The sequence below is a fragment of the Globicephala melas genome, chromosome 1, assembly GCF_963455315.2.
Source record: "Globicephala melas chromosome 1, mGloMel1.2, whole genome shotgun sequence".
Lineage (NCBI taxonomy): Eukaryota > Metazoa > Chordata > Mammalia > Artiodactyla > Delphinidae > Globicephala > Globicephala melas.
Window position 1 is genome coordinate 8,555,857 of NC_083314.1, and position 123,283 is coordinate 8,679,139.

General features: G+C 38.6%; 4 protein-coding genes across 5 annotated transcripts; 3 read left to right on the forward strand and 1 right to left on the reverse strand.

Moving 5' to 3' along the window:
- The first annotated feature begins 10,327 nt into the window (after positions 1-10,327).
- Positions 10,328-16,183, forward strand: LOC132594077 (uncharacterized). The gene is given in 1 exon segment (XM_070046879.1): positions 10,328-16,183. A coding segment is annotated over 1 exon segment (5,298 nt). The 5' UTR covers positions 10,328-10,885.
- Positions 16,184-16,238: 55 nt separating this feature from the next.
- On the forward strand, positions 16,239-17,533 carry LOC132594078 (syncytin-2-like). Its single transcript, XM_060289896.1, has 2 exons — positions 16,239-16,750; positions 16,792-17,533. The coding sequence occupies exons 1-2, from the start codon at positions 16,239-16,241 to the stop codon at positions 17,531-17,533; spliced, it is 1,254 nt and encodes a 417-aa protein (XP_060145879.1).
- A 3,160-nt stretch (positions 17,534-20,693) lies between these two features.
- CDC73 (cell division cycle 73) lies at positions 20,694-113,083 on the reverse strand. Its single transcript, XM_030884116.3, has 17 exons — positions 112,745-113,083; positions 110,189-110,294; positions 107,136-107,205; positions 105,275-105,337; positions 105,139-105,191; positions 101,915-102,003; positions 98,124-98,340; positions 94,216-94,314; positions 92,374-92,452; positions 90,672-90,736; positions 47,856-47,913; positions 41,549-41,584; positions 41,154-41,241; positions 36,034-36,195; positions 33,419-33,519; positions 26,918-27,059; positions 20,694-25,999 (listed from the first exon to the last, which is right to left on the reverse strand). Exons 1-17 carry the CDS (start codon positions 112,873-112,875, stop codon positions 25,963-25,965), a joined length of 1,596 nt encoding a protein of 531 aa, XP_030739976.1. The 5' UTR covers positions 112,876-113,083; the 3' UTR covers positions 20,694-25,962.
- B3GALT2 (beta-1,3-galactosyltransferase 2) lies at positions 63,267-69,760 on the forward strand. 2 transcript variants are annotated; one of them, XM_060295366.1, is made up of 3 exons: positions 63,267-63,849; positions 67,748-67,917; positions 68,344-69,760. In XM_060295366.1, exon 3 carries the CDS (start codon positions 68,465-68,467, stop codon positions 69,731-69,733), a length of 1,269 nt encoding a protein of 422 aa, XP_060151349.1. In that variant the 5' UTR covers positions 63,267-63,849; positions 67,748-67,917; positions 68,344-68,464; the 3' UTR covers positions 69,734-69,760. The 2 variants fall into 2 exon arrangements, with proteins under 2 accessions (XP_060151349.1, XP_030739977.1); XM_030884117.2 differs by lacking the exon at positions 67,748-67,917.
- Positions 113,084-123,283: the final 10,200 nt, after the last annotated feature.

Here is a 123,283-nt window from a genome sequence, read left to right on the forward strand (position 1 = left end):
TTGCGTACCCTATCACCCCTCCAGGAATAGTTTTTGAAGTTTTTTTCTAACCCATCAGTAACAGAATCTCCTGTCAAATATGCACACTTATTGAATCAGAATATCTGTGGAAGGGCCTTGGAATCAGACTTTTAAGGGTCATCCAAGGTGATTCTCATTGCTATAAAATTTGAAACCCACTGCCTTACAGGGTGCTAGGTAGTTTAGATACTTTTGAATCTTTGTTTAATTAAGTTAACATTAATCCTAAAATATATATCACTGACATTTATTTATGTAAAAAGAATTATGACAATTAATAATCATTAGGCTTTGATAAGCAGAGTCTCCCATGATGCCTAAGTAATGATTTATATAGCTTCAGAGAAAATTCTTCAAAAATTGGGGCAGGAGGCTTCCGGGAAGATGGCGGAAGAGTAAGACGCGGAGATAAACTTCCTACCCACAGATACACCAGAAATACATCTACACGTGGAACAACTCCTACAGAACACCTACTGAACGCTGGCAGAAGACCTCAGACCTCCCTAAAGGCAAGAAACTCCCCACGTACCTGGGTAGGGCAAAAGAAAAAAAAGAGACAAAAGAATAGGGACGGTACCTGCAACAGTGGGAGGGAGCCGTGAAGGAGGAACGGTTTCCACACACTAGGAGCCCCTTCGCAGCCGGAGACTGTGGGTGGCGAAGGGGGAAAGCTTCGGTGCCATGGAGGAGAGCACTGCCACAGGGGTGCGGAGGGCACAGCGGAGAGATTCCCACACAGAGGGTCAGGCCTGACCGGCACTCACCAGCCCAAGAGGCTTGTCTGCTCCCCCGCCGGGGCGGGCGGGACTGGGAGCTGAGGCTCGGGCTTTGCGCCGGGAGAGGACTGGGGTTGGCGGCGTGAACACAGCCTGCAGGGGTTTAGTGCACCACCGCTGGCCGGGAGGGAGTCCGGGGAAAAGTCTGGATCTGCCGAAGAGGCAAGAGACTTTTTCTTACCTCTTCGTTTCCTGGTGCGCGAGGAGAGGGGATTCAGAGCGCTGCTTAAAGGAGCTCCAGAGACAGGCGCGAGCCGCGGCTAACAACGCGGACCACAGAGACGGGCGTGAGACGCTAAGACTGCTGCTGCCGCCACCAACAAGCCTGTGTGTGAGCACAGGTCACTCTCCACACCCCGCTTCCGGGAGCCTGTGCAGCCCGCCACTGCCAGGGTCCCGGGACGCAGGGACAACTTCCCCGGAAGAACGCACAGCGCGCCTCAGGCTGCTGCAACGTCACGTCGGCCTCTGCCGCCGCAGGCCCGCCCCGCACGCCGTGCCCCTCCCTCCCCCTGGCGTGAGTGAGCCAGAGTCCCCGAAGCAGCTGCTAGATTAACCCCGTCCTGTCTGAGCGAAGAACAGAGGCCCCCCGACGACCTACACGCAGAGGCAGGGCCAAATCCAAAGCTGAGACCCTGGGAGCTGTGAGAACAAAGAAGAGAAAGGGAAATCTCTCCCAGCAGCCTCAGAAGCAGCAGATTAAAGCTCCACAATCAACTTGAAGTACCCTGCATCTGTGGAATACATGAATAGACAAGGAATCATCCCAAATTAAGGAAATGGACTTTGAGAACAAGATTTATGATTTTTTCCCCTTTTCCTCTTTTTGTGAGTGTGTATGTGTATGCTTCTGTGTGAGATTTTGTCTGTATAGCTTTGCTTCCACCATTTGTCCTAGGGATCTATCTGCCCGTTTTTTTTTTTTTCCTCTTAATAATTTTTTTTAATTTTAATAACTTTATTATATTTTATCTTACTTAATTTTATTTTACTTTATCTTCTCTTTCTTTTTTTCCTGCCTTCCTTCCTTCCTCCCTCCCTCCCTCCCTCCTTTCTTTCTTTCTTTCTACTTCTACTACTTCTTTCTTTCTACTTTTTCTCCCTTTTATCCTGAGCCGTGTGGATGAAAGGCTCTTGGTGCTGCAGCCAGGAGTCAGTGCTGTGCCTCTGAGGTGGGAGAGCCAACTTCAGGACATTGGTCCACAAGAGACCTCCCAGCTCCACATAATACCAAATGGTGAAAATATCCTAGAGATCTCCATCTCAACACCAGCACCCAGCTTCACTCAACGACCAGCAAGCTACAGTGCTGGACATCCTATGCCAAACAACTAGCAACACAGGAACAAAACCCCACCCATTAGCAGAGAGCCTGCCTAAAATCATAATAAGTCCACAGACACCCCAAAACACACCACCAGACGTGGACCTGCACACCAGAAAGACAAGATCCAGCCTCATCCACCAGAACACAGGCACTAGTCCCCTCCACCAGGAAGCCTACACAACCCACTGAACCAACCTTAGCCACTGGGGACAGACACCAAAAACAACGGGAACTACGAACCTGCAGCCTGCGAAAAGGAGACCCCAAACACAGTAAGATAAGCAAAATGAGAAGACAGAAAAACACACCACAGATGAAGGAGCAAGATAAAAATCCACCAGACCTAACAAATGAAGAGGAAATAGGCAATCTACCTGGAAAAGACTTCAGAATAATGATAGCAAAGATGATCCAAAATCTTGGAAATAGAATAGACAAAATGCAAGAAACATTTAACAAGGACCTAGAAGAACTAAAGATGAAACAAACAACGATGAACAACACAATAAATGAAATGAAAAATGCTCTAGATGGGATCAATAGCAGAATAACTGAGGCAGAAGAACGGATAAGTGACCTGGAAGATAAAATAGTGGAAATAACTACTGCAGAGCAGAACAAAGAAAAAAGAATGAAAAGAACTGAGGACAGTCTCAGAGACCTCTGGGACAACATTAAACGCACCAACATTCGAATTATAAGGGTTCCAAAAGAAGAAGAGAAAAAAAAAAGGGACTGAGAAAATATTTGATGAGATTATAGTTGAAAACTTCCCTAATATGGGAAAGGAAATAGTTAATCAAGTCCAGGAAGCACAGAGAGTCCCATACAGGATAAATCCAAGGAGAAACACGCCAAAACACATATTAATCAAACTGTCAAAAATTAAATACAAAGAAAACATATTAAAAGCAGCAAGGGAAAAACAACAAATAACACACAAGGGAATCCCCATAAGGTTAACAGCTGATCTTTCAGCATAAACTCTGCAAGCCAGAAGGGACTGGCAGGACATATTTAAAGTGATGAAGGAGAAAAACCTGCAACCAGGAGTACTCTACCCAGCAAGGATCTCATTCAGATCTGATGGGGAAATTAAAACCTTTACAGGCAAGCAAAAGCTGAGAGAGTTCAGCACCACAAAATCAGCTCTACAACAACTGCTAAAGGAACTTCTCTAGGCAAGAAACACAAGAGAAGGAAAAGACTACAATAACAAACCCAAAACAATTAAAAAAATGGGAATAGGAACATACATATCGAAAATTACCTTAAATGTAAATGGACTAAATGCTCCCACCAAAAGACACAGATTGGCTGAATGGATACAAAAACAAGACCCATATATTTGCTGTCTACAAGAGACCCACTTTATACCTAGAGACACATACAGACTGAAAGTAAGGGGATGGAAAAAGATATTTCATGCAAATGGATACCAAAAGGAAGCTGGAGTAGCAATTCTCATATCAGACAAAATAGACTTTAAAATAAAGACTATTAGAAGAGACAAAGAAGGACACTACATAATGATCAAGGGATCGATCCAAGAAGAAGATATAACAATTGTAAATATTTATGCACCCAGCATAGGAGCACCTCAATACATAAGGCAAATACTAACAGCCATAAAAGGGGAAATCAACAGTAACACATTCATACTAGGGGACTTTAACACCCCACTTTCACCAATGGACAGATCATCCAAAATGAAAATAAATAAGGAAACACAGCTTTAAATGATACATTAAACAAGATGGATTTAATTGATATTTATAGGACATTCCATCCATAAACAACAGAATACACATTTTTCTCTAGTGCTCATGGAATATTCTCCAGGATAGATCATATCTTGGGTCACAAATCAAGCCTTGGTAAATTTAAGAAAATTGAAATTGTATCAAGTATCTTTTCTGACCACAACGCTATGAGACTAGATATCAATTACAGGAAAATATCTGTAAAAAATACAAACACATGGAGGCTAAACAATACACTACTTAATAATGAAGTGATCACTGAATAAATCAAAGAGGAAATAAAAAAATACCTAGAAACAAATCAGAATGGAGACACGACGACCCAAAACCTATGGGATGCAGCAAAAGCAGTTCTAAGAGGGAAGTTTATAGCAATACAATCCTACCTTAAGAAACAGGAAACATCTCGAATAAACAACCTAACCTTGCACCTAAAGCAATTAGAGAAAGAAGAACAAAAAAACCCCAAAGTTAGCAGAAGGAAAGAAATCATAAAATCAGATCAGAAATAAATGAAAAAGAAATGAAGGAAACGATAGCAAAGATCAATAAAACTAAAAGCTGGTTCTTTGAGAAGATAAACAAAATTGATAAACCATTAGCCAGACTCATCAAGAAAAAAGGGAGAAGACTCAAATCAATAGAATTAGAAATGAAAAAGGAGAAGTAACAACTGACACTGCAGAAATGCAAAAGATCATGAGAGATTACTACCAGCAACTCTATGCCAATAAAATGGACAACCTGGAAGAAATGGACAAATTCTTAGAAATGCACAACCTGCCAAGACTGAATCAGGAAGAAATAGAAAATATGAAAAGACCAATCACAAGCACTGAAATTGAAACTGTGATTAAAAATCTTCCAACAAACAAAAGCCCAGGACCAGATGGCTTCACAGGCAAATTCTATCAAACATTTAGAGAAGAGCTAACACCTATGTTTCTCAAACTCTTCCAAAATTTAGCAGAGGGAGAAACACTCCCAAACTCATTCTATGAGGCCACCATCACCCTGATACCAAAACCAGACAAGGATGTCACAAAGAAAGAAAACTACAGGCCAATATCACTGATGAACATAGACGCAAAAATCCTCAACAAAATACTAGCAAACAGAATCCAACAGCACATTAAACGGATCATACACCATGATCAAGTGGGGTTTGTTCCAGGAATGCAAGGCTTCTTCAATATACACAAATCAATCAACATGATACATCATATTAACCAATTGAAGGAGAAAAACCATATGATCATCTCAATAGATGCAGAGAAAGCTTTTGACAAAATTCAACACCCATTTATGATAAACAGCCTGCAGAAAGTAGGCATAGAGGGAACTTTCCTCAACATGATAAAGGCCATATATGACAAACCCACAGCCAACATCGTCCTGAATGGTGAAAAACTGAAAGCATTTCCACTAAGATCAGAAACAAGACAAGGTTGCCCACTCTCGCCACTCTTATTCAACATAGTTTTGGAAGTTTTAGCCACAGCAATCAGAGAAGAAAAGGAAATAAAAGGAATCCAAATCAGAAAAGAAGAAGTAAAGCTGTCACTGTTTGCAGATGACATGATACTATACATAGAGAATCCTAAAGATGCTACCAGAAAACTACTAGAGCTAATCAGTGATTTTGGTAAAGTAGCAGGATACAAAATTAATGCACAGAAATCTCTGGCATTCCTATACACTAATGATGAAAAATCTGAAAGTGAAATCAAGAAAACACTCCCATTTACCATTGCAACAAAAAGAATAAAATACCTAGGAATAAACCTACCTAAGGAGACAAAAGACCTGTATGCAGAAAATTATAAGACACTGATAAAAGAAATTAAAGATGATACAAATAGATGGAGAGATATACCATGTTCTTGGATTGGAAGAATCAACATTGTGAAAATTACTCTGCTACCCAAAGCAATCTACACATTCAATGCAATCCCTATGAAACTACCACTGGCATTTTTCACAGAACTAGAACAAAAAATTTCACAATTTGTATGGAAACACAAAAGACCCCGAATAGCTAAAGCAATGTTGAGAACGAAAAACGGAGCTGGAGGAATCAGGCTCCCTGACTTCAGACTATACTACAAAGCTACAGTAATCAGACAGTATGGTGCTGGCACAAAAACAGAAAGATAGATCAATGGAACAGGATAGAAAGCCCAGAGATAAACCCATGCACATATGGTCACCTTATCTTTGATAAGGGAGGCAGGAATGTACAGTGGAGAAAGGACAGCCTCTTCAATAAGTGGTGCTGGGAAAACTGGACAGGTACATGTAAAAGTATGAGATTAGATCACTCCCTAACACCATACACAAAAATAAGCTCAAAATGGATTAAAGACCTAAATGTAAGGCCAGAAACTATCAAACGCTTAGAGGAAAACATAGGCAGGACAATCTATGACATAAATCACATCAAGATCCTTTTTGACCCACCTCCTAGAGAAATGGAAATAAAAAGAAAAATAAACAAATGGGACCTAATGAAACTTCAAAGCTTTTGCACAGCAAAGGAAACCATAAACAAGACCAAAAGACAACCCTCAGAATGGGAGAAAATATTTGCAAATGAAGCAACTGACAAAGGATTAATCTCCAAAATTTATAAGCAGCTCATGCAGCTCAATAACAAAAAACAAACAACCCAATCCAAAAATGGGCAGAAGACTTAAATAGACATTTCTCCAAAGAAGATATACAGACTGCCAACAAACACATGAAAGAATGCTCAACATCATTAATCATTAGAGAAATGCAAATCAAAACTACAATGAGATATCATCTCACACCAGTCAGAATGGCCATCATCAAAAAATCTAGAAACAATAAATGCTGGAGAGGGTGTGGAGAAAAGGGAACCCTCTTGCACTGTTGGTGGGAATGTAAATTGATACTGCCACTGTGGAGAACAGTATGGAGGTTCCTTAAAAAACTACAAATAGAACTACCATATGACCCAGCAATCCCACTACTGGGCATATACCCTGAGAAAACCATAATTCAAAAAGAGTCACGTACCAAAATGTTCATTGCAGCTCTATTTACAATAGCCCAGAGATGGAAACAACCTAAGTGTCCATCATCGGATGAATGGATAAAGAATATGTGGCACATATATACAATGGAATATTACTCAGCCATAAAAAGAAATGAAATTGAGCTATTTGTAATGAGGTGGATGGACCTAGAGTCTGTCATACAGAGTGGGGTAAGACAGAAAGAGAAAGACAAATCCCGTATGCTAACACATATATATGGAATTTAAGGGAAAAAAATGTCATGAAGAACCTAGGGGTAAGACAGGAATAAAGACACAGACGTACTAGAGAATGTACTTGAGGATATGGGGAGGGGGAAGGGTAAGCTGTGACAAAGCAAGAGAGAGGCATGGACATATATACACTACCAAACGTAAGGTAGATAGCTAGTGGGAAGCAGCCGCATAGCACAAGGAGATCAGCTCGGTGCTTTGTGACCACCTAGAGGGGTAGATAGGGAGGGTGGGAGGGAGGGAAACGCAAGAATGAAGAGATATGGGAACATATGTGTAACTGATTCACTTTGTTATAAAGCAGAAAGTAACACACCATTGTAAAGCAATTATACTCCAATAAAGATGTTAAAAAAAAGAAAAGTGAAGACATGCCAGCTCGCACCTCCTCTTCTCCAAGGCCTGCTTGATAGTTGATGGAGGGAGAGGTGGGTGTTCACTCTGCTATGATTTGCCTACAATTCACAGACATGAGAACAGCCAAGTCCTAAGGAGTTTGGAAGTAAGAAAACGAGGCAAAACTCAAACTCATTCTAAAATTTCTTCTTAGATTTCTGTCTTTCTGTGGAGAGAAGATATCCTACTAATTCCATCCTTAAGGTTACGGGAGCATCTCTTCTTGACATTAGGATTTTCCCAAACCCAGGAGTTATATGTTTACTTACTTTCCACTTCCCATATGTTGCTTAAATTTGCAGAATCAAATGATAGATAATTATTAGCTAAACTTCACTCTCATTCTAAGAAATCTAAATAAGTATTACAAAGCTTCAAGGCAACCCATAATGTTTATTTAGCATTTATTTGACTAACTGCTGTACTGTACTTACTTCACACGTTACAAATTCTCTATCACAGAACACAGGTCTTTGTTTAAAGTTCTTGGTGCATTTTCCTCAACCCAGGTCACTGGGGAGAAACATTCTGTGGATCCTCAAGATAAACAATCTTATTTGGGAAAGGGATTCTTAGCTGTAGTCATTCTCTAAAGCCTGGAGATGTGATTTCCCTTCTCCCTCTCTTTTTTTCCTTTATAAATTCCTCTCTTTACCCTGGAATTCAAGAATTTGAGTACCTTCTCCAGCCTGTCTGACCAGCATCCCAAAGTCAACATCCCAGTTACGCTCGATTCCCTACGGCTTAACTGCTGCCGCCCCCCAACGGGACCCTCACACAATCTGTCCTGTTACAGGAAGCAGGAGCTCCGTGCTTTCCAGCTACGCAGGCAGAACCAAACAAGCAAGCGAACTTGTTGCCTCTATAACTATCACACACTATACCTAACCATCTACTTTCAAAATATTCCCAGAATTTGACCGCTTGTCGCTCCTCCACTGATACCACACTGCTCGAAGCCCTTGTCATTTCTTATCTCAATTCCCGCAATATCCAGTGATCTGGTCTCCCCGCCTCTGCTTCTACTGCGTACACAGTCTATTCTCCAAGAGCAGAGAGACGCTCTTAACACGTAATTCACCTGGTGTCCCTCCTCTGCCCCCAAATGCTCCAGGTCTCCCGTGTGTGTCCTCACACCTGCCTCCAGCGCCCTCTCAGCCCTGCCTGCTGCTGCGGGCCCCCTCATCTCTGACCGTGCTCGATGCCTCGTCTCCCCTTGAAAGAGCACGCAGGACACTACTGCAGGGTTTTCTTGTTCCCTGTCTGGAGTGTTTCTCCCCAGATATTAACAAGGCCAACTCCCTTGTTTCCTTCAGGTTGCTGCTCCCATGTTACCTTGCCTGAGACGTCTCTGACCACTTGCATAAAATAGCAAATCCTGCCTCTACAGGATTATCCCAACACAGCCTAGTCACTCTACTTTGCTTCATTTTTTTTTTTTCCTGTATCACTTATCCCCGTCCATCTCATCCCATTCACTGAGGGATGGCCCAATGCTTTGCTCACCCTGTATTCCCTGTGACTAAAACCATGCTTGTCACTGGCACGAAGTAGATAATAAATATTTGACCAAAACGTCTGCCAAGTGTCTTTTACCCCCCGATGTTGCCTGGAACCTACATAGTAAGAGCCCTTTCAAACTAGTGAAATTTTTCCCTAGTATTTAGTGAGTGTGCCTTCCTGAGTCTGTTTCCATTTTTTCCCCTATGGTTCTTCACATTAAATATCCTAAACTTGTCTTCGAGGTGCTTTCATTTTTGCTACCATCTCCATATCTTTGGGTTTTGCTTTTCTAAAGATAAATAACGACTATGACACATATTCCAGGCCACTAATCTGGTCCTCGAGAGGGGCCATTTCCCTCTTTCCTACCACACTTCAGTGCGTCAGGTTTTTAATTTCTGGAAAGTTTATCTTACACCAATTTCCTCACGTGCTTTTTCAAAATTAAAGTTGTCCTTGATCTCTACAGCAATTCTTTTTTTACCACTACCCATTTCTGAGGGTTCTTTCTCTCTAGATACCGGCTACTTAAGTTTTATGTAGACTATTTTCCTTTGTCAACTCATTCACCCTTCGGCATAAGTCAAACTGGGATACTCTGAGTGCCGTAAACCTGTGAGCAATAGAAGCCAGTGACCTGGGCTTCCGCGGGCTGATGGGGGGTTAGCCAGCAAACTGTCAGCCCCCAGCAGAGGCAGGAGGTCAGTCTCCTCCAACTCATTTCCTCCGTCTACAAGAACCTCCTCCTCCCAGTGAGGGGGCTATGTTCTAGTTTGGTGAGAATAGGACTGAGTTGACGCCCTGCATTCAATTTGTGCTTTTCCTGGAATTTCTTTTCTGTTCTTTCCGGAGGGGAAGGGCCGAAAAAGGACCATTCCAGGGCGCGGCGCTGGGCTTGCCACATTTGGGAGCGCCGCCTGAAGTTGGGCGCACAGCCTCCCGACGCCCTGCCGTTGGGCTGGTGGAGGCCGCAGCACTGCTAGGGTTGTATCAGTCCTCCTGTTTGCACTATTTCTTTTTGCGACCATGGCCCCGCCTTAAGTATTTCTAATTAAGAAACAAAACCTCAGGAAACCGAAACTTAACCAGCCGCTCTCGCTTCTGTAATTACGCCTGCTGACCCCCCCCCCCCCGCAACCGTCCAACCAATCAGACGGCGACTAGTGTCTCTGTTTGAAAGTCAACCAATTGGCGACTAGTGTCTCTGTTTGAAAGTCAACCAATTGGCGACTAGTGTCTCTGTTTAAAAGTCAACCAATCGGCGACTAGTGTCTCTGTTTAAAAGTCAACCAATCGGCGACTATGTTTGTACCGGTCTATAAAAGAGCTGTACTAAACTCCGCCAGGACCTCTTAGCGTCACCGGCAACGAGTGCGCGGAGGTCCAGGTTCGAACCTGCAATAAATGACCCTTGCCGTTTGGCTTTGACTCTCGACTCTGGTGGTCTTGTGGAGGGGCCTCGCGACCTTGGGCATTTCATTTGGGGGCTCGTCCGGGATGCCCCCAAGCCCACCAGACATCAGGTCAACGGGTCATCGCTGACAACCGATCGGTAAGTAAGCCGGCTCAGGGTACCTTCTGTTTTGGGGACTAGGACAGTCCTGGCGGACGCGCTATAGGACACCTAGTCGGGTGTGGTTGGAGACGTCCACCACGACCCATCTGGGGCTGGCAGCCCATCTGAAGCGCGCACGCGATAACCTCCCCTTCCTCCTTTTACAGACTCCGCTATTGGGACTGCTCTTAATCACTTTTGTTTTCAGAGTAACCTTTTCTAATCAATCTCTTCCAGGACCTAGACATGGGCCAAGCACAGAGTACCCCCCTCTCCCTCCTTCTCGCTAATTTCGGGGATGTAAAGTCCCGAGGACACAACTTCAGTCTGGATATCCGGAGAAGAAAACTAATTACCTTCTGCCGCTCTGAATGGCCAACTTTCGGGGTTGGCTGGCCCACCGAGGGTACCTTTTGTCTTCCTATAATCCTAAAAGTTAAATCTAGAGTTTTCTTGCCAGGAAAAGAAGGCCATCCGGACCAGATCCCCTACATCCTGGTATGGCAGGACCTGGTAGAAAACCCTCCTCCCTGGATGACCCCCTTTTTGTCATCAGGGTCATGTAAGAACCTTGCGGCCCGACCAACTAAACCTCCCAAGCCTCAGACCCGAACTGCACCCATACTCTCTGACAGCCAAGACCTCCTTCTCCTAGACCCCCCCCCATATCAATCTCCTCCTGTGGCCCCACAACCAGTCCCCCTTCCTGCTCCTGGCTCTGCTCCTCTCCCCTTGGTAGAACCTCCTGCGGCCCCTCCCGGAGGGCCACCCAGGCCAGAACCGGAGGACCGAGAGGCAGAGGCACTACCGGTCCCCCTGCCCAATGAAAATAATTCCCAGGGGCCGGCTGGGCGTACTCGCGGACGCACTCAGCGCGACCCAGGGTTCCGCCATCCTGATTCCACCATAGCCCTACCCCTGCGAGAAATAGGTCCTCCCGATGAGACAGGGAACCCCCGACTCCAGTATTGGCCATTCTCTACCAGTGACCTATATAATTGGAAAACCCAGAATGCCCGTTTTTCTGATAATCCTAAAGACTTGATAGCTCTTCTAGATAGCGTTATGTTCACTCATCAGCCCACCTGGGATGACTGCCAACAGCTCCTCCGGATCCTATTCACTACGGAAGAACGGGAGCGAATCCAGCTGGAGGCGAGAAAACTGGTTCCTGGAGATGATGGTCAACCCACCGCTAACCCTGACCTCATCAATGCAGCTTTTCCCTTAACTCGCCCCCCGCAGGATGAATGGGACTATAACACCGGAGAAGGTAGGGGACGACTGCTCATTTATCGCCAGACTCTAATGGCGGGTCTCCGGGCTGCCGCGCGCAAGCCCACTAATTTGGCCAAGGTATATTCAATCGTACAAGGTAAAACAGAAAGTCCCTCCTCTTATTTAGAAAGATTAATGGAAGCCTTTAGGCAGTATACCCCTATGGATCCAGAGGCCCCCGAAAATCAGGCCGCCATTGTAATGTCCTTCGTTAACCAGGCAGCCCCTGATATTAAAAAGAAACTCCAGAAGTTAGAAGATCTGGAGGGCAAACAGATACAGGACTTACTCCGTATCGCCCAGCGCGTCTTTAATAACCGGGACGCCCCAGAGGATAAACAACTTAAAGCCACTGAGAAAATGACTAAAGTCTTGGCGGCCATTGTTCAGAAAGATCAAGAGGGCCCCCCAGCCACTCGACCTCCCAGGTGACCATTGGACAGAGATCAATGTGCCTATTGCAAGGAAAAGGGCCACTGGGCTCGGGAATGCCCCAAGAAAAGGCAGCCGCGCCCCAACCAGGGGCAATGGCAACCGAACGCCACCCCAGTCCTGTTTACGCATGATACAAAGTAGGGGGGACGGGGTTCGGAGCCCCTCCCCGAACCCAGGGTAACCCTACGAGTGGAGGGGAAACCAGTCCAATTCCTGGTGGATACAGGGGCACAGCATTCGGTCTTGGTTAAGCCCCACGGGAAAATTTCTAACAAATCCTCCTGGGTCCAGGGAGCTACGGGAGTCAAACGTTACCTATGGACCACTCAGAGAACTGTGGACTTGGGCACGGGAAGGGTAACCCATACCTTTCTGGTCATTCCCGATAGCCCTTGCCCCTTACTGGGGAGGGACTTACTCACTAAAATGGGAGCACAAATTCATTTTCGGCCAGAGGGGCCAATCGTAACAGACCCTCACGACCAACCCATATCTGTGCTCACCCTGAACTTGGAAGATGAGTACCGACTTCACCAGGAACCACCCTCCCAAAATCAATATATAGAGTCATGGCTTCAGCAGTTCCCCGAAGCATGGGCAGAAACAGGGGGGGTGGGACTAGCCAAACACCGCCCAGCCCTATTCATAGAGATCAAACCGGGGGCAGATCCTGCACGTGTCCGACAGTATCCCATGCCCCTAGAGGCCAAGACTGGTATCACTCCTCATATTCGCCGGCTTCTTGACCTGGGGATACTGCGTCCCTGCCAGTCGGCCTGGAATACACCCCTGCTGCCAGTCCGCAAACCTAACAGTAAAGACTACCGCCCAGTGCAGGACCTGAGGGAAGTCAACAGACGGGTCATAGACATCCATCCTACTGTGCCCAATCCATATACTCTTTTGAGCGCCCTTAGTCCAGAAAAACAATGGTATACTGTGCTGGACCTCAAAGATGCCTTTTTTAGTTTACCCTTGGCGCCCAAAAGTCAAGAACTCTTTGCCTTCGAATGGTCAGATCCCGAGAGAGGTATAAACGGACAACTCACCTGGACCAGACTTCCCCAAGGATTCAAAAACTCGCCTACCTTGTTTGATGAGGCCCTACACGAGGATCTCAGTGAGTACCGGAGACAAAACCCCAATGTAACCCTCCTGCAGTATGTTGATGATCTCTTAATAGCTGCTGAGACCGCTGAAGCCTGCCTGCAGGGAACCAGAAACCTCCTACGGACTCTCGGCACCCTGGGATACCGAGCCTCTGCCAAGAAAGCACAGATCTGCAGGCCTGAGGTAACTTACCTGGGATACCTATTGAAAGGGGGGCAACGATGGCTCACAGATGCACGGAAGGAAACCGTCCTCCGCATCCCCAGACCCACCACGCCTCGACAGGTGAGGGAATTTTTGGGGTCGGCTGGGTTCTGCCGTTTATGGATACCCAAATTTGCTGAAATGGCCAAACCGCTATACCTAGCCACCAAAGAGCAGACGCCCTTTGAATGGACAGAAGAGGCTGAGCAGTCATTTCAGCAGATTAAAACTGCCTTGCTATCCGCACCCGCCCTGGGTCTCCCTGATGTCTCCAAGCCCTTCCACCTCTTTGTAGATGAAAGCAAAGGCATAGCTAAGGCCGTGTTGACCCAGCCCCTCGGTCCTTGGCCCAGACCTGTTGCTTACCTATCAAAAAAATTGGACCCAGTGGCTGCCGGCTGGCCTCCTTGCCTCCGGATGATCGCCGCCACGGCCCTAATGGTAAAGGATGCTGACAAACTAACTATGGGGCAGGAGTTACATGTCACCACCCCCCACGCCATCGACGGGGTTCTCAAACAGCCTCCCGACCGATGGATGAGCAATGCTCGATTAGTCCACTACCAGGGTCTACTGTTAAATCCCCTCAGAATCAGCTACACTCCGCCGCGGGCATTAAACCCTGCCTCCCTATTACCTGACCCAGATTTGGACTCCCCACTCCATGACTGTGCAGAGGTACTGGCCCAGATCCATGGGGTTCGGGAAGACCTACGTGACCAGCCCCTACCGGATGCACAAGTCACATGGTTCACTGACGGCAGCAGCTTTGTCCAGCAAGGTCAGAGGTATGCGGGGGCAGCAGTAACATCAGAAACTGAGGTGATATGGGCAGAGACTCTCCCCCCAGGGACCTCAGCCCAAAAAGCTGAATTAATTGCCCTGACCCAAGCTCTCAAGATGAGCAAAGGCCAAAAAGCTACCATATACACAGACAGCCGGTATGCTTTCGCTACCGCACATATACATGGGGCAATATACCGAGAGCGGGGACTACTCACAGCAGAGGGCAAAGACATCAAGAACAAAGAGGAAATCCTGGCTTTGCTAGCAGCCATATGGGAACCCAAAAAGCTAGCCATTGTACACTGCCCGGGGCATCAAAAACCCACGAATCCAGTCACCCGAGGCAACAATTTGGCAGACCAGACGGCTCGAAAGGCGGCACACACTCCAATACCATTACTTCCCCTGCAACTGCCGGATCCAGGCCCCCGGGAACTACCGCCCCAACCCGACTACTCGGAGGATGACATCAGATGGATGAGCAAGCTTCCTCTAACCCAGGTTAGAGACGGATGGTGGCGGGACGCTAAGAACAATATCCTCCTTCCTGAGAGACTAGGAACCCTGGTCCTTGAACGGATCCACCGTAGCACCCACTTGGGCGCCCGACGGCTACAGGATCTCATCAGGCAGACTGGACTTAAAATTAAAAATGTCTCCGAGAAGACTGAACGACTGGTTGCTGACTGTGCAGTCTGCCAACTCCATAATGCCAGCACCCACCCGCCAACCACTGGCATCCGGGAGAGAGGAAACCAGCCTGGAGCCTACTGGGAAGTGGACTTCACGGAGGTAAAGCCTGGCAAATATGGGTATAAATATTTACTGGTGTTTATAGATACCTTTTCAGGTTGGACTGAGGCATTCCCAACCAAGAATGAGACTGCACGAATAGTAGCTAAGAAGCTACTAGAAGAGATCCTGCCCAGGTATGGCTTTCCAGTTATGATAGGGTCCGACAACGGGCCAGCCTTCGTTTCTAAGGTAAGTCAGGATCTGGCTTCCATACTTGGGGCTAATTGGAAATTACATTGTGCATACCGCCCCCAGAGTTCAGGACAGGTAGAAAGGATGAATAGAACTCTAAAAGAGACCTTGACTAAATTGACCATGGAGACTGGCGCTAACTGGGTAGTCCTACTCCCCTACGCTCTGTTTAGGGTGCGAAATTCCCCCTATAAGCTAGGATTTACTCCCTACGAAATAATGCATGGTAGGCCTCCTCCTATCATCCCTAACCTAAAGACTAACCTTATCCAATTGGACCCAGAAAATAATCTCCTGTCTTCCCTCCAAGCCTTACAGCGGATACACGAGACAATCTGGCCCAAACTAAAAGAGCTATATGCAACAGGACCCCCACCTACTCCACACCAGCTCCGGCCAGGTGACTGGGTCCTTGTCAAACACCATCGACAAGAGACCCTAGAACCCAGGTGGAAAGGACCTTACCAGATCATCCTGACAACGCCGACAGCCATCAAGGTGGACAGCATAGCTGCCTGGATCCATCACACACACGTCAAGCCGGTGGACCCATTTTCTGACCTCATCAAGTCCACTAAAGCTGACGTCACCTGGACTGTTGACCGGAGTAAGAACAATCCCCTCAAACTGACTTTGCGCCGTACCCTCCCCCATGATGACCAAGGTACTGTTGATAGCCCTAATGATAGTCCTAACCCTCAACCCTCGGGCCACGAGGGGAGGATTCGGCCCTCTCCCCAATAAGAATACTTTAATACAACTACTATATGGTGCACCGTGCGAGTGCAGGGGAGGTACTATGGAGACTCCTGTTGTTCCCCGAGGGTATACTCATATGCAGGACTGCGGGGGCATAACTGCGTATCTTGTTCAGGAATATAGGGTTACCGGGGCCTCTCAAAACTGGCAATGCTACCATAAGCCTAAGCCACTCCCCCCTCGAGCCACTTGCCCCTGTTCCACCTTCCAGGAATCAATGCATAGCATGTGCTATTCCTCTTACCAGCAATGTATAGGGGCCAATAACAAGACTTATTTCACAGCCATACTACAGAATAATAAAAGCCCCACCATTAGTGATGATAATAAATACCTTCAGGCTGGATGCACTGGCACCCCCGGGACCCCGGTATGCTGGAATACCAGGGCCCCCACACATATGTCAGACGGTGGGGGGCCCCAGGACGCAGTGCGCCAGATAGAAACCCGAAGACAAATAGAAGAGGCCTATCGGCATCTGTACCCACAGCTCAGCTACCACCCCCTAATTCTCCCTAAGGTCGATCCCTCTGAATTGGACTCCCAGACCATGTATGTAGTCAATATATCCCCGTGAACTCCTCCCTCTGTAGTCCTAATACCACTGTCTTTGTCTGTGGAAGTAACCTAGCATACACCTATTTACCCCCGAATTGGACAGGGGTCTGCACCCTGGCCACCCTTCTCCCCAATGTAGACCTGATCTCGGGAGACACCCCATTGCCCATTCCCAGCTTTGACCTCTGGGCAGGGAGAACCAAACGAGCCATTACAGTCCTATCCCTCCTGGTAGGATTAGGAATTACAGGAGCTGTGGCCACAGGGAGTACGGGTCTTGGGGTCTCCCTTCACTCCTATAGTCAGCTGTTTAGGCAATTAATAGAAGATGTAGAAACTCTCTCTGGGACCATTCAGGACTTACAGGACCAATTAGATTCGCTGGCCGAGGTGGTCCTACAGAATAGGAGGGGCTTAGACTTGCTGACAGCTGAACAGGGTGGGATATGCCTCGCCCTAAAAGAAAAATGTTGTTTCTATGCAAATAAATCAGGCATTGTAAGAAACAAGATCCACCAGCTCCAGGAAGACCTAGCTCGCCGCCGGCAAGAATTAGCGGATAATCCCCTTTGGTCAGGATTTCATGGGATGCTCCCCTTCCTCCTCCCCATCCTGGGCCCTCTACTATGCCTCCTTCTCCTCCTCACTATAGGTCCCTGTATACTCAGTAAAGTCATGAATTTTGTTCGCGAAAGAATAAATACAGTCCAGCTAATGATATTAAGAACACAATATCAGCCCTGCGAGGCCTCAGAAATTGAAGAAACGGAGCCTTGAGGACCCAAGATTGGCTCCTCTGGTTCATGAGAAAGGGGGGAATGAGGGGGCTATGTTCTAGTTTGGTGAGAATAGGACTGAGTTGACGCCCTGCATTCAATTTGTGCTTTTCCTGGAATTTCTTTTCTGTTCTTTCCGGAGGGGAAGGGCCGAAAAAGGACCATTCCAGGGCGCGGCGCTGGGCTTGCCACATTTGGGAGCGCCGCCTGAAGTTGGGCGCACAGCCTCCCGACGCCCTGCCGTTGGGCTGGTGGAGGCCGCAGCACTGCTAGGGTTGTATCAGTCCTCCTGTTTGCACTATTTCTTTTTGCGACCATGGCCCCGCCTTAAGTATTTCTAATTAAGAAACAAAACCTCAGGAAACCGAAACTTAACCAGCCGCTCTCGCTTCTGTAATTACGCCTGCTGACCCCCCCCCCCGCAACCGTCCAACCAATCAGACGGCGACTAGTGTCTCTGTTTGAAAGTCAACCAATTGGCGACTAGTGTCTCTGTTTGAAAGTCAACCAATTGGCGACTAGTGTCTCTGTTTAAAAGTCAACCAATCGGCGACTAGTGTCTCTGTTTAAAAGTCAACCAATCGGCGACTATGTTTGTACCGGTCTATAAAAGAGCTGTACTAAACTCCGCCAGGACCTCTTAGCGTCACCGGCAACGAGTGCGCGGAGGTCCAGGTTCGAACCTGCAATAAATGACCCTTGCCGTTTGGCTTTGACTCTCGACTCTGGTGGTCTTGTGGAGGGGCCTCGCGACCTTGGGCATTTCACCAGCCTTGCAGGAAGACACGGAAGTGAGTCCGCCACGCAGCAGCCCAGCAGGGGCTTGGGAGTGGAGTCTGCCTGGTGCCACCCGTGTGGACTACACCACTTTCCAAGTCCAGGGAACTCTGAGAGCGAGCCTCTCACATCTTCAAGCCATACCCCTAGAACCGCATTCATGTTGAAGATGAAAGGTGCAACCAAGTTTAAACGTGGGTGGCAAGGGGTAAGTACAAGGTGACAGGATGAAGATGCAAGCTAGGGAGTAAACAGTAAGAACGCAAAACTCACGACACTGGGGGAGGTTGTAGGAGAACACGTATGAATGGGCAGTTTCCCTGATGGGGGGGCAGGACGTTTAAACCATCGTTGACAGGAGGGAAGAAAAACAAAGAATGCTTATTATTGTGCACACTTGTTTGTGAGATACAGTCCCGGAAGTTCATGGCTTCTGCTTCCTCTATCAAGAAGAGGTAGGGTCACTTCTGGGTAGAGACAATCAAGTAAAGCAGGATCACAGCTGGATCATACTTAACTAAAGATTTGGTGGGAGAGTGAGGAAGGAGGAAAAACTTGCAATAATATCAAGAGAAGGCCTAAAACCTCATGCTAACAAAGAAACCGAGGAAAGAAACAGATTCAGGCAAGATTTAGATTAGGCTCAAATGAGCATCGAACCCACTTCATTGTAGGAAAAGAAAGCTGACATCATTCGAAGAACCCTCATCCAAAATCCATAACAAAGCAAACTGAGGAAATAAAGAGGCTCCCATAGAATAAAAACAATGAAAACCCCTCAGGAATGAAAAACCCCTTCCAACCACGAGTACCCCCAGGGGTTCCTTCTCCCAGCACCCTGCATACAGTCTGGGAACTGATCCCTGTGCTCTCCCTTAGTAGGGAGCTGCGAGTACCACCGCAGGGAGTGGGGGTGGGGGTGACCTCGGAAGAGGGCAGAGCTCAGGTCTTCCAACAAAGATTTTACCATCCTCAGGATTGCTGGGCTCCAGAAACTAGGAGAACTAGCCTCACAGGGGAGCAAAGAGGGACAAGTCTCAGAGTAGGCAGGAAGCCCACAGGCAGAATTTGCACTTAGGAACATCAAAGCTCTCATAATCTGTGCTAATGGGACAAATACATAACATTTTTAAAACAACTTGGAGGGGGTGTTGAAATGATCTATACCTTTTTATTTTAAATCTCAAAAAAATACCTAAATGTACATTCACTGATCTCTTGATATAATGCCAAGGTTTTTGTTTGCAGCGTGGATTCTTTAAAGCTCGTGCACGATCTTCTTGTCGCCATCAACGTGAGTCCCTAGCCTGTGGCTGTCCTCCCTGTCACCCCAGTTCTTGTTGTCATTCTAGATTAGTTCAACACTCACATTAATAACCATTGCCTCACAGATCCTTGACTCTTTATCTCAAAAGATCTCCTATCTCGGCTTCTTCCAAGGTCTTGACTTTTTCTCATCAATATTCTATCACCTCTGAAATCTTGATTTCACACATCCCATCCTCTGGCCTTCTCATCTTTCAGGCTCACTTTTAGCTTCATTTCACTAAAGGTTTCAGTTCACGGTCGGTGCCACTTTCCCCAATCCACCACCTCCTTTCCATCATTTATTCCTTAAAGGGCTTACTTAGATCCCGTGTTCTGGTCCAATAATCATCACCTTGCGAGCATCTTTAACTCCCTGGCCTGCTTCTACTTCCATCAAAAGTTAAAAATCTAACTATTTGCTTTCTCTACACCTGCAGGTAAATGCTGCTGGAGGGGTGGGGGGAAATATATATATATCTCTCTCACCTTACAGGTCTTTGCCTAGTTTCACTTAAATTTATGACTGAAACCCCAAAAGGAAACATCACTGCCCAAAACCTACTATATTGGAGTTCCCAAATAATTTCTTCTTTCTCCTCAAATTCCTACATCAACTTGCTTTAAACTACATTAATGCTCCTCAATTTATTTTATTTCATCATCAGTAACTCTTATTCTTCCTTTTTGTACTCAGTGGTGCATTATGGAATAAAAATACATAACTAAGAATACAAATTCTTTAAAATCAAGAACACCATAAACATTAGCGATGCCCAACTGTGCTAAAATAACTGAACGAGCACGAACAAGCTCATCTGATCTCCCCCAACCATCAACACTGACTTGACAAACCTTCACATTATTCCATTTTAAAGAGAAACATGTTCATATTATTTAACAAATTTAAAAAGGAAAATCGATGCCATTACCATTTACATCTTTAACACTGTGAACTGCAGGATGGCAGCTCTTCTGTGAGTATACATTACCATATTTTATCACAGTGAATGTTGTATGACCAAATGTGTTTCCATTTGGATTTTTTGTAGCAAATGAAGCACAGCCCAATAAAACATCCAAATGTGATAAACAGAATCTCTCAGATGCCTTCTGTTTCATATGGCCTCAGCCCTACTGACATCAGTTACATCAGTTACATTCTATAGATGAGGGTGAATTATAAACTATTAATAATTCTATGCCAAAGGATCTACAAATAATGATGAGACAGACTCAACAACACAGCCTTCTCCAGAGCTATTTTTAATGTTTTTTATGGTCATTTAAGAAAATTGAGAGGAAAAGTCTTCTAACCCACCATAAATGCTGATCATTATACAATCAAATAGGAAAAGTGTTTTAGAAAATGACAGAAAAAAAGCTTATTTGGCAATGTGCTGTTATTTATATACTAGTACCTTTAAGCCCTAAAAAAGTTCAACATTTACAACTCAGGCTATATTTATTTTAGTTATGTGAAAGCTCACCCAAGAGCAGATGATCAAAGGAACAGAGAGCAGAATAAAATACATATTTAGTGGGCACTTATGAATTGGATGGAAATTAAGTTCGAATATGGCCCATTAAACTCTTCATTAAAGAAATTTTGCTGCAGAAGATTCACATATTATTACTGGCACCGCCACTATGCTGCTGCTGCTGCTGATTTGATGATGTGGGAGTACAGTTTGTTTTGAATCTATTAAATGTTAAAATCAGGATGCTCAAACTGTAAAGATAATGTCATTTACCAGGATACACTCTTAATTCTATTACAAGGATATAGGAAATGTGACCATAACCAAGCTATAAGTTCAGCCGAGCGCATAGCTTATCTTTATGAAGAACTACGAGTCTCTGTATTATTTAACTCATTAACAGAAAAGGTGACTATAAATGTACTTAACACAGTAGTTTTCAAAGTGAAAACTTACTGTATTTATTTCCGAAACAGAGGAATACTGTGCCTGAAAAATCCGATGAATCATTTTATGTAAAGACTTTCATCATCTACATCCTACCCCGCAGTACAGTTTCTGTCTTCTTGGCTGAACGTGATTTTTCTGGTGGGGCATGGGGGCACGGGGAGGGTAGTATTAAAGTACCACAAAATGTTTTATTCACAATTAAACCAGAGACTTAAAAATCCACTGATGTTAAATCAGAATGAGTACAACACTTTACCAGGTTACACCGCCCAAATTTAAACTCTACTCAAGAACCACTTTGCTTGAGAAATAATAAAATCGGTGGCTAGACAATCACTTCTAGTGCCTACACCATGTACATGAACCACATTACATATTAAAGCACTTTAATCAAACTTGGAGGTTAAGTAGCTTTTAGTAAATGTAAAGTGGATAGAAATGGAATTCAATGGCAAACAAAATTCTCAGAGATAGGTCATTTACTTAAATTTGACACAGTATCACCCCACTTTTTGAATTTTGGCAATAAAACTGGTTTTATTTCATGAGCTTTTACTCATTTAAATGGCACGCATTTATAACTCCCAAGATACTCGTATAAACACTACCTAAAATAATACATAAAAAACCAAACAATCAATAACCTGAAAGTGCTATTACCTATTATGCATTTACTAAATATAATTCTTTATACATCTATTATACATTTTTAATTTTTCCTTAGTTATTATTCCAACATATGAATATAGAAACCATGCTGGGGTCAATATATATCCAAATGTGGCAATGAGTTGGCCAGAACATATAGGACATGGCATTTCAAAATTTCTAATGCAATTCTCATGTCAAATTCAGTCATTTCTCCCCTTTTTATTTCTAAAGTTAATATACCATGGTTAGAGTAATCAGTTGAATATCAAATCCAAGTGAATCATAAAAGTTCAGTCACGTAATATTAAGGCTAATGTGATTAAATTTATTTTTCATGTTTCCTTTAATTTTGACCAGCTTTTGTAATGGCTGCATTTGTAATATTATAAAATAAACTGTTGGTCTCAAAAAATTTTATAAACGAATTAGTTTGACAACTAAGACTCATATAATAGTTATCTGGCAAAGTGGCACTTTATTCCTGGCCACATATGTATATCTTATCATCACTGTTCCTACTGTTGACACCAATAAAATGAAATTGTTATGTAGTAAGAAATATGGCAACTAAATACCCCTCCCCACCCTCCAAAAAAGAACAATGTCATCACTTTAATTTTATTAGGAGTCACAAAATTTTTTATTTAGGAAAAATATTTCCTTCAATGTTTATTAGATAATGAATCTTATTTAAATGAATAATTTACTTTTACTTTTCTGTGTAGACCAATTAAAAAGTATGCCTCTTTCCTTTCATAAGCAAATTCTATTTGTCTAATTCTGCATGGCAGATAAGAAATTAATACTTTATTTCCTTCTACCTTAAAAATTACGAATTTTCCTCATTATGAATTAGTTATTTCTGTATGGACTGTTGTCACGCTGCTGTTAAAAAAAAAAGTTAGTAAAGGATATGGACACATGGGAAACAAACCATAAACTATAATACTAGTTTATAAGGAAATATATTAAACATTGTTTAAATATTAAACAGCAAAATATTCGTATATTAAATAAATAAGACTTGAATTTGTCTTGTGGAACTATAGGCCAATACCACCAATAATGGGGATGGTCTAGTGCAAAAGGTGGCCACAAAAGAAAAAAAACACAAAAAACAAAAAAAGGAGGAGACGACACAACATTTAATACTGGCATTGTTTTGGTAACAAATTGAGCCAGTGATTTTCGATCCTTTCTCAACATAAAATACCTGAAGAACAACTTTTTGAAAAATACTGATGAACAGGTCTCATCCCATACAAATTAAATCAGAAACAGGATTCAGGCAACGGAATTTTTTAAAGGCCCCCAAATGATTCTAACGTACAGTCAGGGTTGAGAGCTGCTGACTGAAACCCACAAGCTTCTTACTGTTGCCTGACTCAGAAAAGGTGTCCTACGAATGAAGAAAAGGCGCTTTCTTTTACTGGTGAGACAAGACAAGGGTGTCTCCAGTTACTTATGGGTAAGTCAAACTTACTAATGCATACTTCCTTTCCATTAAAATATCTGCATAGGACTCTTCATTCCCTACAGGGAATTACAATTACAATTCTGTATTTTTAAACTCCAAGACCAAGTAGAGTCAAAGTACTTTTTTGTAATAAATCAGTTACACTGAGAATCCATCACTCATTCGTGCACATAAATATGTACTGAATGCCTACTGTGTGCAAGGCACTGTGACAGGTGCCGCTACAAGACCTGGAGCCATGAGAGGATGAAGAGTGACGGGCTGGAAGCTTTTTTCCTTAGAATTAACGGCTATAAAATGAATTACATGGACCTAATTAAGGGAATGAAGGTCAAAAAAAAAAAAAAAAGGAAAAGAAAAAGACAAAAAGTACATACTAAGGGTTTGATCTTCAAATACATGAAACAGCATATTTGTACTTTTCCTAATGTTATTTCCAGAGCCTCTGAATACACGTAAGGCAAATTCAAGATAGAAAAATAAACCCTGTTTAAAGTAGATGTTCCCAATTTTAACCACACTCTATAAATTTCATACATAAGTATAAATACTAAAAATCTTTATAGAAAGGTAGTTCATGTCCACTTGTAGTAGTCTTAACAAGTAATCTTACATTAAAATATTACAGATTCTAGTCCTTGACTATTTCATCACGGAGAAAGTTTATACAACACAATTTATTTTGAAAACAGATTTATATGCTGAGAAATTCTAATGTGAACAAATTTGAGTTTTCTTTTCAAGAAGAGAGGATGCAGAGAAGGGAAGAAAGGGGTGGGGGGCAGAGTCTGTTCAAACCTTATAAATATCCTAAAATCTAATAATTTAAAACGCTGACTGCTTTCTTCCTCAGGAACCTAGTGAATTCCATATGAATAAATACTTTTTCTGTTCATTATTGGCATGGACTTTTTTGGTTACTTAAAAAATAAATATTAAGTGCTTCTCATTTTTACGATAGCATTAAATTTCAAAATGAGGCTAGGTAATGTCAGCTTAACATAAGAAAGAGCTAAATGTATACATAAAATATGTTAACCTACGAGAGATTCCTGGGGTGGGAAATGACAATAAGATGAATGATCAGCAACAATTCTAGTGGCAAAAACTCTTTAGGGGAGTAAAGGTTCCAAAAGCTGCTTTTAAGTAATAAAAGGTGGATCAAGACTCAAGAAAAACGCTCATTCGTTTTACCTTGGATGCAACACTCTGTCTAACGTACAGAAGTAGTAAAATATTTTACTAAGTTAAAATATAGGTTTTATATTTTATACGATATTGAATACGCACATAAAAATACCAGTGTTTTTATCTTGTTTCTGTTCAGACACTTAATTAAGCAAATATGTTCTTTGGTGTCTGGGAGAGTTTATCAATATTTAAAGATAATGGAAGATAAGAACATGCCTAGAAACAGAAGACTCAAAATCCTATACCATACAAAGAATCAAAGGTGGACTTATGAGAAAAGACAGAGTTACACTGCAGTAGGACTAATACATTTCTTTCCCCCAAATCATACTCTGGCTCCCAAAATAAAAAGTACTATAGCCTATAAGGTTTTTAATCTGTGTTTTGAGATTTTTCAAGTGGAAAGATATCACAGATAGAAATATATCATTCTAAGTTTTAAAATTACCAAAGTCAGTGAGAAGAATGTACATTCATTAAATGTATTCATTTTAAGTAAAGAAGTCTTGAAAAGCCGAACAGTTCAACCAAAGGTGATGAATTGTTCTTGATTTTTCATTATTCCTTTTTAAATAGAGAAAGTACAGATATAGTACATATACAGGCTGACATTTTGATTCATTCAAAATAGTCACATCCCTTTGCTTGGTTTTGGAAGTTCCAGAGATTAAAATTAATACCATTCATAACACAGTATTCTCAATAAAAGGAATTATAGAGCAATGAAAAATCAGAAGATGGCTTAGAGAGCCTTATAACCTCTACATATACACACTTTCGTAACCTGTATTTATTTTCTAAAGAAACAAATTTTAAGTAATGCTACTTTAACCAATGGAGAAAAAAATTCTATCAAAATATACAATTTCCATTACAGACTAGAAGGCTAATATTAAAAAAATAGTTGTAAGCCAAAAAGTTTGCTTATATGACAGGCATCATCCCTTTGAAGCATAAATCATCAAATAAGGTTTTATAAAAGATCGATCTGTGACCTTCTTCATTGATAAATTCATAAAGCTTGAGTCCCAGTCTCTAGATCACGGTGTATCCATGCTTCTTAATCCAGATTTCCAGAAAAGCGGGAAAACAAGTAATTCAGAATCTCAAGTGGGATTTGTGCTTTACCATGTACCTGAAAAATAATATTATAATAGGTTATAATGATTATAAGAATTCTAGAAGTTTTAGAATATTACATGTAAAAATAAGTTGACATTTTTTAAAACTTAAAATCAACACTGGAATAGGATGTTTTGCTTTCTAAAAAATGGATACTGTAACCTTTGGGAATATAAGGATTTCTGAAGTAAGCCAGAAAAAACATTCCTCTTAATAATTTCTATAATCTAAGAGCTTCTGGCTAGAATAATAAATGATTCTCTTTAATATATTATCAATTATAACCACTGGGTTAACTCAATCACCTATGACTTTGAGGAAACCCATAATATTCGGTGAGAGACCAAGAAAGTTACAGATTTTACAGAGCACCTGAAATGAGAACCACAGATTCAGTGGTATTGTGATCACATGCTGTTGTTAAATTTCCAATTATAAAACTGATATTATTGCAAAGGTCTTTAAGAACTCAATTTATACTAGTAATTAAGATATATTCAAAAACTGAACTCCTTTCATGAGCAGCCAGCTACCCATAACTCAAGTCCAGAGTCAGAGACCTTTTGGTGCTGGCAAAATACGAAGGGATCACTTACTTAGTCCAAGTTCCCTGGACAGACAGAAAACAAGGTTCAGAAAAGTCACATGGTTCATTCAAGCCGAATCAGAAAATCAAGACTAAAATCTAGGTCTTCTGACTCAGATTTAGTGCTCTTTCTACCAAGCTATAAGCCCTTTCTCCCTCTGTTCAAGTCAGTATAACCAAGATATTGGTTAATTATCTATTTTAGATCAACAACAAATTAGGCAATGTCTTAAAGGGGCTTTGGGGGATACGGTTCACAACTTTAAGGAACTTAAAATCCAATAAGGAGGCAGGAAAATTACTAAAATAAGGCAGAAGTTAAGTGCATTTTAGGATCAGGATTACCTATCCAGGGTTTCCCAGAATCGTAAGAAAACTGGTCTATCCAGATGACGTTTGTGATAGCTGAGTTCTAATACTGTTACATCCCATTTCTGAACATTTGGATCCAGACGAACTTCATCATATTTGAGATGGAAGGCTTTAACTACAGGGGGGGGGGAGAAATAATACTCTTTATTCAAACTGCAACCAAAATTATAAAAATATTTTATAAAAGAATAAAAATACCCAAACACAGACATTAATTGAAAAAACTTAAAAAAAAAAAAAAGTCAACCTTTCTTCCACCAACCAAAACTGTATTATAACCAAAGTGATCTTTGAAATAAGAGGCTGAGCACTGTAGTATCTCCCAAAACATTCAATTCAACAAAAATTTACTGAGGCTTATACATGCCAGCCACTGGGGACTGAAATAAAAAATGAGGTAAAATAAAATGCATATGATCCGGTGAAGGATAAGAAGAAGAAAAAGACTACTCACATACAGTATGATAAACGTAGTAGAACATCATAGGAACACAAGAGAATAGTACCTTTCCCACATCGTGGGATTCAGAAAAGGCTTAGATAGGCAGGGTGGAGTAAGAATTACACAGAATTACACAGAAAAGTGATCCAGTTAACAAAAAGAACATGCTCAAAGAGAAAAAGGTTTAGTCTAGGAACTAAAGAAATTTAACAAAATTGCATCATGCAAAGTAAGGTAGGGAGAAAAAAAAATAACACAGGGAATGAATAAAAGCTAAGACCATAGAAGTTCAGAGCAATGCTGGCCTTGTAGGCCATATTCAGGAGTTTGGACTTTTACCTAAGAGATGTAGGGATTCACTGCAGAGTGTATAGCAGAGACTGATGATACAGCATAGTAATCTAGAGGAGAAAGAGATTTGCTCTACTGGGAAGAAGATACACATATGACAAGAAAGATTCAAGAGATAATTAGCAAGTGAGAACTAATGGAACTTGGTGAGAAATGAAAAAGGAAGAAGAAACAACTGGAAGGTCTCTGGAGAAGGTTATCTGGAAGTAGATATTTGCATGATATAAAAAGAGAGTCTAGCAAAGATCTAGAAGAGGAGGATTTCAGGCAGAAGGAACAGCTGATACAAAGGCCCTTAGAAGCAGGCTTGGAATGCCCTACAAACAAGAACAACTTTTGTAGGCAACGTCCTATATGCAGATCCTATTCAGCTATGATAAGAAATCTGAATTTTATTCCAAATGTGATAGTAAACCACTAGATAGTTTGGAGCAAGGAGGTGAAATTATCTGATTTTCGTTTTCAAACGCTATCTCTGGTTGCTGGGGAGATTAAAGACTCTAGGACTAAACTTCCCAACAAGTGTCTGCTGCCAAACGTTAAAAGGTGACCATAAACACTGACTTTGAATCTTCTTCCTTGATCGCCCCGCTGGACCATCCTCACCAGTTTATTATTGTATTTGCAATCAGTTTATCATCAGTGGAGCGTTAGTTTTACTTGTGTACATGGAAGATGTTTACCTTTTCTTTCCATTTTTTACTTTTTTTCTAACACATAAGATATGATCATTACTATCACCATTATCATCTACTATTAGGAGTTTCTAAAGAGAAAATGATTGACTGTTAATTTTTTAAGTAGCTGATTTACAGATTGCTTGTTCCATACTGCTTGCAGACTTACTGGCTTTTGATGTTAACTAATCAAGGTCTAATTCCTTGATGGAAATACAAAATAAACCATTTGTGCCCCCAAAAAACACATAAATATTACTTCTAAATTATTTGCTTTCATAAATAAAGGTCTCCTCATTGAGCACATTTATTTTGAATTTAATTCAAATTAATCAATTTAAACCAATTCATTTAAAGGGACTATCCGTTATGGATTCAGAAAACTCACTTTCAAAAAAATTATTATTTATATGTGTAAAAAATATTTTTTAAGTTTCTTTAAACTTTTAAATTAAATGAAGTCAATATTTGAATACTCTCTATTGTGATTTACTACATGTTTCTCTTTTCTAATGTTCTCAGTATGATTTGCTTTAAAAATCATTCTTAAAAATACATGAGTTGTAAGTTTTAAAATGACTTATCTAAAGCCTTATATAGGGCTTCCCTGGTGGTACAGTGGTTAAGAATCCACCTGCCAATGCAGGGGACATGGGTTCAAGCCCTGGTGCGAAAGATCCCACGTGCTGCGGAGCAACTAAGCCTGTGTGCCACAACTACTGAGCCTGCGCTCTAGAGCCCATGACTCACAACTACTGAGCCCACGTGCCACAACTACTGAATTGAAGCCTGTGCACCTAGAGCCTGTGCTCCGCAACAAGAGAAGCCACCTCAATGAGAAGCCCACGCACCGCAATGAAGACCCAATGCAGCCAAAATTAATTAATTAATTAATTTAAAATAAATAATAAAGCCTTATATAAAGGCCTATAATCCCCTTTACTAATTTCAGTAGATTTAGTTTACACAGTATTTATTTTTCCAATAGAATACACAACTTTTTAAATTAAAACAATATCAGAGTCCAAAAAGGTTAAGTCACAAATGAGGAAACATATGGTTTCTCTCATCATACAAAGTATGTTATTAGCATGAAGCAATGGTGGCAAGCAAACTTACACCAAGACACCATAAAACATCTTTTTTTTTTAATTTTAAGGTTTTATTTAAGCTAGTTTATCTAAAATGTATTTTACCATGTAATCAATATAAAATTATTGATGAGATATTTTATTTTTGTCCTGTATAAGTCTCTGAGATCTGGTGTATATTTTACACTGACAGAACATTTCAATTTGGACCAGCCAAATGTGGCTGGTGGCTTCTGTTTTGGGCAGTGCAGGTGTAACCAACCCCAGCAAGAACTCAGCTGCCAGTCTAGGGAATTCCCTGGAGGAATTCCAGTAAGTCCAGTGTTTCTTACTCATAAAAGACATAATTTTTAAGCCTCAGCAAAAATAGAGGAAACAAAGTTCTTCTTATAAGAAGCCAGTTATCTGGGAAAACAATGAACACTAAAGCAAAATACTTCACACAATTCAGAATTGTTCATTTTTTGCAAACTACATGAATGTTGTCAACGCTTTTTTGCAGGAACAAAGAAAGAAAAGAAATAGAAAGGTGCTCTTAAGTAGTATTTCGGTAGATAAATGATGGCATGTCAAATGACAAAGGGACAAAATACAGAAGATTAAATGAAAAAGTTTTCACAATGATTAACTCAAAAATTTGAAGAAATCATCATTTAAAAATCTTGATCAACAAATGTATGTAACCATTTCAAGCATAAGAAATAATATTTTGGGGAATTCCCTGGTGGTGCAGTGGTTAAGAATCCGCCTGCCAGTGCAGGGGACACGGGTTCAAGCTCTGGTCCGGAAAGATCCCGCATGCCGCGGAGCAGCTAAGCCCGTGCGCCACAACTACTGAGCCTGCGCTCTACAGCCCGCATGCCGCAACTACTGAGCCCACATGCCTAGAGCCGGTGCTCCACAACAAAAGAAGCCACCACAATGAGAAGCCTGCACACCGCAATGAAGAGCAGCCCCCGCTCGTCACAACAAGAGAAAGCCCACGTGCAGCAATGAAGACTCCATGCAACCAAAAATAAATAAGTAAATAAATTTTTAAAAAATAATAATATTTTTTAAAAGCTATATCTGGTTACAAGCTCAAATCTCTCATAATTTTGAAAAGATTTTATTTGGAAATTTTATACAATCCAATATTTAAAATCTTTTCTAAACCTTTGTATTTTCTTACTGTGCAATATGAAGAAAATATAATTTTTTTTTACCAAGTACCCTCAGTTTACTCCTATGCTATATAGAGATTATCATTTTCTATGTGGGTTATGGGGAAAAGGTGAGGAGCTAGAAGAGTCAAGAGTTAAATGCAAGGAGACCAGCTAAAAGCTAAGAGATAACATATTTCTAAATTTCTGGCTTAGGCAAATTACTAAAAAAAAATTGACTCAGGCAAAGAACAGCTTGGGGATGACAGAGGGTATAAGACAATAGATTCCACTTGGAACAGGTTGAGTCCTGATACACCGATGGGACTTCACAAGGAGTCACCTGGTCATCAGCGAGATAGGCAGACCCAGAATATCAAGCCAGAGACATAACTTTTATAAACAGAGGATACAGATGGTAGCTGAAAGCTATCAGATCTCCTTGAGAGAGTATGTGTAATTATAGGAGAAGAGAAGCGGGAACACGAATATGTCACTGAAAGCCAGAGGAAGAGCAGCTAGTGTCTGAGAAAATGTAACAAGCCCTCAGAAAAGAACATTTAGAAAGGAGGAAATGGATCGAGAGTAAAATTCTGATAAGGAGATCAAAAGTATCCAATATTTGGGTCACTGGTGAGTCTGGCGGGAACAGTTTAGTGGGCAAGCAAGAGAGCACAACTACAGTAGCCTGAGAATCAAACAGAAAGTGAGTAGAGACAATTCTTTCAAAGGCTTGGCTGTAAAAGGAAAGGAGAGCCAGCTAGAAGAAAAGGTGAGGTAAGAGGAAAGGGTTTTGTTTCCTTTTATGATGCAAGGGGCAAGAGTACTTTCATTGTAAATGCTGATAAGTAAAGAAGGAAGGCTGAAGAGAAAGAAAACTTCTTGGAAGAAAATTATTATTGTTAACTTTTTAAAAAATCTCTAAGTTCTTATCTAAATTTCTGAAGACTAACAATCTGAACAAAACAACAATGAATTTAGAGAGCATTTGTATCTTGAAGACATTCTAATCATTTTTTATTACAGTATTATTCAACAAGGCAAGCAAGTAGGTAAAACACAACAAAATTAGTGTTCACTGACATTTTGCTTTCATTAAAACTCCCATTCTCTCTACATCTTTGACTTCTATTTATCAAACCTGTGCATTACTCAGGTTTCTGAAATAACATAAAAAGCTACCATCATATTAGAATTCATTTTTAAAACTGAATGAAGGCAGGAGAATAAGTGATTAAAAGTTTTCAAGCTTGGGCAGTTTCCAGCCTGGAAGAATGGTGGTACCACTAACAAAAACTAAAATTGATTAAAAAAAAAAAAAAAAAAAGCTGGGTTTCACAGTAGCATAATCTACATTCATAATAAATAAAGTTGTTATTTCTAACAAACATACCTGTTTCATGAGGATGCTTTTTAAAAAGTAATTTTACTAATGTTACTAACTTAAATGGGTACTCAAATTAAATGATAATTAGACTATCCCTACCAATAAAAAGACAAGCTTAGGGCTTCCCTGGTGGGGCAGTGGTTGAGAGTCCGGCTGCCAATGCAGGGGACACAGGTTCGTGCCCTGGTCCGGGAAGATCCCACATGCCGCAGAGCGGCTGGGCCCTGTGAGCCATGGCTGCTGAGCCTGCGCGTCCGGAGCCTGTGCTCCGCAACGGGAGAGGCTGCAACAGTGAGAGGCCCGCGTACCGCAAAACAAAAAAAAAAAGAAAAAAAAAAAGACAAGCTTAAATTCATCTACTTTTGGTATATCAATACATACCAAAATATGGTCAATAAAAGACATAAGACACATGAAATCTATCCATTTAACAGGTATCTACTGAATGCTTCCCAACGCCATGCTCTCTTCTGTGCTGATGATACAACAGTGAACGAGGCAGATAAGGCTGCTCCCATCCTGGAACTGGCATTCTAGCCAGGGAAGACTACAATACAGATATGAAAATAAGATAATGTCAAGCAACAGTGAGTGTTACCACTGCAGTAACTGGGAGGAAGTAACGGCTACTTCCAGGGTGGTCAGAGAAGGGCTCCCTAAAGGACAGAGTACTTACTTGGCTGAGACCTAAATGAACAGAAAAAGGCCAGTTGTGCAGCAACCACTCCAGATAGTGGGAGTAGCAGGTGAAAGTCAACCCATTTAAAAACTGGCTAACAAAGTGAATAAAAGTGTAGGGACACGCAACAATATTAATGATTTATTAATGTTATGGGATAGGCAATATCACTGTTAGATATAAGTACACAGAAAATATTAATGTTCCAAAAAGGCTTTAAAATATTTCACAGGGGCTTCCCTGGTGACGCAGTGGTTGAGAGTCCGCCTGCCGATGCAGGGGACACGGGTTCGTGCCCCGGTCCGGGAAGATCCCACATGCCGCGGAGTGGCTGGGCCCGTGAGCCATGGCCGCTGAGCCTGCACGTCCGGAGCCTGTGCTCCGCAACGGGAAAGGCCACAACAGTGAAAGGCCCGCGTACCGCAAAAAAAAAAAAAAAAAAAAATTTCACAGGTGCTTAAAAATTAAAATATGTGGTACTTAACAGGAATCTTTTGGTATACACATCACATGTGCATAGCCGGGAGGGAGGAAGGGAGGTAGGGAGGTAGGGAGGGAGGGAGGGAGGGAGGGAGGGAGGGAGGGAGGGAGGAAGGAAGGAAGGAAGGAAGGAAGGAAGGAAGGAAGGAAGGAAGGAAGGAAGGAAGGAAGGAAAGCAAAAGCATTTCTGTATTAGATAAGCAGTAAAAATAAAGAGACTCTTACTTTTAGCAAATATGTCGACTGGTGATCCATCAGGCAAAAGCCACGGCCAACCTTTGAATTGCCATGCAGGACCTTGCACAAAAACTGCTACAACCCGGTCCCTATAAATAGAAAAGAGGGAAGGGAAGAGTGGAGGCTGAGTATCTCAAATATTCTTGGTTACTATAATCCTTATGGAAAGAGTCTCATCATTATTCCTGCAATAGTCTCCTGTCAATACTTCTGTGAGGCAAACACAGTACTGCATTACCATAACTTTTCATTATAATGTTACCATTAGGGTACATAATGATTGCTACATTTCCCATGTGTTGTTTTTTACACCTAAGTCATTTAAACATAATTACATGCACAGTCCTATACGTGACCCTTTTAGCCTTTTATCTCTGCCCCTTCTATTAATTAAAGGGCCCATTTTGCTTATGCAACAGGGAACAGTAGTATATCTGTTAATTGAAAAAGTTAGTTTTAAAAGAAAATCATTTAAAATTCAAATGCATCTTAAATATTTCACTTTAAAAATGTTATAAATTATAATAATTTGCTAACCATTTTATAAAGCTCAAAGGCCTTATTTTGAGTTCTGATTATCTGGAAAATAATCTGAGTACAGAAATTACCTAAACTTTTAAACGTTTTCAATTGTTTTATAGCTGTTTCACTCACCCTAAATTCTCTAAGTTTTTTCTAAAGCAACTTGTTTTTCCCAGCCATTCAACTTCATTTTCCTAAAAAGCACAAATCTCTTTCTAGGCCCTCATATTTCATTAGCTTCCAGAAAATTTAATTAAACTGAGAAATTATAATAAGTACAAAAGCCGTACACAGTATGAGCCTACAACTAAAGAGGTGGGAACAAAATCATAACATCAACAATAATAACTAACACTCATTAGATTTACTACGAGCATTTACTATGTGCCAGTGCTGGTCTAAGCAGTTTACTTATGTTAACACATTTAACCTTCAAAACAACCCTGTGAGGTAAACTATTATTACCCCTATTTTACAGAAATGCACAAGCATACTAGAGAACAGTCCACTAGCCAGAAGAGAGAAGGAGGGAGGGGAGGAGTGTGGAGAAGAGAGCAGAGTGGGAGAGAGGGAGGGAAATCAATGATTGATCTTGTGCACTGGTTATGCTATTGTCCTGTATGGGGGCTAAGAAATCACATGAATAGCCAACTCAGTGTTACAATGGAAAGAGTTCTGACCTTACAACTCCCTGAAAGGGTCCTGGGAATGCTCAGAGGTCCACAGACCACACTTTGGTAATCACTGCATTAGATGGAGACTCTGTACATCCAACAGAATATTAAGCCAAAGTTACCTTCTATTCAAGTTAAAGACTTACAGCGGTGATCAAAGTTACTATGAAAAACCACAGCTTAAAATTCTTAACCTGCTCAAAATCTCTAAGGCTAAAATTCAACCTTAAATTAAAAAGTTCCTCCTTCATGGGATATATGCTCCATATTGCCTAAACCATCTTTGGTAATGGAGCACACTATTAAATGGCCTCTTAATTTTATGATGTAACTTGCACCATACAATAGTTGAAGGTCCAAGGTACCTGCCAAAGTAAAGAGGATTTGCTAGACAGAGGTCCCCTAGATCCTAGCGTGTCTCATAGGGTTAGCAGGTGAGCTGGATAATAAAAATACTATTCCCAGTGAACTCCTGAGAGGACAATTAACAGAGAACAGAAGAAAGGTAAGGAAAATGTTATCCCTAGGTTATGACACCAATGGCTAGGACCTCATATATAACTCAAAGTATTTCTGTTAGGTACTAAAGGAGAATTCTAATACAAGAACCCTTGATTCTTTAGTAAATTTTTAACATACTAATATTCTCGATGGCTTGACTTCCTAACATCTGAAGACTAATAAGTACTTCAAAGGTAAATTTCAGCTAATGCATCAATGTGTTACACTCTCTATATCAGAGAGATGCACACTTAGACTTTGTATTTTTACTCTGGCTTAGATTAATTAAACAATTTAAGGTAATTCATGTATCTGAATTTATACGCACTTTATATTACAAAGATTGGGTTGGCCAAAAAGTTCATTTGGGTTTTCCGTAACATCTTACAGGAAAACATGAACGAACTTTTTGGCCAAACCAATAGCTTAATATTTTATTAAAGGACATTTTAATGCAATAAAAGAGCTGAACCGGGGTGATGTTATTATTTTTGTTAAATTATTTCCTTACAATAAAAGTAACAATGCTTTCACTTATCACTTCTTACTAAAAAATTTGAATTCTCCAAATCAAAAATCTAAAACATAGGCCCTCTAAAACAACATTAGTCTATTTGAAAATTTTGTTCTAAAAGCTGATCCAGAATAAATGGACAAGTGGAAAGAATTTTTACTCTCCAAGTTTTCCAGAAGTTTGTGTTTCTTATAAGTAAAATAAAGTTTAGACATCCAAAATATATTACTTAGGTATTACTAGAATGTTAACATTACTGATGACCAAATTAGACATTAACACAGGTTTCAAGGATAGGTTCTATCTAGAACTCATGATAAAATTTGATACTTGTTCATTACACAAAAAATTAATGACTTTAATGACTATGTGAAAAATACAGATTAATTTACCAGTCTTGAGGCATTAGTTTAAGGGGCTGGTCTACTACTCTGTAAGGAACTGTGACACTAATTGCAGTGCCCCCTGGTTGCATCTGGTCTTTTCTTCTCTGTATTAGAGTTTCATTTTCTCGTTGGCAGCCTTGTTTCTTCTTTTCATCTGATGGGACAAACCTTTCAAAAAACAGAAATGATTCCACAGGAATCGTTAAAAAGAAAAGAAATCGTATTTTGAAATGATTTTTTAAACAATGATAGTTTTAAACCAAAAACATTATTTTTTGATATAAACCCACTCCGCATGTACAGATCATAATGCTTGAAGAGTATGGGTCTTTACTTCCCATGCCAAGTAGAACTCAAGCTCACTTAGGCCAGAAGTCAGTATGTGTGTGTGTCAGTCTCACACACAGACACCCAATTTATATTCCTTCATCTAGCATTTAGTATTCCTCAAGATTAAACAACCATACTAATCCTTGATTTCTCAAATGCTAGTAAGAGGCAAATTTTACTATAACTCAAAGGTCACTTGAAATGGAGTTGACGTGGCTAGCTAGATGACTCAGTCTACCCAGGAGCATCAGCAAACACCCCTTTCCACATGGTAGCCACCACTCCCATCAGGATACAGAACATGTGCAACAGACCAGAAAAGTTTCCTCTTGTACCTTTCAGTAAATCCCCATCCTCCTCCCCCAACAGGAAACCATACAATTCTGCTTTCCATCACCACAGATGAGTTTTGCCTGTCCTACGAATTCATATATGCGGAATCGTACAGAATTGTACTCTTCTTTGCCCAGCTTCTTTCATTCAATTTAATGTTTCTGATATTCATCCATGCTGAGGGGTATATTGGTAGTGAACTAGCAATGAATTCTTTTTTACTGCTGAATAAGATTCTATTGTATGAATATGCCACAATTTGTTTATACATTCTCCTGTGGTACATTTGGGTGGTTCCTAAATTGCGGTTATTACAAATAAAACTACTATAAATACTCTGGTATAAGTCTTTTTGTGGATGTATGTTTTCACTTCTCTTATATAAATACCTATGAGTGGAACTGTTGGATCACTGGGTATGTTTAACTTTAAAAGAAACTGTCAGAAAGTTTTCCAAAGTGGGATAAAGTATAAAGAACATTCTAAAGGCATCTCTGAGCTAGCTAGCAAGAAGTAAAGAACTCTTGGGCCAAAGACTGAGTAAAGTAGGGAACTCAAAGAGGTTAGAATAACACTGCAGACTTCTTTCCATCCACGGAAGGCACTGGCAAACTAATTAAACTTAAGCTTTGTCTTTTATTGACACTATATTTCACTAGACTCCTGGAAGAGGAAACAAGGCCCATATTCTGCTCAAGGTAGAGAATCTAACAGAAGTTCCTTCTTACATAAAGCTAGGACTCTGGGGGTTAAGTTCAGTATAATATAAATAATGTAAACTAGAAATAAACCCACTGCCCACCCGTTTTCCTGCCCCCCATGTCCACCCCAGCCCTAACCAACACCCTGACAAGTGCAAGAATAATCAAATCTCGGAATTGCAAATTGGACCTCACTTGGAGTTAAAGCAAGAGTTAACAACCCTGACCACAGTGACTGGTTCAGAAATAAATGTGTTATACAAGCCAGGCAGATAAGACTTAATCCTGGCATTTTTGGTAACCTGGAGTTTCTGATGGTCATCTTTGCCCCTGAAGCAGGAGAACCTGCTTAAGAGACAGAGAGACTAACTCCTGATCACTTCATTTAGCACTGAGTCCAGCTGTGTCAGAAGCTAGGACTAGTTATATTGAGCTAATAAATTATTTTTTGATAAGGCTACTTTGAGTTGGTTTTTAATACTTACAACAAAAAGTGCTCTAATGAATACAACCAGCAATGATACACAACTGATTGGATGGATATTTGTGATCTGGAGAAATATTTTGATATCCACTGACTCATCCAATATTTGCAATTTATTTATTCCACTTTGCATTCTATGAGGGTGAAGGAGTATGGGTGATATGATTAAAGTCATTACTGTTTAAACAAGAACAGTTCTAGTAAAATAATTTTCTTAGTATAAAATGCAAATGAGTTGATATACTGAGGTTAAGTTCCAGATTTTAAGTTTACGTTATTTTGAAAAACAGAACAATTTTATGGATATGTCACAGATTAAAAATATAGTTTTCAGGAATTCCCTGGTGGTCCAGTGGTGGTTAAGACTTCACCTTCCAATGCAGGGGTTGCAGGTTTGATCCCTGGTTGGACAGCTAAGATCCCACATGCCTCAGGGCCAAAAAACCAAAACATAAAACAGAAGCAATACTGTAACAAATTCAATAAAGACTTTAAAAATGGTCCACATCAAAAAAAAAAACTTAAAAAAAAATATATAGTTCCTTTCTCCTAAATAAAAGAAGCTGAAATCGGGGTGGGGGTGGGGGGGAATTAACAATAATTTCTGAATGTTAAACCTCAAACTGAGAATTTAACTTAAAGCAATGTTAGATTGGCTATGCTCCCAGGTGCTTAGCAGACACAAACACAAATCTTCATTCTGGAACTCAAAGAATTTCCACAAGAAAAAAATTCCAAGGAAAATGAACAGAAATTACTAAATGAAAACCATTAAATGAATATTAAAAAAAACCAAAACTAAACACACAAGGAAATGAGGTATAATGAATGAAACAATAATCAAAAGAAAATGATTAGTAAGGACTTCCAGTGATGCAGCTATCAAAGACCAAACCTGTAAAACAAGCCTACAAATACGTACAGGGAAAAAGAAATTATTTTTAAAAAAGAGAGAGAGACCAAAGATTTGAAAAAGAACTAAACAGGACCACTAAAATAGAAAAAATAAGATATCTGAATTTTAAAATGGAATGACTAGACTAGGGGATGGTCAAAGAAACAAACTACAAGTTATACCTACAGAAATGATCAAGAATGCAGGTGACAGAGCAACAGATGGAAAGTAGAACTGTTTAAGAGACATGGATGATGAAATGAGAAAGTCTTAAAGTATGTCTCATTTAAATCCCAGAAAGAAAGAAAAAAGGGGAGATGAAGGGAGAACACACAGGTAATATCTAAAGAGATAAGAGCCAAGACTTCCCAAACTGATGAAAAACACAAATCCATAGATTCAATTCTGAATCCCAAGGTGGGATATATAAGAAATCTACACCTAGGTACACCAGATAAACAAATTTAAAATGATCTTTAAAATAATAAGACAAAGCAGATTTCTTTAAAAGGACTGATTACCACAGCTGACCTCTTCATCATCAACAAAGGAAGCTAGAAGGTAGTGCAATAATACCTTCAATGTAATAAGAAAAAAATTAACTCCTCTATGGTTTTCCAGAGTGGTTGAATCATTCTGCACTGCATGTGGCAGCAGGGAACACGAACTATTTATGGTCCAGTGTAAGCTCCAGTAAGCGTTCTGCCTGCTCTTCCCCAGGCCTTAAGTGGTTCCCTCACATGTGTGTGCTGAACAGTATTTGACTAATGCAAGGGGAACCCTCTGCCTATCTCTGGAGCACTCTCTCCGTGCAATCTTTCCTCTTTGGAACTCTGCCCTGTGAGAGGACCATCGTGGCCAGAGTCACAAGTGCCATCCAATCAGTTTATTTTAAATAAACTTATGGTCCCAGTGAAACTTCTCTCAAGATCATGTTTTAAAATGTAAAATGTGCTTTTTCATATTTCCATAATACAACCTTAATTTTGTTATTTAAAATGTTAAAGGTGAAGGCAGGTTTTATTTTATTTCGTTTCATTTACTTAATTGAAGGGCTAGAAAACTGAAGAATCCTCAATTTTACATGAAACCAAACAGAATCTATGCCAACATGAGCTATGGGTTACAGCCAGTACTATAATTGTGTGGAGGAGGTTTCAATTATGCATTAATTACATAGCAAAGCCTCCAGCTGACTCAAGCTGCAGGGGAGATGTCAGCTGCAATGAGGTGTTAAACAATGAAGGGAGTGTTTTAAACTGAGGAGAAAAATTAGGCATGATCTATCCAAAGAAGGTAGTCTTGTTAAATTGTTTGGCTTCTCTGTAGTAAGGCTAAAGAGAAAGATGCTAAAATTTAGTTTGTGATTTCCATGCACTACTTGCTATCTTTATTATAAAATAATATTTTATATTATCAGATCTATTTAAAGAGATGGGCCAAAATAATTATATTTCATATGCATCCAACTGTAGATTACTTGAGGAACTGCAGACTGTAGATTATCTGAGTAATCCACAACACTGTCGGAATACTAAACTTCACAAAAAAAGCCTAATAAAATATAAAAATATAAAACCTAAAAATTCCTTCTTTCCACATTGTTATTAGGGAAAGGTTCACTGAAAATTTCACTCAAAAGTACTAAAGAAAAAACACTATATGAATACACTTGTATGTGCCAGTTACTTAGGTTTTTATACAGCTATTTAAGTCACAGGCACTCAAAATTCAATTCTGCATTTGGTAAAACCTGGAATCAGCAAGTATTACAACTTATTTTGTTACTCATTTTTAATTAGTCATAAGTTATTTAGAAGCAGCATGATTTTCTTTTTGGAGGTGAGGTTGTTTTGTTTCTTTTTTAAGAATCGTCATCGTTATTTTACTGAGAAAGTTAAGCATCTGGAAATTTTAACACAGGATATAGATTTCCTCTTCACTTCTTCAACTATCTTTTACTGATGTCTAGGTTAAAAAAGTATGGTCCCTCCTCCTCCCTCTAGGAGGTATATACATCTAATTATTTAACGTTCATATTACTTTTTTGGTTCTTTAACCAGAATTTGGAAGTGAGGAGAAGACAACCTGAATTTGTTTTAGAACCTCTTCAAGCTCTTCAGCTGGAGCAAAATAATTCACGTTAAAAATTAATACAATAATACCTTATTCGTTAAAACTTTAGTCAGAGTTTCTATAATTTTCCCCACAGTATTGATATAAAAGAATATACTGTTTTGAAATTTATATTTGAGACTATCTGTAAAGCCTATAGCACTGAAACTGAATTTTTGCTTTCTCAAAATAAATACTGCATTAGTAACACTAATTCTCAACAATAGTTCCATGTCCTATGAAAAGAACAGTTTAAGAAATTACTTACTTCAGGTCCTGTAGAAGGTCCTTTGCATTAAGCATGGTTATTAAAGAGGTGGTAGCTGCAGGAATTATGATAATGGGTGTTCGAGATCCTATAAGGACAAAATTTTAAAGGAGCAAATATGTTATTCAAAGGAATTATAGTTACTTTCCTAATTATAAGTTAAAAGTTTGTAAATTTGTAATTTTAACTCTTTTGAGCTAAAAAATATTTTAGTCAGCAGTGATACTCAGAATATTTAATGATCAGGATGACTTGAGCACTGACTACTCAGAACAGACACCAAACACAAACATTTGGTATAAATGCACAAGCATGCAATCAGCCCTGATTTTGTAAGCTAGCTTACTCACGTTTACTTTTTTAAAGTAAGTTTAGAGTCACAGGCACAACCTTACCTTTCTTCTGATTTGGGGGAGGTCTGGCTTGAGAAACTGTAAGAAAGAAAAAAATTCAAAATGTTGTTATGAAAATCACATTCTTATTTTCAAACCTACAAAGTAAATAAGGCCTAAAATATCTGTATTTATATATGACTAGTTGTAGAATTTTTAAATGTATTGCAATCTTCTTAAATAATATTAAGTTATTTCTCTGCTTCACAAAACCACTACAGTGCCTTAGCACTTCAACAATCAGTGGTCACAAGGAAAGGGGATACATGGGCATTGGTAGGCACTGAGTATCTACATTCATGGATGCTTGGATCTAGAAAAGGAAGCAAATAAATAACTTCTGAATTAACTGATTATACTGTAATAAATGCAAAAACAGAGTACTACAAGAGCATCTAACTCTGGGGGAAGGGCTGGGAGAGGCAAATGTACTTAACCGCTGTGGAGGAAAAACAAAGACATTACTGGGGACTAAGACCTAAAATATTTACCTTTTTCTCTCTTTTTAAAATTTTTTGGGTTTTTATTAGCAGAAGAAAACATTATAGGCAATGAGTCATGTAAAGGTCTTTATTCTGGAATTGCCCGTATTATCAATAATTTTGAATACATGTTATAAAAACATGAATATTTGTATCTTTTCATTATTTGTATATACAATGGACTTTATAATACACAAAAATATTTGTTGGCATAATAATGGCAATATCAGCCTAGTTCAAGATTAACATATTTTACAATAAAAAGTGATGTATGTTCAATTTTCAGTATTTATTCATACAATAAATTTTTATTGACTGCCTTCTACATGCCATGTGCTGTGCTACAATTAATTTTTTTAAATCACACACAAAAAAATTCAACAATTTAAAATTCTAATTCAACATTAGTTCTTAGAGATACCACTTTTAAAGGAAAGCACACACATCTTTGGAATATGTTCCATTTTAAAAGCAGTAAAATGCTAAATTTTAACTAATACTTTGTACTCCTTTATATAGCTATTTCATTGTGAGAAAATATTACGTAGTCCACAAGTATGATTCTTCTAGCCACAGAAAGCAGAGAAGGATATATACAAATACAAGTTCACACACATATTTATTATGGTGTTCTCATCTTTCTTCTTCCTGAGAAAAAAATACTAAAACTTTCTTAAATTATTTTTAGAAATAGTACTCATGGATACATCTGACATGTATACATGGATACAGCTAGATAGTGTCATCTGGAATGTAATACAATCTCAATAAATACTTTGAATTTGCTGGCGGGATACAGGAATGATGGGATGGACAGAGAGATGGATAAACTGTAGACGGGAGCTGCTGAATGACTAAGGAGAACAAAGAAATCTTCAACTGAAGTACCACTGATTTGCTAAGGGAACCCACAATGGACCCTGGAATACAGGAAAAGATTCTCTCAAATCAAGGCTGAGAAGACTTAATGTAGCAAAAACACAAAGTATAAAAGCTCACATATTAAAAATAAACTTTAGGTGTTTAGTAAAAAAACAAATACAATTAAGGACCAAGACAGGGACATGAAGATGAACATGCTAAGGATAAGCTTGATTTAAAGGATGGGGGAGCAAAGAGCAGAATAATACGAGTCCACAAGGAGAGTGATGGAGAGCAAGAGCCTGTACTCGGATGATCTCGATTCTATCCCCACTGTGCCGCTTCACAGGCAAATTACCCCAGCACGCTAAGATGAATGCCGCTCAGCTTCAGTTGTCCCCAACCATAAATCAGAGATAACAATTTCTACATCTTGATTCTGTTTTAAGAGTCTTTAAAACATCAAGGCAAGTTGTCCAGGTCCTGGGCCCTGGGCATATTTACCATTCACTGAACCTCGTGGCCCCCGCTGACGTAAACTGCTACTGCTGCTTGTGCCTCTACCACTACCACTGCCTTCCGCAAACGCAATGACCAATTGTTTACAAGCTGAGAAGAGGCAACTACTGTTACTATGCTTGATTTCAAATATAATTAATATTCTTTACTTAAATATTTATTCACAGCCTATGTACAAGGCACTCTGCTAGGTTCTTATTTTTATGATGATAAATAAAACAGAAATAATCCCTGCCCTCAAAGACTTTTCAGTAAAATAGGGGAACCAGACCATAACAAATAGGCAAACAAACACATATAAACGAATTTGAATACATAATATTAAGGAGCAAAGAGAATATACACTGATATTAAAGTGTCCTTTAGACAAAATGCTTAGAAAAAGCCTCTCAAAGAAAATGGCATTTAAGCTGAGGTTTGAAGGACAAAAAAGAGCCAACTTGCAAAGAACAAGTGAAAGAACAGTCTTGGTAAGAGGTAGGAATGTGGGCAAATGCCAAAGGCAGGAAGAAACTGTCATGCTTATGGAACTGCAAATGTGCAGACAGACCATGGGGACAAAAGGAAGAGTGGCAGGAGATGAGGTTAAAAATACACATAGGAGCCACTTTATGTATGGCTTTCTAGGCAACGTTAAGTTTGTTATTTAAGTGCCACTGGAAAACCCTGTAATTTTTAAGCCAGAAAGTGACATAATTTGATTTTCACATCACACCTTCTGTAAGGGAAAAACAATAAATTTAGATAAGGGATCAAAAGGGGGACAACCATGGGGCTTCCCTGGTGGCACAGTGGTTGAGAGTCCGCTTGCCGATGCAGGGGACACGGGTTTGTGCCCCGGTCCGGGAGGATCCCGCATGCCGCGGAGCAGCTGGGCCTGTGAGCCATGGCCGCTGAGCCTGCGTGTCCCGAGCCTGTGCTCCGCAACGGGAGAGGCCACAACAGTGAGAGGCCCGCGGACCGCAAAAAAAATAAAAATAAGAGGGACAACCGTGAAAGCAGGAAGCTCAGTTAGGACTATCACCGATATTCTATAGTGGTGCTACCCAAATTATGTGCGGTTAAGCATAAGGTTTTTCTGTAAACTTTCCAAGGTCAACTAAATAAAATACAGTAACAATGAACAGGTAGAAAACTGGCCATGCACCTGGATGTTGTGCCAGTACTGTACCCTCAATTCCTATCTGTATCTTGTTAGGGACCAGAACTAAACAGGTAATGGACTAATAACAATACTTTAAGATGCACTAGTCTACAGAAATGCTGGTGGCTTAGACTTAAGTTGTGGCAGTGGAGATACAGAGAATAGATAAATCTGAAATACAGAAAAGGTAAATTTGACAGAACTCACTGACATATTAGATGAGAGGAATAAGCAAATGTGAAAAATAAAGAGTAACTCCTAAGTCTTGGACTTAAGAAACAGAGTTGATAGCAGTGTCATTTATTCATGAAGAAGCAGAAGAATGTGAAGTAAGACATCTTGGGAAAAATATCAAAGAGCAAAGGTTTTAAGGTTTAATCAGTTTTAAGATGCCTACAGCACATCCAAATGTTAAACAGTTAACAGATGATACCAGAGGTAGGAAGAATTAGGGACAGAAGTTTGAAAATCATGGAAACTATGGAATGGGGTAATCCAACCAACACCTAGGTTACAAAGTGGATCACTGAACAGGGCTAACTCTCTCTCTCAATCTCACATGAGCAGTAAGCAGATAAACTAGAGTTACAGAGTCATGGGTACTCACCTACCCATTTCAGAAGACCTATGAAACAGAAGTAAAGAATGAAAGATGGAGAAGTGAAGTATGTGATGTACACGCATTAGAAAGAGGCAGCAAGAGCAGGGATATGTGCAAGAGATTCATGTGGCTATAAAAGGAAACAACATTAAGTTCCAGGACTGTAGCTTATCAAAGGCTTGTGTTTCTTAATTCACTGGAAGGCATGTGCCTCTTGTTAGTTATATTCCCTAAATGAATGTTTAGAAGTTGGGAATAATTGTAAACACTTTAAAATATTAAATTGACCCAGGGACTTGCCTGGCACAATTAGTGCTAAATAAATATTTGATGAAAGAATAAATAAGAAAAAATGATCAAAAATGGAACACCATGGGACTTCCCTGGTGGTCCAGTGGTTAAGAATCCGCCTTCCAATACAGGGGGTGCGGGTTCAATCCCTGGTCAGGGAACTAAAATCCCACATGCCTTGCAGCACAGCCAAAAAAAAAAAAAAAAAAAGGAACACCATCCTTGAGTTCCTTCACTGAAGGAAAAAAGAATAGGTAGTTCAGTCCCCTATTTCCAAATAATTCAAACTCTACCTAACAAATAACAGTATATATCTATGCTGTCTCATGTATAACGTTACATTGCCAGAAATGTTTTGTGTGGTTTTCTTTTATTTTTCAATTTAAAAAAGATAATCCAGGTGAACATGCCATATATTGCACAATATGCCTTCAAAATTGGGCATCACCCAATAAGCAAATACATTTAACAATCTGCAAAACAAAAATTCACTGATCAAGACAAAGATGACAAACTGCTAACACCCACTCAACTCAGGTCTTACTGACAAATGAGTATTAAAAACTTATAAAATAATAAATCACTGCTTTTGGAATGGTGGGTAGGGATTGTGGACCTATGGGAATCAATCAGTGAGTAAAAGAAGAGGAGACCTCACATGGATGGGCGTCAGAGTATTTGTTATGAGACATTAGATAAGATTAATTTCAACCATTTTAATCACCATGGCAGAACAATCGAAAAAGAAAGATGGAATATTAGGAGCTGAAAAGACCCACAGCTCCTTACCTCACATGTGACCTTCCCCAGGACCAAATAACTAACTAGCTGGTAGAACCCAGCTCCCTTTGCTTTATTACATGGCACATTTGAACAAACGGGTTTACTCAGGTATTAGTGCCACCCCTACCCCTTTCCTTTGTCTGCCTAATGATTTTGAGAAAATGTGAAATGGAGACAGTTATTTATCACACAGCACAAAACAGAGTTAGAATCCTCAGGTGGTGATTTCTTCCTTTTTATACCATTTCTGAATTTCTCATGTGATCTTCTTTAGACTGACCAACTACAGCCTGCCATCCCCCCCTTCCAAGGGAAAACAAATAATTCTGTATCTATCATTCAACTGCCTTCACAATATTCCTCTACTTTGCAGGCTATATTCCTTGGGTCCAACTCAGTCTGCCCATTCTTATTTCCTTGACTTTTTTCTTCATTCCTGAAAAGAGCTCCTTTAGCTTCTCCTAGTTTCTGGCACTGAGTACATGGAAGGCATTCAAATAATATTTATTAAATTTAATTGCTCTTCCTTATATTCTCATTAACAGCTTTTGGTATGGTCTTCTCTACTGAAAAATAGTGCCATGGTCCTGTCATCTGAAAGAAATTACATCCAATGTGCTCCAAATTTAACAAAGATTTCAAACAAACCCGTCATTTAAAAAAAAAGTAAATACTAGTCATGTCAAGACCCAGGTTTATGGATCCAAGACACAGTGAAAGAGCCTACAAAACCATCCCAATATAAACCTCTTAACATCATGCTTTTAAAGTGCTTCCAGAAATTTGAATACCTGTAATCTACATAATTTTAGAATTAGCCTATGTGCGAATGTACTATGAATAAAAAGATATACAAATCTGCACTACTGACACTAACAAACTGAAAAGGAAGATCACCCAGTCAAATTCCTGACTGTGCCTTTTCAATTCTTTTCATTTTCTTCATAGCCACTTTTAACAGCACTGATACTATGCTAAATGTAAAAATAAAACAAATGAACACTAAAATCAAACCCAAAACACCTAAAATGAATATAGCGTTCATATCTACATGCATTTATAAAGATCAATCTTTTTAGGTACTAGGAAGAGGGAAAAAAAATACTGCTAACATACTGGGTTGCCAAAAAGTTCGTTCAGTTTCTTCCATAAGATGTTACAAAAACCCGAACAAACTTTCTGGCCAACCCAGTAACTTCAATACTACCCTTGCTTATTAACATACATATTTTAAAAAATGATTATGGAACCTAATATGCTCAATAACACAGATATCTGAAAATCTAAACATCAAAGCTGCTTATCAGTCTATTAAAATTATGGTTCTATGCTTCTGTAGGAAAAAACAAAAATCACATCCACCATACTATCATGGAATTCAAACAAGGAATTTGATGGGGGAATGGGTACATAATAAATAGCTTTTCAAAACATGTTTTTAAAATCTTAAAAACCTTTTCTTGAAAATTTTCTTTAACTCTTCAACTATACCTATTTACTCAAGTAAATGTTCTTATACTAGTTTTGAAGTATTTTACATAAAATTTCAATTCCTTCAAAGCATTATACATTATCAAAATTTTTCACTGTCATGATTATAGAAAAAATCAAAAAGTTTTATATTTTTACCTGGTCTTGGTACCGGCTGTGCTGCAGGAGTCTGCGTCTTACGGGCCGAGGCACCCTCCTTTAAAAGAATAAAAATGGGTATGTTAAAGTTCCTTTGCATGATAAACACTTTCATTTAATTACTGCAAAGAAATTCCATATCTCTCTCAGTCACTCCACTAAAAAAAAAAAAAAAAAAAAAAGGAAAAACCTCCCCTTATCTTTTATGCTATTGGTTGTGAAGTAGTAAGAGAAATCTTTAGTGGGAATATATTTAAATTGTTACCATTCAGTAGTTATTGTAAGTAGGCAGTATTTTTCAAATACTCAATGATTTGCTTAATTGCTGGCAATTATAATATTCTCAGAAATGTCGTTACCAGTTTAAAAATCAAGTCAATCTTTTTTTCCCTTAAAGAGTCTCAAAATGAATAAATGATACATAATCTCACATGTGAAAGATGAAAGTGTTACCTTGAGTTCATTTAAAAAAATGCAAATATTTCAAATTAAATGCGTTTTAAAATATTCAGGGGAAATAATCCATTTATAAAGATGAGATTTGTTACATTTAAGAGTAGTTGAAAATATCTTAAAAACTGAATAACAAATCTCAACTAATTACTAAGCATGTAATATATACAAGGAAATATGCTATGTATTGAAGTACATCAATTATATACTCAAGAATAAATGCCTCTGAAATGCTTAAGATACTTCAAAAGTTATCTATATATTTAGTGCAATAGTTTCAATCATATTCACACTAAATTCTTCATTAAACCATTTTTCTTTATAGAAAGCTACAAGTGTAAATTTCAAAAACAACTAGTAACTCATGGAGATTTTATTCTAGTTGTATTCAAGTGAAGGAAATTTGATAAATATCATGGAAGTTACATAAATCCATAATAATAAAAATCACTACTACAACCACAGAAACATTTCTAAAGAAGTCCTGCTAAACAATGTTAATTTTAATCATATTACATTTTCTTCAGAAATTTGGAATGGTAAAATCATTTGGAATGATAAGCTATCCCAAAGCATCTTTTTTTTTTTAATGATTATAAAAATTAGTACCAACACAGAGAATGTATTTCACTTGGAATTCGGTGGGATCCCTGGCATTCAGTTAAAAAGCCAAAGAAACCATTCTTTACTGCAAAAAATAATAGCAGCAGAGGCAACTAGCAAAAACTTTTTGGGGAAAAAAGGTACCCGAAGACAGCAGAACATCCTTTTCCAATATTTTCACTGTTATGCATTTAGTTATACATTGTGTGGTTGAAACTGAGTCACTCTGGATGCTGGTTTCATGGATGTGTTAAGTTTGTGAAAATTTGTCAAGCTTACTAATGATATGGTCATTACACTACAAGTAAATTATATTCAAGTAAAATTTTAAATGTAAAGAAAGTGAGTTATTATTAAGGTGGAGAGCATATTAAACATTTAACTTCATTTAACATGCTGAAATTTCTGATTTATATTTTTCTCTAAGTTCATGTTAGGGGACACAACGGCTTTTACTCCTCTTTGTAAATCTAGTACCTAGAACACTCAACAAATGTGTGTCATATTGAACTGAGTCTAGACTTTTAAAAATCAGAAGCCAAGGGATAATCATTAAATAGAAATTAACTAGACATTATATAATAAAATAACAAGATTAAGCTTTAACCATATTACTTTTAAATCCTTATATGTAAATACAGACTCACTGGGTATGGTTTAAGTACACAGAGAAGGAAGAAAAATAAAGGAAATGAGACAGGAAAAACAATGAGCACACACATATGGAGACCTCTTTCTGTCTGCATTTGACTATAAGGCTGGTTGAATCCAAATCAAAGCCCTCTTCACCTGAATAGAGTAGACTTAGATCAAAATCACTAGAATACAGTACTAGAATGGAAAAGAAAAGTCTTTTCCATTACAAATTATTACCCTTAAGTATTTCTGTCTTCAAAACTAGACCCCTTTAAATATCAATAATGGGCATTTTATGTTTACCAAGTAAGCAATCTTTGCTTGATGACCCCTTCCCGTTCCAAATCATTCCTTTTGGCAATAATCCCCTGGTTCCTGGTCACTGGGCAAGACATATGTCCTGGGCTAGGTCTACTGAGAGTTCTTCTTTGATATGTGTTTTATAAATTGGAGCTCGCCAGTCACAAGGCTATAAGGAGGTTAAGTCTAAAATTACAGATAACCGTGTCTTTTGACCCATGGAGAAAACCCAACTGCAGAAGGACATAATGAAGTTACTGTTAGGGAAAACACTGACTGAAACCACCCACCCTGGCCAGGCAAGGACAGTAACAATCTACATGAGTTATTTTATGACAGAAGATCCTGTAAGGAACACGGAACTAACAAGACACCACCAACCGGAAGAATATGGGAAAGGTCAAAAGGACAGAGATGCCAGTCCACATGTCCTACCAACCTCCCAGAATCCTCCTCACTGGAATCCATCTTGGCTGAGCGGTTCCACGTGCCACGAGAAAGGACCCTGTGTCAGAATGATTGGCCAGAGACAACCTGGAAACTAATCCCATCACCATAAAGCCTGAAACTGTAAGCCACGTGGGAGAGCAGTCCTCCTGGGTCACCTTACCCTCCTGCTCTCCGCCAGGACGCCCCTTCCCAATAAAGTCTCTTGCTTTGTCAGCACGCGTGTCTCCTCAGACAATTCATTTCCAAGTGTTAGACAAGAGCCCACTCTCGGGCCCTGGAAGGGGTCCCCCTTCTTGCAACATTACCAGCATACAAGAAAACACATGGAATACAATATCCCTCATAATATCTGGCCTGTAAGACCTATTCTCCTGCTAACTCTTCTTGATTCTAAGAGCCATTAAAATCCCTCATCTCATTCTATGCACCCCACACAAACAATTTTTGTCTTAACTAGTTGAGCAGAATCTGTTAATTGCAACCAGAAGAGTGTTATCTAATTTTGTTTTCTCAGATTCACTGAAAATTCTGAGTTGCCAAAAGTCACTATGGTATAACTTCGCTTAATTCTGAAGTAAACACACACAAATAAGCTCAAACGCACACAATCATACACAGCTATGACACTTCAGTAGGCTGTGGGCTCCTGGAATGAAAACCGGGAGACCTTCACTAATCACGTCGTTAGTTCATGGCCATTTCTAGGACGCCCTAGCCAATACTAAGAGCTAAAAGCTCATTCTACTCTGACCTGCATTATTTTGAAATAAATTTGTGTAAGTCATTGCATAAAGGACCTCAGAAACCATATAGTCCAATCCCAGCACCCTTTACTCTAAAGATGAAGAGACAGAGGTGAAATAGTTTTTCAAAGGCTACATAGTGGTATATCTGGCATATATTAAGAAACAGAAATAATAATTGGCAGTATCATGGAGTAAACCGACAGTTCTATATTTTTAAAGATATCTGGATTGGGGGGAAAATACTACTCAGCTGGGAAAAGAAAAGTAACAGCACAAAAACAACTAAAAGAGCTGACAAGTTGTGCCAACTGGAGAGGAAAACCTGCTTTCTCTTAAAAAGTCAGAATCATTACAATTTCACTAAGACTTGAGGCATTCTGGAAAAGAAGTAACTGATAAAAAGGGATGGGGGAAATAGTGATAGAATCATATTTGCAAAATGTAACAAGACAAAAACAAAGTAAACTGTTTACAGTCCTTCCTTGCCTTCTTTTAGCAAATGAGATAACCTAAAATCTTCTGGTATTGGGAGACAGAACAGTGGTATTTGCTGTTTAAACAAGTAGAAAATAAAACCATAATATAAAATATCATAAGAAAGAATATTTGTTACAAGTATCAGTATGCAAAATATACTATTTTAATTTTGAAAATTGCTATTTATATGAAACTTAATGAAATACTGAAATTGCTTAATGAGGAAAACATACAGAATATATATGCAGATTCTAGGAGTTTATAATCTACCTCTTTGACTACTGTACTTATGAGAGGAAAAGTAATATGTTTTAAAAAGTAAACAAATACTAATTTACAGTTGCATGTTTTTTCTTTTTAAAAAGTAACTCATTCCCATGAAATCTGGATTTGATATTCAGAATTCTCAAGTATCAGGATTTTTTTCTTTCAGCAACTGAATTTTTAAGTTCACTGAGTGAGTCTTCAAGTATTTTGGAAAAACTATGTACAAAAAGGAAACTGCAACTCTGAGCAAATCACAATGAGGCTGAAAAGCACTACGGGTTTCAGGAACAAAACACTTCAACACAAATTTTAAGTAGACTTGTCATAACCTGGGGGCATATGTATACAATGTTTGCCAATACAGAAAATAGCTGACACATTTCTAAAATATAGTATAGTATATCTATACAGGCATATCTCAGAGATACTGCAGGTTTGGTTCCATACTACTGCAGTAAACTAATATCACAATAAAGTGAGTCACAAAATTTTTTGGTTTCCCAGTGCATATAAAAGTTATGTTGACACTATACTGTAGTCTATTAAGTGTGCAATAGCATTAAGACTTTAAAAAATGTACATGCCTTAATTAAAAAAAACTTTATTGTTTAAAAATGCTAGCCATCCTCTGACAAGGAGGGTTGCCACACCTTCAATTTATTTAAAAAAAAAAAAGCAAAGCACGTAGTATAATAAAACGAGGTATGCCTGTTAAATATATAGATTTGATACCTCTATCAAATTTCTCATTATGCTATATAACTACTTGTCTACTTCTTACAACCAGACCATCAATTACTTGAGGTCAGGGACTGTCCATCACATGTCCAATGCCTGTTATAGAGAGCCTGATGCATGGTATATATGCTTAATAAATATACATTAAGTAATTAATTAAAACAAATCCATACCTTAGCATTACTGATTCACTAGTGTTATACTGGTTAAACTGCTTTAATCTGTTAAATGAAGATGGTAAAAATATCACAGAAGATTACTGAAACAAAATTTATTTATTCATTCCACATACTTTCACCGAGAGCATCAAGTACCAAACAAGAAACTGGGAATGCAGCAGTATAAACAGAAGCCACGTGGTCCCTGCCCTTATGAGATTGGCAATCTAACGGAGGAAGCCAGTGACTGAATAAATGAAGAGAAGTTGAAAAATTAGAAATATAATTACATATGTATTTAATTATTCATAATGTGCATATATGTGTATTTGTCTGTAAGTGTATATGTGTGTATTTGTCTGTAAGTGTGTATGTATGTCTGTGTGTCCAGCTCACTGCCCAAAATAAAGAGAGACTAATAACTGTTAAACCATCTTCTTTCCATAAAGAGACATTCTCTATACAAAGATAAGAAAAGAACTAGCAAACCAAATTCAGCAGCATACTGAAAAGATTATACGCCATGACCAAATGGGATTTATTCCTGGAATACAAGGATGGCTCAACATATGGAACTTAATCAGTGTAATAAATCACACCAACAGAACGAAGGGAAAATAAGCTCATGATAAAACTTCATGATCATCTCAATTAATGCAGAACAAGCATTTGACAAAAGTCAACATTCTTCCATGATTTAAAAATTAAAACCCCTCAACAAACCAGGAACAGAAGGAAACTTCCTCAACATCATAAAGGCTATATATATATGTGTGTATATATATGAAAAATCCACGGTTAACACCATACACAATGATGAAAGACTGAAACCTTTTCCCCTAAGATCAGGAACAAGATGTCCACTTTCCCCACTTCTACTCAACATAGTACCTGAAGTTCTAGCCAGAGCCATTAGTCAAAAAAAGAAATAAAAGACATCCAAAATCTGAAAGGAATTGATAAAAGTATCTCTTTGCAGATGACAAGATGTATATGTAGAAACCTAAAGATTCCCGGGGTGGGGAGGTTGTGCAGGGAACAGATGCCCTACCACAATTAATCAACTATTTCAGCAAAACTGCAGGGCGCAAAATCAACACACAAAAACCCACTGCGCTTCTATACGCTACCAACGAGCAATCTAAAAAAGAAACGAAGGAAACAACCCCATTTGTAATGGCTTTTAAAAAATCAAATACTCCAGAATAAATTTAACCAAGAAGCAAAAAAACTTGTACACTGCAAATTACAAAGTGTTGCTGAAAGAAATTAAAGCCATAAATAAATGGAAAGACATCTATGTTCATGGACTGCTAGAATTAACTATATTAAGATTTCAATACTACCCAATGCAATTTACAGATTTAACACAATCCCTGTCAAAATCCCAAAGGTGTTTTTGCAGAAAGAAAAACTCATCCTAGAATTTATACAGAATCTCAAGGAACCCCAAGGAGGCAAACTAATTTTGAAAAAGAAAAAAGTTGGAGGACTATAACTTCCAGATTTCAAACCTTACTACAGAGGTACAGTAATCAAAACACTGTAGTAGGGCATAAAGACAGACCTATACACCAATGGAATAAGACAGCCCAGAAATAAACTTTCACATACATGAAAAGTGCTAAGTCCATGCAATGGGGAAAGGACAGTCTTTTCAACAAATGATGCTGGGAAAACTGGATATGCACATGCAAAAGAATGAAGTTGGACCATTATCTTACATCATATACAAAAATTAACTCAAAATGGATCAGAAGCCTAAATTTAAGAGCTGAAACTTTAAGACTTATAGAAAAAATCAAAGAGTAAAAGCCTCATGACATTAGATTTGACATCAGATTCACGGATATGATACCAAAAAGTACAGGAAACAAAAGAAAAAGGTAAACTGGACTTCATCAAAATTAAAAGCTTTTATGCATCAAAGGACACTATCAACAGAGTGAGAAGTCAACCCAAAGAATGGGAGGAAATACTTGCAAATCATTTATTTGATAAGGAATTAATATCCCAGACATTTGGTTATAATATTATTCTGGATGTGTCTGTGAAGATGTTTCTAGATAAGATTAACATTTCAGTCAGCAGACTGAGTAAAGGAGATTGCCCTCCCCAAAGGAGATGGGACTCATCCAATCCACTGAAGGGCTGAACAGAACAAAAAGGCAAAATAAAAGAGAATTCACTCTGCCTGGCAGTGGTCAAGCTGGGACATGGGTATTCTCCTGCCTCAGCCTCAGACGGGAGCTTACACCAGCGGCCCTCCTGGCTCTCAGTCCTTCAGGCTCAGACTGAAGCTATACCATCCCATCAGCTTCCCTGGGTCACCAGCCTGATGACTGTAAATTCTGGGACTTTTTAGTCTCCCTAAGCACATGTGCCAATTCCTTATGATCGATCTATCTATCCTATTGATTGTTCCTCTGGAGAACCCAAACTAATACAGCAATAAAAATTTGGATCAAAAGAGAGGAAACGAGAGTGAGACAGAACACAAAATCTTTAAAGAGGTATTCTTTCATACTGGGAAAATGTCAGGTTTTTAAAAATTGTTTATCTGTAGATTAAAAAATTACATCCACATGAATGTAGATGAAATGTTAATCACAGCACTGCAATTAGAAACAAACCAAAGCATGTGTACTGATCTCCTTTAACACCAAAGTCTATAATGATCACATACTTTCTGGTACAAATGAACAATTCTTTCTCACTGAGTTTTAATAAAAGCATTATCATTCTCACTTAAAACTGGCAGAATTGTTTTTATAGTGGCAGAGGGATACGGGTAAGGTAGAAGGTCCACAGGCTCATTTGTGTAGCTTATGGATCCATGGACTAAAAACAAATACACTGATGTTAACTAGAGACAGAATAAATCAGTGCAAAAAAAAAAAAAAAAAGCTTGATTTACAAGTCTTGAGCTCTAGGTTCTAGCTTTGGCCCTGCCACATTAAGAGTAGACCTTTGAGAAAAATCACAACCTCTCAGGGTCTTAGTTACCTTGCCTGTAAAATGAGGAAACTAGATTTTTAGATGACCTCAAAGGTCCAATTCTGCTCTGAAATTCCATTATTCTAATGTAAGTAATACCTTTTCAATAGGAACAATGCCATTACAGTACAACCCGAAGGGTCCAATTAACTGATTAAGTTTGAAGACATAATTCAATGTTTCTTCAAACGCAGACAGCTCATAATTTTGCTCTATAGCTTATAAATTTGCTCTTCTTTTGTTTCGTGTGAATAAATAATATTCTCCTGACCAGCTCCCTCTATCGAAGGTTACACGTTTGGAATTATATTAATTTCATTGTTTTGGGAACCAAAGATTATAGCTACTGGCAATACAGGTAGAAAGGGAAATAACAATATTGTAAGCTTTAAAAGAAAATATTCAATGTTTTACCATTTAATGATTCAAGAAACTGACTGAGGAAGCTAAAATAAAACAGAGACCTGTACATACTTAACTATCTGAAATCACACATACTGAGACAGGCAACTGAAATGTCGTGAAACATTATAAATTCCAGAGATGTTAATAAATACAAATTCTGTGAAAAGTTACAGAGGAAATACAGATAAAACTCAAAGTCTACTATGAGGATATTTATGAAAAAGAATCATACTCAATATGTTAATTAATAAGTAATCAGGGAGACACTAAAAAAATGGAGGGTACAAACAGAAATATATAAATTTTCATTTTTAAAATTTTAGTTCACTAAAACTCAGGGACTGTATTATCTGTGAGCCCTCTTTTTATTTATTAAAAGGGGATAAAATATTAGAAATACATAAAAATTAAACAGATAAAAATGTAACATAAAACCAACTACAGGGCTTCCCTGGTGGCACAGTGGTTAAGAATCCGCCTGCCAATGCAGGGGGACACAGTTCGTGCCCTGGTCCGGGAACATCCGACATGCCTCGGAGCAACTAAACCCATGTACCACAACTACTGAGCCTGCGCTCTAGAGCCCCGCGAGCCACAACTACTGAGCCCATATGCCACAACTACTGAAGCCCGCGCGCATAGAGCCTGTGCTCCACAAGAGAAGCCACCGCAATAAGAAGCCCGTGCACCGCAACGAAGAATAACCTCTGCTCGCCACAACTAGAGGGAGCCCACGCGCAGCAACAAAGACCCCATGCAGCCAAAGATAAATAAAATAAAATAAATTTATTTTTTTTAAAAAAACCAACTCCAAAAAAAAAAAAAAACCAACTCCAATTGGTAAGATCAAAAGTATCAAAGCAGTGAAACTGAGTGAGACCACAGTGAATTGTACAAGACAAACTCTACCTGAAGGGAAAAACTGTAAATAACTATATAACATTTACTTCTAGTTATCTGTGCCATCTTGATAATGATTTGTGTACCCATCAAGTCTAGAAATCTCTTGAAAAAAAGGAAGCTAATGATGCAGTATCTCATATGCTCCTGTAATTTGTGTATATGCTTAATGTATTTGCTGAAAGTAAGTGAATCCGTTGGGCATCCTCTAAGAAATTAGGGAGGGGAAGAAATCAAACCCTAAAGTCAACCCTTACCCCTTCCTAATCCTATAACCTTTGCCTGTCTCTTTTGCAAAGTTTTGAAAACTTTGCAAAGTTTCTTTATACTAAAGTCCCTATTGCCAACCAGACCATAAACAATCATTCTGAAGACAGCTACGTTACGTACATGAATTTAGAATCAAGTATACTCAATGTTCCCAGGTCATCTCAAAGAGGCCCTTTGGAGAAAACATTCTATTTAGTTACTTCTGTCTTTTGCATTCGTTCCTTATCTACTAAAGCTATTAAATAAGAAGCATTTTTCAATATTAATAATTTATATTTGAGTAACTATGCTTCTTTGTGAAGTTTTAGTGCACTTGTAAGTTCTAACATATTATATCTACCTGAATTTTCAAACGGTCACACTTCGTAATGAATTAATAGTGTTAATATTTTTAAATACTCATGTGCTGGGGAGCAGGGAGTCAGGAGTAAGACGCCTGAAACAATTTCAAGGTGCAGACCTAGTAGGCTTCACAACTCTATGTAAGAAATATTTTACACTGACCCCTCTAACAATTTAAAATTAAATGCACAGGTAACATTAACCTATGTATGTAAAATTTTTAATGGAAACCAATATCCTAGCAATATACTCTGTATTACAATTATGCTTTAGATTCATTTAAAGAACACACACACACACACACACACACACACACACACTCTGAGACACTCAGAAGGCCTTGCTGTTTTCAAAGATTGTCTCCCACACTATAGACTACCTTCCCTGGCCACACTCACTAAATGCCCTTCAATTATTTTGTCAGCCAAACACACCTTCCCTCGTAAACTTCTAGAACACCTCCTAGAAAAGTAGTATCAAGCCCAGTACTGCCTTCATTGATAACCCCAGCTCTAACCTCTAAGACTATTCCATGTGTCTCAAACAACAACTGAAAGATTCTAGTTGATTCGTGCTAAAAAGAAACAGCTATGCTACTGAGAAACCAAAGAACAGGGGCTTCCCTGGTGGCACAGTGGTTGAGAGTCTGCCTGCTGATGCAGGGGACACGGGTTCGTGCCCCGGTCTGGGAGGATCCCACATGCCGCAGAGCGGCTGGGCCCGTGGGTCATGGCCCCTGGGCCTCCGCGTCCAGAGCCTATGCTCCGCAGCGGAAGGGGCCTGCGTACCGTAAAAAAACAAAAAAAACCCAAAGAATATACAAGCAAAAAGGCATACCTCGTTTTATTGCACTTTGCAGATACATTTTTTTACAAATTGAAGGTTTATGGCAACCCCATGTTGTCAGATCATGGTTTTAGCATTTTTAAATTAAGATATGTACATTATTTTTTTTAGACATAATGCTATTATTGCACAAAGTATACTGTAAACATAACTTTTCTATGCACTGGGAAACAAAATGCATGTGACTCACTTTATTGCGATTTCACTTATTACAGTGGTCTGGAATTGAACCCCAAATATCTCTGAAGTGTGCCTTTACTATTTTTTTTAAATTAATTAATTTATTGGCTGCGTTGGGTCTTCATTGCTGCACGCAGGCTTCCTCTAGTTGCGGCGAGCAGGGGCTGCTCTTCGTTGCAGTGCACGGGCTTCTCATCACCGTGGCTTCTCTTGTTGCGGAGCACGGGCCCTAGGCGCACGGGCTTCAGTAGTTGTGGCACGTGGGCTCAGTAGTTGTGGCTCGCGGGCTCTAGAGCGCAGGCTCAGTAGCTGTGGCGCACGGGCTTAGTTGCTCCACAGCATGTGGGATCTTCCCAGACCAGGGCTTGAACCCAAGTCCCCTGCATTGGCAGGCGGATTCTTAACCACTGAACCACAGCGAAGTCCCTGCCTTTACTATTAAAGTACTTGCCAAATTACTGCTGATTTTAGATGCTTACATTTTCCCTTAGGATCATTAACAGTTTGTATGAATTAAACCAGATAAAGGTGTCTACAGTTAGTTTTGAAAGAGACTTTAAATTTAGCTCTGCTTTCAAGTCTAAAGAAATTCTTTAACAATATGAGAAACTGCAGCACAAGCTTGTGAAAACTGAAGGAAAGAGTAAGGCAGGCAAACACTGACACTTGTGGTCATTCTGAGATTGCTAATTTGCAATCAGCTAATTCCTGCTTTGAGTTCAAAGAAAAGCAAAACTGGTTCATAAATCTTATATTAACTTCAAAGGAAAATGCCACATTCTTAATAAACACAATAATTTTTTTTTCAAAAATGGAAAACTACTAATATTAAATAGCCAAAAATATGCTATTTGTCCAAATCCTTTATGCAATGAAAAAGATGTCATCTGATTTTGAGTCAAAACAGTCAAGAGATACAAACTCCAAGCAAACACTGCTACGCAAAATTGCTGATTGATCTCAATAAAATTAAAATTGGTATCTAAATAACTGTGTCAAATGGAATTTTTCAGAGTAGTACGTTGGAAATTACACCTAATCCAAAACATTAAGATTTTTCTCCAGCACTGGAAAAAGATAGCTAGTTCTTCAGGTGAAATAAATGGCTTGCATTTAGGGGCTAAAGAGTCAGACTAAAGCACAAACAGGAATGGAGACTAATGTAGGGAAAACCAGATTCATGTTCCCCTCCTCACATTACTCAAGGCTATTAGCTCATTCTCAGTGAACAGAAATCACCCACCATGGTTGAAGTGTTCTCCCCACAACCCTTTCTCCCTTGTTCTTTTTACCAAGGACATTTAGTTGAATTTATATAGATACATGAATAGTATAATACTTGTCTTTCCTATTACATATTGAACAAATCTGTACCTGATTGATCATGTAATAATCACTCAGATACTATTAACAACATGAATAAAAAAGTAATAATTATTTCTGTACCCAGTAGAAACTAAGAGTTAGGAGGCATAGCAAATCCTGCCTTTAAATTCTGGCTCCTTAGGGGATATTCTAGACATGCCCAGGAAAATCCTAAAATGAGCCTGGACAATGCTGGCCATAATGCATATATAATAGTAATATCCATCTATTTTCCCACCAGGGATGTGTTCTAAAATTAAAAAACAGACCTATGCAAGTAAAAATTACAAGACATCTATAACTATAAAACTTAACAAAATAGCTGCCAGTTTGCTGAGTCTGACAAAGAAATCTGTCACATTTACTGAGAAAGTTTAACCATAGAAATCAGATGTTAAAAGAAATCAGACTAAAGGAAGAACTTCTACAAGCTTGCCTGTCATACGATTTTTACCATTTCTCTTGGCTGGAAACATGCAGGTTGCTAGAAAAAGTCACTAAAGGAACTTTTATCTCACGTCTGCTGTTTTTCTGTAAAGTTCCTAACCAGCTTAACTTAAACATAAGAAACAGGATGCAGTTGTACCTAGAAGTTTAAAGTAAATTCTGATTCAGTACACAGGTACCCTTTCATTAGCTTTCAGGAGTCTCCTTTGCTGTGTAAACACTTTCCCATCACAAGCACAGTTGAGACAATAGTCCACTGGGAATTCAGGGGCCTAATACTGCACCTAATACTGCAGGGAACCACTAACCAGCAGGTTACCTATGGAGTTCTCTTAATAATCAAGATCCATAAGAAATCCAGTGGGCATCAAAAAAGAGTCCAATCAAAAGAACAGCCACAAATAATTGCTTTATCCTTCCTGGAGAAAGGGCAGGGAATGTAACTAAAACATCTTTGTATCTCTAACATTTAATAAGCTGTGCCTAATTGCAAATGTTGGCACACAGTAGTTGATCAGATATGTATTTGCTGATCAAGTGATTAAAGCAAAAATACAAACATCCATTTATACTGCTATGAATGATCTCTGGGTATGCTGTGCTAGTAACAGGAAAAAAGTCCCACAATTTCTCCAGCAGTGCCATGCAGCATAATAGTTAAGAAGAGAGGATAAGGACTTATTAATCTTGCTTTAATTCCCAGCTGGACTCTTTCTCATCACTAATCATCTGATATTTGGGATAATTAGTTTACAACTCTAAACACTGGTTCCTCATCTTTAAAATGGGTATTACAATAATAAACAATTATGAGAAAAAAAGTCATTTATATAACAGCTCAAGTAGGCTTAGCACACAACATGAATTTAGTCACTGCTGCTAGTTGCATAGTCAAATCCTACGTCAGGAATTATTGATAAATAATGATCTACTACAAGCCACTTATACTTTTATAAAATAAGTTATTTTAAGTAGGCACTTAAGCATTACTCTGCCACCTAAGTCTAATGTTTTTTTTAAAAAAAAAGAGTAGTTTTTTTTTTTTTTTAAAGAGTAGTGTGGGCTTCCCCGGTGGCGTAGCAGTTAAGGATCTGCCTGCCAGTGCAGGGGACAAGGGTTCGAACCCTGGTCCAGGAAAATCCCACATTCTGTGGAGCAACTAAGCCCGTGCGCCACAACTACTGAGCCTGTGCTCTAGAGTCCGTGAGCCACAACTACTGAGTCCGTGCACCACAACTACTGAGCCCGCACACCACAACTACTGAGCCCGCGCGCCACAACTACTGAAGTCCACATGCTTAGAGCCCGTGCTCCACAACAAGAGAAGCCACCACAATAAGAAGCCTGTGCACCGCAACGAAGAGTAGCCCCCGCTCACCACAACTAGAGAAAGCCTGTGCGCAGCAACGAAGGCCCAATGCAGCCAAAAAACAATAATTTAATTTTTTTAAAAAGAGAGTAGTGAGCATGTAATATGGGTGGACTTAGGGACTAAATGCCAAGAAACCTGGGTTTTAGTTCTCTCCTTCACACTTAACCAGAAAGAGTCAAAGCTCTAGGCCTTACATTTCCCATTTATAAAACTCTTACTGTTCCTTCTAACATTTCTAGGAAAATCACATATACTCCTTTAAAAAAGTCTTAGGATTCCTAAAACTACAAAACACATTTCATCAGCTATACTAAAAAACATAATGAGGACAAAAAAATTTTTAATATTAGAGAAAATGTAAATCTGTATTTGAAATAACACACATTACTGGGGAAGATAGGTGGGATGAAAAATATTCGACTACAAATATACAGTGTAAGTTTCAAAATGGTAAATTTCTATGAGTTAAGGTCCCTAAAGTCTCAGAGGAAAAACTGATAATTCAGGTTATTTAAAAAAAAAAAAAAAGGACAATGCCCCAGTACTTGCAGAAAAAAAAGCAGCAAGGTGCCCAACAGACTAATCATACAAAATATTTAAGAGTGAATATCTAGTGTTTACTGAAAAATTTGCTTGATGGCAAGTTACTAAACCATCCTGAAATATTAGGACAAATAAACATGATTAGTAAAACCTCATTACCCACCAAGAAGATCCTGTACAAGTGTGCTTTATCCATTACATCATTTTGAATTCCGCCATACATGTAATTTTAAAGAAAAAGAAAAAGAAAAAATAAACGCTGACATTAAAAAGTGATTAAAAATAAAGTTTTGCTGCCTTCAAGAACACTAGAAACTGCACAAGAGTGAAAAAGAAGTGGGCTATCACAACACGTGTCAGTAAAGCAATCCACAGCAGCTGATTTACATAAATCCTAGAAAATGGTGGGGGGAGGGAGGGGGGAAGATGTCTACGTTACTGATTAAAAATGGTCTACGAGCCGCAACTAGATATTAGTAAAACGAAAATCAGAACTATTTGAGAAAAAGAACTTCAAGGGAAGGAGTGCACTGAAGGGGTTAAATTACACTAAGTTACATATCAAAGCTTATATTGCTTATGCCCTATAAAATCACGTAACATGAAAACCAACATCTAACACTGAAAACATTTAGAAAGCCCGTGCTTGAGCATAAATTAAAAAAAAAAAAGGAAATAAGCTGGAAAAAGATAAAATTATAACCATTCATTTCATAATCATCCCATTTTTGTATTATTCACTCATCACTACACTTACACTGAATATATATAATTTAGCACATGGAAGCAAATCTCTAAGCTTCTCCCTACCTTCGGTTTTTAGTCAAAATGAATGCAAACAATCACGTGGGATTCAGCCAAGCAGTGACGTTAAATTCTGCTCTGTCAGAGAGAGCATCTGTCAAGCCCACATTTAAACTGCTGCCTGCCTGTGCAGCAGCTGAGGAACCCTGGATTTCATATTACAGACTAAAACCCTGGTAAAACTGCTCAAAATCCTTCCTGCAGCTGCCAGGCAACAACGAAAGAGAGTTAAATCCTGTTCTTTTCCAATACAATCGAAGCACTCCATTCTAGCTCTGGCTGCTTTTGATTGCAGCTCAGTGTTCTTACTAGAAATATGGATACTGAGAAGAGAATACAGCACTGCATTGTCCGGCCAGGAAAACAGCAGATGTAAAAAGCTTCAATGCATCAACTGTCAGCAAGAGTCGACAGTGCTCCAAACAGAACGAACAACCACAGCTCTTTTGTTTAAAGAAAGAGAAAGAAAATGAAAGAAAGGAAAAACCGCAGAAGACTAGGACCCATATGAACAAGAAGGGGAACTCGAAGACAAGCAGACAGATGGACACTCTGGACACTGTGAAAAGCAATCGCAGGAGGCAGACTGCTGGGGGAGGTGCGCATGTTCGATAGCATCTTGGCTGAAGTGATGGCGTGCCAAAAGTATCTTCAGTGGGCATAATCCTCGCCTCATAAATGCCTGACCAAGGAAGGTATGTTGATATCTTGTTTGTGATACTCATTTAAATGTCTGTTACTTTTTTATAGCCCTGGAGGCACTAATATCTAATAAACAAGTTCATACAGTTCACTGTCCTTGAAACTATGAAAGGGTTTCTAAATATATGATTTTAAAATCTGTCATTGCTTTATTCAAGTAAATATGTAGCTTGCAGTAATTATGTATTACTGAAAAGGCAAACAGTAACAAGATGTGCTTAAAGGCTTCTCTGAGAAATTAAACTTTAAAAAAAAATCTGAAGCCCTCTAAAGAAAACATAGCAATCCTCTATCAAATTAAGTCAAGTTGAATCCTTATCCAATAAATTAAAGTGCTCTCTTAAAAATGGCCATCGAAGAGGTCAATGCAGTGAAATTCATTAAATAGTATCAAAGATGATCTTAATATTAAGAGCTTTTTCAGTCCTTTTAAAACAAAATCTTAATATAGAACAGTTTTTAATAACAAAATGTTGCCTCCCATACCCATCTCCCTAAATAAAGATAACTTACCAACTCTGAAACTATCAACAAATTTTAAGTACCACCGAGCTGTAAGATACTATAAGGAAAGCATTTGCACAGGATCACAGAAGGCAGTGTGCATTTATGCACAGCACACCACCTCAGGAGATTTGCATGCTCACGAATACAACTTTAAACAAAGAAATATCAATACTTGCTAAAATTACCCCCTTTTAAAATAGTGAGCTTTTATTTTAAGCAACAGACTGATTCTAAATGATCAAAATATAAGACTGGTTTTGGTGATCATTTTTAAAGTGAAACTCAAAAACATAATATGAAAATACTCTGTCATAAAAATATCCATGTAACAGCAATACAAGGTCAAAAAATTAAATTTAAATGTAGCCACTGTGCTTCCAGGTTATATAAATATGTAATGATGAACTAACTGGCACAGTATGTGTGTGCAGGGCAGAAATAAATCTAATAAACTATTTTAGTAACAATCATAGAATAGCAACTCATGGCTCAGGAACTCGGGTATTTCTAAAATTTTTTACAGATCGTCAAAGATCCTGATTTTTGCTCAATTTTACAGCACAACTCAACCTATTATTTAATAATCACAAAAGGCAAACATTTTTAAGACATATGTAGGGATTCCATTCTAAAGTTAAGATTAAACAAGTCTATCAGGCCCTATTATTATTAGAGCTCAACATCAACTCTCACTCACAGTATGAATTTTTATTCCATTAAGGAATGAAACCAGATGGTATTAAACAAACAAAAAAAATATGGTTGTAAAAAACCTCAAGTCTCTCTTAGTACCTTTATCTCTCAATGTTAAAGTCACCAATTAAACATTTTTATAAGCTAGCTATCTCAAAACAAGAGTGTAGAGTTTTTTATTCAAGCACCCCTTAAATCTAGAACTGTTCCCACAGACTAAGATATTATCACTTTTAGAAGCCAAATAATAAAAACAGCATGTGTGTGTGTGTGTGAGTGTGTGTGTGTGTGTGTGTGTGTGTGTGTGTGACAGAGAGAGGGAAAGAGAGAGGGAGAAGTAACGGAACATTTTATAGTAACATCCTCTCCGTGAGCGTCAATCCATAAGATGTAAATACATATTAATCACTTGATAATATTACCATAAAAACCCATAAAAGACAAATCAAAGCTATTTCTACGCTGAAAATGTAAAAGTGCAAAACTATTTAGAATGTCAAAATATTTTAACTTTCTGGTCTTGTTCCCACTTCTTAAGAATTAATGTACAACAGGCAGTAACTGGAGAATAATTTTATCTTTTAATAAAAGGAGGAATAGTTACTTTAATTGTACTTTCTTTTTAACAGTAAAATTATGGTAAATATCTGAAAAATGTTTAATAAAGAATTTTTTTTAAGGCTAGACACATGCACTACATTTACCAACGGGAGATTAAGAAATGAGTATATATGGATTTCAAGCCTGAGCAGCTGGATATTTACAAACATACAAATATCATGAATTTACATTAAGATGCATCTCTATCACCTATCGCTACAAAATCACATAGGACCATAAACTACATGTATGCCAGGTTACAATATATAATAATTTGCTGTTTTCTGTAACATTGAAATACTTTAGAAACATCACTTCAGGTATAATGTTTTCATAAAAATACAATTTACTAATATATTTACCTTCATTCATTTTTTCAGTCCTTTATTCAAACATGCATTCAAACATCTGACCTTCTATTTATTGCTTCTTAAACCATCAAGTTTACACTTTTAAAGGATCTAAATGATTAGACTTCAACCAGTTTCCAAGCATTCTATATCAAGAGAAAGCTGACACATTTAATTTAGCTTTGGAATGTTTAAAATAGATTATCAAATAAATTTTAAAAGCAACTTTTGTTTCTTTTAAATTTACACACATAACCCTTATATCTACTGGCTTCTTTACGGGGTGGAGGGAAATTATTACTATTTATCTAATATTTCATTTGAAAATAAAAGCTTAGAAAGAGTCTCCTCATCTAAACAGAATGGCCAACTATTTATAAGTGTAAGGAGGAGAAAAGTGAGTTTCTAAACCAGAACACTCAGCTCTGTTATTTTCAACTGAGCTCACCACAGAACTATGTTTTACTGGTATGGTGAAGTGTCTTAGTCTTCATCAGAGCAATGTGAAATTAAAATCCAGGTAAATAAATTCTAATAAATAAGTAGATTCTATTTTTTTTAAATCTGAAAACTTAAGGAAGAAAAACACTGCTCCTATCTCACAAAATGATTAATGTAATTTCTTACATTTGAGAAACACCATAACTTCTAAAAGCACTACATAATCTCAGATACTAGAAATCATCAAAAGCTAGCGCCTGTACTGTTACGCTTCAGAGATGCTCGAATCCCCACCTGCTTGCTCCTCCTAGTGGCTTCTGCTAGAACAGGAGTCTAACACTTCCCATCAATATTTTCAAAATACTTTACATTATATGAGTGCTATTCTAGTTATTCAATTATATGAGGACTTCCATGTAAATGCCATTATTTTCCCCAAATAATTGAATTTTTTACCGAGGTTAAGCAAATTTGGTATTAACCATAAACCTTTCAATATCACAGGCTACAAAAACACATTCATATGTGTATATATAATTTCAAATAAACAAACGCTCCTACAATAAATGTTTTTAATTGACCAGTTTTCTTTTACATAAAGAAACAATTTTCACAATAAAAAGTTGATAAAATTACACAAAAAGGTTTGTTTTCTCTTTTAACAGAATTCAAGCTACAGCTCCTTACCCATCCTTTACCCCCACGCCTTGATCCAGAAAAATAACAAACTGAAAAAACATGAACCAATTTGTGCTATGCACTAAAAAAACTTGTTCAAAGACCAGTTCTTAATATGTGGCATCGTGAACTTCCCATATTGACATCTCATAATTTTTTTTTTCTAAATGTAGGGCTCTAAGTGTCATGCTAGCAGAAGTCCTAAAAATGTAAAAAATTCTCTACATGCAAATTTAGAACACAGCATAACTCAAAAATCTTTTAAGATGCATTTTGTGAAATTTAAAATTTTAAATAGTTGGGGATACAATAATACCTAGTGTCTGTATTTTGTAAGAAATCTGAAAAGACTGTTCAAAGCAGTTCTTTGTTTTATTCTAACATGGAGATTCAACTGAGATACGTGATAGTACTCTGTGAAGTCCACAGATAATTAAAGATAATTAGTTGCTATATTATAAAAATCAATCATAAGTCTAAGTAAGGACAATGATCTCCTGAATACCTCATGTCTGAAGTGGAAGGTTAACATGAGAAAAGAGTACTTGCAAATATCCATCATTTATTACTGTCTTAAAATCCTGCACTGAAGTTACTGAACCCTGAACATTAATTCTGACAGGTGCGTCTTCTCACTGACTTTCTCGACACAGTAGGGGCCAACGGAAACATGCCAAGCAGTGTACTGTGACTAACAAAACTCTGCCATAATCAACCTTGCACCGTCTGTCCCACAACTGATACATGACCATTTTACAAAAAGGCCGCTGACTGTGCACCATACCACCAACGGTATGTCAAATCAATTTTAATTAATGCCAATAAATTTTCCATCTGCTCTCAGGCCTCCTTACATGGCCTCTCTCAGGGATCTAGCAGCATTTTCCTCTTCTCCATGCATACAACTTTTAATCTTTAACTTAAGTCAACAATTACAAGTGACCAGAGCTACTGAGATAGATGATGAAATAAGTGGAAGAAAATCAATCCATTCACATCTCTTTAAAGTGGTCACTGTGCTCCAAAGGTGTATTTTTAAAGAAATTAATCCTGTTCTCACGATGTTACGTTGCCAAGGGAAGACAAATCATAAACGTTGTTCCTGGGTTATCCTATTTTCACAGCTTAAAAATTTCCATGTGCCCTAATTTTATTAGTCTCTTTCAAGCAGTTCTGTGATATTTCCATTCTGTAAACGTTTATGCTTCATCTTTATAGAATGACTGCGAGGGAGACGACGTGACAGCATTGGAAAATGATTACCAAAGAACAGTACTGATTCAGGAGAAGAACACAATCTCAGCCACCGATCTCTCATCCACTACGGGATATTAACAACATGCTTCAGTGGAGAAGAAGACACTGCTGCTTTGCAAAGATGAGCTGGAATGCCAAGAGGTCTCTGTTCCGTACCCATCTTATTGGTGTACTTTCTCTCGTGTTTCTTTTTGCTATGTTTTTGTTTTTCAATCATCATGACTGGCTGCCAGGCAGAACTGGATTCAAAGAAAACCCTGTGACATACACTTTCCGTGGATTTCGTTCTACAAAAAGTGAGACAAACCACAGCTCTCTTCGGAACATTTGGAAAGAAACAGTCCCGCAGACTCTGAGGCCTCAAACAGCAACTAACTCCAATAACACAGATCTGTCACCACAAGGAGTTACAGGGCTGGAGAATACACTCAGTGCCAACGGAAGTATTTACAATGAAAAAGGCACTGGACATCCAAATTCTTACCATTTCAAATACCTTATCAATGAACCTGCAAAATGCCAGGAGAAAAGCCCTTTTTTAATACTACTAATAGCTGCAGAACCTGGACAGATAGAAGCTAGAAGAGCTATTCGGCAAACTTGGGGCAATGAAAGTCTAGCACCTGGTATCCAAATCACACGAATTTTTTTGTTGGGTGTAAGTATTAAGTTAAATGGCTACCTTCAACGTGCAATCCTGGAAGAAAGCAGACAATACCATGACATAATTCAACAGGAATATTTAGATACATACTATAATCTGACCATTAAAACACTAATGGGCATGAACTGGGTTGCCACATACTGTCCACATATTCCATATGTTATGAAAACTGACAGTGACATGTTTGTCAACACCGAATATTTAATACTTAAGTTACTCAAGCCAGACCTGCCTCCTAGACATAACTATTTTACTGGTTACCTAATGAGGGGATACGCACCCAACAGAAACAAAGACAGCAAGTGGTACATGCCACCAGACCTCTACCCAAGTGAGCGCTATCCTGTCTTCTGTTCTGGGACTGGTTATGTTTTTTCTGGAGATCTGGCAGAGAAGATATTTAAAGTTTCTTTAAGCATCCGTCGTTTGCACTTGGAAGATGTATATGTAGGGATCTGTCTTGCCAAGTTGAGAATTGATCCTGTCCCCCCTCCCAATGAGTTTGTGTTCAATCACTGGCGAGTTTCTTATTCAAGCTGTAAATACAGCCACCTAATTACCTCTCATCAGTTCCAGCCTAGTGAACTGATAAAATACTGGAACCATTTACAACAAAATAAGCACAACGCTTGTGCCAACGCAGCAAAAGAAAAGGCAGGCAGGTATCGCCACCGCAAACTCCACTAGAAAAGACAACTTTTTTTTTTTCCCAAACGTGCGATCTGTAAAATATTGCTAAAAGCATGTATAGTTAAAACTGATTACATCCATAGGACAAGTTTTAGTTAAAACTCATCGCATAAAGGAATCCAAAAATATTTTTTTAATTTCTGAAGAAGGTAATTCTTAAAAATACAACACGATATAACAAAAAGGTATCCCAAACAATCTACTAAAAATCCACATAAGGGGATTCTGTGTATTAACATGCAATAACAGGCGTGCATACATCAATGGTTCAACTCTTACGTTAGGGGCCAAGAAGGTGTATTTGCATATGTTTTCCACATAAATTTTAATTTAAGAAATGGATACAGTCAAAAGACTTTGGATTCAGTTTTTCATTTCAATATAATTAAATGTAAATAAAACATTATTGTCAATTTTAAGGAAACTTTATAATTGTGCAAAGGACAAATTTTGACCTATTCTAGGGTTCTAAAAACCATATTCCATGCAATAAGATTTAGTTGAATTATTCCATAAACATATTTATAAAGTTCAGATGTTTCATCAATGCAGTTCTCATCTAAGTATTTACTTTTTAAAAACAATTGAGATATTCATTTTCTTTTATCAATACGCACATATACTGGGGGAATTTATTTTGACATGACGTGATAAAATGTGAAAAAAAAATCAATGTGTCTCAGGCTCACATTTTTATAAAAAAAAAAATTAAATGTTTCAAAATAGAACATCTGTTCCCTCGTTGGTGTTCAGGGCCAAGCTAGAACTTCAATGATTTACTCAATCAACCAGTTACTACACTCTCAAGGAGCATCACCAGTTAACTTCAAGCATATCTGAAAAAATCTATCATTTTCCTCTAACTGAAGCAAAAGTGATTACTTACAGGCACAAAGAGGATGCACTGTTGAAAAAAGATAAAGGATAAAGAGTGCAGCGGCAGTTTCATTCAATACATTTTAAGATGCATGTCTGCCAAACTGCAACATATGGGAAGTTTATTTCCTGACAGCAGGTGTACACATACCAGTACTTAATCATTTTACGGCACCTACTTCTTTCTCTGAGTGCCAAGTTTACAAACCTGCAGTTTTTAATTTGGTGGATGACAAATATTCTGCACCACTGATTAAAAACTTTCTTGGGAGGGATGGGGGAAAACTACAAATGTTTGATGAACACTTGATTCTAGGATGAACAATGTATACAATGCACTTTTATCAAGTTTTTAATAAAAAAGGTAAACAAAAAACCTTTACTGAGTGTTATGGTCCAAATGCTTCACAATTTGTATGGCTCCATTATAAATTTTAAAATCAGAAAATACTAACCCATTAATTTTAAAAAGGTGTTTTTACTTTAAACAAGTGTATAAATTTATCAATCTTGCTCAGTGAGGATGTCACTTATCCTAATTCTAATAACAATCATTTTCATCCTTGATTCTATTCTGAAGAGTTATCCACCAAAACAGAATTCTAACATGTTACAGTTCAGAACCACAGAGATTGCTTCAGTACTTATCATTTAATGCGTTGAATTCTATTTATACTTAACTTATCTCCCACTTTCAGTTCAGTTGTCTAAGTGTTCTATTCTACATAGAATAATTCTGAATGTTGAGCTAAATAACCCCCCAGCTCTTGGTAAGGTCTGTTTTTCACTTAATTTATTCTGTATGGTTATAAAAAGACTAAAATTACTAAATACCAAAATTACTAAAGAAAGGTCACACATAAAAGGATAATACCAAATTACGTAAGTGTGATGAAAGACAAAAGGAATCCTTCCCTCAGTATAATCCTCTCCTTAATACTTCAGAAGTTTTATTTCTTAAAAGTATATGTATATGCATGTATGCATCCACAGGTATGTACTCAGATACAATCCAAACACTATGTGTACAAATTATTATTACAGTGCAGTACCTTTAAGAGATAGTATTTTCCTTCCAGAAAAATTCAAGTCTAAAAAAGATGACTTGGAATCTCATGACACTCCAAGTTCTCAAAGAGCACTGAATCAAATAACAAGTGTTTTAGTACTGCTGAAAATCTTTATTTTAAAATATGTATTCTGCTATTAATTTATTTTTGACCTTCCATTCTGAATATGCAAGCTGACTTCAGCAAAATATGATTTTCAAATTCATATTAGGATATTTAAAAATACAGTATTTAAACATCTCACCAAATATTAATTGTGCCTTATTCATGCCCAGTACTATGTAATTTTTACTATGCATGAAAATATAATTTTAAATGACAGCACTTGCATTTGGTCAAAGAAAAAAATTACAGGAAGGAACAACCATGTAATCTTTATGCTCGAAGTGTTACGAGATATTGTGGAAGATAAAAATACCAAAACTTTCAATACTTACTAGTTTATTTTGATCAAGATTATATAGGTGATGAAATTCTAATTCAAGCAAAAAAATTTTCTTTCTCCTCTGATTATACAGTATAATCACAAAAAATCAACTGGAGTCTTATTAATATCTATTACCAAAACCCCTATAAAAATAATACCAACACAGCAGCAGGAACTATTTACTGACTGAGAGTACGCTGTGTGCCTGGTACCGTGTTAAAGCACTTTACACACATATCTCGTATAATCCTTATAAGTAACACTAAGAGATAAGAAAGACTGGTACAAGAGGTTAAATACCTAAGATCACACAGCTAGTAAAACAGCAGGGTTCCACTGCAAAGACTCTTAACCATTATGCTATTCTGCTACATACTTCACATATGACTCCTGCTAGAGGGTCTAAAAAGCTAAGCAAAAACGGCCTGTCCTCTCTTCTATTCCATGCTTATTCTTCACCTTTTGCTAGGATCTCCAGGCATCACAACTGTTTTCTCACACTGGAGGGACGCCTGATGTCAGGTGCAAATAAAGAGAAGGAGAAGGAGAGGAAATCTGATCCCTCAGTTATTTTTTCTTCTCCTTTTCAGTTGCTGATGTCTGGGGGCCAGAAACTCAGAAAAGCTAAGAATTACTGCTTATCTCTTGCTCCTTTGGGCACTGAGACACATCTGTAAACAACAGGCAGGTGGCACTTAGAAATTATGTAAAAGGTGCTTCTTTTGAAGTACAATTTGATCATTGTTAGTAGTCAAAAGTAGCACCGCATTTACTCACTCTACTGGTTAGTCGCCTACTGTTTGGTGATGAGGTGGTAAAACTGATTTATCCAGCTGGTTCAGGTTTGTTTTCAGTTTTTACTGCTTAACTACAAAATTTGACTATTAAATTAACACAGATTTAAGAAGCCAAAAAAAAAAAATCTCTACCATACCTATATTCTAACACACCTCACAGAGTATCAGTGTATCGCTTAACATGACTCTCGGAAGACGGGTAATGTGCATCAAATACTAACAGGGGCCATTCTAAGTTTCGGCCAGGAACCTGTTGCTGCGCACTCCATCAGCACACACACACACGCCCTCCCCCAAGCACGATATAACTCTACACCTTACTACTTTCAAGATCCGATGTGCCAGAGAAGGAAGAAAAACGTTTCTGTATTTGCAGGAAGTGTTTCCCCTTCCTCCACCAGCAAATGTCTGAGCTAAAGGACAACTAGAGTGAAAGCAACTGCCTCCATCTGTTTATTAATCTAATTATTTCAACTTCTCACTGAAGCCTATAGATTCTCAGTCTGAATTTCACTTGAGAAAGTATCCTAAACGTTGAAAAATGAAAATAAATCAACGGCATCACAAAAAATAAATGTTAAGTAACAGAAAGCTATAACATTATATGCAAAATCTTAAATTCATGCTTGTATATGTTTTTAATTAAATGTTTAAAAGATACTAATTTATACAATAAAACTAATAAGGGTTGTTTGCTTCACTGTCATACCTAAAATGCTAGTAAAAACATATATTTGAATATAGATAATAGAATTAGCATGAGATTCTGATGGCAATGAGAATTTTCTAACATACTGGCAGATTTCCTTTGGGGAGCTACTCCACCCTCAAATAAGAAAGTTCTAGGAAAACTTTCAATCAAGACACCCTGCATTGCACTAGCCAAGATAACCAAAGACCCTCTCTTATTGCAATCTGAATCCTGAAGGAAACAAACACACGCACACAAAGAAAATGACTGGAGCTGATTCACTTGAACTTCAGCACCCTGCAGAAACTACCCACTGATTCTTGTTCTCTAGATCCCAGAGGTGCTACGGTTCCTGTCCCTTCTACCACTTGATTCTTTAATTTTTTGAACTCACCTATAATATTCTGATACTTTTTTTTTTTTGGTTTCAGTTAGTCAGAGTCAATTTTTAACCAAAGAATGCTAAGTGACAGAAAACCTACCACTAGCAAATGCTGCAGTGATAAAGTCGTTCCTGGGTTCTATGATGACTTCAGAATGCTCTATAACACCATGCCCTCTGTGTGCTTTGCCACCTGAACAAGTCAGGAGAGTAAACGGATCCAAGAACAACTTTCTGTTAAAGAAAACAGGCTGAAAATTTTAGAGCTGTTCATAATCCATATTCATGGCCAGGCCTCACAAGAAAACAAAGTAGTTTTTGTGCATATAACATAATATAGCGGAGAGCATGTTGCTATAGATACCTTATTACTGAAGAGGGATCAGGGAAACAGGCTTGGGAGCTGTGTTTCTACAGTCACACCACCGTGGGGGAGAGGCAACGTGTCTCCCAAGTAACCACCAACACGGAAGTAACCATCAGCACAGCTGCCTGAGCCCCCTGCACTGTAAAATGCTGTCTAAGCTTAGAAATGAATGAACAGAGAAGCCTGACCATACCTTCACATCTGCTGTTTAAAACTATTCCTTTATCAGAGATCTTTTCGTCTCCTGATAAGGCTAAAAAAAAAAAAAAAAAAAAAAAGAAGCTACAACCTTCTTCCTGGTAGATTTATGTAAAGGAGGGAAGAGAATGAATGACTCCTCTACACTGAAAAGAGAAAGCTAATAACTGGGCCAAAAAGACAAGTAAAGTTAATTTTTACAAAAATAAAATGAATTTCTTAATCAAAGTTCATAAGCATAACCCCAAATTTAAAGTATTTGTATGTCTGAGTGTCTTTAAGTATACACATTTAACAGTACATTTAAATCCAGTTATCTTCTCTCATCTCCAAATTTTAAAACTTTTAAAATAACATTTCCTGTCTGAGTGAATGGCTATATCCAGTCAGTGGCCACACGAAAATATCCAGAGTCATCCTCACCACTTCCTTCTCTTACTATCACCCGTATCACTCTATCCCCAAAACCTGGATTCACAGTGGAATCCACCCACTTTTCTTCATCTTACCGCTCTAGTAGTTCAAGTGAGCAAAACTTTTACAACTGGTTTCTTCACAGTCACCCAATCTGCTTCCCATATACTACTGCCAGAATGATACTTTCAAAACCACAAAACTATTCACATCATCCCAATGCTTCAATGGATTCCCAATGTTCTTAGGATAAATATCAAAATCCCTAAAATCCTTGGATAGCAGCAGGGCCCATGAATGACTCTCTTCCTTGCTGAAGTTAATTTCTCTACCCAATCTTTTGATCTTACTGCTGCCTTTTACTTCACTCCATAATGTATCCTCTCTTCCTCAAAGCAATCAACAAACAAAAAGTCCTAGATTAGAAACAGTGAACTAAAATTTGACTCAATAAAAGAGCCTCACCTTTTTTGTTGGCAGCATTTTCATCTTATTTGAAATGAAACTTATTTTTAAGGCGTCAAAATCAATTTTTCTCTATAGTGAAAAACTGATTTTGAAGGCTTAAAAATAAGTAAGACTCAACCACTGGCTTATATATGGGCTCACCCACACTGCAAATAAGGCAACATATAAGTAAATATATGTTGACAAAAAGAAAGTACAAGTATTCTGGAAATAATTACTATAATCAGTTCCACAAATGTGAAGGTCCCTCACATGACAGTGCATTTCTAAGCAGGGACCATGATGCTGAAGAAGATCAAGAAGTGTTAACCTTCCTCAATAGAAATTCAATGCAGATGAAATCCCTAGGATCACTTCCCAAACAGACCAGTTTACTATGCTATGTTCCAGAACTCTAACACTAGGTTAATAGAAATTCTTGAGTCCAGTCCTCCTTAGCGTTGAAGAAACATCCAAAAGGCCACTCACTTGATAAATATTTACTGAGAGCCTAGGCATTAATACATGAGCTGTAGATACAATGATAAACAAAAACAATCATTAAGTTGCTGCCATAATACTCCTTTGACAGAGAAAGCCATGTAACAGATCTTCATACAAATAAGTGGAAAGGACAACTATGATATCTGTCATGAAGGAAAGATACACAGTGCTTTGCAAGCATATAACGGGAACTGACCTGACCTATGGTCAGAAAAGCCTTCTCAGAAGAATCGTTTGTTAACATCTAAGAAATAACTAGATGTTAATCAGGCAAAAGAGGAACAATTCCAAGAAGGAACAGCAGGTACAATGGCCCTGAGGTTAGAGTAAACCATTGCACAAAAATAAAGAGGAAGATTGGTATGAGCTGATGCCAGAAAGGTAAAAAGAGAGAGAGACAGGTAAACCCTCATGAAGACTTATAGTACCTATTAAAATATGGCTTTTAATCCTGAAGCCAATGAAGATACAACAATACTTGGAAAATAGAAAAAAAAATTGAGGCTAGTGAATGCCTAACAGCTCCTCTCTTCTTTAGTGTTTGAGGCATCCTGGCTGCAACATGAGAACAGAATGAGGAGACGCATGAGTGATACAAAAACACAAACTAGGAGACCACTGCATAATCCAGGGAAGATACAGAAATAGTTGGACCAGGAAGGACGGTAGTGATCCGGAGATAAGAATTCCAGAGATGTGGGGGCTTCCCTGGTGGCGCAGTGGTTGAGAGTCTGTCTGTCGATGCAGGGGACATGGGTTCGTGCCCCAGTCCGGGAAAATCCCACATGCCACGGAGCGGCTGGGCCCGTGAGCCATGGCCGCTGAGCCTGTGCGTCTGGAGCCTGTGCTCCGCAATGGAAGAGGCCACAACAGTGAGAGGCCCGCGTACCGCAAAAAAAAAAAAAAAAAAAAAAAAATTCCAGAGATGTTAGCAAGTGCAGTCCACAGGCCTTCACGACGTGTGGACACTTGCGGTGAGGGAGAAGGCATGAGTGCCAAGGCCTAAAATCCTGGCCTGGGCACTGAGGGCATGAGGAGAGAGAAGACGCTGTACGAGAACCTGATTCGCCAAGGATAACATAATAAAGAGCCACTGAAAAATGTATAGAAGGATTGTCAAGTGGCACTGAGGGCCTATATATTACAAAGCATCAATAACAATAATAAATCTTAACTACTACTCTACATGCATATGAAAGGATGCAAAGTAACTAAAAATATACGGATAACATGGGCTTAAGAATCACTCATTCAGGGGCTTCCCTGGTGGTGCAGTGGTTAAGAATCCACCTGCCAATGTAGGGGACATGGGTTCGAGCCCTGGTCCTGGAAGATCCCACATGCCACAGAGCAACTAAGCCCATGCACCACAACTACTGAGCCAACGCCCCACAACTACTGAGCCCGCGTGCCTAGAGCCCGTGCTCTGCAACAAGAGAAGCCACCGCAATGAGAAGCCCGTGCACCACAACCAAGAGTAGCCCCCGTTCGCCACAACTAGAGAAAGCCCACGTGCAGCAACGAAGACCCAATGCAGCCACAAATAAATTAACTAATTAATTTTTTAAAAAGTCATTCATTCAATACTTTTCAAGCAACACCTATGTGCCCACTACCCTGTTCTCAGCACTGGGGAGATGGTGGAGGGCAACAAGATGTGCTTCCTACCTTCGGATCTTCATATTCGAAGAAAATTGTTAATGTAAACAAATAAATAAGATTACTAGCAGAAAAAAAAGTGGGATGTCTTCCTGGAAAAGTAACCTTTAAACTGAGATCTGAATTTTGAGGAGCCAGTCTTATTAAGAGCAAGAGGAAGAATGATCCAGGCAAACAGAAATACAAAGACAACGGCCAGGAGGTTGAGAAGAACTTGACATGTCTGTAGAAAAACAGAAAAAAGCCAGTGAAGCAGAACTCTAGAGTAGAGAGCTGTGGATAGAAATCAGAGGGGCCCCTAATATGGATGGGAAAAAAATTCACAATTTTATTTTCACCAACCTCTAACAGAAACTGACATTTCCTTCTTTCATGAATGAAGGCAACAAACCACAGTACTATTAATAACAGTTCTGACTTTGTCACCAACAGAAATCAAGTATTTTCATATCACATTACTCTTACAGATATCTTGAAATACTGTGTATGGTCATACTTTAAAATTCTGGAATTTATTAGATTTGTCCCTAGATTTTGTTATATAATGCATCAGTAAAAGCAACACGAAGTTCAATACCATGTCATAAAGTTATGTTTCTCAAAATTTTGATAATTTTATTTCAATAAATTGGTTTTCTTTGTTATCTTATGTATTTTATTTTATGCATTAAAAACATTATTCAGAGAGAAGAATCATAGGATTCGCCAGTCTACTAAATAAGTTCATGGCACCAAAAAAAAAAATATATTACGAACTTCTAATCTAGAATAAAAGACATATAGGACTCCTATCAACTAAATGCAACTATTGGTGCTTGTTTGGATCCTATTTCCAACAAATGAACTGCAAAAAAAGATTTTTCAGAAAAATCAAAGAAACTGGAAAATGAACTGTGTATTAGATGATACCAACAATTAATTTTTTTTTGTTATATGCAATAATGCCTACATTAAAAAAAAAAGTCCATGTTTTTTAGAAGTGCAGAGTAAGTAGGAACATAGTGTCAGTGTCTGGGTTTTGCTTCACAGTACTTCAGGAAAAAAGGGAGCTGTGGAACAGCTGAAGTAAAAGTGGTTAAAAAATAATTATAGAATCTGTGTGATGGGCAGATTTTAAAAATCATACACTATTTTCTCTAATTATACTTATGTTTGAAATTTTTCATAATTAAGAAAAATGGGGGGGGCTTCCCTGGTGGCACAGTGGTTGAGGGTCCGCCTGCCGATGCGGGGGGCGTGGGTCGTGCCCCGGTCCGGAGGGATCCCGCGTGCCGTGGAGCGGCTGGGCCCACGAGCCATGGCCGCTGGGCCTGCGCGTCCGGAGCCTGTGCTCCGCAGCGGGAGGGGCCACAACAGTGAGAGGACCGCATACCGCAAAAAAAAAAAAAAAAAAAAGAAAAGAAAAATGGGGGGTGGAATTCAGTAACTGCTTTGCAAAACAGAGCCCCTTAGAGGGGAAGAAATTGCAAAGGGGCATTGTCTGTTGGAAGAAAATTAGAGAAAGATGCTCCTTTCTCTGGGCTGATGATGTCCTAGGCCAGGCCACCTAACTTGAGGAGGGTGCAAGCTACCTAAGGTGTTTTCCTCTTTCTTCCCCCATTACGTTCAGGGAAGACAGTAGGCATCATTAAAACTTGCTTTGACATTATTCATTATTCATCTCGTGAGTATGCACCACCTGTCTACAGGCATTTATTTCAAAGAAAAAATAACCTATTTCCCATTATATCAACTGTCCAGGCCTAGAAAATTAGCCTTTGATCAAACTAGCACATCCTGACGTTAGAAACAGTGATGGTTTAGGAAAAATAATAAGTTATAGTCTTAAGCTAATGAGCACTGATTGCGTTTAGTTTTCATACTCAGAAGAACCTGACGATTCAGAAGAACATGGTGGGGGAAAGGAGAGGGAAGCTAGGTAGTTGCAAATGCACGTAAACGATGCGTGCCAGGCCGCCGTCGTTTTCACGACTGGTAGAACGTTTAAAAATCTGGACGGGGTGGGGGGTGAGGGAATGCTGTACATATTTAAGCAATTGAACCATGCAAGATGGTTCCCAGGTTGTCAAAAAAATGACGGTAACCAAGAAGAAGCCCTCTCCATTTGTGTAATATTAAGAAGTGGACTGTACACCTCTCCAGCTTAGTGTATTTAAGGCAGGCTCTGCATCGGCAGGAAGGTGGGCTTGCTAATCTCTTCTCGGCAAGCCCGTTCCACCTTCCTGCTATCCTCACCTGTCATCTAACTCAGCACTCCCTCATCAACTGCTCCTCTGTCTTAGCAGAAGTGTTTTCTCAGCCTGACAGACAAAAAGCCTTATAACTCTGTTTCCCAAATATCATATGCTGTCACAAACCAGGAGGATGTCTTAGCAAAAACTGATACGTTCATTCATTAAGAGAAATTTTCTTTAAAAAAAATACCAAATGTCCATTCTATTTGGCTTTAAGCAATCAAAAGTTCCTGATTACAGGGGCTTCTCTGGTGGCACAGTGGTTGAGAATCCACGTGCCAAGGCAGGGGACACGGGTTCGAGCCCTGGTCCGGGAAGATCCCACATGCCGTGGAGCAATGAAGCCCGCGCACCACAACTACTGAGCCTGCGCTCTAGAGCCTGAGAGCCACAACTACTGAAGCCCGTGTGCCTAGAGCCCATGCTCCGCAACAAGAGAAGCCACCACGATGAGAAGCCCGCGCATCGCAACGAAGTGTAGCCCCTGCTCGCCGCAACCAGAGAGAGCCTGTGTGCAGCAAGAAAGACCCAACACAGCCAACAATAAATAAATTTTAAAAAAGTTCCTGATTACTGAAGTTTTATTAATAAAAATTTAATTCCTTCAGTACCAGGAGATAAATCTTACAGCTTCTCACTGCTGTCAGTCTAAAATCCAAATCCATCAGTAATAATTTTCATTTAATATTCCTGCATTTCCTAAGATAAATAGAAATAATAGTTTTAACTACAGTTCACAGGCAATGGCCACTAGGCAAATGTCTCCAACATTTTTTAAATAAGTCAAACGCAACAGAATGAGATGTTAGTCCTAAAGCTGAATCAGTCATCTGTCCATCTAAAGAACTACATCGTATCCACTAGGAGATGGATTAGTCAGACACACCAACAGGATGAGAAGTCAAAGCCTATCTAAGCAGTGACCAAGACTAAAGGTTCCCTGGCCTTTGCAGTATATCTTCCTTTACTGAAGAGATGCAAATATCATTACCTCTGATCTCCAAGTAGCTTCTCTACTGGGAGAACGTGTATGTGCTGGATAGAGGAACTGAATGCCCACTGCCCTTGGCAATTACATTTCTCACTCGAAATTAATTAATCAGCATTTAGCATTTCAAACGTTACTGTTTCATAAGCTTGAACAATGAATCAATCTCTCCCGGTATATTAATATTACCCAGTTTCTCAGCCGTTCTCTGGGCCATGGCAAACTACTAAGGAAATGCCACCCTATTAGGCAACTTGGGATCCACACAACTGATCTTTGCAGGGGAGAATAATGTTCTGCACAGGCGCTCAACACCAGCTTTGATCTGTTACATCACAAAGACGGTGGTGAAAATTCTTCAGGTACTTAGAACCAGACTGTATGTCTAGGGATTGGTCTTCAGTGATCTACAAGAGGGTTCCAATGTAAAATATAAATGTAATACTACCAGTGTGCCATACTGAAGCACGTTTTTGTAAAATCTACTAACCTGTGACCTTTACACTGATGTTTAAAGCTTTAAAAAAAAAACTATAAAAACTTTCAAAAATACTAATAATGACTCAGGAAGTTTAGAAATAAATCAAATGTGTATCACAGGTCTCCCCAAAATTGGCATTTATTACCTTATTAGACGGTATTAAATTAATTGTATCTATTACATTTAATCCAGATAAAGAAAGAATGTTTCCCCAAACAATTTAAATAGTTAAGCTTTTAACATTTATTTTTCCTGTTAAAGTAACTTTGGGGTGGGGGGAGGGGAGGATATCATAATATGTACTAAAGTTATTGATGAATTATAATGTACCCACAAAGTTACTATCAGAATGGTTGGTTATTATAACGTAGCTCTCCATGTTAAAAGCAAACAATTCCTAAGGACACTATGAAGTATTTTGTACAGCCTTTTAAAATAAATTATAATACTCCAATCATATCAGAAGCTGAATTTTTTTTGGGGGGGTGGCGTTTATAAAGAAAACTAAAAGCCTTCTACATAATAGAAGTTAAAAATTCTTCTGAAAGGTCAAAGAGCTGCTTAATTTTAATTCTCAAACTTCGTATATTAAAATATATAAGGAACTGAATTTCAGGATGTTTATGGCAACACACATATAAGATAGAAATGACAAAAAGACACTGCAAGAAGACTGAAGCACCTATCTAAAATATCAAAATTAGGGGAGATAAATGATTAGTTTGATAGTGTCCAGAATTCACTGTTTGTAGATGACAATAAAATACTGAATTAACTCTTTCTGTCTTAAACGGTAATTTGTAAAAATGTTAAATTGACTTGATTTCAAAATAATTTTGTGTTTGATCTTATATACTTCTGCACAAACCTAAATGTTGAGGAACAAATGCTTTTTCAATAACATAAAATATGATGTCAACAACGAGACAATTACCTGAGTTCTATGGTATGACTTTTGTCTCCAATTAAAACAAAAATAAAAATCTTAAAAGCTTTAATTCCTTAGCATTTCAAATGAGTGTGTCTTCAACTTATTCACAGTAAAGCACCATTCTGAAATTTCAAAAAAAAACTTAGTTCTAAACAGTAAGATTTATCCGGACAAGAAGCAACTAAGAGTCTTTAAAAAACAGATATTTAGGGCTTCCCTGGTGGCGCAGTGGTTGAGAGTCCGCCTGCCGATGCAGGGGACACGGGTTCGTGCCCCGGTCCGGGAAGATCCCACATGCCGCGGAGCAGCTGGGCCTGTGAGCCATGGCCGCTGGGCCTGCGCGTCCGGAGCCTGTGCTCCGCAACGGGTGAGGCCACAACAGTGAGAGGCTCGCGTACCAACCAAAAAACAGATATTTAAAATAAACGTGGGAACAGTCACTCACAGAGGAACACGAGAAGCAGGAAAGACAAGAAGAACAACACTAAAAGAAACATCCATCAAGAAAAAGACCTGGAAAAGAAACCAAAACTTAGAATTAAAGATCAAATGAGGTTGGCAGGGTGTGGGACAGAGGGGAGGGGAAGGGATGAACTAACTACACAATCCAATGAGTATTAAGAGAAAAGCACTAAGACACTAAGAAAATAAAATGTGAATGTGGGATTTATACAAAAGATCAGAAATTCATTGAAGATTTAAATCAATTTATGAAGACCTAGAAATTGAAAGAGCAAACTAAAACTCAGCCAACAACAGCCAACAGAAAAGTACCCAACAAGAAAATATCTAAATACCCAATTACAGTATGTAATTAATATACTGTTTTTTAATTATGAACAAACGGATTCAAATCATGTCATGATATTAAATATTAATCTTTTTTCCTCAAATTAATGAAGAAAAATATATAAAATAAAATCATGTCTAAGTTAAAGAACAGCAGTGGTTAGTCTAAAGATACACTGAGAAGTTAGAACTTAAAAGTGATGAAATATGTTCAATAATGATATTAATTTTGTTAAAACTGAATAAAGCTGTAGTGATGAAGGTAAATAGAAATTAGAATAAAAGACTATATTGTAGTATGTCCAAGAGAGAATATTAAATTGAATGAAAATTAAAGTTTGGTTTTGTGCACATCTGAGTCATGTATATAACTGCAGCATTTCATATGGAACTACAGTGAAAAGAATTTATATAATCAAGCTGAAATTTCATAGTATAAATTTTTATCGTATTAACAAAATACCATTATATTTCCAAACTGGCTTCTGTTTTCTCCTGTTCTCACAATAACCAATAATAAAACACTTTGAAACAAAGTGATGTTAACATTATTATTAAAAATTATACAATGGTTTTCTAAATTACTTCTAACATACGTGTCAAGAATAACTTTGTCTATGCTTCTTTCAAAATAAGTCTCAGAAATTGTGTGATCATGGCATTAAATATATGGTCACTGGTAGAATAATTTTAAAAGGTATGTTACAGGCATTATTAAAATTTTAAGGCATTTTGGATAAACCGATAATTATTCTTTAATGAAATGCAAAGCTAAATTAATGGAGTTTAACTGTATATGCTTACTCCAAAAGCACCATCCATTGTGCAATGGATTGTCAATAAATCTCAACAGATACATAAACTGAAAGCAACAGTATAAAAAAGCAGTATTATAAAAATAACTTTTACTTTATAGGCATTAAAATTCTCTGACAATTATTAATATGATCTGAGCTATTATTCATTTTTTCTAAGTATATCAGCATCAAAATGCTGATCATATGCTGACAAAATATTAATGTAAACTGAGATTTTAATACCTTTAAGAAGGTATCAATGTAAGGAGATTAATACCCACCCAAATAAGTGTTCACTCTACATACCACCCAATTGTTTTTTATTTTCTAATTAATTTTTTAAAATTTTTATTGGAGTCTAATTGATTTACCATGTTGTGTTAGTTTCAGGTGTACAGCAAAGTGAATCAGTTATACCTATACATATATCCACTCTTTTCTTTTTTTTTTAAAGATTCTTTTCCCATAAAGCCCATTACAGAGTATTGAGTACAGTTCCCTGTGCTATACAGCAGGTTCTTATTAGTTATATATTTTATATATAGTAGTGTGTACATGTCAATTCCAATCTCCCAATTTATCCCTCCCCCCACTTATCCACCCAACTAATTTTAAGAAGTGTGGATGAACAGAAGCTCTGTATTATTCAGTGTAAAAAGTTCATAACTACAATTAATTCAGTGCTACAAACAGCACTGAAAGAACAATGCTGAACTAGGTACACCTGTGCACATTTGAAACCCTGAAGACCTCAGAGGAGGTTATTATAATACCACTTTTCAGATGAGAAAACCGATGCCTAATTTGCTGCAACAAACAGGCAAAGAAATCATAATATTGTATGATTACAATATTCTTCTCTCTTCTTCTGTCTCCCTTATATGGAGGTATGCGCCAAATCTACAACGAGCACAACATTATAAAAAAAATTTTTTTAACCCAAAAATCTGGAAAAATCACTTGGGGAAAACTACTATAAAAGGGATAGAAGGGAAGTTTTGAGTACAGAGAAACAACATTGTCCAGTTTAGTGATGAAATCTTAGAAAAGTCTATGAAAATGCAGATATAATAAAAAATGAACTATGCACAAAATACTAATATGTTAACAGTTAAGTATTACTTCATGTAACAGACAGTAAAAGTATAAAGTTGACTTTCAAAAGCTTAAGACATATAACGAGTTACTGACAGAAAACACACAATGTTTGGTTTGTTTAGGGGGTACACCTTTATGTTGGTCAGGCTGACATAGGACAGAACCACCCCAGTTCCCTGAAACAGCAAGAGAGGCAACAAGTTCTGAAAATTATTTCAAGTGTAATATAATATTCTCGAGCAAAATAATATGCCAATCTAAATGTAGAATGCAACAAATTATAAATTGTAGAAGTAATATTCCTACTTATAATTCTGTGACCATATATTAAAATCTCAACAGTTACATACTTTTTGGATCAAAGTAAATAATTTAAATCTAAGTAAATGACATTTCTTCCTATATATGAGCCCTAACAAGTAAATGGAAAAGCCTAACTAGCTAAGCTGTCACACACTTAAAACGATAATGTCTTTGTAGCAATTTTCTCTCCAAGGATAAAGAACTTTACCTTAAGATAAACACACACAGCTAGAGTAAAAATATCCCAGTTACTGGAGAAGAAAAGCGTTCTCATAATGTTTAAGTAAACTAGTCTTCATAGCTTTGAATGAAAATTGTATCATTAAACATGTAATATCAAGTTCATCACTGAAGCTACAGTTGCCTACATTTACACATATGACAAGCTGAGATTATACATAAAATTATAAATTCATAATAAAAGTAGCCATTATTTATCTGTTGAGTCCTTTTTGTGTTGAGCACTTTACACAGTGCCTGTTTCACTCATCAATAATACTGTAATATAAATTCTAATGTCTTTATTATAAAATAAAAACAAGACCACTGATAGAAAGGTTACATAACCTTCTCAACTTCATTAGTGGTGGAATGAGTGGAAGAGCTGAGATTCAAAGCCAGGACTGACTTCAAAGCCTTAAATCTGTGTTTCCAAGTGACTGACTTCTCTTTAACAAGCTAGCACTGCCTCTATTTAGAGCAGGGATTTCATACTGAAAGGCCAATAGGGCCTAAGAAGGTGGTGTAAATAAGTGAAGAAGGCGACAGAAAAGACCAGAGTGGCGAGGCCTGAGGCTACCGGGGGAACACGTCCCAGGTGCGGAAGGTGTCCTGCTCAGGGGACGTGGGTCTGCCACGCTGGACTGTGGGCCCAGCGCCCAGTCATGCCAGAGGCCTCTCAAAAGAAGCTGGAAATCCAGCCTGCTTACGTGACATACTCTGATTCTTTAAGTGTTGGTGAGTAAAATAAACCCTGGAATTACTACTGCTGTAAGCGTGGGGCCACATTTAGACTGGCACAACGAATGGCCCCAGAAGCGTGCAGAGAGGCCCTGGCACGCACAGACAGGCAGGCTGTACCTAACTCTGGAAAGAAACTTTCCCAGAGGCATCCTTCGAGTCCACACAATCACCAGTCTCCTTCCAAATCTTTCTAAGTGCCATGCTCTTCCCACCAGGGCATCTACTCCTGCCTTCTGTTCACTCTCCCTAAAATGCACTTTCCTGCAATCTTCAAGTCAGCCTCTACTCAAACTCTGGATCTCACTTCAAGTACTACCTCCTCAAATGAAGTGTTCCGACTCCCACAGAAAATCCTCCAACTTTAGGTTCTCACGGCTCAATGCATCTGCACACACGTGGCACAGTCATAATTTCACATCTGAGTGACTGACTGATGTGCCTCTCCTCCAACAGACCATTAAAAAAGCCCATACGCATATGTCTGGTTTTCTTCATCTTCGATGTCCCTGCACCTAGCATAGTACATGGCATACAAAAGCACTCAAGAAATATCTGCTGAAGGAAGAGTAGAGGGAGGGAAGGGAAGGAGAGTCTTGAGTAACAACGTCTTAATCAGCTACCTCCATCTCCTCCTGGCCCCGGCTCTAGGCCCACCTCCAGAGAGCACTGGTACTAGCACACTCCCGTAACATTTCAAGCAGGGATGAACACGTTAACTGACCACCAAATGAGAACGAAGCAAGCTTTATAGAACAGGGAATGGGGCGGTTACTGATGTATGTATTCCTGCTTAAGAATGTAACTTGGAGGAGACTGAGATTCTGGATCCTTCTCAAAAGTGAAAGTTGACAGTGATAATATTAGACCTCTAACACAGATACTGAAAATCCACCCAAGTTTACTTACTATCAAAAAAATGGTTTCCCAAAAGAGATCATAAGAACTACGATGTCTGTTGGAGTCTCTTCAAATAACGACCTTAAAGGGAAGCTTTTGATCTGTATGATTTCAGAGTGCAAAAGGTTTCCTCAAAAATGAAGACAGCAAGGTTATCGAGAGTCAATGATATTCAGTAAGAACAGAGGAAAGAATAAACAGAGGCTAGAACACGTGGCCTTTCCACGTGAACATCAACAAGCTAGATTGGGAGATTAAAATAAAGTAGTTCTTGATAAAGGATTTCCAAATCTTTATAAATAATAACAATGAACTATGATCATATCTTTCTTATTCCCTCTCCGGTGGGACCACAGATAAGTTCCTTGCTACTACCTAACAAAAAAAGGTCTTCATCATCTCCCTTATTTACTATACAATGAAAAGCATTATCAAGTGGCATTTTCTTAGTCTAAAACGGCCCCTTTCACTGAAGGAATACATGAAAATATATTCTGATGTCCCCCATACTGAACGGTTTCTACTCCCAAACCACGACTCCTAAGATAGCTTCAATTAAACTGATTCTATGCAACTCTGGTTCTTTGCAGTATTCTCAACAGAAGGGAGGAGAGGGGCAAACTTGGTGTTAAACAAGCTTGGGAAAGAGTCCATACTCCTGTGTTCCAATTAAGAGATTTATAGGGGCTTCCCTGGTGGCGCAGTGGTTGTGAGTCCGCCTGCCGATACAGGGGACACGGGTTCGTGCCCTGGTCTGGGAAGATCCCACATGCCGCGAAGCGGCTGGGCCCGTGAGCCATGGCTGCTGACCCTGCGCGTCCGGAGCCTGTGCTCCGCAACAGGAGAGGCCACAACAGTGAGAGGCCCGCGTACCGAAAAAAAAAAAAAAGAGAGAGAGATTTATACATTAAAAACGATGAGATTCCTATACCACAAAATCTGCTTAATCCAGTATTTCTTAAACATTATAGAACCCAAGTGACATATTTTGGGGGAAGTGTCCCAACCCAGGAAAGCCCTCTAACTACTCTTAGAGGTGGTGTGTCTCTGTATTTCTTGGCACAATTCAAAAGCTATACTTTACAAACTTGTAACTTTAAGGTACCTGAGCTTCTGTTCCTATAATAAACTTCAACAAATTATTATCTTTACAAAGTGTTACAAAATATACTGCCTGGGCCCTAATTTCTATAGATTTCAATAACTTATGGTTCTTATGAAATATTATCAAAACACATACCCCTTCCTTCTCTGTAACAGATACAGAAGAAAACTCATTTGTATGAAAATTTTCTAGTCTGCATAATGTGACTTATTAATTTAGTCTAACATCTTAGAGAACTCTGGTGTCTTGAACTTAAAAGACATGCAGATCAATCCTAATGCAGATTGAAACTAATCTTGGTAACTCTGTACATCAACCAGGCATATCAAAACCCTGAAGAACAATGGTAGCAGAGCTGCACATAAATTAGAAAGGAAGTCACATCTGTGCAACAAAGCCTTTAACATACTCTTAACTGCTTGGTATGTCTGGGTGGATCTCATAACAGAAACTTTCTTAACTGGAGAATGAGGTAGAAAGTTGGTGAAACTTGCAAGCTCACAAACAGGTAACAGTTTCAAAAGAAAAAAAGAGGAGGAAAAAACATTACACTGAAAGGATAAGTTTGAGATTCAACTAAAAAGAAACAATTATCAGAGTAATTTCAAAGCTTTCAGGTTCAAAGTTCTCAATAACAACTGCTAAATGAATCAGGCCACAAGCAGCACAGAGATGCAAACTGGGCATTAAAATATTGGAAGTACTAACAATTTGACCATTTCTAGTCTTTCTGCTGCGTTCCTACACAGTGTCTTTTTGTGATTAGTTCTGTAAAATCACACACCATAGAACTGTTCGCCTCTTATAAGTATATTTAGGAACGAAGACTTTGATAAGGAAGTAGAGCTTTATCATTCACACATTGTTTAATTAAGAAGCTGTCCTTGGATTTCAGAAAAACTGTTCTGTAAAAAGCATCTATTAAAAACTATCACTGATTTTGCCAATTGCTCGGAAGCTCAGTAATGAAATCAATTTCATGGCATTTTAGATGAGACAAAAGTAAAACCAACAGCAGCAACAGTTAACCACAAAAAAACTTATTTTGATGGCTACACCAGGGTAACAACATCAGTTCCATAATTCACTTGGGGAATGGCGAGGAGGCAAGTTCTGACCCCAAGAAAAGGTCAATAAATAAATCTTTAAGAATTTAAGTTCAATCTTACAGCTATGAGTTACCTTTTGAAGTCAGGAAGACCTAGGCAGATCTCATAAAATGGGTGTACCTAACCTTTTACCACCTTCCCCTCACCCACTCGACTCTGGAGACACTGGCCTGCGTGCTGCTGTATGGGCCTCAATCCTGACCCTGCGTGTCTTTCATGGAATGCTTGTCACCAGGCTCTGGCTCAACTGTCACCTCCTCAGAGAGGCCTCTCTCACTCCTTTCTGTAAAGAGTCCTATCTGGCTTATTCACAGCAACAACCCTAGCAACCAGAACACGGTCTGACACAAATACTCATAAGCACTTGTTGAATGAATAATGCGTCCACGTACAGTTTCAATAATACAAAAACAAATCTGATGACAATTTAAAAATAAGTGTTTTAGCAAAATACATATAAAGACAAATATCAGTGCAGAAACTAAAAAAAGAACAAAGACTCACAGATAACAAAGATTATTGCATAGATTGGTGGTTACCAAAGGGATAGGTAGTTGCGAGGTGAGTGAAATGGGTGAAGGGGTCAGCTGTATGGTGTATGGTAACTAGACTTGTGGTGGTGATCACTCTGTAGCATACACAGATGTTACTACAATGTTGTACAACTGAAACTTATTTAAAAAAAAACGGGCCTTGGTCAGATCACCTAGAAATGACCATCTTTAGGACATTAAAAAAAAAAAAGAAAGTTTGCCAAAAGTGAGCCAAAGGCTTATAATCATGGACGTCATGTATTTGGCTGTGTCAAGTATGCAACTTGCAGCATGACATCAATCACTGCAATCTGTCTTTTTAGAGCGTAAAGCATTACTTTTTTTTTTTTTTTTTTTGGTGGTATGCGGGCCTCTCACTGTTGTGGCCTCTCCCATTGCGGAGCACAGGCTCCGGACGCGCAGGGTCAGCGGCCATGGCTCATGGGCCCAGCCGCTCCGCGGCATGTGGGATCTTCCCAGACCGGGGCACGAACCCGCGTCCCCTGCATCGTCAGGCGGACTCTCAACCACTGTGCCACCAGGGAAGCCCAGCGTTACATTTTAATAACATGAGATATTATGGCAAAGAACTCTCCCAAATTGAATCTCGTAACTCCTCACTGACTTTAAATTCTCTAACCAGGTAGCATACAATCTACTTGCAAGTTAATCAAAGCAGCTTTTCTTTACACTCAGTTTAAAAAAAAAAAGACACCCATGAATCAAATAATCACCCCACAGCTCTGTCAGCACAACTGGTCATTAAAGATAAATGTATGAAATTGAAAATGTTGGAGAACAAAGATTTCCTTCAACATCTGCTACTCACATAAAATGAATGGAACAAAAGAACCTCTGCATTCAGAGTGACTTACCGTTACAGACTTCAGCGTCATACCATGATAGGTGCCCATAGTGTCAATTTTGAAGCCTTCCGTTTCTATAAAGAAAGGGAGGTTACCATTAGACTTTACATATTTCATGATAAAGAACAAACCTAAAGTAATAATCTACATTATATCTGACAGTTCAACAGAATGACAAAGCCTTGAATCTACTATAGATATAAAGTTAAATTATATACTTGTGAAGTTAGAAACTTTAAAAGGAGTACTGGTCTCCAAAATACATTCAATACACACCAATGAGCCCAAAATGCAGAAGCTGGTTAGGACTCTAAAACCATGTTCAACGGTCATATAGTTGGTTGGAAATATCAAAAATTAGATTGAATAAAATACTTTATAACCCCCAAATTATTTAGTCCTAATATTCAACTACAGCACCACTAAAAGCATCTAACACCATGAGACCTCCTTAACTTATAAAAAGCTGTGTTCCAAAATTACAATCATCAGCATATGTTATGTAACTCACAGAAAAGCAACGTTGTAAATAGCGACAGGGACTCCAGGACAGAGGCCCAATATACCTTTCTGTGATGGGTCAGATATTAAATATTTTACACACTGCAAGCCATATAGTCTCTGTCACGACTCCTGAATTTTGCAGTTGTGGTGCAAAAGCAGGATGAACAACATATGTAAACAAATGAGCACAGCCTGATTTGGCCCAAGGAGGTTCAGATTTGGTCTGTGGGCTCTAATTTGTCAACCCCTACTTTATATAATTCGCCCCAAAAGAAAAACATTGCAGTGGATAAAAGAACACATTACTGTCTTTCTACACCATGGATTCAGTACATGCCTTTATCCAGCAAATGAAACCAGCACACAAAATTCACTGTATAAAGACAACAAACCCTTTAATAAACTTAAATGGAGATTTCAGATTATGCAGGAAAAAAATCGTAAATGATAAACTTCTAGTTGCCTCTAACCCATTTTTTCACGAATGAAGTCAAGATAAATGAAGATCCCAAGAGAAGTTGCGCTGACATTAGGCACCCCTCACTAGCCATCTTACTGATGCGGAAATGGTTCACTATTGAATTAGCCGTGTTAGCTATCACAAAACAAGTCCTCACATGCCTACTCTAAAATCTATGCTTCCCAAGTTCTCAATGTATACCTTTATAAATGGGGAAATATGATTTTATATATAGAATTTCCATTCTAAAATAAACTTCTGAGAAACAGAATTAAGGCTACTAGCAGTAAATATTTATAGATAGCTTATTACATATACCAGTTACTATTCTGGGGACTTCATTAACTAGTTTAATCCCCACAATAACACTAAAAGATAGGGACTACTACTAACGCTACTATTAGTATTGTAATGACACACAGGAGGAAACTGAAAGAGACTGCACTTAAAGTAACTTATCAAAATTATTCTGTAAAATGCTGGACAGTATTTTTAGGCTTTGAAGGCCACACGATCTCTGTCGCAATTCAAACTGCTGTCACAGCACTAAAGGAGCCACAGGCAACACAAAAATGAATGAGTGTGGCTGTGTTCCAACAATACTTGATTCACGAAAACATGTACATGGTGGCACAGACTTGGCCTGCAGACGTTAGTTTGCCAACCCCTGCCCCGAACACCAGGCCACAGTGCCTCTCAAGTTCAGCACGGCCACGGTAAGGGGAAGACCAAAATTAAGTAACTTGCCTTCTTTTCCTTTGAATCTTTCCTGGTCGTACCTGTTGTAGGCAGCTGGAATAGGCTGCTTGGTACGCAATGTGGGATCCTGTAGAAAAATATAATAACTATGAGTTACATGTCAATATTGTTTAAATTGTTACTTAATACTCATAATAAAAAAACACAATAAGGGTATTGTTTTCTAAGCCTTCTTCTTCTCAATATTTGAGTCAATAAGACAAAAACAAGGAGTAGACAAAAGTGGGGAATCATCTGAAGCTGATTTTCAAGATACTATTTACTGCTAGAAAATTACCATCCCTGCCAGGGACAAGGCAAAGGACCCCAAGTAAACGTGCACAAAGGCACAAAGCAAAATTCTTAGACATTGCAGAAATAAAATCGGTGTACTTAGTAATTTCATTCTAATTACTTAAATTTCTTCACAAATTAATAAACTGTCTCCAGTCATGAATTATTTTTCTTTAACAAAAAAAAATTTTTAATGCAAAGCTTATTGGGCTGACACTTTGGAGCCTTTTAACTGAATTATTCCAATTATTAATCCTTATATTAAATAAATAACAATGACAATAAACCCATGTATCAATGTACAGTGTAAAACTGAAGCTAACAAAGGTGTTTTTTAAAAATACTGAGAAAAACTTGCTAATGATGTATAATTTAATTCAAAAATACTTTATATAAAACTCAGTCTGTAATAATCTAAAGAAGCAGATTTAAAGAATATTCCCAAAATTGCTTGGGAAATTCATGGTATTCATAAATACTGAAATATGCTTCATTTCGTTACAACAGGATGCTACCGCTATTATTATTCCAAATAAAAGATACTTATTCAAGACTGTCACTAGGTATACACTTCTATTGTGAAATGCCAAACATTAAAATTTTCAAGTATTTTAATGATTATGGAAACACAGAGAATATTCAGTCAAGAAGATAATGGCCGAACTGTTTTAAGATTTGACATAAGTTTCATGCCAGCTGCTATTCAAGATGTCAACCAATTCATGACCATAGGCGCCCTGTGTTTCACCATAACGTCACCTGCCCCACTACCTGTCTGACTCATCTGTATGTCCCGTTAGACTACAAGCTCAAAGGGGCTTTCGTTCTTGTCCCTCCTGTATCCTTGTCAGCAAACTGCCTGACAAATAAGAGGCACTTAAAAACTTGCCAGAAAGTCACCTCAAGTGTTCATCTAAATACCGGCAAAAATTCACTACCTCTAAAAGGGTAAACACCAAGGATTTCATGAACAAATAAAACTACTAGTTCTTGCAAAGACTGCATTAGTACTCTACCAAATTTTGACATACTTTCAAAAATTCTATATAAAAAGATTTTATTTGCATATTATTTTTCCTTTGCTGAACCTTATGAAACTGGCTTCATAGATTTCACTTATATGTGGAATCTAAAAAAGAAAACAAATCAACAAACCAAACAAAACAGAAACAGACTCACAGATGTAGAGAACAAACTGATGGTCACCGAAGGGGTTGGGGGGAGTTGGGGCAAAATACGTAAAAGGGATTAAGAGGTACAAAATTCCAATTACAAAAAAATTAAGTCACAGGGATGCAATGTACAGCATAGTGAATACAGTCATTAATACTGCAATAACTGTGTATGGTTAACAGACGGTTACTAGACTTACGGTTCTGATCAATTTGTAATATATATAAATGCAGAATCACTATGTTGTGTACCTGAAACTAATATAACATTGTATGTCAACTATACAATAAAGAAGCAAATAAATACTCTAAGATGTTTTCAAAATTACAACACGGAATAATCGCTTTCATTAAAATTACTACATAAGCAGCAAAACATTCTTACCACAGGTGCCGCATTTGGGGCCGGTCGCTGTTCAGGTGCACGCCCTTCTTCTCTGGCTTTTACTGATTGAAGAATTGCAAAAATATTCTTGGAAAAATTCTGAAACAAATGGATTTTAATTATTAAGTCTGCTTAAAATTAAATATCCAAAAGCAGTAAGTTTACTTAATAAACAATTTCAGACTCAGTTTTCTTCCTATCAATTCTTCCCTACTACATCATAATGAGGTATGATTACTACACAAGTAAGTAAGAATCAACTGCTACTAGGAAATTCACCCAAAGACCAATTATTATAAACCCCGTGTCACTCACTTATTTTCATTTTACTTAAAGTGCATAACTGGCTATAAATTCATTCATATTCTCCATTTATTCAAATATGTAACCAGGAAACAAGTTAATATTAAAAAAAATAAAAATATGGCAGATTTGTTGCCAAGGGGGCTTCTTAATTCTAAAAGAAATTAATCCTTCTGAAAGAAATCAACTACTATATTCTCTTCTAGGTATAATAAACTCCAGTGCTAATTTCAGACTGCTATAATTTTTATGAGATGTTGAAAGTTTTAAGATACTGTTTGTTAGGACTCAACATGCACTTTTCAAAGTTTTTAAGTTGGAATGCAATTTAAAAATTTAACTTAACTTTTGCACGAACAACCTTAGCAACACTGAACAAAGCTGACGAATCTGACTCCTCCTTCCTTCATGAAATATTCTTCTTTTACCTGAGTCTCTCCCTCAGTTCCCTTGGGGCTCTTCTAATTCTGCCTGTCAATCACTTATCATTTTAAGCAACATGTTATGACTATAAGCCAAACACCTCGCTTGGCACTCAGACACAATGACAACTAAGAGAGACGTCGTCCCTGTCCTCGTGAACCTCAAGTGGTTTCTCTTCTCTATACAATTAAGAATACTGTTTCTTTGGCTTGGACAGCTTGTCCCTCCTAATTACTTTTTACTATTTAGGTATCATTCTCTCGTCGTGGTTCTAGACCAAGTTAGCTGCCCTTCTTGGGTAGCATCCCTATAATGTCATATGTCACAATTACTGCTTATTTAATTATCTCTCTCCTATTAAAGAATATAACCTCTGTGAAAGCCAGGACCAATGCATCTCTAGTGAGTGCCCACCACGTGCCTGGCTGGTAGATGCTGAATAAATATTACACAAATAAACATGTATACAAAAGGAGAGATAGCCTGAAACATAACTTTAACCATTGCCCCACTAATAATACTTACAAGTTCCTATAATTCTTTAGCACAGCAAACAAATGTCTCACAACCCCTTCCCACTCTCGAGAATTATGGCGCACCCCAAAGAGTTTTATTATATAGGTTACAATATTTATCACATTAGAAATTTAAACTAAAATATTTTAAAAATATTAATTCCTACAAAAATGAGGGAAAAAATATTCCACATAAAAATAACTTGTTTTTATGAAAAAGTATTTTCCAAAATGCACAAAAAGTAAGGACAAGGAAGAGTGGCACTATGTTAAATTTAGGAAACTGTTAAGGTCTCAGTAGCAAAAAGAAACCTCTCAAATTCTAATTTTCTCATGAAAGTTCACATTTTATTACTGGCAACAAATACTGTCAGTTCCATTTCTTGAATGAACAGGCTTTCTTCCCTCATTTTCGAAAAAATGTCAAATGCACAAGTGCTCTTTGTGGAGACAATCATCAGATTTTGGGATGCAGGAGTGCTTTGTATGCTCTGATTTCATCACAGAAAATACTAGAAAGACATATACTCAAAGGTTAAGATTTAATAAAATTAGTAAATTTTCAAATTTCACCAAGGACATCATTAGCAGGTGAAGAACAAAATGGCTACTAGCAAAGTTTGGTGCCAATGCTTTGATTCATGCCAAGATGCCAGCAGTTAACCAACCACTGCTTTTGCACCAGCAGTGAGAAGGTCAACACAGTGACATATGCAAATAAAATCTTAATCCTATTATGAAAATAGTTGAAAATATGAAAGTCAAATTTCATTACTTTAAAAATAATAAAGCATTTCATGAGAGACACAAACTCTATAAGAATCAATCAAAATGTTACTAGCTATCTTTGTGTGGTAGAATTACAGGGGATTATTATCTTCCTTTTAGTGATCTCTTTTTATCAATCTTTCAAAGATGAACATATACTTGTGTATGTAAGTTTAAAAGCATGTTTTAAACAGTATTATAAAATCACGCTGCCTTTTTGTAGGGTGTTTGCAGTGGTAATATAACTACAAAAGTATGTAGTTACATTTTTCATGGAATTTTAAACCTGTCTTTTATTTCGGAAACTCAGAAAAAAAGAAAGCCCTGATACCTGGTAATAATGAAGATCTGTCAAAAATCACAGGGGCTTTCAGGGCTATAAGTACCTAAAAAGGTTTTTTTAGAGGGTTTATTTTAGAGTTTTGCAGATGAGAACAGTATACAGAGAGGGGTTTCAGTTAAAATTGTTGCTTTTGACTTTTAAAAATGTTCATACTCATAGAAACAAACCTAGCTACCAAACAGTTCTTCTAGTATTAACTTATTTTTAAAATTACACATTGGTGCCAACAACAGTAAATTATATTAGAACACTAAGTTTTGAAATGATGGTACAATCCTGCCACCTAGAGCTCAAAGAAAATTGTTCATTTCAAACGTTACAATGAACGTTGGTAGAACAATATAAGTAACAGTATTTAACTATTAGCCATACTAGGCAGTAAAAATGAGTATCAACAGATCACTTTATTTTAAATACAAAAATGAAAGTTTACTCACGTTCTCAAATTTCTCTATAATTCTAAGCTCTGGAGAATGATTCTTAACCTTGACCTCAAGTACTTTGTAAAACAAGTCAAAGTACAAAAGAAAAAGAATTCTTTCCTTCATATATTCTTTTCTAGTAGCTTTATTCCTACTAAAATGGCACAGTAAACTTAAGGCCAGAATCCAAAAAGAACTGCAAAGAAAACCAGTCTGCCTGGACCAATGTTAAAGTTCACTTTCATCAGTAATCTCATAACTTCTATAAACCTTCTCACCAAATCACCACTGTGAACTGGGCATCAGTGAAGAATTAACATTTAAGGGAAAATTCGGATGTGTGGGAGGAAAAGACAGGTGAAAAGAGGTAAGTGAAACAGAATCAACGCAACCTTTTTGGAGATGTATTAAGATACTAAACATCCAGTATCTTTCAACTTATCTTTCAAAATTTAAAGTACATATCTCCTTTAATCAGCAATTCACTTCTAGGAATTAATCCTTTTGCTATATAGACATAAATGCACAAAGCTGTATGAACGAGGATGTTTTTTAATGCAGTTTTTGTAATCATGAATAGGAAGGGAAGGAGACAGGGAGAAGGGGAGGAGGAGGGAGGAAAGGGAAGGAAGAAAACCCACAATCCTGTAGCAAAAAACAAAACAACTCCATTAATAAGGAATAAACATCCACCTAACAGACTATAACGTATCAAACACACTCAATACATGTTTGCTGACTGATTTTCGTTAAGTTCTCTACTTTGTGAGGAAAAAAATTAATAACGGCATTAATGATCAGAGAGCTTGCCATCAATATTCCTTGTTCATTAGGTTTAAGCAAAAATCTCATCAACAAGAAAACTGTAGATCTCTTTGGATTTACAAATGAGGTGAAAATAAAGGGACTCACGCTTTGTATCAGACTTTTTCATCAGCTTCTCTGGTGACCAACAACCAACCACATGCTAGAATGGAATGGTAAATATGGCCCCTTAGAAGTCTACATTATTACCGATCTGTCAGATATGAACTTGAAACTTCCTCCTCATGGGAAACTTTAACCAGTTTTATAACCAACTGTAGATGAAACACACACACTGACTCTAACGAACAAATAAAATATTTCAATTACCTTTCCTGTGCTCTGTAAGATAGTTGTTCGCGTCCTCCACACCCTTTCTCTGCTGACAATATCTCGCGTCACGTCTACTTCAGCATCCACAAAACTCCTCTGTTTTAGGGCAGTTATATCATCATCTAAGTCAGTCTTGATGGTAGATCGTTTCTTAGCCATAATTTTGGCTTTGATTGCAGCAATTTTTTCCACCGACATAGCTTCGGACAAAGACCTGAAAGCAATTTCTTTCTTAATATTCACAGCAAGGATCTCTTGAGCATATCATAAAATATTCTGTGACATTTTTAAGTTCCTGGTAATAACACTATAAGTGGCAATAATTAAGCTTTCCTTCTTATATATAAAACTGACATATTTGATAACTTATAACTATGTAAGAAAGAGACCCTATAGAAATATTGCACTATAAGCAAACTAGTAATTTCTTAGAAGGAACAATGCAAAAAATTTTTCACATTTTTTTTAACCTTTTGCCCTCCCAATCAGAGAATTTTGCACAAGCTGATCACATACCCTGGGACATCCCTCCCTCACCCTGCCTTTAAAACTGCTTTGCTGAAACCCTTCAGATTGTTTGGGTTTTTTGAGCACAAGCCACCCGTTCTCCTTGCTTGGCCCTGCAATAAACCTTTCTCCGCACTTCCCCCCACCCCCCAAAAAAGCCCTTTTCTATGAGACTTTTACTTGCTAACCCTCCCGCCCACCCATGCAACTTATACAAACACACACACATATGTGAGCATGCGCATGCACCACCCTAGAATGGGGGTAAAAATTTTTCATTCCGTGAAGAATTCACAGTTAGGTTTTCCTCGAAACTTATTTCAAGGTTTCAAATCTATATGCTACAATGTACAACATATCAATTTTATAGATGACAGAGGCTTTTATATGCCACATAAACATATACTCCTTTTAAAGCCTAGAAGATAAAACCATATTTTGAAATTTTCTTTTTCTTTCCTTTATTTTCAAATAACATGTGAAATAGCAAACAGAGCCTATGCTTTCAAAACTATTTAGAAAACAAAAAAGACAACAATGAAAGTATAGATTTCATTAAGATCACAATCTTAAGCTTAGTGTCATTTTTCAAAATGTAAAACAAGAAAAAGAGTTTGGATACCTTAACAACAGTTGATAAAATTATTAGTCTAATCACAAGATGACAATCTTGAAATACGTTTAAACAACATGTGGGAAAAGGACAGGAATTCCTGCAGGTTTAAACATGGTAGTATTACATAGTATGTATTTTATTTACATTAGGTATGAAAGTACTTGCTCAAAGTATATGCTCAATATGCATTAGTATTTGACTCATTTTACATAATAATACACAACTTTCCCTTAAAATCTAAAGCATACCAGCATACCTTGAGCCAAATTCAAATACTTTTCTAAACTATAATCAAACGTGCATTGGACATTCAATCATTGGACTTGTACTTCCAGCCAAGATGAAGTAACAGGGACTGGATTAACTCTCCTGTCTTGAAACAACCAGTCAAAATACATGAAACAATAGTTTACACAATACATGATATCAAGCAATGAAAGACAGTGATCTCTGACGAAAGCAAACTAAATAATTAAGTCCTATGAAAGCTGCAGTTTATGGCCTTGAAAGTTTCCAACATGGCAGAGGGAGGAGAATCCAGGCAAAACTGTATTTCCTGATCTGAGAAAATGGTGCTGGGATTCTTCCATACGCAAGAACAATGCGTATGGAAACTCATATGCCAGAGTACCTGAGAAGAGAGAGCTGCACAGAAGGTCCCCCTCGAGTATTCCAGCAGAATACTGATTAGCACATAAACAAGTGGAAACTAAAGCTAGGAACAGAACCACCAAGAGTATTAGAGGGAACAGTGTCCAGCACTCACTCAGGATGAATAATAATACCTGTTGCCACCAGCCAGACTGAAGACCTCATATTCCTGGGGCATTAGGTAGAGTACTCAGAATGGTCTCGACTTTGCAGTGGTGGGGAATAACTACTCTAAATTAACATTGTTCAAATAACAAACCTTAAAATCAAGACTCAAAAGGAAAAAACTGTTTCCAAGTGATTTAACTGTGTCCCAAAACAAAGCTAAAGAAAATTTAGAAGAATACAAAAACATCTAGCACTCAACAACATAAAATGCAAAATGTCTGGTATCCAAAGATTATAAGGCATATAAAGGAACAGGAAAATACAAGCCAAAATGAGGAGAAATCTAAACCAAAAACACTATAAACTGACACAGACGTAGGACTAGCAAACAAAGACATTAAAAGAATTAATGCAACTATTCCATATGCTCAACAAGTAAAGACATGGACTGCATATTTAGCCACCTTGTAGAGATAAAAAAAATACAATGTTGGAGACTACAAATGTAATGTGAATATAATTACAAAAGAAAACATTAGTGAACTATAGAAATTATCCAAAATGAACAGAAAAAAGAAGCCAAAAAAAGAAAAGAACCCAAGTGAGCTGTTGGACAGCTTCCAGCAGAATACGAGTAATTAGGGCAGAAAGAGGGAAAAAGAAAAAAATTTTTAAGAAGCAATACCCAAAATTTTCTAAATTCAATGAAAATTATGAACCCAAAAATCCCCTCAAAAAGCTCAATGGACCTCAAGCACAAGAAAGATGAAGAACACTCCTCCAAGTCATGTGATAATTACATAGCTCAAAACTTGCAATACAGAAAATTTTTAAAGTAGTCAGAGAAAAAAGGGCACATTTAAAGAAACAAAAATAAGGATGACAGATTTCTAATCAGAAACAATGCAATCAAGAAGGCAGCAGTACAACATCTGTAAAGTACTTTAAAAAGACGTAGCTTGGAATTCCATATCCAGTGAAAATTAAAAAAAAAAAAATAGGGGAAATAAACTTTTTCAAAAATAAAAATTAAGTTGAAAGAATCACTAGCAAACCTGCACAAAAAAGAAATGTTAAAAGAAGTCTTTTGGGGGGTGGGGTGAGAAGTCTTTCAGGCAGAAGGAAAAAATATGGGTACACAGGTCTACAACAGTAAAGAAGAGGCATGGAAATTTTTTTCTTATTTAAATCTCTTTAAAAGATAGTTTAAACAAGAATAAGAATGATGCATATTGGTGTTTATAACACACGTATGAGTAAAATATATGACAGCAGTATCACAGAGGCCAAGAGGAGGGAACTGCGAGTGCCTTCTAGCTGAGGCTCCGTGCTTACTCACACGGTGATGGAGCACGGAAGGTGGACTGTGACCCTAGCAACCACTCAAACAGGACAAGAGCATAAACTAATCAGCCAACAAAAAAGACAGAAGGGAATTACAGCATGTATTCATTCAATCCAAAATTAAATGAATTTCCTTTTTGGGGGACAAAATTTTAGTCCCCCAAAAAGGAAAAAAAACAAAGAGACAAACAGAAAACAACAGCAAATTAAAACTAGAATTAAGCATATCAATAATCATGTTAAATGTAAATATTTAACACATGGTACTTTACATAAAAAGTTTATTAATCACTGCTATAAACCAACAAAAGATTTCATGATAAACGAGTGGCTTGGATTATAATTTTTAAAAAGGAAAGATCAATATGGTAACAGAATCAAGAAGCTTCCAAAAAGCATAAGTAGCACAATGGCTTCCAATCCTCCCATCATAAAACATGCTCAAGCATCTTCTGAACTGAAGGCAATGAAGAACACATGTAGACAGCATACTAATATCCCTTTTTTCCATGTATACTTACATATACCTAGACTGTTCAGTTTCTAATAAAGAAATTCTTACCTGATCTGTTCAGTCTGTACAATCCCTTCTTTGTGACCCTCCAAACGAGCAGCCAATCTCTCTTTATCAAGGCGTACACACTCTTCATCCTGAAAATAATCACTCAGTGAATATTTTAAATTTTTATTTAACTTGTAGAACAACAACAAAAAAAAACACTGCACATAACTTTTCCTTACCCAAGTTCCCACCTATAAAGTCCCAGGCATCACTGGCCTTTGGTCAATTTTAAAATATTTTTAGTTACATAAAGAGAACAATAATAAATATATGTTGGATCATGTAAGATTAAAACTGACTAAAAGCTTACAAATAAACTTTAGTAAGTTTTTTCTATGATTAAGTGTTCTTCCCATAACATATCATAGCTACTTTTATTCAGAAAGATAACATACAACAAATAAATTCCTTCTCTTCAGGGAAGTTTATAACTAAATTTTATGAGAAGGCTTTGCCACAGTCAAAAATTTCATTTTGGGTCTAGATTTTTTTCATCTGCTGCCCCAGGTCCTGAATCTATCAGCACAGAACAAAACACCAGAAGTGAAACTTTAATGGTTTTCAAAGTATGTTCCTCAAAACATCAGGAGCTTCCTACAAAGTGCCCAGGAGCCACTTCTTATCTGAATTCAACTTTGGTAGCTCGACTTTTACCTCATTTAGAGATTAGAATCTCAGGTAAAAGTCAGTCTGAAAAGTGTTCGGTTACTTAAAAACAAAACTTACTAATTCTGATCTAGTTCAATGCCCACATTCAACAGACAAGAAAACTGAGAACCAGAGTCAGCATCTATGGCTAACAAATATGAAATTGTATAAAAACCATCAGTACGTTCAAGAGGTCCAGAGAGATGTGCTCCAATTGTGTTCTAACCATGTAAAACTCGAAACAGGCATATTGCTGAGATGAATGCAAAGATTAATATTTTAACAAGCACATTAAATTCTTTCCATTTGTAAGAATGATTTAACACGTATTACTCAAGTTCCTTCGGAAACTGATTTTTTTTTTTTTGGCCGCACCGTGCGCCTTGTGGGGATCTTAGTTCCCCAACCAGGGATCGAACATGGGCCCTCAGCAGTGAAAGCAGGGAGTCCTAACCACTGGACTGCCAAGGAAGTCTCAGGAGACTGATTTTAGAGACAACTGCAGCCTAGGTTTTAACCAGATCCTAAGGCTTCTCTCTGCTAGCATAGTGCCCAGCAGGTCCTCAATATAGATCTGCTGAACTGAAAACTGTTTATGTAATATATCAATAGCTATTTATGTAATTTATTTTAACCCTACAAATGCTCTGGAAAGCATTTTATGATGCTATTTCTTGCTGGTTTCTAAAGTTACCAGATCCTAGCAATTTTGCATTTCTGATATGTTCAATTTTTTTTCAAATAATTAAACCATGAAGTTCACGTTTTTCCAACTAAATGGTATCTCTAAATTCACTTTTTTAAAAAATTTATTTATTTTTGGCTGCATTGGGTCTTCGTTGCTGTGTGGGCTTTCTCTAGTTGCGGCAAGTGGGGGCTACTCTTCGTTGGGGTGCGTGGGCTTCTCATTGTGGTGGCTTCTCTTGTTGCAGAGCATGGGCTCTAGGTGCGCGGGTTTCAGTAGCTGTGGGTCGCAGGCTCTAGAACGCAGACTCAGTAGTTGTGGCGCACGGGCTTAGTTGCTCCGCAGCATGTGGGATCTTCCCGGACCAGGTCTTGAAGCCGTGTCCCCTGCACTGGCAGGCGGATTCTTAACCACTGCGCCACCAGGGAAGTCCTAAATTCACTCACTTTGTACAAAGTGGGTTATAACTTCCTTACACATAAAGAGAGTTGGGGAAAATTTCAGTTTTACTGCCACAAAATTTGTACCCAGGATAGTGGACTAGGTAGGAGCCACACTGCCTGGGCTCTAATCCCAGTTTTGTGCACCTCAGCAAGTCACTTGTCTCTGAGCCTGTTTGCTCACAGATGACATGCACAGTACTGCAGACTTCAGGAGGTGGTGGTTAGGATTACATGAGTTAATGACATGCATAAAGTACATACAGTATCACCTAGCACAGAATAACAACGAGCTAATTATCACCATCATCTGAAAAACATCGTGTCTATGTCTCAGAGTATCCTTAAATAAAATTATGTATCTTAGCATCAAATTTTGTCAGTGATTCTACTGTATGTACTTACCAACCAACCCTGTCTCTGCAAGTTACCTTTCTGATCCTTAATTGTGGATGCTTTGCTGTTCATGAAGCAGGCAAAAGGTACAACTATTTGATTTTTATATAAGTGTGAAATGACAAAACTTAAGTTTCTAGTAATGTTAACACTACTGGTGACCCCAAGTGTTATTCCTATACTGGTCATTGATATATAGCCAGTTCAGTCATTTCTCAGATTTTAAGTGTGCCTCTAATACATGATCCTCCATTTTCAGAGGGTTTATATGCAACTGATCTAGGGCTTGTTACAAATTTAAATAAACAGTATTGTACTCATACAATTTAAACTCCAAAAGTTTAATTGTCTTATGCAGTATACGAGCTGGTCAACAAATTTTCTTTTCAACGTTAACTGCATTGCTTACAGGGTTCTATTTAACATGAACTACCCTTGTTTACCAATACTAATATTCCACTTGCTGGCTATAAAATGCTACCAAAAAAACATATAACCTGATATGTCAATATTGGAAGAAGTAACTGGAATAAGGACTTCATGTTCACGCCTCTTCAGAGTGGAGTAAACTCCTACACCACCTTATTCCAGAGGTAGGCACACCACAACACAAAGGCCAAATCTGGCTGGCCATGTTTCATAAAGTTTTATTGGAATACAGCCTTGCCTGTTCATTTATGCATCGCCTGTGCCTGCTCTCACACTACAGCGGCAGAGTGAAAGAGCTGGACAAAGACTACAAGGCCCAAAAGGCCTGAAGTGGCTGCTATCTGGCCCTTTATAGAACAAGCCTTCTGACCACTCATCTAGGCCAACACTTTCATCGTAAGGGTATAAAGACAAAGAAAATAAAGTGATTTGTCCATCACACAGCTTGTATGTGAGAGATCTTACACGATAGCTCAAGCTACTTATTAATCAACTGTTCATTCTAATATTACCACTTTTCCAGGAAAACAAAAGTTCTGAGCACTACTATGAGCAAAGAATTCTTACTACTACATGAGTCCAATCTCCATAAAAAACCTGAATCACTTAAAATAAAGTTCCATTACCTCAATTCGCGGTTTTTTTGCTTCTGCCAAAACTTCATCTGCAGCTCGTTTGACTGTAAGGAAAAAAGAAGTAAATAAACATATAGTTTGGGGACTGGTGTTTGAAAGTTCAATATAAACACGCAACAAGACATACCTTGAGTAGATCTCTGCAGACCTATTTCTAGAGGGGCACTTCTGTCTATACTGGCCGATGTTGCTGAAGATTTAAAAAGATTTCTGTGAGAAAATAAATATTTGAAGACAGGTATTGGATATATTTACAAGTGAATGCTCAAGATTTGTTATATTTCTTACTTTATATATGGTTATTTCCCTTAAAAAATGTTTTAAAGCAGGCTTGTAAAAGCATTTTATTATAAATGATTAATCTGTATTAGAAAGTCTGTAAGAGGACAAACTATTTTTGACCATTTAACTTACAAACTGAGATATCTGACTGAAATCAACTTCAAAGAATATACTCCAATATCACAACACATGTATGTAAAAGTGTATGTAAACATAAATAAAAACATAAACGTATACATATATAAGGGAACAACATTAGAGCACAGCTCTGAATGGGGTGGTGAGAAGTGAGTCACGTGACAACGCAGAGAAACAAAATGTAACACAGAGGGAACAGCAAGTGCAAAGACTCTAAGGTTAGAAAAGCTAAAAGAACCAGGAAGACTGGACTTCTGAGGGCAGAGGAAGACTGGGAGAGGATGAGGGCACAGAGACAGGCAGAAGCACAGTCGCGAAGCTCAGGAAAGGAGGATGGGCTGTATTCTAAGTGTGACGGGAAGCCACAGGATGGCCTTGAGCAGGTGGGTGACACAATCAAGTTCAGAGGCTTTTTCAAAAATAGGTCCCTCTGAGTGGTGAGCAGAGGCTACACTGTAGGAAACAGTGGAGCGAGGACCTTCAGGAGGGCTACGCAATGGTCTAAAGAGGAAGGTGGAGCGGGGTGGGCGTATGATGGTAAGAAGCTGTCATACTTTCAAAGGTAAAGAAAGGACTTGCTGATGGAATGGACGTGAGCTGTGAGAGAAGAGAATCAAAGATTTCTCCAGGGTTGGTGGCCTAAGCAACTGTGTGAATGGGGTACCATTTACTGAGACGGGAACACTGGGAGAACAGACTTGCTGCTTCCGTTCTGTCGGTGGGGAGAAGGGAAGGAAGGACTCGGCACTCTATTGTGGATATGCTACATTTCACATGCCTGTTAAATACCCAAGGGAAGATGCTGACAGTGAATTTCTAAATGTGAAGCTCAGGAACACATCAGTTTTGGAGATAAGGAAGCAAGAAAAAAAAGTGAGGCAGACAATGAGTGGAAAGAGAACCTCCAGAGTCTGGTGCCCCAAACGCCAAGTCAAGAAAGGCTTTCCAAAAGGGAGTAAGCGGTCAACAGTATCAAAGGCTGAGAGGTCAAGTTAGCTGCAAAGCGGAGAGACCAAAGGACCTGCTAGTCCTTAGGTCAGTGCTGAGCTCATAAGGGTGATTTGAGTGAGACGGTGAGGAAGAAAGTCAGACTGGAGTAGATTCAAGAGAGAATCAGAGGCAAAGAGGAGGCAGTAACACCACACAACCCTTGCAAAGAATTTTGCAATGAAAAAGAGAAGACAAATGGACCAGTAGAGAGTAGGAAGGTGGGGGACAGGGGGGTTCAGAGAACTTTTTTAATGAGAGAGACCACGGTGTATGTTCTAAAGGGAATGGTGCAGAAGAAAGAGAACTGACGATGCAAGACAGAAGCAGCAATGTGCAAAGGCAGAGTCTCTGAGAGTGCGAAAGGAGATGAAACCCACACGCAGGGAAGGGGTGACTGGCCCCAAGAGTCAGGTGCATCCACTATAACAGGAAGGAGAAGACAGCATGTGGACACAGCTGCAGGTAGGGGAAGTTTTTAGTGGGAATCCACGATCTCTTCCCACTAATTCTTATTTCACAGGGAAAAAAAAAAGCAACAATGTCTATTTAAGAGTGAGAGCAATTAAAAAATTACTCACATGCTTCACCATTGAGATATCCAAGTAGATCTTTTCGGTCAGGTCTTCTAACCACCGGAATATTTTCAGTCTAAAGTCAAAATTTTAAAATAGATATCAAATCAATAACAATTATAAGAAACTTGGTAAAGATCAACATCCTGTAAAGTCTGAATTTTATTCCAACATATCTTGATAACATATATTTAGAATCATGTTTTTTAGAAAATAATTAGGCTGAAAGAACCTAATAAAATCTTGACAATTTTTAAGCATATTAATTTTTGGTAACTTTATCCTCAAAATTCCAGTAAGATATACAAAAGATAAGCATTAGAAATGAAACAATAACCCTATCCTCTTTGAAATACCAATTACAGTCTTTTTTGTCCCTTGGCTTATTCTAAGCATTTAATTTTACTCATGATGTTTTGCTTTTCGGGACAAATACTATTTTAGTCCCATTGCTTGCTCATTTTATTCAAGGTTTCCAAAGTGCTTTCTTTTCTCACACCCAAACTAGACCTCCTCCAAATATGGCAACTGAACTGTTTCAAGTAAACTAAATGAACCACTAAAACTATATTTTCATAATTAAAAATAAGTACATGTTCCAACAACATATACTGAGGAAAAGACAGGCTTTTCAATAAATGGTCCTGGGAAAACTGGACAACTACATGCAAAAGAATCAAATTGGACCACTTCCTTATACCATATACAAAAATAAACTCAAATGGATTAAAGACTTAAATGTAAGAATTAAGAAACAATAAAACTCTTAGGAAAAAACATAGGCAGTGTGTTCTTTGACATGAGTCTTACCAATATTTTTTTGGATTTGTCTCCTCAGGCAAGGGCAACAAAATAAAAAAATGGACTACATCAAACTAAAAAGCTTTTGCACCATGAAGGAAACCATCAACAAAATGAAAAGGCAACCTTCTGAATGGGAGAAGATACTTGCAAACAATAAATCCAATAAGGGATTAACATCCAAACTATATAAAGAACTCACACGACTCAACGTCAAAAAAACAAACAACCCAATTATGAAATAACTAAGTCATGGGAATGTAATGTACAGCACAAGGAATATACTCGATAATACTGCAAAAATTCTGTATGATGACAGATGGTTACTAGACTTATTGTGGTGATTAATTCACAATGTACATAAATGTTGAATCACTGTGTTGTACACCTGAAAATATTTTATTACTGTATATTGACTACATTTAAACTAAAAAACAGAAAAAAGAAAATGATTAAAAAAATAGGTATGTGTTGCTTAGGCCCAGGGGAAAAATCAGGAGACTATACAGAAAAATGTTAACGACAGTTGTTTACTTTCTACATTACGTATCTCTTTTCTTATCCTTGAGTGTGTATAAATTTTGTAAGCAGGGGAAAAAAATTGAAAAATTAAATCTGGAAAATGTATCTGTTGTGCTACATGAGTAGTTTTCCTTTAATCTCCTATATTAGCAATTTGTAAAGAGGTAAGCAAAACAAATAAAACTGTATACTTTAGGCACCAAGTTATCCTTGGGCCATGAATTCAATGAATTCTATCATTACCACAATTTTCACTACCATTTTTATAATGTAAATTAAGGACAGCAGAGTACGGGAAAAACATGTGGTTACGGGATTATACAGTTATAAACCCTTTGTTACTTTATATAAGCAACAATGAACAAGAACCCTTAATATCCCTGGCTAACTATCTTATGTTGAGTGCTGACTATACTTCACTGCAGCAAACATTCTGCACATGCTCCTCAATGACAGAGATAAACTACATTTAATCACTTAAAATTAATCTGTTTTTAAGAAGTTAGGTTAAAATTTAATTTCTGCTGATGAGTATAAACAAGAGCCCACCGATTTTTTTTGTGCTTGTTTTTAAAAACTAGTCTACATGGAATATCATAAATAGTTAAAATATATGAATTGATTTTCTTTAAATTACTGTGTCTAAGTATTATAACATACTTCATCATTTGGTCACTAATGAATTATATATACATTATCACCAACAAAAAAAAGTATGAGTCTATTCACACTAAAATAGGGGCTATGAGTAGGAAAAACTCATTTCAGAAATGGTCTGCTCACAAGAAAGAGCAAATAATACAAAGGAGTTAGGAGAAAACAAAATTTGTAGAACCCTAGACTTTTAGAATTCTGCCCTTTCGATCTGTCAAATATTTAAGAAATATAATAGTTAAATCTTACGTGACCAAAGGTCCTAAGGCCCACAGTTAACAATTACAGAATCAGTTACGTACTACAGCCATTCCCCAGAGACGTAATCTAAATGTATACCAAGTGTCTGGATTATCTTTATTACCCCAAAATGAATGGACTTATCCAACAAAACATTCTAATTAGTGCCTGATTCAGTTTTTAAAGATCTAATATGAGCTCACATAGCTTTATAAAGCGAGATGCTGATATTTTATCTCACTATTTCCAAAGTCTTAAATAGTTTCACCCTACATATTACTTTTTTCAACACATACTTGACACTAAATATATATTTCTTGTTCAGAAAAGCAGTGTTCATACACTCAGATGCAGAAAGCAGGCATCTTTCAAGCATCTGAAAACGAATTTATCAATTAAGTATGAAAAAAGTGTATAAAATTGATTAAAAATTCATTTTAAAAAGCTGTCTACTAAACTTGGTTCTTTTTGATGCCAAAAAAAATTTTTTTCCTTGCAATTAAACTAGATTTCTGAATATCAAGGTCCTTCCACAGGCTCATAAATTTTTTAAAACATCCCTAACAGCTTTGAAACTTCTGTTGTTATAAACATTACTTGAAAACAGCTTTGAACACTTCTGTTGTTATAAACATTACTCACATCTTACATGTAAAAAACTCACAGATTTAAAAAATATGCATAAATCACAGTGATCTATCTAATTTTGACCCTCCAGGAGACTTTCATATAGATACAAACAAACTTTTCATTCTTCTGATCTAAAACCCATGACGGAAGTTATCCACACCAAATGATACCAACTATCAAATCAAAAGAGTTTTTAAATGAATTCTACTTACAGCTGCACGTCGGACATAAACAGGATGAGATAGGTGCACATTATTAAGTAGAAATAAGATAGAATCCAATGTGTAGTATTCTCTGGGTTGGCCTTCCTTCCCAGTCCTGAAATGATTAAGACAAGATTTTTACTCACAATTCTAATATAACTCCTTCAGCTTAATCATATGTATTAATTTATCTACACTCACTTTGCTATCCAACGATGGATTTAACATAGCTAACAGATACACGTAGAGTATGAAATTTAGTAAGTGCAACTGTCATTTGGGCAAAAGGAACACAAAAGTAGATAGTGACAAAAAGCAAGAAGTAAGGAAAGCACACCATATTCATACTTTATTACTACAGACTTTTTAGAATTTGGCCCAGTTAGGTTCTGGGCTTTGTCAATAGAGAGAGAAACCTAATCAGTTAGCCAGGATCCATAAGAAAAAACAATCAACCTGATTAAAAGAAGCACAACTACGACTTGTGCTAAACTTCCAAGATATGTATCCTGTCTCCTAAGTAAGATACTGCTGAACAACGCTCTTCAACACAACAATTAATTTCAGACATTTGAGTCTTATGACATCCCTCAAATTAAGCCAATGATGTAAAACCAAAACTAATTCTACCTGTAATAAAACAATGTCGTCTAGGAGTGCAAGCTCTATCATTGCAAGCACATACTATTACTTGCTCAACAAATGTTAGTGTCCAATCCCACCCTCCCTATTACATTCTCTCCATCTAGAAATATCAACGTGTTATTTAAATTCATCTGAATACCGCCCAATACAAACAGCCCCAAACCTACTTTTCTAGCCTCTGTTTCCACTTTTCCTCTAAATCAATATATTTCAAACCACACACCACTTATCAATCGTTGTACTGTGAAATATAATATATGAGTCACAACCTGGTATTTCTTTATGATATATAAGAACAAAAAATAGAATGCACTGCATTCAATAAGAATAAATTTTTTAATGTTATGTACATGTGTGTATTTACATATGCACACAGAATAACAGTAAATGAAAATGATGGTATTGGTGTGATACACTGCTGTGAAAGTTTGAAATCTACTATTCTAAGCACTCCTTTCTCACTACTTGCTTCACTGAATGGCTGTCAAAACATTTCCTTTCCAGCTCTCATGCCTTTAACCACACAGTTCCCTCATCCTGGAACACCAAACCCACCATTTCACCCTCAGAATTCCTAACCATTCCTTAAAGCTTATTCATTTGTTCATTCACTTATTCAAGAAAAATCTGTAGCATATCTATATGCCAAACACACGTCCATGAAACCTTTCCTAACACCCCCAGGTAGAAGTGACTGCTCTTTTAAGAGCGGGAATGAGATTCTTATCAAGTTATGTCTTATCTCCTCTACTCTCATCGAGGTAACCTCCTCTGAGGCACCGACCCAGCTCCTCACAATTTTTCCTAGTTCTCAGATTGAACAGCCTCGAGTACTCACCCATTTTTTAAAGAAAAACCAATCAGTTAAAAACCCAATCAGCCCCTAGCTCTTATGGGCAGGGCAGAGGGCTCCTAACCTCTTCTAGTTTGGCACTGCCCAAATCAAGTTCTTTTCCCCAAACTCTTAAAAGTTGTTTTTAAAACCCAATCAAATGCAATTCTGTCTGGGCAAATTCCTTCTGGAAGAGAAAAAACACAGAAAACTCAGAATGATTTCTCCATCAACATTTCACAAAGCTAATTAAATCGTAAGCCCTCGAGGACAAAAGATAAAAAATAAAAAAATTAAAACCAACCAACTAAACTTCCCCTAGCTTTTCATCAACTCTTCCTAAAGCACACTGCTCCCACTCAATCAAACAAAATGAGTATGGAAGTTCTGGCCCAGGTTTCCAGCTATCCAAATGAAACACCACTGAGAGAGACATCACTCAAAAGGCCCCCAACGATGATCAGACATCTCTCTCTCTCTCTCTCTTTCCGTAATACATATGTATATATCTATATTCTTTTTCAGAGTCTTTTCCCATTACTCCACTTCAGCAGTAACCTTCTCCCTGAGGAAACTCCTGCCTTCACCTCCAACAGATTCTGACTACTCTTCCAAAGTCACCGAATCTCTTTCCCGTCCTAACTTCAGAGTTGGTTCCCTTCTCTCTGCTTGAGGGAATCGGGAAAGGAGAAAGAACAGATCAGGAGCTGCAAGGGGCCAGCAGAGACAGTTACAGAGCAGCCGCGTAGAGAAACGAACAACTAAAGAACAAAAAAGAGACTTCTGGGCACCCGGCGGTGCGATTCTTTCTACACCTATGCACGCAGCCAGCACTCGGCACACACGGGCAGAAACAAACCGCCACAGCACCCTCCCCCGACGCTCAGAGGATGGACCGCTGCAGACAGCTCTCCTCCAGCTCCCTCCTCACCTACAAGTGCAACTTCTACTCCTGGGAAAACTTTTTCTCCGGAGCACCGGTTTTCCTCCATCCCCAAAGGGAACGGGGGGAGGGGTTCGGAAAGAGGGGGCCCGGGGGCGCCCAACTCTGCCCCGCCGCCCCCCGCTCCCGGCCGCGCCGGACTCACCCCCAAACCACGTAGTTGGTCTTCACATTCTTGGGCCAGGAGAACTCGCCGAAGATCACTTCGTCCCCTTTCACCACAATCTCCTTCTTCTGAATGTTGTACTGTCGCAGGACGCTGAGCACGTCCGCCATCTTCGCCCCCCTCGCTGCCGCCCGCCCCGGGCTCCGCCGCCGCCGCCGCGCCCGCCGCCCTCTTCGCCTGTCGCCTCAACCCCCGCCTCGGCCGCCGCCGCCGCCGCCGCGAGCCAACTGCAGCCGCACTGGCAGCGGTCCGCGCCTACGACAGCAGCTGAGGAACGAGCCACCCAGGCCGCCGAGGACCCCGCGCTAGCAGGCAAGGCCCCGCCGCGGGCTGCCCGCGGAGAACGCCTGATCTCGCGACGCCAGGGCCCCCAGCGCCGCCGCCCGCCGCCAGGAGGCGCCGCGCCCGCCCGGGAAACGCCCCTCCCAGACTCCCACTCGGCGCGGGGCCGAATCCCGTCCCGAAACTCGGAGCGCGGGGACGCCGTGCCCACGTACGGCGCACGTACAGGGCGCATTGCCCGGCGCACGCGCGCGGAGCACGTAACTCATCCTCGCCCTCCCGCCCCGCGCGGCGCGTACGCGGCAGGCGACAGGTGCGCGCGCACCTGCGTGGAGGGTCTGAAACCTCCATCTCTAGAGGGCGCACTGGGTGCTCCACGACCCACCTGGAGTGTGGCCAGTGGCTCTCGGGTCTCTCCTTTAGCCAGGATGGAGTTTGGCGAGAGATTTGCAGAACTGGGATTACCTTCCCAGCTAGATCGGACCCGCCTAGCAAATGGCCTCTAGGTCTTAGTGATTAAGCCCCCTTTGAAGGGACGGGTTTGGCGGGGGGTTGTTTTGGGGGTTGTTTTTTATTACGTGTTTTTGGTGGACTCGCATAGTGGAAAAGACCGCGTCCAGTGGAGATCAATCCCGGGCACTGGTGTTTGTTAGCTGCCTTTTGACCTTGGGCAAGTTACACACCTTCTCACAGCATCAATTGGTTAATGGAGAAAATGGAATTAGTATAAGAAGGTGAAAGCACCTAGCAAATCATCTAAATATCATAAATGTTGGAACTTCCCCCTCAATTCCTTGGGTGGTGACTTTTTCCATCCTGTCCCCTTCTCCCCGCCAACCCCAAAGGGCTACATTTAAATGGCTCCTTTCCAAGATGCTGATAGGAAAGTTAGAGAACACGAACTCAATTTATTGATAGAAATTCAATATACTGTGGCCTGTTTACCTTAATTGAAACATATCCCATAGGCCATTTTTTTAAATTTCTCTTACTATAAGCAGAAAGGAAAAGAAGGCAACTTTGTGATTGACATAACCAAATTCTGTTACCTGCTTTGAAAAGACTCGATTCTCGTTAACTGCCCTACAGAGACATACATAGAAGAATGTGGTTCATTTTTTTCTTCTTTTTTATTGCGGTACGCGGGCCTCTCACTGCTGTGGCCTCTCCCGTTGCGGAGCACAGGTTCCGGACGCGCAGGCTCAGCGGCCATGGCTCACGGGCCCAGCCGCTCCGCGGCATGTGGGATCTTCCCGGACCGGGGCACGAACCCGTGTCCCCTGCATCGGCAGGCGGACTCTCAACCACTGCGCCACCAGGGAAGCCTGTGGTTCATTTTTCTATACACTCTCTAGCCATTTTGCAACTGAATTTGAGAAATTTTGGATATTCTGCAAATGTTCCCATTACTATCGTATTTTCCTAAACTTCACCCCAAACACTCAGGTTAAAAAGAACGTTTTTTATTTATCCCCAGCACTATCTACTCTATTTATACTTGTATCAGAGCACCCAGTACTACTTGACTGCCTCCCCTACAAAACTAAATGACAATAGACCTGTGTCATCCTATCAGAGTGTCTTGTACATTATTTGCCACGTTGTTGGCCCCTTAAAAAAATGTTAAATCAATAAATGTATAGATGAGTTCAAGGAAGTCAAAGGGCCGCCAGGGAAGCCCTAGCCACTGTTTTCAATAATAAAATCCTTCATTTCTGATCCAGGAATCTCATGTCTTTTGTCATCATCTATGAAACTGATACAAATTAACTTGTCAGCTTTCAAGTGCAATAAAATCTCAGACCCTTCCCAGTCCTTGACCAGGAGTTGGCAAAATTTTCTGTTAAGGGTTGAATAATAAATATTTTAGCGCTTGTGGGACATATATGGTCTCTGTTACATATTCTTCTTCGTTTGTTTTTTTGATTTGAAACAATCCTTCAATTTACAAAAATCACTTGTAGGGCTTCCCTGGTGGCGCAGTGGTTGAGGGCCCGCCTGCCGATGCAGGGGACACGGGTTCGTGCCCCGGTCCGGGAAGATCCCACATGCCGTGAAGCGGCTGGGCCCGTGAGCCATGGTCGCTGAGCCTGCGCGTCCGGAGCCTGTGCTCCGCAACGGGAGAGGCCGCAACAGTGAGAGGCCCGCGTACCACAAAAAAAAAAAAAAAAAAAATCACTTGTAGCTTTCAGGCCACAGATGGGATTTGGTCTGAGTTTGCTGGCTGTTGTTCTTGATACATTTATTGGTCAAACAAAGTTGGGCTTTTTGACTGTTTGCTATAAGGAAGACCATACATTATGTGTATCTGTGCAGTATCTCTGTAAGAGGGTGTTAGGATTATTATAGGCTTTGGGACTGGTGTTAGGTAATTTGGGGAAACACTTAAGGATGTGGAGCTTTGCTCTTCTTTGGATCCTGTCAGGAAGCAAAGGTAAACTTATGACTGTGTATCTTAATTTTCTCCAAAGCAGGGATTGCCAAACTTTTTCTGTAAATGGCTAGATGGAAAATATTTTAGGCTTTGCAGGTGAACTATGGTCTCTCTCACATGTTGTTCTTTATTTTTATTTTCTTTTATTTTTTTACTTTTTAAAAATGTTAAAAACCGTTCTTTGCTCAAAGGCTGTATGAGAACAGTCAAGGTCCAGATGCAACCTTATCTCGAAGGTGAGAGGAATGAAGTGAGGCTGAAACTGTAACTAGCAAACTGTGATGACCCCAGTAGTGGTCATTTTAGCATGTGTGTTCAGATATGATTCTTGGGCTTCCCTGGTGGCACAGTGGTTGAGAGTCTGCCTGCCGATGCAGGGGACACGGGTTCGTACCCCGGTGCGGGAAGATCCCACATGCCGCAGAGCGGCTGGGCCCGTAAGCCATGCCCGCTGAGCCTGCGTGTCCGGAGCCTGTGCTCTGCAACGGGAGAGGCCACAACAGTGAGAGGCCCGTGTATGGCAAAAAAAAAAAAAAAAAAAAAAAGATATGATTCCTGAGTGGTCTTGTTTTGTCTTGATCCATCATGGTCACAGAGTGATCTTATCTGAAGTCGGTGCCCTGTGAAATTATTTATATTTAACAGGAGAATATCATGGCCTCGCTTTTGGTATGGATGCAGATCCTGGATGTCAAAGACAGCCTTTCTCTTTGTCTGTGAGAGGACAGAGGGCTAGACTGACTTCTTTCACTACCATTGCCTTGACAGTGCCCACCTCAGGTGCCCTCTTCGATTTACACAAATCTAACAAACAGGTGAACAGGTCTTTGTTCTGTGCTTGGCCCTCATATCATAGTGGAAAGTTGGTGATATTGGAATTGGAGAGACTTGGGATCAAACTGCAATTCTGTCACCAATAAGTGTAGCCTTGATCATGTTACTTGCCCTTCCTTTTTTCATTACTAGTTAGAGATAAAAATATTCCATTGTGGGCTCTGGTTTCAGACTACTTGGATTAAAAGCCCAATCTATCAACTGTATAACTCTAGACAAGTTACTTAAACTTTTGGTGCTTTGGGTTCTTTATATGTAAAATGAAAGGTAAGAACATACCTGCTTCATAAGGTGACTAAGAACAGTAAATGAAAACATATGTAAAGCACAGATGATCCTTGAACAGCACAGGTTTGAACTGCATGCGTCCACTTATGTATGGATTTATTTTTTCAATAGTAAATACTACAGGGCTTCCCTGGTGGCACAGTGGTTAAGAATCCGCCTGCCAATGCACGGGACACGGGTTTGAGCCCTGGTCTGGGAAGATCCCACATGCCGCGGAGCAACTAAGTTCCCCGCGCCACAACTACTGAAGCCCGTGTGCCTAGAGCCCGTGCTCCACAAGAGAAGCCACCACAATGAGAAGCCTGCGCACCGCAATGAAGAGTAGCCCCTCTCACCGCAACTGGAGAAAGCCCACGTGCAGCAACGAAGACCCAACGCAGACAAAATTAATAAATAAATAATAAAAAATAAATAACTTTATTTTTTTTTAAATAGTAAATACTACAGTACTACACGATCTGAAGTTGGTTGGGTTCCTGGAGGCAGAACCTTGGATACAGAGGAACCAAGTTTACGGAGAGCCAACTATGACTTACTTGCAGGGATGTCTGATTGTGAAGCACCCCAACCCCAGCATGGTTCAAGGGTCAACTGGCGTTCCCAAGTAAGCTGTTGTTTGCCGAATGAGTTTCTATATGTGAATCACTCACATGCAGTATCTGACACATCAGTAAATGTGAGTTATTTTCCGCTCTTCAAAGTGCTGTTTGGTAACCTCCTTAGCACCCTGGAGAGTGTCAGGCACATTGATCTCTGTTACTCAGTGGAGGGTTGAAGGGAAGACAACGGTAGCCTTCTACAGGCCCCAGGTCCCTTCCTTCTAGCTCAGACCTGCAGCACTGCTGGGGAATTCTCTGTTCGCCTTCACCTTCCCCTTTGCCTTCTTTCTTCTTTCTTTCACCTCAGTTGTCCAGATCACCTGGTCCTGCTCCATCCACAACTTCATAGTCAGTCTCTTTGTCAGTCACTTCTAATCTGATTTCTGCTACTACCACGACCATTCATGAGAGTTTGTTCCTTGAAAGGTAACAATATCTTTCGTCTTGCAAATCAAAGTATCTGTAAGTTCTCACTCCTTCACTAATGTCCTTTTTTGCTACTATTGACTCTGCCCTCTCTTCAGAAAACTTTTTCCGTCCATAATTCTGCCTACATTGTCTTGCGTGGATTCCAAGAAAGGATAAAAATACAATTCAAGGAAAAAGAAAAGGGTTACAAAAGCCTCTCTGTGTTCTTTGCCTCTTGTTTGCAGAAAAGCTGAAGTCTCCCAGGCTTCCCAAGGTCACAAAGGAGCAGGCTCGAGCAGTTAAAGTCCTAATGATTAGGACAATAGAGTCATAGATTCGGTGTCTGATGCACATTCTGAGTTGTTTTACAAGTACTATAACTACCACCAGAGGACATGACATAAGCTGCTCCAACTTGAGCAGTACTGAATCTATGGCCAGCACAATTCCAAGAACTGGCCTCAAGAGCATGGGATTAAAATTATTGCTCATAATAATCTGTATCTTTGTGGGCATCAAAATAATTGTAGCTTCCTCTGCCCATATATGTAAGCTGGCAACTTAAATTATCAGCAAAGAGATGCTAGAGACCGATGTTGACATCTTCCACTTGAAAAAATGGTGCCCTATGTCAGCATGAAGGAGTTACAGAAGATGGACCTTTGCCCCAACCCTATAGAAATGGAATGATGTTTGACAGTGGGGAATTGAAAGCGGCTCTTCTGCCCCTTTCCTGTTTGCCCACTTCTGTTCCTCTCTAACCTTCAAAGAACCTAATTATAAGAATGAGATCACTAGGCAATTTAACCTAACTCCTGACTTATGCTCTCCTGAAGCACGCCATGCCTTGCCTAACCTGTCAATTCTCTTCCTGGATAAAAAGAAGTAAGAATGAAGAATTAAATAATTAAAGAATGATTAGCTCTCTCCCCACAAAGGCCTCCTAAGGAATCCTGCAGGCAGATCATGTGGGCAAGATAACGTCTGAAAAGAGAGTCAGCCAGTCTGCATACAGAGGAGAATGATGCAGAACCCAACCTCCTGCCTTGATGATTCACTGAGATTCTTTCCCCCATTTTTCCCTTTAAAAACTATCATGACTGAGCAGAATCTTCAGAGTTGGTTTCTGGACACGAGTCTACCTTCTCCCCAGATTGCTGGCTTTTCTAATTAAAGCACCTTGCCCTTCTAGTGACACTTGCCTCTCGGATTATTGACTTTTGAGCAGCGAGCAGCTGAACCTGAGTTCAGTAGCAATACAAGTTCAGCCTCCTCTTAAGGAAAGAAATAGGACAGGGCAAAGCAATAGTGACCTCTATGGAGATAGAGAGAAAAGACAACATTTCAGAATGCAAAGGTTAGGAAACATCTATCACAAAATGCTGTTTGTTCGACACCAGATGGCAATCAGAGGTATTAATTTGTCTAGTGCAAGGCTTATAGACTACCCGAGATCTTTTTTTTTTTTCATTTGAGGTATGGCTGATTTACAATATTATGAAAGTTTCAGGTGTACAATGTAGTGATTCACAATTGTTAATGTTATACTCCATTTATAGTTACTATAAAATATTGGTTATATTCCCTGTGCTGTACAACATATCCTTATAGCTTATCTATTTATACATAGCAGTTTGTACCTCTTATCCTCAACCCCTACCGTGCCCCTCCCCACTTCCCCCTCCCCATCGGTAACCACAACTTTGGTCCTCTATATCTGTAAAGCCACCCAAGATTTTAAAAACAATTTGCTCACACTTCAAAAGAAAATATTTTTGTTAGTGTCATTCCCAGTCTATTGACCCAGAGACTTAAGAACACACATATAGGGATTTAGAAATGATATAGAAGTTAATAAGTGCTTGACAAAAAATAAAAGCTAAATAAATATTTTCATTAGAGTCCACTGGATGCTAATTCTTCAGCAAATTGAAGTGGTAGAGGTACCACATTCTTTAACAAAAGTTTCCCTAATCCATGATATAATTTTCATTTCCTTCATATGTATGTCCAGGGCATACTTGGTTAAGGAATTCCAAGTCTTCCATATAGCTATAAAATCCTCCCTATCTGGTTTTCTTTCCCCTGTTCTCTGGGCTCAGAGCATTTAAATATCTTTCAGTTTGACACTTAAAAATTCTGAATAAATCTTGACATAATTCTTTCCCATCTTACTATGCCGGTGGATATTCTAATATACCTCTCCAAGGTATTTTCTTATTTATTTCATTCGTGAATTAGGAACCTGAACTAGTTTAAGAACTTAAATAACATTTGACATCCCCATTCATTATGGCTTATCCCTGGGTTCTTCCAAAAAGATCACATAGGTCCTTGTGGTATCAAAAAATATATATATATATTTGGCTTTTGTCCCCGGTTTGGTTCCTGGCACAGAGCTCCTAAAACTCTTGGAATTTCCTGAGTGGTTGAAGTGTTTCCCCCCAAACACACATCTCAATGGAAGGGACAAGTTTGAGTCCCACCAAGTCAGTGATCCAATCAGCCATGCCCATGCAATGGAACTTTGATACCAACTCTGGAATGACAAGATTTCGGGGAGCTTCCGGGCTGGTAAACAGGTTGATTTGCTGGGAGGGTGGTGCTCCTGGCGAGAGTGCTAGACTTCTGCACCAAACCTTCCCTCAGCCACTCCCCAGGCATCGCTTCTATTGACCTGTTCCCGTTTGTATCCTTCAGAATAAAACTGTTTTTTGTAAGTACAGTGCTTTCCTGCATTTCGTTTGTTTGTTTAGTCAATTATTGAACTTGAGGTGAGGTCGTAGTAACACCCAAATTTGTAGCTGGCCAGGCAGAAGTGTGGGCAGCCTGGACACCCCCTTTGTGGCTGGTGTCTGAAGTGGAAGCAGTCTTGTAGGACTGAGCCCTTGACGTTTGAGGTCTGTGCCACCTCCGCGTAATTAGTGCCAGAATTAAATTGAAATGTAGAACACCCAGTTGATGTCAGAGCATTGGAAAACTGGGTGTTGTTTGAAAAAGCAGAGTCCTTATCAAGCTTTCCTGTGAAATAATAATGTGTTGTACTTTTTGTACTTGTTGAATGAGAAACTCTATAATGCCCAAAAGCTTACAATGAATCTCAGTCATGGTTTTAAACTAATGTGGTTTTAGAGTTGCAGTCTATTTGGGAGAAAAACACGAGGGGGAGACATTGTTCAGGCTAAGACAATGAATGGGCACACATAAGTTTGTTTTTACCTTTTCAAATGCGAGTACTTAACAGTGATGTCAAAGTAAAAATATGACACATCTTTGTGAACCATGAACTATACACCGTTTACAACTTTACAGCGTTCAAAAATTTGTTGAAAAGATAGTGTTATCTCCTATGGGGCAGGAAACTTGTCTGTATCGTGCATCCAGAACAGAGGCTGACCGAATAAAGGATGAAGTAATATAGGAAAACAAATCCAGAAAATGACCATAATGCAAAATTCACAGGATTTTAACAAAATACACAAGACTTCAGTGAAATATCAGGTTTTCTCTAGTCTGTGTTAGGTGTGGTAGGTTGAAAAATGGTCCTTCCCCCCAAAATGTGGAGGTCAAATCCCTGCAACCTGTGAATGTCACCTTATTTGGAAAACTGAGTCTGCAGATGTAATTTAGTGAAGGACCTAGAGATGAAATCATCCTGGATTTTTCAGCTGGGCTCTAAATCTAATCACAAGTGTCCTTATCAGAGAAGGAGACATGAAGAAGGAGGCAGAGATGTGGCCACAGCCAAGGCAGAGATGTGGCCACAGCCAAGGAACACCTGGAGCAGCAGGTGGAAGAGAAAGGACATGAATTCCCCCTTATAGTTGCCTCTAGAAGGAACACAGCGCTGCCAGATTTCGGACTTTTAGCCTCCAGAACTGTGAGAGAATAGATTTGTGTCCTTTAAGTCTGTGGGAATTTGCTACAACAGCCCTAAGACAACTAATACAATAGCTGATCCCTGAGGGCTCACAATCACGCTCTTTTTAAAGTTTCTTTGGAGGAAGCATGTTCCAAGGTTCCTAGATGTCTAAGGTCCACAGGTTGGACCCACTCTAGAGAACCTCTCAGAAGGCCCTTTCAAGTAGAAGATCTCATCATTTACTGATCTGAGCGACTTTCAACGCTAGGAAGCGGAAAACCCTGCTCTTGATGTCAAACACAATGTGTGAGCTTTAACTGACAATTTAAAGAATAAAAAACGAGTTTGAAAGAACATTCAAAGATATGTCGATTCTTTTAATTGATACTATGTTGAATCTTGAAAAAAAATTGTAGAACTCCTAAGGCTGTATTTACCAATATATTCTTGATCTACCTATACTGGCCATCCCCCATTATGTTCACACATAAATGAACAGCCCACATCTTCATGTATCATTGCAGACATCACAATTATGACCAAAAATCGACACTTCTGTAGCTACCCAAAGAAGTACAAAGCAGTTGAAGATGATGAATATATCATGCTTAATTCAGGCATAACACTTTTGTCTGAAGTACTGTCATTTGGGAACCCCTTTTTAAAAATCTGTCCAGTGAATTCTGTGCTTAACATAGGCCATCTATACTATATTAAAATTAAATTGTGACATGATTGTTTCACCTCACAATACACAATTGGAGACAATAAGGGAAAATTCTACAACAAAACAAAAATACAGTAAATTTCCTAAATAGCTGTCTTTTGATGAAAAAAATCCAAAAACACAAAACCACACAACATTGTAGATAACAACATATCTTCATTTTTAAATTTAATTTTGGATTTATGAAGAATGACTTTACACCTTTTGGGGTATTTGTTTTTGCAATCAATTTTCATCTTTTTATGAAGTAATGAAACATGGCCCACTTGAAAGTAGGGAAAGAACTCTCAGAACTAAATCTTAAATTTAGCTAATTGAGCATGAAGGATCAAAAAAGGTCTGAATTTTTCTAATAATTGTTTAGAATTTTAGACATACCATTTGACCTTTGACCTAAACAAATAGATTTCAATGTCCTCAGTAAATAAAGGCCGACCCGCCTCTTCTTATACAGTCACGCACAAAGGGCTACTATTACCGTGACTGACACAATCCTGTCATTAGCAGCACTCAAAGCCATAGGGAACACTCCTGGGCTATTTTAAGTTTTATTTTCTAATTTTATTTTGAAAACACAATCTTTGTTTTCTTTGGAATGAACGTTCTAAATTGGATGGCTTTTTTTCTAAAATCCAATATTCCCATGATTTATATGAGTTCTCGATCAACGGCCGAATTTTGAGATGACACCTTTAGGCTCTGATTTCACCAACACAAAAACCTGTCCGATAGGAAGTTGCGCTGACGCTGCCTTCCTATGTAAACATCCCAGGCACTTTGATTCCGTGTCGAACACTCATTATTTTTCTTCTCCGTTTTGTCAGAATGTTGGCCACAATCCCCAAGAACTATCTCCACGTGCCTGTGAGCCTTCATGAGCGTCCCTAACCCTAAAAGGAACACGTGCGGGGCTTGGATGAACCTTGAGACGGGCAGGTGAGGCCTCAGCAAGGACTCCCACAACTGTTCCCAAGTGGGCGGGGACTCGCGGGACCCCGCTCTTCGAGCGCCCAGACAGGGAGGAGCCGCCAGCCGCGCAGAGAGACCGGCGCCCGCGCGGGCAGCCGGAGGGGCGTGGCCGGCC

Coding starts and splice junctions, on each gene's coding strand:
- B3GALT2 (XM_060295366.1), top strand. CDS start 68,465: ATGCTTCAGTGGAGAAGAAGACACTGCTGCTTTGCAAAGATGAGCTGG.
- CDC73 (XM_030884116.3), bottom strand. CDS start 112,875: ATGGCGGACGTGCTCAGCGTCCTGCGACAGTACAACATTCAGAAGAAG. Junction 102,004..105,138: donor CAAAAAAACCGCGAATTGAG/GTAATGGAACTT, acceptor GATTATTTTCAG/GATGAAGAGTGTGTACGCCT. Junction 26,000..26,917: donor TTCTGGGAAACCCTGGATAG/GTAATCCTGATC, acceptor ATTATTTTTCAG/GTACATGGTAAAGCACAAAT.
- LOC132594078 (XM_060289896.1), top strand. CDS start 16,239: ATGGAGACTCCTGTTGTTCCCCGAGGGTATACTCATATGCAGGACTGC. Junction 16,751..16,791: donor GAATTGGACTCCCAGACCAT/GTATGTAGTCAA, acceptor CTCCCTCTGTAG/TCCTAATACCACTGTCTTTG.